Source organism: Ranitomeya variabilis, chromosome 4, assembly GCF_051348905.1.
Source record: "Ranitomeya variabilis isolate aRanVar5 chromosome 4, aRanVar5.hap1, whole genome shotgun sequence".
NCBI lineage: Eukaryota > Metazoa > Chordata > Amphibia > Anura > Dendrobatidae > Ranitomeya > Ranitomeya variabilis.
The window spans coordinates 448,663,459-448,778,998 of record NC_135235.1 but is presented as its reverse complement, the minus strand read 5'-3'; the positions used below and the strand labels follow the sequence as shown (position 1 = coordinate 448,778,998).

The window sequence follows — 115,540 nt, the reverse complement described above, 5'->3', positions numbered from 1 at the left end:
CCTAATCTCAGCCCGATCCATAATCCTAATCACAACCCTAACGATAATCACAACCCTAACCCCAAAAAAGCCCTAATCTCAATCCAACCATAACCCTAATCAAAACCCTAAATCCAACACACCCCTAACCCTAATCCAAACCCTAATCCCAAACGTAACCCTAATCCCAACCCTAATCCCAAACGTAACCCTAATCCCAACCCTAATCCAAACCCTAACCCTAATCCCAACTCTAACCCTAACTTTAGCCCTAACCCTAACTTTAGCCCCAACCCTAACCATAACTTTAGCCCCCGTCGTCACAAAAAAAGTTCAATGTAACCTTTTTTTGTACGTCGCGTCCGCCATTTCCGCGCATGCGTGGCCGTAACTCTGCCCCCTCCTCCCCAGGACATAGACTGGGCAGCGGATGCGTTGAAAAACTGCATCCGCTGCCCACGTTGTGCACAATTTTCACAACGTGCATCGGGCCGACGCATTGTGACCGCCCCGTACCGACGCAAGTGTGAAAGAAGCCTAAGGCTACTTTCACACTAGCGTCGTACTCGGCCCATCGCAGTGTCGGGCCGACGTACCGATGCTAGCGTTGTAAGCGCCGCACAACGGGTGCAGCGGATGCTGTTTTTTCAACGCATCCGCTGCCCCATTGTGAGGTGCGGGGAGGCGGGGGCGGAGTTCCGGCAGCGCATGCGCGGTCGGAAATGGCGGACACGTCGCACAAAAAAGTTACATGTAGCTTTTTTTGTGCCGACGGTCCGCCAAAGCACGACGCATCCGTCGCACGACGGATGCGACGTGTGGCAATCCGTCGCAATGCGTCGCTAATGCAAGCCAATGGAGAAAAACGCATCCTGCAAGCACTTTTGCAGGATGCGTTTTTTCTCCGACGCATTGCGACGGAAGCCAAAAAACGCTAGTGTGAAAGTAGCCTAACCCTAGCCCTAACCCTAAATTTAGCCCCAACCCTAACCCTAGCCCTAACCCTAAATTTAGCCCCAACCCTAACCCTAATTTTAGCCCCAACTCGTCTTCTCCTGCCGGCCGGCAGATGGCGGGCGCACTGCGCATGCGCCCGCCATAAGGAAAAAGCCGGCTGGCAGGAGAAGACAGAAGAGGACCCAGGGACACCGGGTGAGTATGTTAGGGTCCCCGAATGCCCCTATTTCTCTGTCCTCTGATGTGCGATCACATCAGAGGACAGAGAATTACAGATCGCTTTTTTTTTTTTTTTGCGGTCGCCGGTAAACTGTTAATTACCGGCGATCGCAAAACAGGGGTCGGTGCAAACCGACCCCGATCATGTTCTTTGGGGTCTCGGCTACCCCCGGCAGCCGAGACCCCAAAGATCTTCCGGGTGCCGGGCGGCGGGCGCACTGCGCGCGCGCCCGCCATTTTTTCCCGGAAAAAAAGATGGCGGCGCCCATCGGGAGCCACGAGGAGCACCGGGGGAGATAGGTGAGTATTGGGAGGCTGTCGGGGGCCATCGGGGACCCTATTTCTCTGTCCTCCGATGTGCGATCACATCGGAGGACAGAGAAATTAAAAGGCAAATCGCGTTTTTTTTTCTGTTGCGACCGCCGGTAAACGGTTAATTACCGGCGATCGCAACTCGGGGGTCGGTAAAAACCCCCCGAATCATGTTCTCTGGGGTCTCGGCTACCCTCGGCAACCGAGACCCCAGAGAAAATCCGACTCTGGGGGGCGCTATTCACTTTTTCCACAGCGCCGTTAATTACCGGCGCTGTGGTTAAAGTACCCTTAGCGGCCGCCGTTAAAAGGCGTATCGGCGGTCGTTAAGGGGTTAAGCAATTCATCAATTGCAACACTGAGAATGTGATTTAGATTATCAAATTCACCATCTTTAATATCATGTATGTTGGATGCACTTCACATAAGTTGAAGATATGTATTTCTGAACATTTAAAGTTAATCTTACCAACCGACAGATTTTCTCTGCAGCTAAACATTTTATTGCTACTCACCAACGAGATCTTTCTTGCTGTTGTTTCGCTTTGAAAGGGTTAACAAAGCATTTCGAGGTGGTGATCTCAGAAAGCGCCTTTTTACCAGAGAAGCCTTCTAGATATTTAATCTCGATGCACGCTTTCCCAGTGGTTTGAATTTGCGCAATGAGATAGCATATCATTACTAATCGCTTTATATGTTTTTTCACTTTTTACATTTTTATTCCTTTTATATTGACTGCTATTGTGAACAGTTAAGCAAGTTGAAGATGAAATGATCTCTAAGGGTATGTTTCCACTTCTAGTAAGCGCTGCGGATTGGACGCTGCGTACAGCCGTAGCTTTCAATTCGCAGCGGCCAGATGTTACAGCATAGTGGAGGGGATTTCATGAGGGGATACGCACATGCGGCGCGTCTTTCTGGACTGCAGCATGTCAATTTATCTTGCGGAGACTAAGCATAAGTATTATAGTCCAATGTATAGGATACGGTGATTCCGCATGGCTCAATGAACACATGCGGAATCACCACACGTACAAAAGCTGGCAGCGCTTTGGATGGAGCGGACATGCGCTGCGTCCAAAGCGCTGCTGATTACTGACCCCAGAAGCATACCCTAAGAGGTCTAAAGTTAAAGAGTAGTGATGAGGGAATATACTCATTACTCGAGATCTCCGGGGGTTCTCCGAGTATTTTATAGTGCTCGGAGATTGCGTTTTCTGCGCCGCAGCTGAATGATTTACATCTGTTAGCCAGCATAAGTACCTGTGGTTGTGGGTAATGTTTTAATTCTCAGTTCTCAGTCCACTGGGGATCATATCTTTGGAGATATATTTCTATAAAGTAGTGAGATCCTACCAAATTTTGGTTTCACTGCTAATAAGTTCTTTAAGATTGAGTGAACAATCCAGTAAGGACTGATTGGACACATTGAAATCAGCAATGTTATCAAACACGTGTCCTAATCGAGTATTTTCTGTGTGCTCGAAAAAATATTTGAGTCCCTGCGCCTGTATGTCTTGCCACTGTTTGACAGCCGCAACACATGCTGGTATTGCCTAACAAACAGGCAATCTCTGCATGTGTTGTGGCTGTCGAACAGCCACGAGATATGCAGGGGAGACGACTTGAACATTTTCTTCAAGTATGCCGAAAATACTCGATTAGGACACGAGCGTGCTTGATTAACACGTTATCCGAGCACGCTCATTCATTACTATTTAGCAAGTATCAGGACTGTCTGCGGAAATGAATTCAGCTACAATATTGGAACAACACCAGTGCAGTACTTGCAGCAGACATTTGTTAGAATTACAATTCCACAAACCAAAGGTGAAGGCTTTCAAAAGCTAGCCCGATGTCAGGAAGGGCAACAAAAAGAACACTTCTACCCAAGAAAAATGTCAAGGACAGCATTATTTTTTTCTGATTAAGCCATTTTCAGACTACTGAAATCTGGAAAAATTGTTGCTCGAAGAGGAAAAGGTGACTGCAATGAGTCCTCAGTTATGCCAACAGAAAAGCATCTTGGGACCATTGATGTGTGAGGATGCTTTTCATAAATGGAGTGGACTCACTTAGAATTTTGCCAAAAAACACTGCCATGAATAATGCTGCTGATCGCAGGGAGACCAGGCGACAATGATGAGAGCTGCATTCAGCACCTGTCGTCTGGGAACAGTGCTAATTGTAGTGCTTTTTCAAAACACCGGTACTGTTAACACATGAATGTCATCCGTGTGTCATCAGTGTGCATGTGTGCAGCACGCACTTCATCCATGGTAAATTTTAAAAAAGGACATCTTTGCGGGTTTTTCACATGGTCCGTGTGAAAAACCTGAACATGTGCGCACCATCATTGGATACAATGGGTGTGCGCATGTTCGTGGTCCTTAAAAACAGACTGCATACGTACATAAAAAACGGACGCGTGAAGAGGGCCTTAGACAGTATTGATAAGTATGTTGCATTGTGATAAGACTAGTGTTTGAGACCCAGAGTGGACCCTTTCTATAAAGAGGATAGCTGGGAATCTATCACCAATAAACAGATGATTTTACTAGAGGAAGCCACAGCAATTTCTAAGGAGCAAGTGAGAACTTCTGCTTGTGAAAGACTCACCTTTCACTCATAGAGTACCGTAAATCCCCTCTATGACATTCTTATGCACAAGTTAGGCATATGTACAGGTATTGGCTACACGAGACCCCTGTAAGACCAGGTTGAGACCGATCACAATGTCCGAACTGGCTGCGCACTTCACGACCCAAACCTACAGCCTCAACAATTCCTACGATGCTATAATTTGGGGTCAGGAGACCTGCGGTCAATTCGTGCAACGTGGTACATATATAGACTGAAATCAGAAGGCAACATTCACATGTTCACTATTTGGTCAGTGTTTTAGAGCAGTATTTGTAAGCCAATACCAGGAATGGAACAGTCAGAGGAATAATTTAATAGAAACTTGTGCATATTTTCACCCACTCCTAGTTTTAGCTTACAAACAGTGTCGGACTGGGGTGTCTGGGACCCACAGGGGGAATTGACTCTAGGGGCCCACCCTACAGCTATGTACAAATACCTGTTAGCCATTATCCCTGTTATAGCAGAGCATTGACTGTAAAACACAGGCGGCTCCTGCGCATCTTCTGTGCGCACACCATAACTGGGGTGTACAATTACAGTAGTTTGCGTTAAAGGGCTTCTTTTGTACATTTTAAGCTTGATTTCTCAGCACTGACACATCAGATTACTACAGAACAGATACAATTTTTATTATTTTACTAGGACCTATACAGCCATATTACTAGTATTAGTAGTAAAACCATCCTGCCAGGCTCCCTTTCATCATGTACAGGGGCCTGAGATACTATTCAATGGCATATGTAAAAGAGTTAATTATTGATATGATTGTAATACGGCTGCTTCATGGGGTCTGTAACACATGATTTCTAGTGTTATCTACGTTTAGTGCAGTTGAACCATGGATAGGTATGGGGCACTCCATGTGTTGTAGACTTTGTGAAAAATCAACTTTAAGGTACCTTCACATTAAGCGACGCTGCAGCGATAGCGACAACGATGCCGATCGCTGCAGCGTCGCTGTTTGATCGCTGGAGAGCTGTCACACAGACCGCTCTCCAGCGACCAACGATGCCGAGGTCCCCGGGTAAACATCGGGTTGCTAAGCGCAGGGCCGCGCTTAGTAACCCGATGTTTACCCTGGTTACCAGCGTAAAATGTAAAAAAAACAAACAGTACATACTCACATTCACGTCCCTCGCCGTCCGCTTCCTGCAATGACTGAGCGCCGGCCCTAACAGCAGAGCGGTGACGTCACCGCTGTGCTGTACTTTCACTTTAACTTTACGGCGCTCAGTCAGTGCAGGAAGGGGACGCCGGGGGATGCGAAGGTGAGTATGTACTGTTTGTTTTTTTTACATTTTACACTGGTAACCAGGGTAAACATCGGGTTACTAAGCGCGGCCCTGCGCTTAGTAACCCGATGTTTACCCTGGTTACCAGTGTAAAACATCGCTGGTATCGTTGCTTTTGGTGTCAACCCTGACGATAAACGCCGGTCTGACGACCAAATAAAGTTCTGAACTTTCTTCAACGACCAGCGATATCACAGCAGGATCCTGATCGCTGCTGCGTGTCAAACTAAACGATATCGCTAGCCAGGACGCTGCAACGTCACGGATCGCTAGCGATATCGTTTAGTGTGAAGGTACCTTTAGGCCAAGATCACAAGACCTTATAAAAAACTGTCAGCGTTTCATCCAGAAAACTTGCAAGATTTTTTTTCTCACTTGTCACCTATATACAGTGGGGTTTTCTTTACAGCAGCAGCTATTAATCATTTACAAGACTATTTATAGTTTCCTATGTCAAAGAATTGCAATGTATCCATAAAAAATTGGATGTTATACTGTGGCTTGGATTTTTTTTGCGCACCCATAGACTTGAATAGGTGAGTCGGAAGAAACTACTGCATGCTGCTAGTTTTTTTACACCCAGATTTGGTCAGTAAAAAAAACTGCTCACCTGCACTCCCCCATTGAATAAGATTGGTCCTAGTGCTGTCCGAATATATGATTCTGTGAATGATACCTTAACCTAATCCAACACAAATATATGTAAATTCCTTGGCTTGGTGCATAACTTATATTTTAGTCATTTTGCTGCCATCACTTGTTTTAGATTCTGATATAATCTTGAGTTATTCTATATAGGAAGCCTACAGGCGCATGAATAAGTCACTGACCACAGTCATCTCCTAAGTATGTAATACAAGCTATCTATGTGGGTGTAAAATCAACTGCAGCTGACATTTTTGGGGACATCACCTTGCACAATCTGGCAACTCTGCAATCACGTCTATGTTCTTATCTTCAAACAGGAGAAGCTGTTTAATATGTAATTGATCTTGACGTTCTGATGTCTCGATGACAAGTCTTATCTTGTTGGCCATTGTTACTGAAGAAGTCTATAAAAATATGTATTTTCATCTTATTCCTTACTCCTGGTCTCTAATTCTCTTCATCTAAATAATATAAATAAATATAAAGACAAATTCCTTGTTTATTTTCAAAAATATGATCACTTCCGACCTTGTACTGTGATTAAATTACAACACAGCCCAATTTTATGCACATCTCATGTAATGTTCAGAACCAGATGACACCTATTTAATTCCTTAGTGATCGAGCTAATTTTGACCTTAATGACCAGGCCAAATTTTTTAAATCTTACCACTGTCACTTTATGTGGTAATAACTCTGGAACGCTTCAACGGATCCCACTGATTCTGAGAATGTTTTTTCATGACATATTGTACTTCGTGATAGTGGTAATTTTGCAATTTTCAACTTCTAATTTTTATGCTCTTAAATCAGAGAAATATGTCACATTAACATTTCCCACTTATCTACTTTACATATGCATCATTTTGGAAACATAATTTTTTTTGGGGGGGAAGTTATAAGGGTTAAAAGTTGACCAGAAATTTCTTATTTTTCCAACAAAATTTACAAAACCATTTTTTAGGGACCACCTCACATTTGAAGTGACTTTCGGGGGCCTAAAGGACAGAAAATACCCCAAATTGACACCAATCTAAAAACCACCAGTAAAGTGGGAACCCAATATAATTCTAGTGACAGATGATGGAACTGAGTGGGGCTGGTTTTGTGTGGGATAAATTGGGGTTTTTATCATTAACATTTTGGGGTACATACTGTAACATTTTTTGTTTTCTGTATAAGGCTGGGATCACGAATTCTTGTGTTCTACGCTGAGGACTTACGTCTCGGTTTCCGTGTAAATCCCACAAAAATACGATTCAGACGAAACCCTCAATGGAAACACTCACCATGAGGCAGATAGAGACACTTCATACTCAAAACTGATGGGATACCACCGGAACAAAGACCAGTCTAAAGTAGCTCCACCTACCTCAAAAGTGAGTGGTTCCATCTGGGGTTTTGTATGAATCGCGGTTTTGGGAGTTTACAAGAAAACCCCGAAGTAAGCAATCAGCGAAGAGCGCAGGATAAATGTGACCCCAGTATTTAAGGGATTATTCGGCCCTGAACGGTAGCAAAATTGTCCGGGTCCGATACTGCAGGGTGTCTGCTGTCCTGTACTGTTTTAAAACAGCGAAGAGGGAAATAAGTACCCTTAACGACCGCCGTTTAAATGTGTATCGGCGGTAGTTATCTTAATAAAGTGCCACATTCTGGGATTATACAAGGCTGAAGGCTTTTGAAGCCTCCAGTAGACACATGAAACAGCTGATAGGCCATGACTGTGTTACGCACCAGTCTTGTCTTCCGGGCTGCACTCTGCTCGCTTGTCCTACGGCCGCCGCTTTATGTTGTGCTCCACATTGGGACTTACAATTGGCCCAGCATTCCTCAGTGACATCACCTCCCAAGGCCTTTTAAGGTCAATTTGGAAACACCCTTGTGTCTGAGTGTTGACTGTGTAATGTGTTCTGTTGCTTTTTGGAGTTTGCCACCATTCAGGGTTTCCTGTTGCCATTATCCCCTCAGATCCCTGTGATTTCTTCCCATTGCACCCAATGCACCTCAACACCTGCTGACTAACCCATCATTTGCTATAAACTTCTCAAACTGCTTCTTAAAGTCTGTTAACATTACGTACTATCTAATGTGCATGCTACCTACTGCTGGTTAACTGTTTGCTGTAAGCATTATGACTGTTATTCGAGAATGCGAGCCCCTGAAAATATATCAGTAAAAGGGATGCTCGAGATCATGTTGAGCCTCTGTCTCTTTCATTCGGTAATCAGCATATTATGGTTTATTTGAAATGGTATGTTCCCTCCTTCCCCTCTTTTTGTTCAGGTAAATGGTACTGACCTTCTAGAAGAATCTGTTGTCAGGTCACATGTGCAGGCAGTTTTAAGGAACAAGTCTCTGATTGGAAGATATCAGTTTTGGCGGGAAGGTTTTTCTATATAAACTGTGAATCACTAGTTCCAGTCCTGTCAGACTGAAGAGATCGACACTGAAGAATCTTCCTGCCCACCCGCCTTTGATGTTAAGATTATATTCATTGCAGCGTTAGTTTGAGGGAGTCGCCCAGCTAACGCTGGGTGGACAGGATTTTTAATGGATTGATATAATATTAGATTGATGATTTATTAAAATTTTGAATAAAAAAATATTAATATGTGGTTTAATTATTATTTGTAATGTTTTGGTAACCCCAAATAAACACCACGGCCTTTTATTCCAAGCTCTGGTTGTTTTGTCTTTTATTATAACTGTAAAGTTATAACATGTTATCAGTGGGCAAATGTGATCCGATGTTCGTTACTAAATGCTGAGGATTCTATCTTCATCTGAGTGCTACTTCAGACATGACATGTTCCATTTATCTGGCCTTACTGTTCCATGTGCCTTCCTGCCAGCTGTGCCAACGCCCTGTGTACCTGTGCCCACTCTGACATGGGGCTTCGTGAATCCACCTCACTGTGTGAGGATAACAGATCAAACAGATCCCAAACTTTTTACCTTCTTAGTAGTCATTGTCAATAGGAACTGCAATATCTAAGTGGTTGATAGAAGGAGGGAGTTACGCTGTCATCCTATCAATCCCACCCTTCCTGCAATGCAACTGCAGAAGCACACAATGGGGCACCATTCATGAGATGTTTTCTTGGTATTGCTAAGGCTACGTTCACATTTGCGTTGTGCGCTGCAGCGTCGGCGACGCAACGCACAACGCAAATGTGAACGCATGCACAACGCTACGTTTTGCGCTGCATGCGTCCTTTTTTTCATTGATTTTGGACGCAGCAAAAATGCAACTTGCTGCGTCCTCTGCGCCCGGACGCGTGCGCCGCAGTGACGCATGCGGCGCAAAACGCAAGTGCGACGCATGTCCATGCGCCCCCATGTTAAATATAGGGGCGCATGATGCATGCGGCGACGCTGCGGCGCTGACCGCAAATGTGAACTTAGACTAAGTCCATTACAAAGTATCATGTTATTCCACCTGCACGGCGATTTCTGTATAAATAAAAAAAACATTCACATGGCTCCTCAACGTAACATAAAAAGGTTAAGGCTATGTTCACACGATCCTTTTTTTGCTGCTGTTCCGCAGCGCTTTTCAGGCTGCGGATTCGCATCCTTTTTCCATGCAGGGTACAGTACAATGTTACCCTATGGAAAACAAAAACCGCTGTGCCCACTATCCTTTTTTTCTCAGGCAAATCCGCGCTGATTTGCCTGCAGAAAAAAAGAAGTACCATGTCACTTCTTTCTGCGGATTCAGCTCCTGTTTTCAACAGGCACCAATAGGAAAGTGCTGTTGAAAACCCGCAGAGGAATCTGCAGAAGAAACTGCAGGAAAATCAGCAGTGCAGTTTTGCACTGCGGGTTTTCCAAATCAGGACCTGAAAAAAAAAGGATCAAAAAAAGGATCGTGTGAACATGGCCTTAGGCTCACAGGATATGGTGACACAAAAATATAATTTTCTTTATCCTTTTAATGGCTGCCATTACATCGTCTAACTTACCTGAGAAATAAGGCCACATGCACACGTTAAGTATTTGGTGAGCTTTTTTTTTACCTCAGCAGGTTGATAGCTAGTTTACAGTTGGCACCAGCTGCATTTTCACCTGGGATGCTATTCTCTTAGGCCATGTTCACACATTCAGTATTGGCTGAGTTTTTTTACCTCATAAAACCAGTAGTGGAACAATCGGAGGAAAAGTGTAATAGAAACACTTCTGTATTTATCACCCACTCCTGGTTTTAGCTTACAAATACTGAGGTAAAAAACTCACTAAATACACGTGTGAATGTGGCCTAAATATATATACACAGTATATATAAATATATATATGTATATAAATATCGCATTGTGTTTCTCTATTATACCTGCTTTGTTACAGAAAGAAGATGCAATAAAAATGAATATCTGCCAATAAAATATTTATTGCAGGAAATCCCAACTTCTGCATCATAAAACCCTGAGTATGAAATTATTCCAATCCCTACTGCACAAAGTTGTATATTCCCTGTATTGGGTACTCCGCGCTCCCTACTCTCGGCCAAGTCTCAATCACAGGGCTTGCTTACACAAGCGTATAACTCGGACAAGTGCTATCCGATATTTTATGGGACAGCACTCGGACCAATCGGATCCCATGCACCCATTTAAGTCTGTGGGTATGTGTAAAACATCACACTGCTCTTAACTATTATCCGAGTGCAGTCAGATTTACGTGGAAGAAGACAATGGAGAAATTAAGTTCTCCGTACCTGTGATCTTATTCTCAGAATCGCAGCACGGTAAACTAACACTCGGTTCAAACGCTGATCAGAGTGCCATTACCATCAGTGACATGATTGTCTCGGAGGAGAGAATCATCACTCGTGTGAGCGAGCCCATAGTGTCACGATCCTATACAGAGAATTACCTGATCACAAATCTACCTCGGTGCTTGCAGTACAGTGTATTATACTTTTGTTAGGATCCCTGCATGCACATCATTCACGCTCAATACACAGCGCCCTCAAGAGTATTCATAAAGAATTACATTGGAAACCTGACATATCTTCCTACTGCAGTAAACTTCTGTTTACAGCACACAGAGAGTATAGACAGCATTTGCGGACAGCTACAAAACCGTGGGTTAAATACAAGAGACTTCCCTATAGTTACATCCCGTAGGTTTTTTCTTACAGAAGCAGTTTCATTAGCCCTGTTAGAATGCAGGTCCAAGGCCGTGTTCCTGGCCAGCAGCTAATTTAGCTGGTGAACCCAATGATGGCCAGTCTGCCAGTAGGGGGGATGTATGTGAAAAACGTCTCTTCGGTTTTGCTTATAGATTGGGGTTGTCAGCAGAGGTCCATTGCTTTATAACGGCCATATGCTGTAATAGGGAAAATGGAAAGGGCCTCTCTTTGTGACACAACCTCTTAAATGGGACTCTGTCAGCACAGAATCACCCTTCAATCAAGTACAGGTCAATCAAAGAAGACAGGGAGGAGGAATGGGGTTGGAGATAGAGGGAAAACAAGTAAGTGGGAAATAGCCTGTCACGCTGCCAATCTGTAGATATGGGGTTAATCTGCAGTTCTGAATCTGCCGGGCTCCTGCACTTAGACCCTCACTGCTGGGAGGAAATTAACGTTATTCCCCCCAGTTTCAGTCACAGGGATGGCATGGGTGTGGGTTCAGTCACGGCTCTGAGCATAGAGAGCCGCGGAGGCTCCCCTGGCACTGACTGACAGCCAGATCTAATGCTGAGCTGCTATCAGTCAGGGCTGGAGGCATGGTGACAGCCAGCGTAGCGCACAATACACAGAGGGGTGACTAAACCTGCGCCGCCCCTGTGACTGAAATCTGAACGCTACTGGGTAGAATAATGCATTTCTTTCCAGCAGGAAGACTCTAAGTGCAGATTCAGAGCACTATAGTCTGCATGTTAACCCCATATGTGCAGGTTAATAGTTTTTTTCACGTGACAGGCTCTCTTTAACTACTTCGCCCGCCATGATGCACCGAGCCCCTGCACTTGGTTTGAACAATCATTCTGCAGCGACAGATTTCCGTTACCAAAATGCAGTTGAAATGCTTAATATTAGGGTATGGAGCCCTACTGTAACAATCAAGTCTATTAGAAGTCACACTAGAGCTTAGACATAGAAGAATGATCTCTCTGCCGTTCTATGGCCACTGAGCTTATAGCTGTAATACTCTTAGCACTTACAGTGTAGCGGCACCATTATTCTACACACTGACTATGCCGGGTACGTATGTGGCTGGCACAACGACTATACCGGGTATGTATGCGGCTGGCACACTGACTATACCGAGTACATACAGTATGTGGCTGGCACACTGACTATACCGGGTACATATGTGGCTGGCACACTGACTATACCGGGTATGTATGTGGCTGGCACACTGACGGTACTGGGTACATATGTGTCTGGCACACTGATTATACCGGGTACATATGTGGCTGGCACACTGATTATACCAGGTATGTATGTGGCTGGCACACTGATTATACCGGGTACGTATGTGGCTGGCACACTGACTATACCGGGTACGTATGTGGCTGGCACACTGACTATATTGGGTATGTATGCAGCTGGCACACTGACTATACTGGGTACGTATGTGGCTGGCACATTGACTATACCGGGTATGTATATGGCTGGCACACTGACTATACCGGGTACGTATGTGGCCGGCATACTGACTATACCGGGTACGTATTTGGCCGCCACACTGACTATACCAGGTACGTATGTGGCCCGCACACTGACTATACCGGGTATATATGTGGCCGGCACACTGACTATACCGGGTACATATGTGGCTGGCACACTGACTATACCGGGTATGAATATAGCTGGCACACTGACTATACCGGGTACGTATGTGGCCGGCACACTGACTATACCGGGTACGTATATGGCTGGCACACTGACTATACCGGGTGCGTATGTGGCTGGCATACTGACTATACCGGGTACGTATGTGGCCGCCACACTGACTATACCAGGTACGTATGTGGTCGGCACACTGACTATACCGGGTACGTATGTGGCCGGCACACTGACTATACCGGGTACGTATGTGGCTGGCACACTGACTATACCGGGTATGTATATGGCTGGCACACTGACTATACCGGGTACGTATGTGGCCGGCATACTGACTATACCGGGTACGTATGTGGCTGGCACACTGACTATACCGGGTATGAATATGGCTGGCACACTGACTATACCGGGTACATATGTGGCCGGCACACTGACTATACCGGGTACGTATGTGGCCGGCACACTGACTATACCGGGTACGTATGTGGCTGGCACACTGACTATACCGGGTATGTATATGGCTGGCACACTGACTATACCGGGTACGTATGTGGCCGGCATACTGACTATACCGGGTACGTATGTGGCCCGCACACTGACTATACCGGGTATGAATATGGCTGGCACACTGACTATACCGGGTACATATGTGGCCGGCACACTGACTATACCGGGTACGTATGTGGCCGGCACACTGACTATACCGGGTACGTATGTGGCTGGCATGGCACACTGACTATACCGGGTATGTATATGGCTGGCACACTGACTATACCGGGTACGTATGTGGCGGGCACACTGACTATACCGGGTACGTATGTGGCTGGCACACTGACTATACCGGGTATGAATATGGCTGGCACACTGACTATACCGGGTACGTATGTGGCTGGCACACTGACTATACCGGGTATGAATATGGCTGGCACACTGACTATACCGGGTACGTATATGGCTGGCACACTGACTATACCGGGTACGTATGTGGCGGGCACACTGACTATACCGGGTACGTATGTGGCTGGCACACTGACTATACCGGGTACGTATGTGGCTGGCACACTGACTATACCGGGTATGTATATGGCTTGCACACTGACTATACCGGGTACGTATGTGGCGGGCACACTGACTATACCGGGTACGTATGTGGCTGGCACACTGACTATACCGGGTATGAATATGGCTGGCACACTGACTATACCGGGTACGTATGTGGCTGGCACACTGACTATACCGGGTATGAATATGGCTGGCACACTGACTATACCGGGTACGTATATGGCTGGCACACTGACTATACCGGGTACGTATGTGGCGGGCACACTGACTATACCGGGTACGTATGTGGCTGGCACACTGACTATACCGGGTACGTATGTGGCTGGCACACTGACTATACCGGGTATGAATATGGCTGGCACACTGACTATACCGGGTACGTATGTGGCGGGCACACTGACTATACCGGGTACGTATGTGGCTGGCACACTGACTATACCGGGTATGAATATGGCTGGCACACTGACTATACCGGGTACGTATGTGGCTGGCACACTGACTATACCGGGTATGAATATGGCTGGCACACTGACTATACCGGGTACGTATATGGCTGGCACACTGACTATACCGGGTACGTATGTGGCGGGCACACTGACTATACCGGGTACGTATGTGGCTGGCACACTGACTATACCGGGTACGTATGTGGCTGGCACACTGACTATACCGGGTATGAATATGGCTGGCACACTGACTATACCGGGTACGTATGTGGCGGGCACACTGACTATACCGGGTACGTATGTGGCTGGCACACTGACTATACCGGGTATGAATATGGCTGGCACACTGACTATACCGGGTACGTATGTGGCCGGCATACTGACTACACCAGGTACGTATGTGGCTGGCACACTGTTACAGGGCATCTGTATTCTGCAGTTATGGGGCACCTATGTCTGGCACCACTGGGAGCTGGTGCTTCCCAGGTGATATGTAACTGTTACATGCCATGGGCATTTGTGGACGCCGGGCTCCTGCACTTAGACCCTCACTGCTGGGAGGAAATTAACGTTATTCCCCCCAGTTTCAGTCACAGGGATGGCATGGGTGTGGGTTCAGTCACTGCTCTGAGCATAGAGAGCCGCGGAGGCTCCCCTGGCACTGACTGACAGCCAGATCTAATGCTGAGCTGCTATCAGTTAGGGCTGGAGGCATGGTGACAGCCAGCGTAGCGCACAATACACAGAGGGGTGACTAAACCTGCGCCGCCCCTGTGACTGAAATCTGAACGCTACTGGGTAGAATAATGCATTTCTTTCCAGCAGGAAGACTCTAAGTGCAGATTCAGAGCACTATAGTCTGCATGTTAACCCCATATGTGCAGGTTAATAGTTTTTTTCACGTGACAGGCTCTCTTTAACTACTTCGCCCGCCATGATGCACCGAGCCCCTGCACTTGGTTTGAACAATCATTCTGCAGCGACAGATTTCCGTTACCAAAATGCAGTTGAAATGCTTAATATTAGGGTATGTAGCCCTACTGTAACAATCAAGTCTATTAGAAGTCACACTAGAGCTTAGACATAGAAGAATGATCTCTCTGCCGTTCTATGGCCACTGAGCTTATAGCTGTAATACTCTTAGCACTTACAGTGTAGCGGCACCATTATTCTACACACTGACTATGCCGGGTACGTATGTGGCTGGCACAACGACTATACCGGGTATGTATGCGGCTGGCACAATGACTATACCGGGTATGTATGCGGCTGGCACAATGACTATACCGGGTACGTATATGGCCGGCACACTGACTATACCGAGTACATACAGTATGTGGCTGGCACACTGACTATACCGGGTACATATGTGGCTGGCACACTGACGGTACTGGGTACATATGTGGCTGGCACACTGATTATACCAGGTATGTATGTGGCTGGCATACTGATTATACCGGGTACGTATGTGGCTGGCACACTGACTATACCGGGTACGTATGTGGCTGGCACACTGACTATATTGGGTATGTATGCAGCTGGCACACTGACTATACTGGGTACGTATGTGGCTGGCACATTGACTATACCGGGTATGTATATGGCTGGCACACTGACTATACCGGGTACATATGTGGCCGGCACACTGACTATACCGGGTACGTATGTGGCCGGCACACTGACTATACCGGGTACATATGTGGCTGGCACACTGACTATACCGGGTATGAATATGGCTGGCACACTGACTATACCGGGTACGTATATGGCTGGCACACTGACTATACCGGGTACGTATGTGGCCGGCATACTGACTATACCGGGTACGTATGTGGCCGCCACACTGACTATACCAGGTACGTATGTGGCCGGCACACTGACTATACCGGGTACGTATGTGGCCGGCACACTGACTATACCGGGTACATATGTGGCTAGCACACTGACTATACCGGGTATGAATATGGCTGACACACTGACTATACCGGGTACGTATGTGGCTTGCACACTGACTATACCGGGTACATATGTGGCCGGCACACTGACTATACCGGGTACATATGTGGCTAGCACACTGACTATACCGGGTATGAATATGGCTGGCACACTGACTATACCGGGTACATATTTGGCCGGCACACTGACTATACCGGGTACATATGTGGCCGGCACACTGACTATACCGGGTACGTATGTGGCTGGCACACTGACTATACCGGGTATGTATATGGCTGGCACACTGACTATACCGGGTACGTATGTGGCCGGCATACTGACTATATCGGGTACGCATTTGGCCGCCACACTGACTATACCATGTACGTATGTGGCCGGCACACTGACTATACCGGGTACATATGTGGCTGGCACACTGACTATACCGGGTATGAATATGGCTGGCACACTGACTATACCGGGTACGTATGTGGCCGGCACACTGACTATACCGGGTACGTATGTGGCTGGCACACTGAATATACCGGGTACGTATGTGGCTGGCACACTGACTATACCGGGTATGAATATGGCTGGCACACTGACTATACCGGGTACGTATGTGGCCGGCACACTGACTATACCGGGTACGTATGTGGCTGGCACACTGACTATACCGGGTATGTATATGGCCGGCATACTGACTATACCGGGTACGTATTTGGCCGCCACACTGACTATACCAGGTACGTATGTGGCCGGCACACTGACTATACCGGGTACGTATGTGGCCGGCATACTGACTATACCGGGTACGTATGTGGCCGCCACACTGACTATACCAGGTACGTATGTGGCCGGCACACTGACTATACCGGGTACGTATGTGGCCGGCACACTGACTATACCGGGTATGTATGTGGCCGGCATACTGACTATACCGGGTACGTATTTGGCCGCCACACTGACTATACCAGGTACGTATGTGGCCGGCACACTGACTATACCGGGTACGTATGTGGCCGGCACACTGACTATACCGGGTACGTATGTGGCCGGCATACTGACTATACCGGGTACGTATTTGGCCGCCACACTGACTATACCGGGTACGTATGTGGCCGGCACACTGACTATACCGGGTACGTATGTGGCTGGCACACTGACTATACCGGGTATGAATGTGGCTGGCACACTGACTATTCCGGGTACGTATATGGCTGGCACACTGACTATACCGGGTACGTATGTGGCCGGCATACTGACTATACCGGGTACGTATGTGGCCGCCACACTGACTATACCAGGTACGTATGTGGCCGGCACACTGACTATACCGGGTACGTATGTGGCCGGCACACTGACTATACCGGGTACATATGTGGCTGGCACACTGACTATACCGGGTATGAATATGGCTGGCACACTGACTATACCGGGTACGTATGTGGCTGGCACACTGACTATACCGGGTATGAATATGGCTGGCACACTGACTATACCGGGTACATATTTGGCCGGCACACTGACTATACCGGGTACGTATGTGGCCGCCACACTGACTATACCGGGTACGTATTTGGCCGCCACACTGACTATACCAGGTACGTATGTGGCCGGCACACTGACTATACCAGGTACGTATGTGGCCGGCACACTGACTATACCGGGTACGTATGTGGCCGGCACACTGACTATACCAGGTACGTATGTGGCCGGCACACTGACTACACCGGGTACGTATGTGGCTGGCACACTGACTATACCGGGTACGTATTTGGCCGCCACACTGACTATACCGGGTACGTATGTGGCCGGCTCACTGACTATACCGGGTACGTATGTGGCTGGCACACTGACTATACCGGGTATGTATATGGCTGGCACACTGACTATACCGGGTAAGTATGTGGCCGGCAAACTGACTATACCGGGTACGTATGTGGCTGGCACACTGACTATACCGGGTATGAATATGGCTGGCACACTGACTATACCGGGTACGTATGTGGCCGGCACACTGACTATACCGGGTACGTATGTGGCTGGCACACTGACTATACCGGGTATGAATATGGCTGGCACACTGACTATACCGGGTACGTATGTGGCCGGCACACTGACTATACCGGGTACGTATGTGGCTGGCACACTGACTATACCGGGTATGAATATGGCTGGCACACTGACTATACCGGGTACGTATGTGGCCGGCACACTGACTATACCGGGTACGTATGTGGCTGGCACACTGACTATACCGGGTATGAATATGGCTGGCACACTGACTATACCGGGTACGTATGTGGCCGGCAAACTGACTATACCGGGTACGTATGTGGCCGGCAAACTGACTATACCGGGTACGTAGGTGGCTGGCACACTGACTATACCGGGTACGTATGTGGCTGGCACACTGACTATACCGGGTACGTATGTGGCCGGCACACTGACTATACCGGGTACGTATGTGGCTGGCACACTGACTATACCGGGTACGTATGTGGCTGACACACTGACTATACCGGGTACGTATGTGGCCGGCAAACTGACTATACCGGGTACGTATGTGGCCGGCACACTGACTACACCGGGTACGTATGTGGCTGGCACACTGACTATACCGGGTACGTATGTGGCCGGCACACTGACTACACCGGGTACGTATGTGGCCGGCAAACTGACTATACCGGGTACGTATGTGGCCGGCACACTGACTATACCGGGTACGTATGTGGCTGGCACACTGACTATACCGGGTACGTATGTGGCTGGCACACTGACTATACCGGGTACGTATGTGGCCGGCAAACTGACTATACCGGGTACGTATGTGGCCGGCACACTGACTATACCGGGTACGTATGTGGCTGGCACACTGACTATACCGGGTACGTATGTGGCTGGCACACTGACTATACCGGGTACGTATGTGGCCGGCAAACTGACTATACCGGGTACGTATGTGGCCGGCACACTGACTACACCGGGTACGTATGTGGCTGGCACACTGACTATACCGGGTACGTATGTGGCTGGCACACTGTTACAGGGCATCTGTATTCTGCAGTTATGGGCACCTATGTCTGGCACCACTTGGAGCTGGTGCTTCTCAGGTGATCTGTAACTGGCACATGCCATGGGCATTTGTGGACGCCACAGTAGCGGGTGCTATGGCACATACAGTCTGGCACGTTAGGGGCCATCTGTGCGGTGTGCCCTCTTCTTGCCAGCTGTTGAAGGGCACGCTTCACCCCATATCTCAGGTTCTCCAGCCCCGCCAGTATCTCCAGGCTGCACCCCTCCCCCTTACATCAGCTTGTGCTCCCCACCTCCTCCTGTCTCTTCTCTTCCGTCATTCCACCGGTCACTGCCATTTTCCCTCCTACGTCCATTACTCCTCCCACACATCGCTGGCATCCCCAAACACACATACACTCTGGGACCCCCATGTCTCGCACACTGTCTGGCCTGTTACTAGGTTACTGTATTTGCGATCTGTCCAAAAAGCCGGAAGGAAACCATGGCGACCATCAATCAAGCTCGTCTACAGGCTCTGCGCATGCTCACATTCTGAGACGTGCTCTTGGCGAGCCCAAAACAAAAATGGCGGCGCCCGTGGGACCGGTGCGCTTCTGGAAGCCGGGTAAGGGGTGTACGGGAAATAGGGTGATGGCGGGGGCTGCAGTGTTGTGTCTTGGACTTAGAATCAATCGGAGACGTGTTCTCAACGGAACGTAGGTTTTAAAGCTCCGAAGCAAAAAACGGTGGCCCGAGAGGCTCAGCGCGAAATGGGAGCTTAGTGTGTATGGGCCCTGTGTAGCATCGCTGCAGTACAGCTGTTACCTATAGCAACCAATCAGCATCCTGCTTTCTTTTGTCCAGTTTAGTTTACAGTATGAAATAAATGATCTGATTGGTTGCTGTAAACAACAGCTTCTGTGTGGGCTACTCTAGTATTGTAACGTAGGCCCCAAGTATTTTATACAGGCTCCTCAGGAGCATTGAGTTACAGTCTGTATAGCCAGAGCTGCATTCACAATTCTGCCTTCCTCAGAATGAGCCAGGACAGGACACTGTTCCATACAGTCATGGGGCTCAATTCATCCTTTTTTCCCCTATTGCTTGTGTTGTGGTATTTGTTGACATTTTTTGTCCTAAATTCATCAAAATGGTGCATTCAGTTCATGAATTTTGTGCTAAATAAAAAATACTCTTTTTGTGTCTTCAGCACAAAAAGTTGCGTGTTCCTCAAAAATGTCGCAAAAAACGATACATTACAGGCATACATATCACTCCGGGGGGGAACTGGAGAACATTGGGAGAAACACTAACCTCTGCCCTCAATGACCAAGGCAAACACATAAAAAAGTGACTTTAAAAAAGGTGCAAGTGGAAATCTGAATAAGATGCAAAACACTGAAAGTATATAATAAAGTAATAATAAATCCGCCCCATACACTCCAGCATCTGTATTGAAATGTATGGAAAATGTGGCCATAGGAAATCTGTGAACAGGGGTCAGTGTTCCGCCTACATATGAGGGTCCGAGAGGCAGCAAGACCCAATAATGTCAGCCCTTTCTATCATCATTAGTGGGGCTCCAATCTCTGGGGCACCCAGCATAAGGCTTATGCCGCCTCCAGTGAGCTGCGCTTTGACCTTACATGTCCACTGTAGAAGTTTTACTGCTCTGCCCTATTATCACGCTAAGGAAAGGTGAACATTTTCTATTCCCATTGTTATGAGTAGAGATGAGCGAACCCGAACTTAAAAGTTTGGAGTTTGTACCGGACAATTGCTGTCCAGTGCTAAATGCCAAACACGGATTTCTCCCAGAAGTCTGTTGCAATGTCCGGGGTAAGGAGAGAGAAATTTCCAGCTCAAAAGTTCAGGTCACCATTGTTTTCAATGGGGTTCTGCTTCAAGATTGGGAACAGACTTCATACCTGAACTTTGGAATAAAGTTTGGGTCAGGTACCAGAACCTGAACTTCCATACTCCGCGTATTCCTAGTTATGAACACATCAACAGGCCGCGAAGTTGCAGCCATTGTGCTAGCGGTCCTACTCACATCCGGACGTCCCAGGATCATTCTACTTGTATCCTGCTCCGTCCACGGTGCTGACACATCGCTGTCTATATCCCAGCCTGCCCCATTCTGGTCCTTGTTTATGACTGGTGACCTACAATCTTATGAGCACTATAGAATATGCCAAATTTCTTTGTAAGGCCGGGGTCACACTTGCAAGTGCAATGCGGGAAACTCGCACAAGTCTCTCGCATCAATATCCGGCACTCGGGACCGGAGCGTGCGGCTGCATGTATTTCTGTGTAGCTGAACACTCCGGTCCGAGTGCCTGCGGCAGTGCCGGGTATTGATGCGCAAGTTTCTTACATTGCACTCGCAAGTGTGACCCCGGCCTAATAGTCATGGCCAACCATCGTCAGTAACATGCATTGAGGCATGCAGGGGAAGTGTAGTATTACCTGACGGTTCTTGATTGAATGGCTGGCTGTGTAATGGTCTATTCATGCTGCGTTTTCCAGTGTCCATTAGATATGTGACAACATCTACCTCTGACAGATGCCACCAGAATACACTGTCATCTGTCACCCATAGGGTTCATTGTAAACAGAAATTATTGGATGCTTCTTTATGGGCTAGTGCAGTATGCTGCAAAAAGACAGCTTTTGTTTTTCGCTGGGTGAATTGCAGCATAAAGTGCTAAATATGGTGTTAAAGTAACTTGCTAATTGGCTTTATAGCCAGATGCAGAACTCGGCTACCTCCTGCAGTTTCATAGAGCATGAATGGAGCAACAGACATCACACCAGGCCGGCAAACCAAAGACATGGTCATGGATGCCATCAGGCTATTGTCATGGCCAATGGGCCGGGTCATGCAAATCGATTCACACCAACTCTACACAGCATGGTTATTTCGTATTCCCACTTGACTTCTTAGGATCCTGTGGTTTGGCTGTGCACTATCCTTATGGAAGATCGTCACTGGGGTCCAGACTATTTACCTCAATATCCATAATCCTTTTACATTCATTTAAAGGGATTGTACAGTTACAAAGTTCTGCATATTTAACAATATGTTTTAAGTTATGCACTTTACTAGCACAACACTTCACTTCTGAGAGATGCAGCGATCTTTAGCTACAGGTCCAGCTGTTCGCAAGTCTTCCTACCTGTTTTTTGCTATATGACTGTTTCCTGTGTTGCCACCTGACCAGAGCTGTATTTTAAGGCTACTGGCCAGCAAGCCTCCATCTCTGACTATGTAATTAGCTCACTCGCTCCCAGTTTTATTGCACTCCCAATCCTCCTACTAGTAGCCATCTTGAGACACTTAAACAGTCTCAAGATGGATAAATTGCTGCCCAAACCTTTTCTCCAACCTTACATATATTCTCTCACTTCCCCTGGTATGTACTATCCTTACTCTCTATAGCAGTCAATAATGTTACAGCCTCAGTGCACCGTAGGAGAGCTACGAGTCGTATAATAGATTAGTTTATTGTAATATAATCTAGCCCTCTGGAACGCCCAGCACCTCTTTCTCTGGCCACTGGCTGATAAGCTTATTATTCTTCGCTATGGAGCTTGCACTGCTTCTATGGGGTTTCCCTGTCTGTCCTCATCCCCAGTCACTCGTCACTTCCTGAGGATCTCTGGCCAAGTCCCCCTTGGCATCATCATTTACTACTACTGAGATCTGCCTTCTACTTTCAGGGCTGAGATTGACTGACAGGCAACATTCAGTTCAAAGTACAGGCAAGAAATTTCTGTACACCTGACAGCTCAGAAAATGATGAAGTTTATTCAGTTCCAATAGGCTTTTCAATGCTTTAATAATTTGTGAGTCCAGAAAACCCCTTGAATTTTTGGTTATTCTTTGCAAGTTACGAATCTTTTAAATATACTCATATTACCTTATTTGGCTTCTTTCTCTCTCAAACACCTTGCTGAAAGTCCTGTTTTATCTGATCGGTTCATCTTTTAAATCTGCTTTGAATTGCTGTTCTACCATGAATCAGACTGTTTACAAACATTATCCTTGTGTGAGCTCCTCTGCAGTAGTGATGAGCGAGTGTGCTCGTTACTCGAGTTTTACAAGCATGCTTGGGGGTTCTCCGAGTATCTAGGGCGTGCTCATAGATTATGTTTCAGTCCCCGCAGCTGCATGATTTGCTGCTGTTTGACAACCTGAACACATGCAGGGTTTGCCTCTTTGTTAGGGAATCCCCACATGTATTCAGGCTGTCTAGCAGCCGCAAATCATGCTGCTGAGGGGACACAAACATAATCTATGAGCACGCCCAAGATGCTCTGAGATCACCTGAGCACGCTCGGAAATATCGAGTAACGAGCACATTCGCTCATCACTACTCTGCACCCCTCCCCCATGCACAGTGTTTGCAAATAGTATGGGTCTTGCTAGAACAGCAGTGCAAAGCAGCTTCTAAAAGAGCGTGAAATAGGCGGGTAAACAGCACTTTCACAATAGTGATAAGATAATGTCTATTTCAAAGATTCAGAACTTTGCAGCTGATCAAGACTTACTAAAAAGGGTAGTAATTATTTAAGAATAATCTTTTACAAGGCTACCATTAGTCATTTGTTTGATGTGTCTTACAGGAACTGAGGGCCCTGGAGCACACCTTGCGGAAGAGAGGCAGAGCAATGCCGAGGTGTCATCTGTTATTTATAACCCACATGCTTCTCTATCCATTGAGCAGCAGAGGCAGAAACTGCCAGTATTTAAGGTAAATCGGGTTTCTGGGGTGTTCCTTACAGTGCTATAGTTATATGATGTCTTATACATGAATTTATCATTTCCAGCTCAGAAATCACATCCTTTACCTAGTGGAAAATTACCAAACTGTGGTCATTATTGGAGAAACAGGATGTGGGAAAAGCACACAAATACCGCAGGTAAATCAAAAATCAAAACTGTGCTCTCAATGTGGTCGGCATCGTGAAACTAAATGGGATTCCAAAAGCTTGATTTAAAGAACCCATCACTTTAAATGCGTTGTCCCATGAATAAATCTTAATTTTCTCTGTTAGATTATGCAAAATGTATCTATTTTTCAACACACACACACGTGCTCAAAAGTTTACATACCCCAGCAGAATTTTTACTTGGCCTTTTTTCAGAGAATATGAATAACACCAAAACTTTTTCTCCACTCATGGTTAGTGGTTGGGTGAAGCCATTTATTGCCAAACTACTGTGTTTTCTCTTTTTAAATCATAATGACAACTCAAAACATCCAAATGACCCTGATCAAAAGTTCTCATACCCTGGTGATTTTGGCCTGATAACATGTACAGAAGGTGACACAAATGGGTTTGAATGGCTACTAAAGGTAACATCCTCACCTGTGATCTGTTTGCTTGTAATCAGTGTGTGCGCACTGAGTGAGTTTCTGGGATCCAGACAGACTCTTGCATCTTTCATCCAGCCACTGATATTTCTGGATTGTGAGTCATGGGGAAAGCAAAAGAACTGTCAACGGATCTATGGAAAAAGGTAGTTGAACTGTATAAAACAGGAAAGGGATGTAAAAAGATATCCAAGGAATTGATAATGCCAGTCAGCAGCGTTCAAACTGTGACTAACAAATGGAAAATTGGGGCTCTGTAAAAACAAAACTACGATCAGGTAGACCAACAAAAATGTCGTCCACAACTGCCAGGATCGGGATGCAAAGAAAAACCCACAAATAACATAATCTGAAATTCAGGACTCTCTGAAAACTAGCTTTGTGGCTGTTTCAAGAAGCACAATAAGGAGGCACTTGGAAGAAAAATGGGCTGCATGGTCGAGTCGCCAGAAGAAAGCCATTACTGCGCAAATGCCACAAAGTATCTCGCCTACAATACACAAAACAGAGAGACAAGCCTCAAAACTTCTGGAAGAAGGTAATTTGGAGTGATGAGACCAAAATTGAACTTTTTGGCCACAACCATAAATGTTACATTGGGAGAGAAGTCAGCAAGGCCTATGATGAAAGGAACACCATTCCTACTGTAAAGCACGGAGGTGGATCTCTGATGTTTTGGGGAAGCGTGACCTACAAAGGCACATGAAACTTGGTAGAAGTTGAGGGAAAGATGAATGCAGAAAGTTATCAGCAAACACTGGAGGCAAATTTGCACTCATCAGCCCAAAAGGTGCACATGGGACGTACTTGGACGTTCCAACATGACAACAATCCAAAACACAAGGCCAATCAACCTATCATTGGCTACAGCAGAACAAAGTGAAGGTTCTGGAGTGGCCATCTCAGTATCCTGACCTCCATATCATTGAACCACACTGGGGAGATCTCAAGCGCGCAGTTCATGCTAGACAGCCCAGGAATCTATAGGAACTGGAGGCTTTTTGCCAAGAAAAGTTGGCAGCTTTACCATCTGAGAAAATAAAGTGCCTCAGCCGCAACTACCACAAAAGACTTCAAGCTGTCATTGATGTTCGAAGGGGGCAACACATGGTATTAAGAAATGGGATATGTGAACTTTTGATCAGGGTCATTTCGATGTTCTGGATTGTCACTATGATTTAAAAAGAGAAAACACGGTAGTTTGACAATAAATGGCTTCAACCAACCACTAACCATGAGTGGAGAAAGAGTTTTTGGTGTTATCATTCATATTCTCTGAAAAAAGGCCAAAAAAGCAAAAATTCTGCCGGGGTATGTAAACTCTTGACACAAATCATCATGCCAGGAGAATTAGGATTTTTGACAGTTAAAAACCTAAAACTCCTCAATTTTAAATTTTGAAGATCACGATCTTCTGAGGACCAAGCTCAATATCACTATCCACACTACTGTTGATGTCCTCTTGCCCACATAAAATTTTGACATTAAAGTTATTAATGACTTGGATCTTGGATAAAAATATCCTACAAAATATCTTTTATCTGTAATGTATGATTAATGGAGTTTGGGATAGGCCATGACTGTGAGGTCAGGGTATCAGCTGCCAAACCCCCACTGATCTATCTGCTGTTCCTGCAGTTGCCAGCTGTACACAGTTTACAGCTTCATTCACTTGATGGCATCTGTTCTTGGGTATTGCAGCTCAGCTCCTATTGAAGTGAATGTGAGCAGAGGTCCCATATCCAAGATTGGCCAGCTGTGCCATTTTGGCTCTGTACACTGTGTATATCTGGCCTCTGCAGGAATGGATGAATAGTGGTGATGCCAAATGTCTTCTCCCCACCAAACTGATATTGAGGAACTATCCTAAAGGTAGGCCACCAATAAAAGGCCTGAAAACTTTTCGCTTTAGCTAGGAGGAATTTTTCACCCTACAAATCCCCTTTCAATGGTGATGGTGACACTTTGTACTTTATGTTCTTACTCTGTGATGCAGTACCTAACAGAAGCTGGATGGACCGCAGAAGGGAGAGTAGTTGGTGTTACTCAGCCTCGGAGGGTTGCAGCAATCTCGGTGAGCCCCAAGAAATTCTTTTTGCAGATACTCATTTTACTTTGGCTACCATGCTTAGTACGCGAGGCAGTCCTAAAGATTGACCCCTTCAGTGCTGTGACATTTAGGATTGTAGTTCACTACAAATCCAGTGTTGCTTACGTAAAGGGAACCTGTCACCACTTTTCTGTCCTATCCGCTAAAAATATCACTTTATTCAGTGTCAGCTATGCATTCCCCAAATACTTATGTAACCCCCCTTGTATCGCCCATAAAAACCTTTTATATTCCCCCCGTGATGTATGCTAATAGGGGCTGTCCAGTCTGATGGGCGTGGCTTCGGTTCACTCACTCCACCCCTCTCCTCAGCTGCTGCACGCAGTCCTTGACGCCGATTATGCAGATCGCTGTGAGATCCCGCGCAGTCAAATGGTTACTCGCGCGTGCGCACTTCTGCTTTTCGGCTTTGTCCACAGTTGAGAAACCGAAGCCACGCCCATCGGACCGGACGGCCCCTATTAGCATACATCGCAGGAGAAATATAAAAGGTTTTTATGGGTGATACATGGGGAGTCAGGGGGTTACATAAGTATTTAGGGAATGCATATCTGACACTGAATAAAATGATATTTTTAGCAGGTAGGACAGAAAAGTGGTGGCAGGTTCCCTTTAAGCCGACACTGAGAATCTGATGGGCCCATGACTACTGCATAAGCTGTAACGGGTGACTTGTTGGCTAATATATTCGGCTGGACTCTACAGTTCTTCCTCTTATTGGCTCACATACTTCATATATTGAATTCTTTATGCTATTTGGTCTTTGCTAACTTTTTATTGCAGATGTTGTTTGCTTCTTAAAGATAATCTGTCACCAGGTTTCTGTTATCTCATCTGAGAGCAGCATAATGTAGGCAAAGGGACCCTGATTCCAACAATATTTTTTTTTTTAGCTGTAGCAGAGCTCAGAAAGCTAACCCCACCCACACTACAGCTTTCTGTGTACTTTGTCTATTGACAGCGAGCTGTTTGTGAGAGGAGGGGGCATGATCAGACCAGGGCTCATGAAAGCTGTAGTCCAGGCAGTGATAATCTCCTGCTGATAAAACGCTCATTATATTGAAACAACAGCACACACCCTAAAAAGTTGCACATCTCTAAAATCTGTGTCTCAGCCCCTACCTCATGCTGCCCTCAGATTACATAACAAAAATATGCTGATTCCCTTTAACTTTCGTTAATAGGCTCCTGTATTGTATTGAATTATACTGTGTTCCCAACTAAATGCATCCAGCATTATGCTGTCTTTGACAGTACTCAGCGCTATCTCTCCATGTACACTGGGGAAAATAAGTATAAGGATTTGGTTTTCCCACCTACAAAGAATGGAGAGCTCTGTAATTTTTATCGTAGGTACACTTCAACTGTGAGAGACGGAATATAAAACTAAAATCCAGAAAATCACATTGTATGATTGTTACATAATTAATTTGGATTTTATTGCATGAAATAACAATTTGATGCAGTAGAGAATCAGAACTTAATATTTGGTCCAGAAACCTTTGTTTGCAGTTATAGAGGTCAGACGTTTCCTGCAGTTCTTCACCAAGTTTGCACACACTGCAGCAGGGATTTTGGTCCAGTCCTCCATACAGATCTTCTCCAGATGTTTCAGTTTTCGGTACTGTCGCTGGGCAGCATTGAATTTCAGCTCCCTCCAAAGATTTTCTATTGGGTTCAGATCTGGAGACTGGCTAGTCCACTCCAGGACCTTGAAATGCTTCTTACGGAGCCACTCCTTAGTTGCCCTGGCTGTGTGTTTCGGGTCATTGTCATGCTGGAAGACCCAACCACAACCCATTTTTTATGCTCTTACTGAGGGAAGAAGGTTGTTGGCCAAAATCTCGCGATACATGACTCCATCCATTCTCCCTTCAATGCGGTGCAGTCGTCCTGTCCTCTTTGCAGAAAAGCACCTCCAAAATATGATGCTTCGTGGCTGTGATGATGGTCTTGGGGTTGTACTCATCCTTTATCTTCTTAGAAATATGGTGAGTGAAGTTGATGCCATAATGTTCTGTTTTGTTCTCATCTGACCACGTGACCTTCTCCCATGCCTCCTGTGGAACATCCTGATGGTCAATGGCAAACTTCAAATGGGCCTGGGCATGTGCAGGTGGGAGCTGGGGGACCTTGCATGCCCTTCAGGATTTTAATCCATTTTGGCGTAGTGTGTTAGTAATGGTAACATTTGAGACTGTTGTCCCAGCTCTCTTCAGATCATTGATCAGGTTCTCCCTTGTAGTTCTCTGCTGATTCCTGACCTTTCTCAGAATCATCCTTACTAGAGCTGAGCGAACATCGTCGGCTCCCTCCTTATTCGGCAAGCTATAGCGCTTACTGAATAAGCTGCATTGGGAACCCGGATACCTGGTTTGCTCCTGATGATCAGCTGTTTGGCGCCCCAGCTGCATGTGTCACGGCTGTGTGACAGTCACAACAGACTGGCTCTCCATTCATATATTGTGACTGTCACACAGCTGTGACACATGCAGCTGCGGCGCCCGATCAGCTGATCATCGGGAGTGCTCCAGGTATGACAGTCATCTTGTGTTTCTTCCATTTTGTAATAATTGTGCCAACAGTTGTTGCCTTCTCACCAAGCTGCTTACCTATCATCCTGTAGCCCATCCCAACCTTGTTTATGCCTACAATTTTGTTTCTAGTGTCCTTAGACAGCTGTTTGGTCATGGCCATGGTGGAGAGGAAGGCTTGTCATTGATTGTGTGTGGACAGGTGTCTTTTATACAATAACGAGTTCCAACAGGTGATATTAATACAGGTAATGAGTGCAGAGCAGAAGGCCTTCTTAGTTTTTATTTAACAGGTCTGTGAGAGCCAGAATTCTTGCTGGTTAGTAGGGGATCAAATACTTATTTCATGCAATTGAAGTATTTACAAATCATACAATGTGATTTTCTGGTTTTTATTTTTACATTCTGTCTCACAGTTGAAGTGATTAAAAATTACAGACTTCTCCATTCTTTGTAGGTGGGAAAAGTTAGAAAATTGGCAGAGTATCAAATAGTTATTTTCCCCACTGTAGAGGCGATCACAGACTGCTTCTGCCATACAGTGGCTGTCGTACTATATAGGCTCCTACTACATCGGAGTTCACCGCAGGGCGTTATGCACAGTAACCAACAGCATAAATGGTCCTCAATTCCTAGGCTGTCTGGAAGTCTTAGTAGCTCCGAGTGGCTCCAGCTCTCCCACTTTTCTTTTTTACTACCTGGCACTGATTATGCATTTACGATTAACTTGCATTGTATTATGGTGGAGTGGCATTGAAGATCTTCACACAAGTTTCTGATCGCTGTCCAGGTGGCAGGGAGAGTGGCAGAAGAACGTGGGGCCTTGCTGGGACATGAAGTTGGCTACTGTATAAGATTTGATGATTGTACCGACCCACAGACCACACGTATCAAGGTAAGATCAGAAGTAGGAAATACAGGACTGGCGTCCCAAACGATACCCACTAGCTGCTATGGATAATCATGTAATATTTAGCCCCCTCTATTGCTCTACACAAAGACCCGCTCTGGCAAATATAGGGGTTTCTCAATACCAACTCCTCCTTATGACATTTATACTCGTATACTCTCCTAAGGCATATGGATATGGATGTGGATTATTCTCAGTGAACGAGCTCTTTAAATTTTGTTTTAGTGTTCTGTGCACTGATTTCTCAGTCCAGGTTTGCATAAGTCACTTGATCAGCCTTTTCTATACTTGTGCTTGTTGTGTGCTTTCTTCAATAGTTTCTGACAGACGGTATGCTTGTCCGAGAAATGATGTCAGATCCATTGCTCACCAGATACAGGTAGGTTCTGCTGATCCTGTAAAGACATCTCTGTAACATAAAAAGGAACCTGTCGTTAAATGTTTGCAGAAGAAACTAATACTGTAATGTTGTAGTGTTTCCCTGTTAAATGTTCCCATTTCACGGCTGAGTCAAACAAAGCATGTGCAATAATAATTTAGGCTGTGCATGCACTGATTGATGTACAGTTTCGTAAGAAATGTTGTGTAACGTGTAATTTTATTCATTGATATCCATGCACGTTTGGGGCTTGGAAGTCAAGTAGGCGGTCTGTCAGTGTCTGTAGAGCCGCCCACTGGACTCTTAAACCCAGAATAAGCATACATTTCTGTGAATAGCATAAATATAGTTCAATATAATCTTTTCCCATAAATCTCATCTCTATCATCTCAGCTCTCCTTGCTCTATAACGTGCGGTCCAAACATTGCCCAACATTTCCAAGCTGCCGGGTTCCCTTTCAAGCCTATGTTATGGTTGACGTGTCGTGTTTGAACATGTAACAGATGAGGATGGTTTACCTGTGGTCATTCCAGTTATACTTTAGGCTTTCTTGTCTCAGCAGGAGCAGCATAACCCTGTCTTCTCTTGCAGTGTACTGATGTTGGATGAGGCTCATGAACGGACACTGTACACTGACATCGCTATTGGCCTCCTGAAAAAGGTAGGTCCTGAATGACGTGTCCTTATTTTGGAGCTTCAAATTACAGCAAGAAGCATTTATTGTAATGTGCACCTCCATAAGAGCTGTTGTCGGTGACATCCCCACTATATCAGCCACAGCCCATAGTTAGGGATGATGCTTTTTCTGAAAGAAAGACGCCATATTTTCAAATCCTTGATAACCGCTTTAAGCACGAGGATTCTATAGTTTGTTGGATTGTCCCGTCTCATGATGTTGCGGAACTTTGATTTCTGGGAGAACATCACCCCCTCCTGTCCTAATCCTGGGAATAAACAGGATTGTGCTACAGCTCTCCTTGCATCCCATTGCTCAGGGGACTACAACATTACCCCATTAGAGTAAGTGTTGTATAAGGACTTTGCAATGTGGGTGGCTGGCAGAGTACTAGTGCAGGAAAACGGTATCGAGCTGCAGTAACACCTCACCAATCATTTAGTGGGGACTTCTAGCGATGTTGTCACTTATACATCTTGTATGTGACTGAGAAGTAACATTGGTGGAGTTTTTATGTACCAAAACATTCACCCCACAACTCCTCCTCCACTGATTAATGTTCACTTTCAGCCCCCCCAGTGTTGACATAATACAAGACATGTATAGATGACCCATTACTTAAAACTTTTTCTCATACTTTGTTTCTATTTTTTTTTTATTCTTTCCCTTATGCAGATTCAGAAGAAAAGAGGAGACCTCAGATTGATTGTGGCTTCAGCAACCCTGGATGCTGAGGTACATCTTAAGGCCAATAACACTTTCTTGCGCAGTTACATATGGTATTAAACGGGTTTTTAACTTTCAGGAAAGTGGACCCCAAACACTCTAAAATACCTAAAATAACGGTGGAAGTAACCAGGGCGAACAATCGTAGCGGCAGACCATGAAGCCACTATGGTGTCTTGTAATTGGGGGACTGGTGCTGAGCGACATGTGCCCCCCTTCTGCCAGGCATTTTGATTCAATAGTAGCTGTGTCCTTTGTGTGGGGTCTGCGGGGACCATCATATTGTATGGGGTGGGGCTGTGGGGGCCATCGTACCATGTTTGGGACTGTGGGTGGGGGGCTGTGTGAACATTATACTTTGCAAGGTGGTTATCATACTGCGGAGGCTTCATACTGTGCAAATGGGGGATTTCACTGGGGTGTATCATACTGTAAGGTGGCAATGAAATGGGTATGTCAGGTGGCAAGAACACTAAGGGGCTTCATCAGGGGCACGGATTATGTGTACAATACATGTCCCTTTTCCTGCATTTAAGAGCTGCGAGGTATGCCCTTTTGTAAATTCACCTCTGCGTCATGACCCAAACTACTCTGCCAATCTGCTGAATATTTTGTTTTGTGTGGTGACCTGATACAAGCTCTTGCTATGGGGCGCCATGATTTCAATGTACGCCCCTGGCAAGAGCTCACTTACCATGGGTCCAGTGCTGACTCCCACTCTGTGTTTTGGCTGAAGTTGTGACATCACGTTGACCGCATGCTTCACCGGCGGAGAACTTGCTCTGGACCTGGGGAGGTTAAGTATTTGCTGTGTTATTTTAGGCTTTTAAGAGCATTTGTGGTCCACTTTCCTGAAAGTAGAAATACCCTTTAAGTATCATCTTGTTTATTTCCATAATTAACACAGCTGACTTTATTCATTTAGAAATTCAAGGCTTTCTTCAATCAGAATGACACAAGTGACCCTAATAGAGACACGTGCGCCATATTAACAGTGGAGGGGAGGACATTCCCTGTGGATATTTTCTATACGCAGAGGTGAGCATCAATAATTCTGATTTGATGATCTGTGGTTCCCAATTTTAATTCTTATTTCAACCATTTCTTGACTTCTACTCGGTGTTCACTTGTCCTGTTCCAGCCCTGTTCCAGATTACTTGAAGTCCACTGTACAGACGGTCATGAAGATCCACCAGAGTGACATGGAGGGGGACATTCTTGCTTTCCTTACAGGACAGGTACTAATAATCCTAAACATTATTTTATTACATGAAAGATTTAATTTGTTTAGGTTGGTTTAGTTTTCCCCTTCTCTATCTAATGCATTTTCATCTCTCATAATCAGGAAGAGGTGGAAAGTGTGGTGTCCATGTTGGTAGAACAGGCCCGTATTCTTGCTCGCTCAGGCATGAAGAAGCACCTGCGTGTCCTCCCCATGTACGCTGGGCTCCCTGCTTCAGAACAGATGAAAGTGTTTGAGAGAGCCCCCCAAAATGTCAGAAAGGTAGGACTGGCGCTGCAGGACTGAGGGATTCTTGTTTAAAGGGAACCTGTCATGTCAAAAAGCTGCTATTAATCTGATGATATATAGCGTTCTAAAGCTGACCGGCCACTGCACTGAAAGCCCTGCTGCTGGTAGGAAATGAACATTAGTGCACCCGGCAGCCTCCTACTTTCGGTCATAGAGGTGCAGCTGGTGATGCTTCAGTAACCGATCAATACATACTGAGGAGCGGCTGTTACCTTGCCCCGGTACTGATTTACCGTGGACTCGGCTCTGATGCACTGCAGAGCTGGCTTTCAGTCTGTACCCGATTGTAGTTACCGCCGCCCCTCAATGTGTGCTGAGTGGTGACGAAGCTACTGGGAGTAATATAGCTCCTTTGATCCCGGCAGTGGGGCTCTAGGTTTGGCAGTCGCACGGCTTTAGAACGCTATTAACCTGCAGATTAACCCCATATCTGCAGGTTAATATGTTTTTTTTTTTTTTTTACATGACCGGGTCCCTTTAAGAAAGTCAAATGTTTGCTTTGTTACATATTATCATATTTTTTCCTCTCTTTCTTAGGTAGTTGTTGCCACAAACATTGCAGAGACGTCCATCACTATAAATGGGATCTCCTTTGTAATAGACTGCGGGTTTGTTAAGCTGCGAGCATATGACCCCAAGCGTGCTGTGGAATCGCTTGTCTTAGTACCTGTTTCACAAGCATCAGCCAATCAAAGGGCTGGACGCAGCGGGCGGAACCGATCTGGACAATGTTATAGGTTATATACTGGTAATGTATATATTCATGTTCTATTGTGTGTCTATGTATAATATCTATCTATCTCAGATTACTTGGTGCTCTGTTGCCATTACAAGCCTAATAATGTGAGTCAAGGCTGTGTCTATCAAAATGTCTGGTCACTCTTATCTTAATGCAGCTGATACACTACTAAAGAAAAGTGATCATAGGCTAATGGAAGACTGATCTGCAGGTCAAGTTAGTTAGGGCAGAGATGTAAAAAAAGCAAACCATTTAGCGCCTTTTTGCATGACTTAATGTCCTGGGAAGGGGTCCACCAGTGTGGAGGGGCTCAGGAGTTCCGTCTACAAGCGACTGATGTAAACATCTATCTCTTACAGCTGCTGTTAACCATTTATATGCTGCTGTCAATCTTGAACAACGGTATTTAAATGGAACACGCCCTGGCGTACGCATGAGCACATCAGCTCCCATCGGCACCCATGATCCTGTAACCGGTGACTGATGAGTTACCATGCCAGTGGGGGACATGCTGAAGGCTCTCGTCTTCATCATCTTGGTACTTGGTAGAAGCGAGCTGCATAAGGGACCAAAATTAACATTTTAAAATGCAATATTAAGATATTGCAGTATATAGTATAAGCGATTGGACTTGCGCAGGTTCAAGTTTTCTTAAAGAGACTGAAAAATAAAGTAATAAAAGATTTAAAATATTTGAAAGAAAAAAAACTAAATAAAAATATCCCATTAGAAATAAAAGAAGGAAAAAATAAACATATTTGGTATCAGCATGCCCATAAAACTCTGATCTATCAAAATATAGAATTATTATATTACCGTATATAAGTAATGAGTCCAGAATTGTAATTTTTAATTGACATTCACTCACATACTTACAAAAACTCTTCAGCACACATCTGCCAAGTGTCTCTAGCTCTAGTATAGGTATGGGTATATTGTTCAATGGTTCAGTGCAGATGACCTTTTTTTTTTTTTTTTTTTTCTTTTTTGTGGACCGATGCGCAAAAAAAAATCGCAGCATTCACTAGTTTCCGTTTTAATTTTCCGTTTTCCGGATGAAACTTGAATGTTTTCTTTTATGATTGTATGCACCTGGCTTAAAGCGACCGGTGACAGACACTGGAAATAAGTGGCGTCTATGTAGCACCATTCGTCTCTAACAGGGTGGGATCTTTGTATAGAAGTTTTCAGACAATGGGATGTTTCTGGTGCTGTGTGAGATCATTCTCAATACATGAAAACAGACATAAACTGAAATAATTCCAACAGTCACGTAGACATAAAGCATATCTCCTAATACCCACACTTGTTTCCTAATCCTCCTCGGCCCTTCCCATCCAGCCTCAGGCTGCTGAATACAATCGTCTTTGGATTATAGCGTACAGCCGCCCTGCCTATGCATTGCACATGCTGTATCACGTCGCTCGCACCCCTCACACTCACAGGTGTGTCACTGCGGGACTTTTCAAAACTTAATAGAACCAACCGTCTCTCCCGCCATAATAACCAAATGATTCAAGTAATAACATCCTGGCACTCTCGGCTTTTCTCCGCAGCAGGAATAATTGAGGATGCACGTGGTCAGATCTTCATTCTTGTGTAATCATGCATTTATGGATGCTTTATCCTAATATAATTGTAAGGAATTATATGTCTTATCACTCTTTTTATTATGCAAGTCACTAATGGGACTAGACATGTGTCCTAATATACTGTCATATTGGGAAGGATTGATTGTTAGGCAGAGATGTATGTATAGATCCCAGTCATAGATGGGTATATTGAGATTAGTGCAATATGCAGAGACTAGTGATGAGTGAATGTGCCTGGATAAGGTGTTATCTCAGCATGCTCATGTGCTAACTGAGTGACTTTAGCATGCTGGAATTACATGTGTGAGTCCGCGCTTCTGCATGCGTTGTGGTTGTCGAACAGCTGCGAGACATGCCGCCGTGGGGACTCGGAACATGGATCCGCAGCCAAATCTGCAACATGTGCACATACCCTTAGAGATCCGCAATGAACTTCTGGAGTGAGTTTGCTGCACTGAAAGTAAAGGGGCCGAATAATATTGCGCTCTCCACTTTTCAGTTTTTGATTTTCCATAAAAATTTAAAATAACCAATAAATTTCGTTCAACTTCACAATTGTGTTCCACTTGTTGTTGATTCTTCACCAAAAATTTACATTTGGTATCTTTATGTTTGAAGCATGATATGTGGGAAAAGGTTGAAAAGTTCCAAGGGGCCAAATACATTCGCAAGGCACTGTATTTACCATACCTCTACAGGATTAGTAATGGTTAGGTGTCTTATAGACGCCTCTCCATTACTAAGCCGTGAACTTAATGTCAATACATAGGTGACATCAACCCCACAAATATGAACCCCACTCGCCACCACTAAAGGGCAAGTGGGAAGAGCCGGGCAAAACATCAGAATTAGTGCATCTAATAATCTGCTATTTTGAGGCTGGGGGGCCAATATCCATGGCCCCTTAGCAGCCTGAGAATACCAGCCCCCAGCTGTCTGCTTTAGCAAGGCTGGTTGTCAAATATGGGGGGGACCCCGTGCCGTTTTTTAACATTATTTAATCATTTAAAAACGGCATGGGACCCCTTTATTCTTGATAACTAGCCATGCTGACAGCTGAGGGTTGCAGCCCCCAGCTGTGAGTTTTGCCTGTCTGGTTATTAAAAATACAGCGAAACCATACCTTTTTATTATTATTATTATTATTATTATTATTTGTTTACAGCACAGGAGCCGGCTGAGGAAACCTCCCAACATCTGTTCCTGCCTTCACTGTATTAGCAGCCACAGTTGTCGGCTGATGGGAGCAGTAGTCCCATCAGCTGACACCAGTGGCCGGAGGTAAACTTTATACCTCCGATCACAGCTGCACGCTCATGCTGTCCTTTGACAGCGTGGGAACCGCGGCTCTCTGACCAGCAGGGATTATTTCACCGCCAATCAGAAGCTCTGTTTGCCGGTCTGTCATGCACATTACAGCACAGCAAACACTGTGTGCTCGGGCCCGCCATTCAAGTGAATGGGGCCCGGGTACTGTTCTGGTACCCAAACCTGAACTTTTTGTAATGGTTCGGCCGGAACCAAACATCCATGTGTCCACCCATCTCTAGTCACAAGGCGTCGTCCTGCTGGACCCTCCAGTGAGTAAGCAAAAATTTATGAATAAATACAAATGTTGTGTATCCACTGAAATTAAAAACCTATAAATATAAGACACAACCAAATTATATAAGGCATAAGTGATTACTGGAATTAACAGCAAATGTAATTTACAATTGTAATAACATTAAAAAAAAACACCAGGTGGCAACAAGAAATGCGGGACAATAGACAGGGTGTATGTATATAAAAATTATAGATATTACTGAATTTTATAGCGCACAACAGTATATAAGTAAAGGAGAACAAATTGTGCTACAAAGAAACACTGTAACAGCAATAATAATTTGTGATATATATATATATATATATATATATATATAATCTATCTATATCTCTATCCAAAGGTGTTGTGTCCTGATAGAAATAAATATATCACAAATGAGATGTACTATACTAATATCATGTATCCGTTAATAATGGTAATGATGACATGGTCAGCTGCTGGATTCCTACAGATTGATAATCCACCGTTCCAAAAATCAGTAGTAATAATATAAAGGAAAATCCTATTGTCAGAACCAAGTAAGGACTGCGGATATGGAGCACGGGATTAGCATAAATAATAATATATCCAAACCCCATGCGGTAAGGATAGTCAGCATACTAAAGTACTATTGCATACAAGGTGCTAGTGCAGAGTGCTGACCAGTCAATACAATCCCCTGAGCGGACCTGCACCTGCCCAACGCGCGTTTCGCCTTGGCTTTGACGAGGGTGATGAGGAGGTGTAGTGTCAGGTTTTTAAAGAAAAGGGAGCCAATCATGAAGTTTGTTTAAAGATTTTCATTCCACACAGGTAGCGCCAGCAGACTAGAACAGCATGCATGGTATTGCCGACGTCGCGTCCGGCTCGCGGGACGTGTCTCCAGTGAGTTGGTGTAATCTGCAGAATTGCTGCTAATGTGTCATTCTGCCTGTAACGCTACTACAGGTGAAGTGAGGTGTTCAGCTATGTACACACTTTGCGTTTTTGCTGCATTTTTTTTTTATGCAAATTTTAAGCTGCGTTTTACAGTACCAGCAAAAGCTATGGGATTTCAGAAATCTCACGCACACACACTGGTTTTTTTTTTTTCCTGACTGAATTGGAAAACTGTGTTTTTGCAAACTGCAGCATGTCACTTCTGTCTGCATTTTAGCAGTGTTTTTTTCACCCATAGAAAACAAGGAAGTGCAAAAAGGCAGCAAAAAACGCAGGTAATCCTGCTTTTTGTAAGCTGCTTCCTTACTGCCAAGAGAGCGGGTTTTACCTGCTGAAAAAAACGGCAACGTGTGAACATAGCCTTATACATCACCCATTGGAATAATTGCTGTGTAAGGGTATGTGCACACGTTGCAGATTAGCCTGAGGGTACGTGTCCACGTTCAGGAAACGCTGCGTGTTTGACGCAGCGTCCAGATGTTCCAGCATAGTGGAGGGGATTTTATGAAATCTAAATCCCGTCTCCACTATGCGTGGTAACACGCATCCGTCGGCCCTGCGACTCCGGACATGCTGCGCGTCTTTTAAGATCGCAGCATGTCCGTGTTCCTTGCGGCGACGCTGCGCCGCCGCAAGGAATAACACAGGGCCCTATGCGAGGGGTGCGATGATGCCGGATGTGTGCAATGAACACATCCGGCATCATTGCGTCCCAGAAGGAGGCGGGGCTTAGCGCCGAGCGGGTTTGCCGCTCCGACGATACCGCCGGCCATCCTGATCGTGGACACATACCCTAAGGGTATGTTTCCACATTCAGGAAACGCTGCGTGTTTGACGCTGCATAGAGACGCAGCGTCAAACACGCAGCGTCCAGATGTTACAGCATAGTGGTGGGGATTTTATGAAATCCCATCTCCACTATGCGTGGTAACACGCATCCGGCGGCCCTGCGATTCCGGACATGCGGCGCTTCTTTTTAGACCGCAGCATGTCCGTTTACCTTGCGGCGCCACTGCGCCGCCGCAAGGTAAAACATAGGGACCTATGTATGGGGTGCGATGATTCCGGATGTGTGCAATGAACACATCCGGCATCATCGCGTCTCCAGACGGGGGCGGAGCGAGTTTGCTGCTCCGTCCAAACCACCGGCCATCCTGAACGTGGACACGTACCCTTAGGAATTTCTGCTGCAGATTATTCCCTCTCTTGCCAGAAAACGCAGGTGCGTTTTTGATGCGTTTTTTCCATGCGGATTTGTATGCGTTTTTGAAAGCTAAATAAAGATCTATTATTGACAAAAAAAAAAGATTTGTGATGTAATTTCTTGTCCAACCTCCTTTTACATTTGTCTAACCCACACTCCATTACACACAGACAGACAGACAGACAGCAGGATGAGATAGATAGATAGATAGATAGATAGATAGATAGAAGGAATGAGGCCGGCGTCGCACTAGAGAGTTTTACGGACGTATGAGAGGCGCAAAAACAATGCATTGCACATGGACCAATGATTCTCTATGACCCAGCTCCTATCTGCCGTATATTTTGCAGCCGCATTTTACGGGCGTAGAAAATTGCAGCATGCTGCGTTTGTCAGCGTATTGCGCAAAAATCCCATGAAAGTCTTGCCAACGGATTACATACTGTTTTGGGAACATTTCTGCATATTGCGCCAGTAAAAAACAAACCGTATTTTCCTACGCTAAGTGTGACGCCGGCCTGAGATAGATAGATAGAAGGAATGAGATGGATAGATGTAGATGGATATATGGATAGTTAGGCTACTTTCACACATCAGTTTGTTTCCGTCAGGCAGGATCCGGCGAAGTTTTGAAAAAACGGATCCGTTGCAAATGGTGAAAAACTGATGCAACTGATCCTTTTTTTTTTTTAAAAAAAAAGAGAGAGCGAACAGAAAATGTGCATGATTTTAATGGAAACATGCATGAAAAAATGGATTCGGAGGCCGGATTCATCATTTAACATCTCAGTTTCATACGTTTGTCGCGGGATCCGTCGCTGTGCGTTTTTTCGCCGGACAGAAAAACTGTTCCTCTGTATGTGTTTTCCGTCCGGCGTAAACAGCTTTTTTTGACGGATCCGGCAAAGAACGGATGAAACGTGTGGCCATCAGGCGCAATGCGGCGCTAATACAACTCTATGAGAAAAAATGGATCCAGCAGAAAAAAAAGCGGATCGTTTTTTTTCAAAACTTGCCGGATTGTGCCTGACAGCAAAAACCTGATGTGTGAAATTAGCCAGATAGATATATGGATAGAAACATCTATGTATCTACTATATAATTGTCTAACTGTCACTTCCGTCTTTCTGTCTGTCACGGAAATCCCAAGTTGCTGATTGGTGAAATGGCCGCTCCCTACTCCCCTGCCGTCAGTGCCCGCTCCATACTCCAATAGTAAAAAGATCTAATGTTAAAAATAATTTAAAAAATAAAAAATCGTGATATACTCACCTTCCGGGGCCTTTCCCGCTCCTCGCGACGCTCCGGGCCATGCATTGCAGGGTCGCGAGATGATGACGTAGCGCTCTCGCGAGACCGCTACGCATCATCTCGCGAGACCGCAATGCATTCTTGGGACCAGAACGTCGTGAGGAGCATCGCTAAACGCCTCGCCTGGATCCAGCCCGCCGACGGAAGGTGAGTATATAACTTTTTTATTTTAATTTTTTTTTATTTTTAACAGGGATATCGTAACCACATTGCTATATACTACGTGGGCTGTGTTATATACTGCGAGGGCTGTGTTATGTACTGCGTGGGCTGTGCTACATACTGCATGGGCAGTGTTATATACTACGTGCCTGTGTTATATACTACGTGGGCTGTGTTATATACTGCTTGGGCAGTGTTATATAATACGTGAGCAGTGTTATATACTGCGTGGGCTGTGTTATATACTGCGTGGGCTGTGTTATATACTGCGTGGGCTGTGTTATATACTGCGTGGGCTGTGTTATATACTGCGTGGGCTGTGTTATATACTGCGTGGGCTGTGTTATATACTGCGTGGGCTGTGTTATACTACGTGGGCTGTTATATACTACGTTGGCTGTGCTATATATTACATGGGCTGTGTTATATACTACGTTGGCTGGGCTATATATTACGTGGGCTGTGTTATATACTACGTGGCTGTTATATACTACGTGATGCTATATACTACATGACTGTGTTATATACTACGTGGCTTCTATATACTACGTGGCTGTGCTATATACTACGTGGCTGTGCTATATACTATGTGGCTGCTATATACTATGTGGCTGTGCTATATACTACGTGGCTGTGCTATATACTACGTGGCTGTGCTATATACTACGTGGCTGTGCTATATACTACATGGCTGTGCTATACTACGTGGGCTGTGCTATATACTGTGTGTAGTGTGGCTGCTACATACATACATACATACATACATACATACATACATACATACATACATACATACATACATACATACATACATACATACATACATATTCTAGAATACCCGATGCGTTAGAATCGGGCCACCATCTAGTCTATAGATATATCCGTAGATAGGCCGATGTTGATTAATGAACATAAAGAAAAAAACGGGACAAATAACGGCGTGGGCTCCCGCCCAATTATCTGCACCAGAGGGGGAGAGCCGACGGCCCGGGGCCAATATTTGTAGCCTGTGAAGGGGTTAATACACATGGCCCCTTTCCAGGCTATGAATATCAGCCCGCAGCTGTCTGCGTAGCCTTTACTGGCTGTTAAAATAGGGGGACCAAAAAAAATGACGTGGGGTCCCCCTATATTTTACAGCCAGAAATTCTACGCAGACAGCTGCGGGCTGATATTCATAGCCTAGAGAGGGGCCATGGATATTGCCCCTCCCCCGGCTACAAATACCAGTCCGCAGCCGCCCCAGAAATGGCGCATCTGAGATGCGCCAATTCCAGCACTTAGCCCCTCTCTTCCCACTCCCGAGTAGCGGTGGGATATGGGGTAATAAGGGGTTAATGTCACCTTGCTATTGTTAGGTGATATTAAGCCGGGTTAATAATGGAGAGGCGTCAATAAGACGCCTATCCATTATTAATCCTAGAGTAGTGAAAGGGTTAAAAAAATAAATAAATAAAGACACAGCCAGAAAAAAGTATTTTATTATTCTTAATTTAACCATATTTACCATACTTCAGCGCCTGAAAAAAACGTACAATAATAAACCGTATACTCCCTGTCCGACGCAGTCCAATTAATAACGAGTGTCCCACGACGATCTCCCCTATAGAACAGTGACATTGGGTGATGTCACTGCTCTATAGGACCTCCAGTGACACACTGACAGGAGACAATGGCTCCTGCAGTGCATCACTGAGAGGTTACTGTAGTTCACTGGTCTCACTTTATGGCATTTGCTGCGTGCGAACTTTCTCACACAGCAGTGCCAAAAGTGAGACTAGGGATTATTTTTTACAGTGGCGGAGGAATACACTGCGGAAGGATACCTTCCTCCCGTCATTGTATTCCTGGAGCCCCTAGAGAGCGGTCGCATCAGCTGATGCTGCTGCTCTCCACGGGAGATCGTTGTGGGACACTCGTGGATTTCTGCAGATCAGGGAGTATATTGTTTGTTATTTTAATATTTTTTACAGGTGACACTAGCTTCGGGGAACAAAGTGACAAGTGATGGTGAGTATGTACTCTGTCATATGTACTGTATGTCTATATGTATGTAATGTATGAATGTATTGTATGTATGTATTGTATGTAGTATGTATGTCATATGTTGTATGTTCTGTCATATGTTGTATGTATGTATGTATGTATGTATGTAGTATGTATATTGTATGTAATATGTATGTTTGTGGTTTTTGTTTTTTTTTACATTCAACACATTAGCCGGATGATGGGACTACTACTGTCCCATCATTGGCTAATGTGTCAATCACTGTCACTGTAGCAGGCATAGCCCGATGGAACTTGTAGTCCCATCGGACGATGCCTGCACGCGCACACACCCCCAAGGACCCCCCTTAGCCCGCTGCAGACCCCCCACAGCCCGCTGCAGACCCCCGACAGCCCGCCGCAGACCCCCGACAGCCCGGTGCAGGCCCCCGACAGCCCGGCGCAGAACCCCGACAGCCCGGCGCAGACCCCCAGCAGCCCCGCGATCCCCGCAGACCCTCGCGATTGCCGCACACAGACACACACATCTTCCCCGCACACACAGTCTCCGCCCACGCACTCTTTCCCCCTCCCAATCTACAGCGTTTCTCACAGCAAAACCGCAGATCTTTTTTAGATCTGCGGTTTTGCTGCGGATGTACCCGACTCAATGAAAGTCAATGGGTGCAGAAACGCTGCAGATCCGCACACAAAAATGACATGCTCCTTTTTTTAACCTGCAGCGTTTTCAGTGCGGAGTTTTCCGCACCATTAGCACAGCATTTTTTTTTTCCATTGATTTACATTGTACTGTAAATCCGCAACGTGTGCACATAGCCTAAAGCACAGCATGAGGAACCCTTAGCTGCGCTAAGCAGGCTATTTAAATTGGTAATGGGGTGCCTGAATATGGGTGTAATTTTGGATTTTTTTTTTACATATTTTTCTGTGTCCATAGTCCTGCTTATTTCTTCCCTTGGCTCTGGGAATTACCGTACCTAGCATTTGTAAACCACCAGTACTCCGTTCCATACAGCGTGGTGTATGATATGATAGACCCTCAGCATCTTGTCCTTCCAGCAAAGTGGAGGGATTTATAGAAATGTCATGCCCCTTCATGAACGGAACTGCAACTTGTCAATTTCTTTTGCTGGTACGCCGAGTTTTGTGTGGATTTTCTCTGAAGAATTGCATTGAATGCGTAAAATATGCATTCTCTGTACATTTAGCGCGTTTCCGCAGCGGAAAAGCAAATCTAGTCCACACATGACTATGTTAATAAAGTTTTGTCAAAGCCAAATACCAGGAAGTATCAAAAACAAAGCAACTTTATTTAAAACATTATACACCAAAATATGACAAAAAAACTCAACTTCCAAAATGCCATAAAAACATGAGTAAAAAAAAACCAAACAATAAAAATCATAATGAAAGAAGTGCTAGTAACCTAATTTCCATAACAGGTGAAGATTCTTCCAGTTATACCTCCAATAGCATCCGGAGATTGTAAATGATATACTAATTACTGTCCCCTCCTTATGACAGGTGGATTTTAACCCATTATGGCCCAGTCTGCCTATCGTTTCCTTGATGATGGCCCAGTTTTCCTTATGAGTAAATTTCAAGGGTGTATCCATTGTGATTCAGCTTCTCACTCAGGAAGTTATTATACCAATACATCAAAGAATACGCTGAAAAAGGGAAACTCGCTGCAATGATGCACCCTAATACATTAGTAATGTGTAAATGGGCAAGTGACTATTTCAGTACTGCTCCATGGTTGACTGGATTTAAGGAGCTATGTTATGGACTATCTAAAAAAGGAAAAAAAAGTTAAGACAGAAATCCAGAGGAATGATATTCTGGTTAGTGATAAGTGAACGTTCTCGGATAACGTCTTACCCGAGCATGCTCGGATGTTTTGCGAGCATCTGGCAGTGCTCATATATTATGTTCGAGTCCCCGCAGCTGCATTATTTGCGGCTGTTAGACACAACATGTGGGGACTGCCTGTTTGTTAGGATATCCCCACATGTGTTGTGTCTATAACAGCCGCCAATCATGCAGCTGCGGGGACTCGAACATAATATACCCAAGATACTTGGATACCACAGAAGTTACCCGAGCACGTTCGCTCATCACTAATTCTGATATATTCAGAGATCACAGTAGGAACGTCAGTCTCGCTTTAGTGAGCTTGAACCCCTTGAGTACTGTTTAGAGATCTCTGTTTCTCATCATCTTCGCCCACTTCCTATTGATTTTCTTAGAACGCTGTGTCAGAATTTTTACTTGAAGAATCCCATAATGGCACCAAAAGAGGTGTTAAACCATTTTCAGGTTAGAAATCTGTAGTGTTCTGAGCTTCGGAGTCAGCGATGTCCTCCACTGATAGGTCACATTACAGGCGAGAAGGTCATTATGATGAGATTTACCCTTTATATCATAGGACATGAGATAAATTGGGGACTACTGCCAACTACATGAGTCAGGAGTGAACACCTCATAAATTTACACTTCTGATGTCTTTTTGTCGCTCCTAGAGGAGGATTTCCAGAAGCTGCCCCCTTCTACTGTCCCTGAGATGCAAAGGAGTAACCTGTCGCCTGTGATCCTACAACTAAAAGCCCTGGGTATTGACAATGTCCTGCGCTTCCACTTCTTGTCAGTGAGTGAAGAGACTATGGAACAATATGATCAGTATTAAAGGGAACCTGTCACTTAATTTTTAGCAATTTTTATGCCAAGGGGGTAAAATGACCACCCTGTTAATATGGGAGCTGCCGTGTTAGCAGCTGATCAGGCCATTCTGATATAGATCGTTTTGGATGACTATCCCCTTTACCTAAATTCTGTGTTGGGCTGTATCTCACATTTCTATATAATGACGTTTACTATGATCATGTAGATAATGTGTTCAGTACCTTCTGTTTCCCTTCCCAGCCACCGCCAGCCCAGTCTATGGTCCAGGCCCTGGAGCTGCTTTATGCATTAGGAGGTGAGGCTTATATTCGTTGTGATGCACGATTAAGGGTACCTCCACACCACGGATTAGATGCCGCAAAGTCTGCATGTTTTAGGATTTGTTGCATAGGGTGAAATGTATGTGCTGCTGATTTCAAATCTGCACTTACTGTCAGTGTCTGCAGATTTATTTTCTCGTTATGTTCTTATGATTTCTTAAAGGGGTTCTCCACGTTTTGGGACAAACAACTGCCATTACTGTTTGTAAGTCAGCATTCATGTGACCACTAGTGATGAGTGACCATGCTCACATAAGGTGTTATCTGAGCATGCTCATGTGCTAAGTGTCTTCAGCGTGCTCGAAAAATATGTTTGAGTCCCCACGGCTGCATGTCTCGAGGCTGTTCTAAAACCGCAATACATGCAGGCGAAGGAACTTAAACATATTTTTCGAGCACGCCGAAGGCACTCATGTAGCACCCGAGTATTAGGTGTTATACTAGCACGTTCGCTCATCACTAGTGACCACATGTATACAATTGCATACATCCTGTTATATGACCACACACTCTCACTGTGGAATGTGGGCAGCATGTGAACCACACACTATCACCATTCAGCAGTCTGCTGTACCCTAGAGTAACTTCAGATTTTTGACCAAAGCCTGGAAAATCCCTTTAAGATCTCATCTGCTATTGTAATATGTTGCAAACCGGGTGAAAAGGTGCAAAGCACAAACTTTTTACATTCGTCTACACTTGTGTATGGTTGATTATCGGCAATTAATAACATACTAATTTGCTATGTAGCTGTTTCTGATAAATGGTTAGGATTTGTTTTCTATACTCTTATATCCGTCAGTGCTGTGCAGGTGGAATAAATGTTAATAATACAGAGATTAGTCAGGATAAAGCAAGAAAAATGAAACAAATTAGCCAAGCTGCATTATAATGTATGAGCCGGTAGTGCAGTCCAACAGATGAAGCACTTTCCGGCAGTGCTGCAAATGTATCCTGGAAGCATGGCAAAGAAGTTCAAGTGTAATTACAGAAAGTAACTCAACTTCATTTTTGATCAGCCTTTGTAAGGTTCTGAATCTTTCTACTGTACTTCATTCTAAATTAAAAGGAACTTGTCACTTGAGTCATGCTGCCCAAACCATAGGCAGCATTAATTGCAGCCTGGACTCCATCATTGCTGCCAGGTATATTTTTCTTACATTTCAGAGAGCATATACTGTAAAGATCTGGCCGGGGACTATATCTGGAGGCAAAACTAGTCGATTTCTTCCGTCCCCGGTTGGCTTGTCCCAGCACTGCTCGAGTTAATTGACAAGTCTCCCTATGGGAGTGATCTGTCAGTCTTCTGGAGTGGTGCTGGGAGAGGATGATTAAAGCATGTTTTCTTTTAAGACGCTGTCATGCAGCCAGATTCTGACTCGTGTTGCCGTTGGTCTGTCAGGTGTCGGGTTCCCTTTAACACCATGCTGTAAGTGCTGGCTTGTCTATCTAGTTCATTCTGTCTTACTAGCTAATTTGAACTGCAAGTCTCTGTAAGGTCTGTACTCTGTGTTTCTCAAGTTTAGGTCATGTTCACACGTTCAGTATTTAGTCACAAATACTGATGTAAAATACTGACCAAATACTGAATGTGTGAATGTGGCCTTACACAGGGAATAGTGTTTGAAGAGGGAAACGGAGAAACTCGGGAGATTTGGTCTTTCAAGGCTTTTCTGCTTCTCCATGATGGGATTTTGTTCCCGTTAGTTGCTAATTTATAGCATTGTAACATAGTGTGTGGAGTGTGTGTGTGTGTGTGTCTGTATAAACCTAGATACAATATATTTTACATATATGTATAAACTGTACAAATGTGTGTGTACATACACTGCTATAAAACTAAAGGGAACACTAAAATACCACATCCTAGATATAACTGAATAAAATATTCTAGTTGCAAATCTTTATTCATTACATAGTGGAATGTTTTGAGAACAATAAAACATAATTTATTACATTGATCAATTTTAATGTCCTATGGAGGTCAGGATTTGGAATGATACTCAAAATCAAAGTGGAAAATCAAATTTCAGGCTAATCCAACTTCAGTGGAAATGCCTCAAGACAAGGAAATGATGCTCAGTAGTGTGTGTGGCATCCACGTGCCTGTATGACCTCCCTACAACTCCTGGGCATGCTCCTGATGAGGCGACGGATGGTCTCCTGAGGGATCTCCTCCCAGACCTGGACTAAAGCATCCGCCAACTCCTGGACAGTCTGTGGTGCAACGTGACATTGGTGGATGGTGTGAGACATCATGTCCCAGATGTGTTCAATCAGATTCAGGTCTGGGGAACGGGCGGGCCAGTCCATAGCTTCAATGTCTTCATCTTGCAGGAACTGCTGACACACTCCAGCCACATGAGGTCTGGCATTGTCCTGCATTAGGAGGAACCCAAGGCCAACCGCACCAGCATATGGCCTCACAAGGGGTCTGAGGATCTCATCTCGGTATCTAATGGCAGTCAGGCTACCTATGGCGAGCACATGGAGGGCTGTGTGACCCTCTTAAGAAATGCCACCCAACACCATTACTGACCCACTGCCAAACCGGTCATGCTGAAGGATGTTTCAGGCAGCAGAATATTCTCCATTGCATTTCCAGACTCTGTCACATGTGCACAGTGTGAACATGCTCTCATCCGTGAAGAGCCCGGGGTGCCAATGTCGAATATGCCATTCTTGGTGTTCTCTGGCAAATGCCAATTGCTCTGCACGGTGTTGGGCTGTAAGCACAACACCCACTTGTGGATGTCGGGCCCTCATACCACCCTCATGGAGTCTGTTTCTGACAGATTGAGCAGACACATGGATGTTTGTGTCCTGCTGGAGGTCATTTTGCAGGGCTCTGGCACTTCTGATGTTCCTCCTTGCACAAAGGAGGAGGCAATGGTCTTGATTCTGGGTTGTTGCCCTCCTATGGCCCACTCTACGTCTCTTGGTGTACTGGCCTGTCTCCTGGTATTTGCTTAATGCTCTGGACACTACGCTGACAGACACAGCTACCTTTCTTGCCACAGCTCGCATTGATGTACCATCCTGGATGAGCTGCACTACCTGAGCAACTTCTGTGAGTACCTCTAGGGGTGAGACTAGTGACAAAATGCAAACAGGCAAAAGATAAGAACAGAGAAATGTGGTCACCCCCTGCAGAACCCCCTCCTTTTATAGGGGTTGTCTTGCTAATTGCCTATAATTTCTACCTGTTGTCTGTTCCATTTGCACAACAGCAGGAGAAATTGATTCACAGTCGGTTTTGCTTCCTAACTGGACAGGTTGATTTCACAGAAGTGTGATTGACTTGGAGTAGCATTGTGTTGTTTGTGTTCCCTTAATTTTTTTGATCTGTGTGTGTGTGTATGTATGTATGTATGCATCTGTGTGTACATATATATTTGTACAGTGCATATTTATGTATTATTTTATTTTATCTTATATTATATTCATTTATTCATTCCTTTAAAATCTTCAATATTTCCATTTTTGCTGAACGTTAAGTATTTCCTCCCCTCTTGTAGGTTTGGACAAGCACTGTCGTTTGACTGAGCCCCTTGGTGTGAGAATGGCAGAGTTCCCACTGAACCCAATGTTTGCCAAGATGCTGCTGGAGTCTGGTAAGTTTTAAGAGAGCATTTATAACTATATGAAAATATTTCTAACAGAATATGAAATGTCTCGATGGATGAAACAAAATGGCAATGGACCCGATCAGCTGTGGTTAACCATTGCACATCCAACATGCAGATAATTATTTTCTGTGTTTTGCTTACATATGTGACCTCTGTGGGCAGATTGCTTTCGTTATCAGTCTCAAGGTGAATGTACTGTTTTCCAATCACAGGTAATTTTGGATGTTCTGCTGAAATTTTAAGCATTGCGGCAATGATGCAAATTCAGAATGTGTTTGTGGTTCCTTCAAACCAGAAAGCTGTAGCGGTAAGTGCCGAGAAAGACACTATAATGAAACGGAAGATGTCTGTCATTTCTTTATCACTTCGTTGGGGGGGACACGGGTAACCATGGGTGTATGCTGTTGTCTCTAGGAGGCTGACACTAGGCAAAAAAAAGAGCTCCTCCACAGCAGGATACACCCACCAACTGGCACAAAGCTCATCAGCTATATCAATGAGGATATTGTCCTTCCTTCTGCCCGTCTCCTGTCCATCCCCTGGAATGGTCTCTCCACAAGCTGGACCTAGTCAGAGCCTTCCGTCTCTACCTCTCAAGGAAGGCATCCTTCAGACGTTTGAATGCCTTGTTTGTCATTCCTGAGGGTTGTCGTAAGGGTCTCCCTGCCTCCAAGTCTACTATCGCCCACTGTATCCAGTCAGCTATATCGAGTTAAGAATAGACCACCACATTTGGGAGTGAGAGCTCGTTCCACCGGTCCGGTGGGGACATCCTGGGCTGTTCACCACCAGGCCTCTGCAACCCAGATTTGCTAGGCCTTGGCTGATGCTGGCCTATGTAGAAAGGTGCTTCAAGCGGCAGGTGCCAGTCACCCAACCTGATTTGAGCATGTTTATTCTGTTCCCTCCCTTGGGACTGCTGTATGATGTCCCATGGTTACCTGTGGACCCCGGTGAAGTGATAAAATATTTTTGATACTCACTGTAAAATATCTTCCTTGGAGCCTTCAATGGGGGACACAGCACCCTCCCTGGATTGTGCCTATGTTGGGCCTGAATGCCTCTGTTAGGCCTGTGTACAGTTCTTTTTGTTGCTTCTCCTGTTTTTTCACTAACTGAATAGCTTTGTGCCATTCGGTGGGTGTACCCTGCTGAGGAAGAGCTAACTATTTTTTGCCTAGTGTCAGCCTCCTAGTGGCAGCAGCGTAAACCCATGGCTACCTGCATCCCCCCCCAATGAACGCTTCAAGAAAAAGATTTAATGATGAGTACCAAAAATCCTCCTGTGCCCTTACATAGAGCCACTATATGGCCCAAAGTGGTGGCAGATTTAGTGTACGGTATGTTAGTTTGAGCCCCGTTTACCGATTACATATGAAAAAGGAACTGATGAGTGGTTCCTTTATAAAGTCTGTTTGGGTGTGAAAAGCTGACTACAAACAGCAAAGGTCTGAATTTTGTTACGTTTTTTTTATTTTTTATTACTGATACTTTTCATAACTTCTGCTCACAGACAAGAGAACATCGAAAGTTTGCAGTGGAAGAGGGCGACCACCTGACCATGTTAAATGTGTTTGAGGCTTTTATTAAGGTAAGGGATAATGTATCCCTTTTATTTCTGTATTGACAAGGTACATTATATGTAGTTTTTCAGTGCAGCTATATGTGCATCAGGTGAGCAGGTCAATTTCAAGTCTATAATGGTGCTTCTCCAACCATGATTGGGTCAGTACCTATGGCTGTCGGTATTGGACAGCTTATTTACATCCTGCAATTTTGCTTGTTGATTGGGAAGTAATATTTAAAGAGGTTGGCCACAACATTCTATAATGCCCCCACTGATTTAAACCATGTAAGCCTGTTGCGCAAACCCCTCACTTGGCATCATATGACCCCGGTTGCAGCCGGCATTGAAGTCACGTCAAGTTCTTGAATCCCTTGCCTCACCCGGGCATGACACAGTCGCGTGCACCCCCCGTCCCGATTGACTGTACTGTGGGTGGAGATTCACTACACCTCACAGCCCGGTTTCCAGCACCACTTCTAGCTAATGAAAGCAGAGGAGAGTGGGAAAGTGTGCTCCGGTTACTAGACTGTGACGTGCAGTGAAACTTAGCCCACAGCCCAGTCAGTCAAAAGGGGTGCACGCGACTGGGTCACACCTGAGTGATACAAGGGATTTTGGAACTTGACGTGACCTCAACGGTGTCAGCGGCGGCTGTAGCTTGGGTCACGTGATGCTGAGTGAGTGTTCAGCGATGGCACCACTCACATGCCTAGATGACACCAAGAGGTATTTACAAAAATACTTCTCTAAAGGTATAAATTAGTGGGGGCGTTATAGAATGTAGTGGCCAACTTCTTTAATCTCTTAAAAGCAAAAACTGCTCTCTCACCGGGTGTAGCTAGGCTTAGTCCAAGGCACGGACTAAGCTCATATGTAGCATTCCAATGAAAATCCAAAAAATGCATCTTTAGTCCAGCCACATGGATGAAGCATAAAATCATCTTCATTTTATGGTGTCAAAACAGTTTTTTACTCAAAATTCAATAAAGTACAGATCCTACACATTTCTAGCGGTTAACACTCTGCTAATCATGGCATACAGTGTGCACTTCAAAAACGCTCCAATCTCTTACCACAAATGGAATTGTAAAATCCTGTTTGCAGGGGGTTTGTATGAAGTGGGCTCAGGAGTTGAGCTCATATATAGTAGGTTCTGGCTGTGTAATAAGCCTGAGATAACTGCAGCCATCAGAGCGAACACTCATGGCTTCAGGTTTACCACTTAGATCCATTAATAAGTGATGACCACAGTATCTACAGTACAGACCAAAAGTTTGGACACACCTTCTCATTTTAAAGATTTTTCTTCAAAGTAGCCACCTTTTGCTTTGATGACTGCTTTGCACACTCTTGGCATTCTCTTGATGAGCTTCAAGAGGTAGTCACCGGGAATGGTTTTCACTTCACAGGTGTGCCCTGTCAGGTTTAATAAGTGGGATTTCTTGCCTTATAAATGGGGTTGGGACCATCAGTTGTGTTGTGCAGAAGTCTGGTGGATACATAGCTGATAGTCCTACTGAATAGACTGTTAGCTGCTTTTTTTCTTGCCATAATACAAATTCTAAGTAAAGAAAAACGAGTGGCCATGATTACTTTAAGAAATGAAGGTCAGTCAGTCCGAAAAATTGGGCAAACTTTGAAAGTGTCCCCAAGTGCAGTGGCAAAAATCATCAAGCGCTACAAAGAAACTGGCTCACATGAGGACCGCCCCAGGAAAGGAAGACCAAGAGTCACCCCTGCTTCTGAGGATAAGTTTATCCGAGTCACCAGCCTCAGAAATCTCAGGTTAACAGCAGCTCAGATTAGAGACCAGGTTAATGCCTGTGAATGTACAATTTTCATAGTCATGAAAATACAGAAAAATCTTTAAATGAGAAGGTGTGTCCAAACTTTTGGTCTGTACTGTACATGGTTAAACAGATGGGATTAGCCTTCTGTAATCCCATTGCACCTCCAAAACATTAGCACTGAGTGCTGATGGGTTGTCTTAGCATGGACAAATAAAAAAATTATGGTTCTTGAAAGGCAGGGATGAAAAATGAAGAAAAAAAAACAGGAAAATCCCCTAATCCTTAAAGAAGTTAACTGCTTTATCATTGATGACCTATCCTTAGGATAGGTAATCAATGATCGGTTGATGTTTGAATAGGAGGCGGATGTGCAGTATTCAGCCACGGCTGCTATTACAAGACGGAGCACCTCTGCAATTGAGCATTTCCATCATGTGGCCACCTATACTGGGGGAAGCTGAATGGCGGGGGTGCCGGGTGTCGGACCCCAACCGATCAGACATTGAAGACCTATCCTAAGAATAGGTCATCAGTGATAAACTAGTGGACAACCTCTTTTTAAGTCCTCAAGGAGTTGTCTCATGACTACCATGAAGACATCCATTTTTTTTTTTTTAGATAAAAGACAATTGCTGATCACCATGGGTCCTACTTTACAAACCTTGAGGAATTAGCTACTGCTCTTGGAGAAAGCTTCTGACTGCCATATTTTAGTACATGCCGGCCATCTAATGTGATTGTGTTGTTTTTTGCTGCTAACAGTAAATTTAAAATTCCAAAACTCCTATCCACATCTCCTCATGGGGACTATAAACTCTGGAGTTCATCTCCTATTTCATCTGATATTGTATATTTAGTAAAATATCTACTTCTTGCAGTTTAACAAGAGCTCACAGTGGTGTCAGCAGCACTTTCTCAACTACAAGGGGCTTATCAGAGCGGTCACAGTGCGGGAACAACTGAAAAAGCTGCTTAGCAAGTTTAAAGTCCCCAAGATCTCTAGTGAAGGTGAGCAGAGCATGGGAGATGTGCAAAGTGTGTGCCAGGGCTGGCATCGGGGGTGATCACAGAATCACTGTTTATGCTTTTACTGTAGAATACCAGAGATCAGTGTCATGTAGTATGTGTAGGACACTCCTTTCTGTTGGGGTTGTATTGGGATTGGCTCAGTGTAGTTAATGAATATCGATGTCTATAATTTACATGTACTTTATAACAACATATTATTTTCTGCTGTGTCTAGGTGATCCAGACCCTATTTTACGTTGTATAGTGGCTGGATTTTTTGCCAATGCTGCCAAGCTTCATTCTACAGGTGTCTACAGGTAATTACAGAGTGAAAATGACCAAGATGAGCTGCTTCAATATTTATAATCAATCCAATGCAGCAGAGCCCCCCCCCAACTTGTGTTTGCCCTTAAAAATGTACCTTGCTCCCTCCCACCACACTGACTGCCATGAAATGAGAGCAGCAAGAAGTATTTGTAATGACCCACGAATCTGCTTGACTCCCCTCACATGTAATTACAGTAGTTTCTGGCAGTGAGATCAGTGAGGAGAACAGGGCTGTGTGTCATCACGTTTCATGGGAGAAAGCCGGGTCTGACCATCTATGGGGAAGTGTTTTTTTTTTTTGTTTGTTTGTTTGTTTTTTCCTCTGCATGACACATGACACCTTATGATTGGTCAATATCATGCAAGGGAAAAGGTGTCCACCCTGAGAGAAGAATCCCTGCTAGCACCCCGTTTGCTAAATTTAAATTCTAATTTAAGCTAAATACCTCCGCAACAGAGATATTCGCATAAAGATAACATCTATGTTTTTGTCAACCTTGCAGTCATTATTCCATGGTGTGGCCAGTGTAATATGCTAAACCTTATGAAAGGTCCTCTTTAAATAAAAATTGTTTCCAATTGTTGACAACCCCTTTAGAGAGATGCTCCATTTTGAGTATTTTAGGTACTATATATATAAACAATATGCCATACTATAAATGCCACGTTGGTGTGTGTCCTGTCAGGATTCACGAGGATGCCTTTAAAAATTATAAATGAATGCAATGGCACTCATATAATTACCATTATGCAGCGTTCACACGTTGAGCATTTGGCTAGTTTTTATATCAGTATTTATAAGCCAAAACCAGGAGTGGGACAATCAGAGGAAAAGTATAATAGAAACATATGCACCACTTCTGTATTTATCACCTACTCCTGGTTTTAGCTTACAGATACTGAGGTAAAAAACTGACCAAATACTGAATGTGTGAACATGGCCTATTAGGCTGTGTGCACACGTTGCTGATTTTTCATGTTTTTTTCGCTATAAAAACGCTATAAAACGCAAGAAACAGCATACATTAAGCAACCCATCATTTAGAATGAATTCCGCAATTTTTGTGCAAATGATGCGTTTTTTTCCGCGAAAAAAACGCATCGCGGTAAAAAAACGCAGCATGTTCATTAATTTTGCGGTTTTTTGGCGGATTTCCCACTATAAAATGCATTGGGAAATGTCCAGAAAAAAACGCACCAAAAACGCGCAAAAACTACGCATGCAGACTTTTTTGCAGATTTCTTGCAGAAAATTTCAGGTTTTTCTCAGGAATTTTCTGCAATAAATCCTGAACGTGTGCACATAGCCTAAGAAACACGTCACCACTTCTGTATTTATCACCCACTCCTGGTTTTGGCTTACACATACTGAGGTAAAATACTGACCAAATACTGAATGTGTGAACATGGCCTATTAGAAACACGTCCCACTTATGTAGTTATCACCCACTCCTGGTTTTGGCTTACACATACTGAGGTAAAATACTGACCAAATACTGAATGTGTGAACATGGCCTATTAGAAACACGTCCCACTTATGTAGTTATCACCCACTCCTGGTTTTGGCTTACAGATACTGAGGTAAAATACTGACCAAATACTGAATGTGTGAACATGGCCTATTAGAAACACGTCCCACTTATGTAGTTATCACCCACTCCTGGTTTTGGCTTACACATACTGAGGTAAAATACTGACCAAATACTGAATGTGTGAACATGGCCTATTAGAAACACGTCCCACTTATGTAGTTATCACCCACTCCTGGTTTTGGCTTACAGATACTGAGGTAAAAAACTGACCAAATACTGAATGTGGCCTCAGGATCATATATCAGCTTGATCATGTTTTCATGTAAGGAAAATAACGAATTTCCTTGTTTTTATATGTGCTGCCTTGTTATCCTTGGAATATCTAATTTCTCATTAGTCGACGATTATTCCTCAGTGTTTCGGCATTGTGAATGTTGTTGCCTTGTATAATTACATTCTATGTTCAATTTTTCTTTGTTTCTTCTAAGGACGGTAAGAGACGGCCATGAGTTACATATACACCCAACATCAGTTCTATACGCAGAGAAGCCCCCCAACTGGTGAGTTTGTCTGGGTGAATAAAGCCTAAGAGATGGATAGGTCAATCATTTCCCCACAGCTCTGAGGAAGTCCGTATAAGTCGTCTGGGTCCTGGCATTACAAGTGACCATTGAGGTAGTCTCCTGCTGTGATAATGTGCTGTCCATGTGGACATGACAACTCCAGCCAGTTATTGACCTCAGCTTTGACTGCAGCATGTGTGGCCCATGACCACTGAGAACAGTGATTGTCTGCAGTGGTCACGTGCATGAATGGCAAGTTATCACTGCAGAACGGGTAAATAGAGTGGCACCAATCACTGCAATGAGTGGGATGAAAAAAGGTGAATTGTGGACCATTTGCACATTCTGATATTAAGGCTGCATGTCCTGTTTTTACCCTGCAGGGTGCTGTTTAGTGAGGTGATCCAGACCAACAAATATTACATGCGGGATGTGACTGCTGTAGAGTCGGCATGGCTGCTGGAACTGGCCCCACACTTTTATCAACAGGGAACGGTATGGCATTGGCACTTTCAAGGCATTACTATTTTTTATCCATATTAAGCACTGTTGTTTAATTAACCCCTTAATCCCGTATGACGTACTATCCCGTCAAGGTGACCTGGGACTTAATTCCCTATCGCAGCTGACATCCGGCACTATGTGCCAGGAGCGGTCACGGACCGCCCCCGGCACATTAACCCCCGGCACACCGCGATCAAACATGATCGCAGTGTACCGGCGGTATAAGGAAGCATCGCGCAGGGAGGGGGCTCCCTGCGGGCTTCCCTGAGACCCCCGGAGCAACGCGATGTGATCACGTTTCTCTGAGGGTCTCCTACCTTCTTCCTCCCTGCAGGTCCCGGATCCAAGATGGCCGCGGCATCCGGGTCCTGCAGGGAGAAAGGTGGCTTACCGAGCGCCTGCTCAGAGCAGACGCTGGTAAGCCTGCACCGATGTAAGTGAGATCGGTGATCTGATAAAGTGCAGTGCACACTATCAAATCATCGATCTGTGATGTCCCCCCCTGGGACAAAGTAAAAAAGTAAAAAAAAAAAATTTCCACATGTGTAAAAAAAAAAAAAAAAAAAAAATCCTAAATAAATAATAAAAAAAAATATATATATTATTCCCATAAATACATTTCTTTATCTAAATAAAAAAAACAAAACAATAAAAGTACACATATTTAGTATCGCCGCGTCCGTAACGACCCAACCTATAAAACTGCCCCACTAGTTAACCCCTTCAGTAAACACCGTAAGAGAAAAAAAAAAAAAAAACGAGGCAAAAAACAACGCTTTATTACCATACCGCCGAACAAAAAGAGGAATAACACGCGATCAAAAAGACTGATATAAATAATCATGGTACCGCTGAAAACGTCATCTTGTCCCGCAAAAAACGAGCCGCCATATAGCATCATCAGCAAACAAATAAAAAAGTTATAGTCCTGAGAATAAAGCGATACCAAAATAATTATTTTTTCTATAAAATAGTTTTTATCGTATAAAAGCGCCAAAACATAAAAAAATGATATAAATGAGGTATCGCTGTAATCGTACTGACCCGTCGAATAAAACTGCTTTATCAATTTTACCAAACGCGGAACGGTATAAACGCCTCTCCCAAAAGAAATTCATGAATGGCAGGTTTTTGGTCATTCTGCCTCACAAAAATCGGAATAAAAAGTGATCAAAAACGGTCACGTGTCCGAAAATGTTACCAATAAAAACGTCAACTCGTCCCGCAAAAAACAAGACCTCACATGACTCTGTGGAGCAAAATGTGGAAAAATTATAGGTCTCAAAATGTGGAGACGCAAAAACTTTTTTGCTATAAAAAGCGTCGCTGGTTTCACACTTGCGTTTTTGTCTGCAGCGTTTTTTGCACAAAAAAACACATGCGTTTTTTCCCTATATTTAACATTGAAAACGCATGCGTTTTTTTGTACGCGTTTGGTCGCGTTTTCAAACGCATGCGTTTTTTTTCTGCATGTGTTCATTTTCAGAAATACAGCCTGCAGTATTTTCTTGCATTTTTAAGCACATGCGTTTGCGTTAAAAACGCATGCGTTTTTATCGAAAAAAAACAGAAAACACACTGAAAAGCCACCCACCACCATCAAGGTGATAAAGGGATCCAAACCCTAACCCTAACTCTACCCCTAACCTCACCCCTAACCGTTTAATGAACATTTTCTGACAGTCATAGTGCCACGTATTTCAGTGCCACGTATTTCAGTGCCACGTATTTCAGTGCCACGTATTTCAGTGCCACGTATCACGTATTTCAGTGCCACGTGTTTCAGTGCCACGTGTTTCAGTGCCACGTGTTTCAGTGCCACGTATTTAAGTGTCACGTATTTCAGTGCCACGTATCACATATTTCAGTGCCACATATTTTAGTGCCACGTATTTCAGTGCCACGTATTTCAGTGCCACGTATTTCAGTGCCACGTATTTCAGTGCCACGTATCACGTATTTCAGTGCCACGTGTTTCAGTGCCACGTATTTCAGTGCCACGTATTTCAGTGCCACGTATTTCAGTGCCACGTATTTCAGTGCCACGTATTTCAGTGCCATGTATTTCAGTGCCACGTATTTCAGTGCCACGTATTTCAGTGCCACGTATTTCAGTGCCACGTATTTCAGTGCCACGTATCACGTATTTCAGTGCCACGTGTTTCAGTGCCACGTGTTTCAGTGCCACGTGTTTCAGTGCCACGTATTTAAGTGTCACGTATTTCAGTGCCACGTATCACATATTTCAGTGCCACATATTTTAGTGCCACGTATTTCAGTGCCACGTATTTCAGTGCCACGTATTTCAGTGCCACGTATTTCAGTGCCACGTATCACGTATTTCAGTGCCACGTGTTTCAGTGCCACGTATTTCAGTGCCACGTATTTCAGTGCCACGTATTTCAGTGCCACGTATTTCAGTGCCACGTATTTCAGTGCCACGTATTTCAGTGCCACGTATTTCAGTGCCACGTATTTCAGTGCCACGTATTTCAGTGCCACGTATTTCAGTGCCACGTATTTCAGTGCCACGTATCACGTATTTCAGTGCCACGTATCACGTATTTCAGTGCCACGTATTTCAGTGCCACGTATTTCAGTGCCACGTATTTCAGTGCCACGTATTTCAGTGCCACGTATTTCAGTCACGTTTAGGGTTAGGGGTAGGGTTAGGGCTAGGGTTGGAGGTAAAGTTAGGGTTAGGGTTGGGGCTAAAGTTAGGGTTGGGGCTAAAGTTAGGGTTAGGGTTTGGATTACATTTACGGTTTGGATTAGGGTTGGGATTAGAATTATGGGTGTGTCAGGGCTAGGGGTGTGGTTAGGGTTACCGTTGGGATTAGGGCTAGGGGTCTGTTTGGATTAGGGTTTCAGGTAGAATTGGGAAGTTTCCACTGTCCAGGCACATCAGGGGCTCTCCAAACGGGACATGGCGTCCAATCTCAATTCCAGCCAATTCTGCGTTGAAAAAGTAAAACAGTGCTCCTTCCCTTCCGAGCTCTCCCGTGCGCCCAAAAAGGGGTTTACCCCAACATATGGGTTATCAGCGTACTCGGGACAAATTGAACAACAACTTCTGGGGTCCAAGTTCTCTTGTTATCCTTGGGAAAATAAAAATTTGGGGGGCTAAAAATCATTTTTGTGGGAAAAAAAAGATGTTTTATTTTCACGGCTCTGCGTTATAAACTGTAGTGAAACACTTGGGGGTTCAAAGTTCTCACAACACATCTAGATAAGTTCCTTGGGAGGTCTAGTTTCCAATATGGGGTCACTTGTGGTGGGTTTGTACTGTTTGGGTACATCAGGGGCTCTGCAAATGCAACGTGACGCCTGCAGACCAATCCATTTAAGTCTGCATTCCAAATGGCGCTCCTTCCCTTCCGAGCTCTGTCATGCGCCCAAACAGTGGTTCCCCCCCACATATGGGGTATCAGCGTACTCAGGACAAATTGGACAACAACTTTTGGGGTCTAATTTATCCTGATACCCTTGTGAAAATACAAAACTGGGGGCTAAAAAATCATTTTTGTGAAAAAAAAAAAAGAATTTTTATTTTCACGGCTTTGCGCTATACACTTTAGTGAAACACTTAGGGGTTCAAAGTTCTCAAAACACATCTAGATAAGTTCCTTGGGAAGTCTAGTTTCCAATATGGGGTCACTTGTGGGGGGTTTGTACTGTTTGGGTACATCAGGGGCTCTGTAAATGCAACGTGACGGCTGCTGACCAATCCATTTAAGTCTGCATTCCAAATGGCGCTCCTTCCCTTTCGAGCTCTGTCATGCGCCCAAACAGTGGTTCCCCCCCACATATGGGGTATCAGCGTACTCCGGACAAATTGGAAAACAAATTTTGGGGTCCAATTTATTCTGTTACCCTTGTAAAAATACAAAGCTGGGGGCTAAAAAATCATTTTTGAGAAAAAAAAAAAAAATTATTTTCACGGCTCTGCGTTATAATCTGTAGTGAAACACTTGGGGGTTCAAAGCTCTCAAAACACATCTAGATAAGTTCCTTAGGGGGTCTACTTTCCAAAATGGTGTCACTTGTGGGGGGTTTCAATGTTTAGGCACATCAGGGGCTCTCCAAACACAACATGGCGTCCCATCTCAATTCCAGTCAATTTTGCATTGAAAAGTCAAATGGCGCTCCTTCCCTTCCAAGCTCTGCCATGCGCCCAAACAATGGTTTACACCCACATATGGGGTATCAGCGTACTCAGGACAAATTGCACAACATTTTTTGGGGTCCAATTTCTTCTCTTACCCTTGGGAAAATAAAAAATTGGGGGCGAAAAGATCATTTTTGTGAAAAAATATGATTTTTTATTTTTACGGCTCTGCATTATAAACTTCTGTGAAGCACTTGGTGGGTCAAAGTGCTCACCACACATCTAGATAAGTTCCTTAGGGGGTCTACTTTCCAAAATGGTGTCAATTGTAGGGGGTTTCAGTGTTTAGGCACATCAGGGGCTCTCCAAACGCAACATCGCGTCTCATCTCAATTCCAGTCAATTTTGCATTGAAAAGTCAAATGGCGCTCCTTCCCTTCCAAGCTCTGCTATGTGCCCAAACAATGGTTTACACCCACATATGGGGTATCAGCGTACTCAGGACAAATTGCACAACATTTTTTGGGGTCCAATTTCTTCTCTTACCCTTGGGAAAATAAAAAATTGGGGGCGAAAAGATAATTTTTGTGAAAAAATATGATTTTTTATTTTTACGACTCTGCATTATAAACTTCTGTGAAGCACTTGGTGGGTCAAAGTGCTCACCACACATCTAGATAAGTTCCTTAGGGGGTCTCCTGTTACCCTTGGTAAAATAAAACAAATTGGAGCTGAAATAAATTTTGTGTGAAAAAAAGTTAAATGTTCATTTTTATTTAAACATTCCAAAAATTCCTGTGAAACACCTGAAGGGTTAATAAACTTCTTGAATGTGGTTTTGAGCACCTTGAGGGGTGCAGTTTTTAGAATGGTGTCACACTTGGGTATTTTCTATCATATAGACCCCTCAAAATGACTTCAAATGAGATGTGGTCCCTAAAAAAATGGTGTTGTAAAAATGAGAAATTGCTGGTCAACTTTTAACCCTTATAACTCCGTCACAAAAAAAATTTTTGGTTCCAAAATTGTACTGATGTAAAGTAGACATGTGGGAAATGTTACTTATTAAGTATTTTGTGTGACATATGTCTGTGATTTAAGGGCATAAAAATTCAAAGTTGGAAAATTTTACCACTAACATGAAGTACAATATGTCATGAGAAAACAATGTCAGAATCGCCAAGATCCGTCAAAGCGTTCCAGAGTTATAGCCTCATAAAGGGACAGTGGTCAGAATTGTAAAAATTGGCCCGGTCATTAACGTGCAAACCACCCTCGGGGCTTAAGGGGTTAAGGGAAAATGACTACAGGTCCCAGCAAGGCTGTGCTGTGCAGGATAGTGAATGTGGACAGAGCACAGAGAGGAGTGAACCAGTCAAGGCAAATCATTGTCCTAGTTGCCTTGCCTTGTCTAGGAAGGGGAGGATCTGTGAGCAGACATTAGCAGATCCTCCCTGATTCTCCTTCTGGAAATCCAGAGAAGTGAGGATCCGTATTTTCCATATGGTGTATTACACATCTGATCACACCCCGCCTCCATACTGTACTGATGGGGAACCCCAGCAATGTCTAAAGATGGCTGTCTCTTCTTGGGCTGATAGCCCGATTCAGGATTCAAGGCTGTCTAAAATGCCAGACATGGAATTTAAGACTAAATGTCTATAGGTGGCTCTGGAGAGACTGTTTCTTCCTTCTATTGTGAATCCATGAAAACTATACAGTGAAGATAATCGTGCACTAAAGGTTGCCATGCGCTTTTCGCAAAGGTGAGCCTCCAGCTATCCCTTCCAGTCCCCCATACACATGCACTCTCAAATTTGCTAAGGGTGCATGTGTTTTTAATGGGGATCAGGGAAGGAACTGCTGCAGAAGACTTCTGATATCAGGTTATCTTTTATGAACACAGGATTAGGCATACTGAGATACAGCATGCCTGATCATTTCACTCCCTGACAGCTGCCTAAGTGGCCGCCATCAAAGTAACTATAGCAGACTAACTGGGCATGAAGTCTTGTTAATGTTAATATTACCATGGCAGCTGCCAGAGCAAGCACAATATTCACACCGATGCAGCAATAAAGGTTTGTGCACACAATAAATATAAACTGCAGACATTTATGCACCAAAACTTGATTCTTAGCAGGAAAAACAGAGTGTAAAGTACACTGTGTGTCTGCAGACTTCTGAATCCCCCCCACACTCTGCACTGTTGGGAATTCGCTGGTTTCTGAGCCGGGAGCAGAAGGTGCATAAGCATGTTCGCAGTCATAGCCTGTCCAGTGGGCGAGGCCTCGCTCCATACACTTGTATGGAGCCACGCCCACTGGCCGAATGCGTCACTAGTTGGGACGGGCTCTGGTTGGAAGTATGTACAACACATGCATTACATACCCTCCGGTCCCAGCTCAGAGACTGGCGACCCCCCGCAGCGCACATCGCAGAGTGACTGCAGGCTTATCGATTTGGACCAGACAACCCCTTTAATCTGTGCACGTACCCTAAGGAAGTCAGGAGGAAAGAGTAAAAGAAGCAAGATGATAAATGTGTATGACATTTTCTTTTTACAGTCTATTGAGCTCCAATCTTCCAAAAAAATTGAGTTAAATACCATGTAAACATCTCTTAGCCTCTGATTCTGCTGCTTTTTTCAGTTTTGTGCTGCAACACTCCTTTGGTTATTTTGGAGCGCAGTACTGAAATTATCTCTGCTTGTTGTGCAACTAGGCGTTTCTTCAGGGTCTTCTCTGATGACATGCACATTCATCCCTCCTTCCAAGACGCTGCCAATCACAACTCAGCAGCTGATCCAGCAGTCTAGCAATCGCGGACGCGGCCGAACTGTGATTAGCAGGATCTGGGAGGGAGGAGTGAAAGCGCACTTCCCCAGAGAAGACACTGAAGAAACGCCCAGGTGCACTACAAGCAGAGATTTCTCATGTTGCGCTCCCAAAATTAACAAATGTGAATATCTCTGCAATGGAGTTACGCAGCGCGAAACGGAAATAAGCAGCAGAATTGTGGGAGCTCAGGGATTTTTACAGGATCTTTAGCTCAATTTTTCGAGCAAGTGTCAGGTTCTCTTTAAAGGTACAGAGCACAGCTCTAGTATTCTGCAAACAATAAGTTTGTTTCTGTTTCTTTTATTCACACAGCATCTATCTCGAACCAATAAAAGGGCCAAGCTGGACAATTTGTAGGCCCACTGCATCTCTATGTAACCACAAGAGAGCAAATTCGCTCCACTCTCGCCAACATTTCTATGTCTGACCTCAACTCCCATGGAGATCTGCCTGCCTGCCTTCCGCTGAGGATGGAGTTCAGAACCTCTCGGCATTAAGGGGACGGCTTCTTAGCACCGAGCATATCCATGTCCACGTCTTCTGAGCTCCGGATTGTGTCTGGCTGTGCCATTTCACACGTCGTCTTCCTTTGGGCACATGGTATATATATATATTTCTAGGTATATATATGTATGTAAATCAGAAAGCAGTTTTATTTTTTTAAGTTGTAAATGATGAAAAGGAGATGAACAGGTTCAGAATGCAGGATAGCGGCTCTTCACAGATTGAGAGTATCCCTGGTGCCGGTTTTGCAGTTGCCACCATCTTTGTTATATATGCCTTATTTTATCAAGCACATCCACTTATCAGAGGGTTTGTGAAGCTGCTGATGTAAAGTCTCGGGTAGCAGATTTCCAGGTGTCTTAACTTCCTTAATGACCAAATTACTGTGCTCGGTCTTGGAAAAATAAGCCAAAATGGGGATGAAATGGCTGCAGGTCTGGATTCTTTATTCCTGGCACTCCGTTGATCTTGGAGAAGCGTTTAGTCTACGTTCACATTTGCGGTCGGCACCGCAGCGTCGGGCGCCGCAGCATCGCCGCATGCGTCATGCGCCCCTATATTTAACATGGGGGCGCATGGACATGCGCCGCACTTGCGTTTTGCGCCGCATGCGTCCCTGCGGCGCCCGCGTCCGGGCGCAGAGGGCGCAGCAAGTTGCATTTTTGCTGCGTCCAAAATCAATGAAAAAAAGGACGCATGCGGCGCAAAACGCAGCGTTGTGCATGCGTTTTGCTGCGTTTTTGTTTGCGTTGTGCGTTGCGGCGCCGACGCTGCGGCGCACAACGCAAATGTGAACGTAGCCTTAAGGATACCTTTTTTCCGTAACCTTGCCTTCCATTTACATAAATGGCCCTGAGTGTAGTGCAAGGATATGCCACAGCTGGTGCCTACCATACTAAGGTATGGCATTTTGGCAGCAGGGTGTGTCTAGCTAGTCCATATCTTTCAGCATGTGGATCATCTTTTTTTGTATTGAGGTGTCTTGTTTAGGAAAAAAACAGCTCTAGAGTAGGAAAATAGCAAACAAAAAGACAAGTGGGGAAAAAAATATCAAAAATAGGATTTCTGTCCAAAATATACAGAAGTTGAGTCCTTCATCTGGACTAGGTGTATAAAGGGCCCCGTATGTATCACCACCATCATAACGTCCTTTGGGGTTGAAATTTTAAAGAATTGTTAGCAGTCCTGATATGTCATACAGGAATTTCCGCATCATTTGATGCCCACCCAACTATTTATATGCACATGTAGCTCTTTCAGAGACAATTTCAGCAATACTTTTACATGGCCAGTCCGTTCTACCGTTGCTGAAAAATTGGCAAAATAGGCTGTAGATCTAAAGCCTTTGGCACTCCATCTCTATTTACCGCCCAGCTTTGCCTCCAACTGCTTGACTGACCTCTTCTGTTCTGTGTAACTTAAAGGGAACCTATCACCCCGTTTTTTTCGGTATGAGATAAAAATACTGTTAAATAGGGCCTGAGCTGTGCATTACAATAGTGTAGTTTGTGGACCCCGATTCCCCACCTATGCTGCCGAAATACGTTACCAAAGTAGTCATTTTCGCCTGTCAATCAGGCTGGTCAGGTCGGATGGGCGTGGCTTCTTCCCCCAGATATTGCGTAGTTTTCCGTTGGTGGCGTAGTGGTGTGCGCATGTCCAACGTCCCCAATCCTGCACGGGGGGGTGAAAATAGCAGCGATGTCCGTTATTCCATTGGTGGTCGGTGGGCGCGGCCATCTTCCTTTGGCCGCGCGTGCGCAGAAGCGGCGCTCTGCTGGCCGCGGCTTCAGGAAAATGGCCGCCGCGATCTCCATCTGCGCACGCGCGGCATCCCGCGGCCATTTTCCTGAAGCCGCGGCCAGCAGAGCGCCGCTTCTGCGCACGCGCGGCCAAAGGAAGATGGCCGCGCCCACCGACCACCAATGGAATAACGGACATCGCTGCTATTTTCACCCCCCCGTGCAGGATTGGGGACCTTGGACATGCGCACACCACTACGCCACCAACGGAAAACTACGCAATATCTGGGGGAAGAAGCCACGCCCATCCGACCTGACCAGCCTGATTGACAGGCGAAAATGACTACTTTGGTAACGTATTTCGGCAGCATAGGTGGGGAATCGGGGTCCACAAACTACACTGTTGTAATGCACAGCTCAGGCCCTATTTAACAGTATTTTTATCTCATACCGAAAAAAACGGGGTGATAGGTTCCCTTTAAGGCAGTCAAGCAGGAGGAGGAGTCAGCGCTGTGTGGCAGATAGAGCTGGAGTGACAGAGGCAGCAGATAGAGCTGGAGTGACAGGCTTCAGATCTACAGCCTCATTTGCAGACTGATAAAAACACTGATTTCTCAGTAAGTGAGGAATGGACTGGCCATGTGATGGAATTGCTGGACTTGTCTTTGAAAAAGCTACATGCGCCTATGAATAGTTTGGGTGTGAAATCCTGCTGACCGCGATTCCCTTTAATAAGGAGTATGTATATTTATTAATACAGCAAAGATGGCAGATCCTTTTTAAATATGTCTGTGTTTTTCTACATAGAAATGTATGAATATATTGACAATGGGGCGTTACCACTCTCATTGTCAATAATAAGGATGCTACAGAATTGTTCTGTAAACGATGGGCCAGCGTTACACAGTCATGCCCGACCTTAAAATTGCAAATTATGAGCTGTTGGTCGCATCTATTGATTGTGAATGTGATCACGCACTGTTGGGTCGCACTTGCACCAACTTTTGGGGCGTAATGCAGCCAAGTAATATATTGCGGTTTTATATTTTAGCTGTTTTATTTTTACTTGTTATGAGCATCACAAACAGCTTTTCTTGTTTTGCAGTTTTACTAAATGAAGCGTAATTTGTAAAATTCTAAATTAAAAAATGGAAATAAGTAGAACATAAAAAAATGAGATGCCTGATATTAAAAATAATGATTTCTGTGGCCCGGCTGCTATCTTTACACCACTGGACCTTTATCACAGGTGCTATGCCATAACGTTACAAAATAGTTTGCATTTGGCTAGGTTCTGGTCCTTAAGGGGTTAATGGTCACTTAATACGTAACCGTGCACATTAGTACAATATGGTCACCAACCTCTTCCACCCATAGGTCACATTGATGTGTACAACATATAGAATACAAGAAATGTACAATGTCTTTGTATGTGTCCTTGATCCGCCACAGCCTTTTTCCTGTAAATATCTGTACATCGTCACAATAAACCAGAAGGAACCTCACCGTGTGATGTGATTACTGGCACTCCTGGCAGCAGGTACTCGGCTCCGCTTTACGTCTGTGACGCTGACCTCCGCACCGCGGTGCATACTGCTGTATTGTACATCTATGGTGTCTGGATATGCAATAGGGATTGCTGCACACCCCAGATGTCACGCTGAATTAGTTTGCTAATATTAAACCTGACACTAGGTTATTGCTACCCCATCTGAGAGCAGCATTACACAGAGACCCTGATTCCAGTGATATATCACTTATTGGCTCCTTGCTGCCGTTTTGAGAAAAGTTTTATTTGCTGCAGGTCTCAGATCTCTGAATTCTGAGCACTGTATAACCCCGTCCCTATCACTGATTGGCTGTTTTCCACTTATGTACAGTGTACACAGCTGCCAATCAGTGGTGGGGACGCGGTCATACAGAGCTCATGAATATGGTTGACTACCTGGAAGCAGATTTACTAGTCCTCTAGTGATAATCTGCTGATTAAACAGGAATTTTATCAAAGCTACAGCAAGCAGCCCAATAAGTGACACATGGGATCAGGATCTCTGTCCCTACATCATTCTGCTTTCAGATTATTTTGCTGCAGCAAAATGGCGGCGGCGCTTTCGCAGTAGCCTCTATCGGTAAGAGTTAGATGCTACTGTGCAGGTGCCCGCGCCATTTTGATGGATGTAAATTATTTTTTTCTAAGCCAATATTATTATATTCAGTATGTAAAATATGGCACAGGTCACTGAGGGATCTGTGACCTGTTATAAGCCCATGCAGATAAATATGTAAGCAGAGCACCACATGAAGTCCCTTCCACAGGCCAGACCTGAATCACGAGAATCTTATTAATTAAAAACTGAAAATAAAGATTAAACAGCAACCACAAGATGTATTTCATCACCCAAGGTGTCATTGTAATCAGTATAACTGTACCGACCTGACACTGTCTGTAGGTTACTGTGCACAATCCTGCTGACAGGTTCCCTTTAAAGCAACCCACAGGAAAATATTTAGAGAAATTACATCTTTCAACCACAAGGTGGCAGAATAATACCACGTCATGTCAAACTTTTACACTCAGCCATAATTTTCCTGGCGTTTCAAATCCTCTGTATTTTCTCAATCCTTCTTGAAAGTAAATTTATTTTCAAATAATTATCAGTGTTACAAAAATTATAGTTATTGTAAATTTAAATGGCTTGTCCTACTGTGAAAAAAAATATCTTTTACGTGTGTTTGAACCCGAAGACAATTTTCCGTTTTGAGATTTTTTTTTTCTTCCCTTGTTTCGGGGGATACAATCATTTTATTTTTCCGTTGCCTTATGTTTTTTGCAGAGCCATTTGTATTTTTGAATTACACCATTATAGTTAACCATATAATGTACTGAAAAATGGGGTGAAAAAATCCAAGTGAGGTGAAACATTAAAAAAAACAAAAAACAAAAAAAAACACAATTCTGCCATTGTTTTAATGTTTCATTTTCTCATTATTTGGTAAAATTGTCTGGCAGCATTATTCTCAAGGGCAGAAGATTATGGTGAGGCAAATCTAGTGCATGGTTTTTTTAGTAGCTTTAAAAGTTCGAAAAAATTTTTGTAACGCAAAAAAAAACAAGTATTGTCATTTTTAGAGGTTCGGAACTTATGTTTATTCTTGTTTATTAGGTTCCATGTTTTAACGGATATCTAAATGTGCAATTCTGGCATTTTGATGACTTTTTGATCACCTTATGAGCTAAGGGTCTCTGCAATACCAAGTACAATGCTAAATATGAACACAGATATCTACATGTTTGCCATTTTTATATTTATTAAAAAACGTATTTTTTTTTCTCACCTTTGAACTCCAATAGAGCAATATACTAAAAATCATGGTTTCCCATGACCGCATCACAAGAGCACAAAGATAGGGATGAAAATGGCCTTTAGCTGGCTGGCATGGCAATCTTTCGGCACTCTGCAGTGGCACAATGAGGGGCAAGTGGTAGCCAAATAGATGCCCAAGCAGGATAGCTCCACTTAAATGCCGCTGTCAGAAATTGACGGGCGTTTAAGTAAAGGGTAGCAATGAGAGTTTGCTACTGTTGGAGGCACCTGCTACCTGTGTGGATGGCTTCTGCCTCTGAGCTTGCTCTATGCACTTTCTCTTGCTTCATACAGTTAGGTCTAGAAATATTTGGACAGTGACACATGCTTTAACATTTTACCTCTTCGCCAAAACATATTCAAGATACATTTGTATAATCAACATGGGCTTAAAGTGCAAACTCTCAAGTTTAACTTGAGGATATTCACATCCTAATTGGAGTAAGGGTTTAGAATTTACAGCTCTTTAATATGCAGCTACCTCTCTTTAAAGGGACCAAAAGTAATTGGACAGTTATCTCAAAAGCTCTAATGGGCTATTCCCTCTTTAACTCACCATCAGTTAAACACTTAAGGCCCCGTCTCACTAAGAGATTTACCAACGATCACGACCAGCGATACGACCTGGCCGTGATCGTTGGTAAGTCGCTGTGTGGTCGCTGGGGAGCTGTCACACAGACCGCTCTCTCCAGCGACCAACGATCAGGGGAACGACTTCGGCATCGTTGAAACTGTCTTCAACGATGCCGAAGTCCCCCTGCAGCACCCGGGTAACCAGGGTAAACATCGGGTTACTAAGCGCAGGGCCGCGCTTAGTAACCCGATGTTTACCCTGGTTACCAAAAAAACCAAACACTACATACTCGCCTTTCGGTGTCCAGGTCCCTTGCCGTCTGCTTCCTGCTCTGACTGAGATCCGGCCGTACAGTGAGAGCAGAGCGCAGCGGTGACGTCACTGCTGTGCTCTCACTTCTCACTGTACGGCCGGCAGTCAGTGAGAGCAGGAAGCAGACGGCAAGGGACCTGACGGACATCAGAAGGCGAGTATGTATTGTTTTTTTTTTTTTTACATTTACGCTGGTAACCAGGGTAAACATCGGGTTACTAAGCGCGGCCCTGCGCTTAGTAACCCGATGTTTACCCTGGTTACCAGTGAAGACATCGCTGGATCGGTGTCACACACACCGATTCAGCGATGTCAGCGGGACCTCAACGACCAAAAAAAGGTCCAGGCCATTCCGACACGACCAGCGATCTCGCAGCAGGGGCCTGATCGCTGGTACGTGTCACACATAGCGAGATCGCTACTGAGGTCGCTGTTGCGTCACAAAACTTGTGACTCAGCAGCGATCTCGCTAGCGATCTCGCTATGTGAGACGGGGCCTTTAAAGGGAATCGGTCACCTACTTTTTCGTGTATAAGCTTCGGCCACCGCCATCAGGGGCTTATCTACAGCATTCTGTAATGCCCCTGATGTAACCTGAAAGATAAGAAAAACAAGCTATATTATACTTACCTGGGGGGGCGGTCCGGTGCGGTCCTGTCAGAAGGGCATCGCGGTCCAGGTCCAGCACCTCCCATCTTCATGCGATGACGTCCTCTTCCTTGCTTCTGTCACGGCTCATGCGCAGGTGTACTTTATCTTCCCTGTTGAGGGCAGAGCAAAGTACTGCAGTGCGTAGGTGCCGGGACAGGTCCGAAAAGCCCAGCACCTGCGCAGGCATACTTTATCTTCCCTGTTGAGGGCAGAGTAAAGTACTGCAGTGCGCAGGTGCTGGGCTTTTCGGACCTGTCCCGGCACCTACGCACTGCAGTACTTTGCTCTGCCCTCAACAGGGAAGATAAAGTACGCCTGCGCATGAGCCGCGACAGAAGCAAGGAAGAGGATGTCATCGCATGAAGATGGGAGGCGCTGGACCAGGACGCCCATCGGAGCGGACCGCCCCCCGGGTGAGTATAATATAACTTGCTTTTCTTATCTTTCAGGTTACATCGGGGGCTTAACTGCAGCATTACAGAATGCTGTAGATAAGCCCCTGATGACGGTGGCCAAAGCTTATATATGAAAAAGTAGGTGACCGATTCCCTTTAAAAGAGTCTGTAGCTGATTCCAGATGTGGCATTTGCATTTGGAAGCTATTGCTGTGAACCCACAACATGCAGTCAAAGGAGCTCTCAATTGAAGAGAAACAGACCATCATTAGCCTGAAAAAAAGAAATTCATCAGAGCGAGAGAGCAGAAATTTTAGAAATGCCCACATCGCCTGCACAGTAGCAGCTATAAGTGTATATAGATGTGATCCCAGAGCTGCTATTGTGCCGGCGGCGCCATCTTGCTAGAGAATAATAAAAAAAAAAATCCTCCTCCAAGATGGCTCCTGCGCAGTAGCAGCTATCGGCAATCTTATATACACTATTGTTCAAAAATTTAGGGTCACCCAGACAATTTTGTGTTTTCCTTGAAAACCCATACTTTTATTAATTAAATGAGTTGCCAAATGAATTGAAAATCTAGTCCAGACATTGACAAGGTTCAAAAAAGATTATTTGAAATAATAATTTTCTCCTTCAAACTTTGCTTTTGTCAAAGAATGCTCCATTTGCAGAAATTACAGCATTGCAAACCTTTGGCATTCTAGCAGTTAATTTGCTGAGGTAATCTGGAGAAATTTCACCCCATGCTTCCAGAAGCCCCTCCCACAAGTTGGCTTGGCTTGATGGGCACTTTTTGCGTACCATACGGTCAAGCTGCACCCACAACAGCTCAGTGGGGTTGAGATCTGGTGACGGCACTGGCCACTCCATTACAGATAGAATACCAGCTGCCTGCTTCTTCCCTAAATAGTTCTTGCATAATTTGGAGGTGTGCTTTGGGCCATTGTCCTGTTGTAGGATGAAATTGGCTTCAATCAAGCGCTGTCCACAGGGTATAGCATGGCGCTGCAAAATGGAGGGATAGTCTTCCTTATTCAAAATCCCTTTTACCTTGTACAAATCTCCCACTTTCCCAGCACCAAAGTAACCCCAGACCATCACATTACCTCCACCATGCTTGACAGATGGCGTCAGGCACTCTTCCAGCATCTTTTCAGTTGTTTTCTGCGTCTCACAAAGGTTCTTCTGTGTGATCCAAACACCTCAAACTTGGATTTGTCTGTCCATAACACTTTTTTCCAATTTTCCTCTGTGTTCTTTTGCCCATATTAATCTTTTCCTTTTATTAGCCAGTCTCAGATATGGCTTTTTCTTTGCCACTCTGCCCTGAAGTCCAGCATCCCGGAGTCACTTCTTCACTGTAGACGTTGACACTGGCGTTTTGCGCGTACTATTTAATGAAGCTGCCAGTTGAGGACCTGTGAGGCATCGATTTCTTAAACTACAGACTCTAATGTACTTGTCTTGTTGCTCAGTTGTGCAGCGGGGCCTCCCACCTCTCTTTTTACTCTGGTTAGAGCCTGTTTGTGCTATCCTCTGAAGGGAGTAGTACACACTGTTGTAGGAAATCCTCAGTTTCTTGGCAATTTCTCGCATGGAATAGCCTTCATTTCTAAGAACAAGAATAGACTGTTGAGCTTCACATGAAAGTTCTTTTTTTTCTGCCCATTTTGAGAGTTTAAAGGAACCAACAAATGTAATGCTCCAGATTCTCAACTAGCTCAAAGGAAGGTCAGGTTTATAGCTTCTCTACTCAGCCAAACTGTTTTCAGCTGTGCTAACGTACTTGCACATGGGTTTTCAAGGGTATTCTAACCATCCTTTAGCATTCTTACACAGCAAACACAAAGTACCATAAGAACACTGGAGTGATGGTTGTTGGAAATGGCCCTCTATCTATACACCTATGAAGATATTGCATTACAAACCAAACGTTTGCAGCTAGAATAGTCATTTACCACATTAACAATGTATAGAGTGTATTTCTGAATCATTTAATGTTAGCTTCATTGGAAAAATCTGTGCTTTTCTTTAAAATATAAGGACATTTCTAAGTGACCCTAAACTTTTGAACAGTGGTGTATATTTTGAATGGTTCAAAAGGGGTGTGATTTAAACGATTGTTTTCTTTTTATATTTATTTAAAAAAAACTTTTTTTTTTACTTCAATACTCTCCATGGAAGACTAAAAGTTGCAATCTTTTGAGCTATGCGTAACAAAAATGCTCAATTCGGCAAACAAATTTTGAGGGGGCACCATAGAAAAATCTTTTAAGGGATCCAACCTCAGCCTAAATAGCACAAAGACCCATTAATCCAAGAGAAAGAAGTAGGCCATTAAGAGGACATCACCATGAGACATGAACGTAGTATATGAATTTTGAGTACAAAAAAAACAAAACATTAAAACAGTCACACATGTGACATTACAAAGTATAGCACAAGCTCATAATAAAGCTTTAAACCTACCAACAGCTTTATGACGAGTTCATGATGTTTTCCATGGATACTTTGTAGGTAAACTTCCTTCATGGGCATCCCCCTCATCACCTCCTGGACTTTACCATCCATGATCATGCATGATTATTATTTTTTTCTCTTATTTTGTTTTTCCCATATGGTGTTTTTTGGTATTGGGGCTTCCTAATAACTCTATTTTGGGGCTGGTATATATTTTTTTCAGCCACATACGGTTCTGTATTGAGGAAGGGGGGTTAAGTTCATTGAGAGTTAAGATTTAGGTGTCCATTATGCACATGCACTTTCATCTTGTTAGGGACTTTGCCGTACATCTGTGATGGTATGCTGTTTATGCCTTTATATCTTTGCTAGCACACATTGGTAATCTGTTGGTAGGTTTAAAGCTTTATTATGAGCTTGTGCTATACTTTGTAATGTCACATGTGTGACTGTTTTTTAATGTTTGTGTGTTTTTTTTGTACTCCAATAAAATTCATATACTACGTTCATGTCTCATGGTGATCCTCTCTTTATGGCCTACTTCTTTCTCTTGGATTAATGGAAAAATGCTCAATTCGGCAATGGCAATCACAGGAATCTCCTGCAGATCCCGGGTTGTCATGTCAACCCATCGGTACACCGTGATCATGTGACAGGGACACTGATGGGAGAAGCTAAGTTTAATGTGCGAATTAAATGCTGTTGTCAGAGATTGACAGCAGCACTTAACTAGTTATCAGCTGCGGGTGTATCATGATTCCTCCTGTGGTTGTTAGATCAGATCAGCTGTCAGTTGCTAGGAAAGGTGCAGGCTCAGCATCAGAGCCCGCATCAAAGAGGGGGAGGCGGCCTATGACTAATATACACATAGGTCATTAAGGAGTTAATATTAAAGATGGGTAGACCCCTGGATGTTCGGGTCTGGCAGGTTCGGGCGAACAGTTTATAAAAAAAAAAAAAAAAGTTTGGGTACCAGAACAGTATCCGGACCCGAATCCAAACCCCACTCACTTGAATGGGGCGCTCAAACATCCAGTGTTTGCCACACTGTCAAGTGCATGGCAGTGCGACAAACACTGCTTCTGATCGGCAGAAAAATCATCATCGCCGGTCAGACAGCTGTGGTTTTCACCCTGTCAAGAGACAGCGTGAGCTTGCAGCTGTGATCAGACGTATAAAGTTTACCTCTGCTCACCGGTGTTGGCTGATGGAACTACTGCTTCCATCAGCAGATGCCTGATGTTGCTAGTAACAGCAAGAGCAGGAGTGGGTGATGGGAGTATTTATCGGCCTGCGCTGTAAATAAATAGAGAAATCATATCAAAGAAAGAGGTAATTATTTCAGTCACATTACGTTAGCAGGAGTTTTTTTTTCATTTCATTTCCCTCTACAAATACCTTGTAACATTGCTGTTGGAGCCATCTTGTGGCTAACTCTGGTATATACATATATTTTTACCTTTTGTTTTTGGTATTTATTTTAATTACCTCAATAACAATATTCTTTTAATACATTCCATTTGTAATTTGGTTTATTTATATCTCTTTCTTTGATATGATTTCTATATTTTTGGTGTATAACCAGCAAGCAAAACTCACAGCTGGGGGCTGCAACCCTCAGCTGTCTGCTTCAGCAAGGTTGGTTATGAAGAATAAAGGGGTCCCCACTCCGATTTAAAAAAAAATAAATAAAATAAAAAAAAAATATATATATATATATTGGGGTCCCACTCATTTTTTACAACCAGCCTTGCTAAAGCTGACAGCTGGGAGAATTTCACTGCAGTGAATTTGAACTGCGGTGAACTCGCCTCTGCACCGTGAGACTTTTTCTCACAGTGCTAGCAGTGATCTCACTGGAGGGAGGTCACCACAATTCATTGGCCCGGCTGGAAACGCAGCCCTAGTGACCTGCGATAACCTCACCGCTAGTCACTGACTCTAGTCGCTAGTCATTCCCCCAGTGTTTCTCAGCCTGGACGGTCACATTTTGGCACCTTCCAGGTTGAAAACTGTTTATCCCCCAGACATGGATTACGGCATGGAACAGAATAACGGGCAGGTGAGAGATATTGTTGTTTTTGTTTTATTACAGGAGACAAGGTATTCAGTGGAATTAGATGTTAGGTGAGTATAACTGTTATTTTTAAATAAAAAAAAAAAAGTAAAAGTGTGTTTTGTTTTATTTCAAATAAACTTTTATTCTGGCTGTAATAATAGAACAACACGGCACTCGTAGTAGTGTATAGAGTAGGTGCTCAAGTAGGGTATCCAGCGCCATTTACCCAGCGACTCTGGTCGCATTACACGTGCGCCTACGTGGACAGGACTTCTTGCTGCATCCAGGCTACCCTACCAATATTGGAATTTATAGAGACAGGATTAACGTTTCCCTGCACCATATCTCTTATATTCTGATGAAGGTCCGGATGTGGACCGAAAACGTTCGACTTGCCTTTATGGATGTACATCAATAAACCTTTTGCATATGATAATTATTCATCTAGAGTGCCAAGTTTTTTTGGAATTGGATTTTTATTCTGGCTGTGTCTTTATTTGCCATACAACTATAGGATTAGTAATGGATAGGTGTCTTATAGATGCTTCTCCATTACTAATCCGTGGGCTTGATGTCACCGGACAATACAAAGGTGACATAAACCCCACAAATATTACCCCACTTGACATTGCTTCAGGGCAAGTGGGAAGAGCCAGGCAAACTTCCAGAATTGGCTCATCTAATAGATTCGCCTTTTTGAGCCAGCTGCTTGCTGCTATTTTTAGGTTGTGTTTGGGGGGGATGCAATATCCTTAGGCCCCTTAACAGCCTGATAATACCAGCCCCCAGCTGGTGTTCGGGGGGGTCTGAATACAAACAGTATTACAGGCTTCCTGCTGTGCATGCTCGAACAGTAGGTGTTCGGTATGGATGCCAAACTTTACTGTTCAGGTTCACCCATCTCTAGTTAATATACAAATAGGAGTGCGTAACAGGGCATCAAAGCATTTGCATATTAATTAAAAATAGATATATTAATTTAATGTAATTTAATGCAAATATTAACCCTTTTCTGCCATCGGACGGAATAGTACATCCGATGGCAGAACCCCCGCTCCAGCGGTTAGCCCACATCAAAGCCGGGACATGTCAGCTGTTTTGAACAGCTGGCATGTGCCCGCAATAGGCTCTGGTGGAATTGCGATCTGCCCGCACCTATTAACTAGTTAAATGCCTGACATCAAACTCTTGACTGCGGCATTTAACAAGCGCTTCCGGCCATCGGCCCGGAAATGCGCGCATCGCTAACCCTCATCACGTGATCGGGGGTCAACGATGCATCTTCATGACAACCAGAGGTCTCCTGAAGACCTCTATGGTTGTTAATGCTGAATTGCTGTAGCAATGCTGTAATTCAGCTACATAGGAGCGATCTGAGCATCGCTCCTATGTAGCAAAGCCGATCCGGCTATGCCAGCTTCTAGCCTCCCATGGAGGCTATTAAATCATGGCAAAAGTAAAAAATAAATGTTTTAAAAAATGTGAAAAAAAAATGTATAAAAGTTCAAATCATATCCCTTTCGCCCCATTCAAAATAAAACAATAGAAAAAAAATCAAACATACACATATTTGGTATCGCCGGGTTCAGAATTGCCTGATGTATCAATTAAAAAAAGGAATAACCTGATCGCTAAACGGTGTAGCGAGAAAAAAAAATTAAACTCCTGAATTAATTTTTTTTGGCCTTGGGTTTTGCAGTGTAAGCTTATGAAACGTCAGAACGAGGCTCCATAAGTTTAAATTATAAAAGAGATTCTGGCTCACGCACCGAGCATACAGTAATCCAGAGTCTCAAGATTGGTGATGTCACTTAAAGGAGCAGCAGAGCAGCGCTGGTTACTGGAGTAGATGGCCATCAGTGAGTGTATTAACACACTGACATACTAAATTACATTTACACAGGTTTAGGGGAAAAAATTACCGGGAGAGCTTCTTTAACGCTATACGAAATATCACGTATACAGTTGTGCTCAAAAGTTTACATACCACGGCAGAATTTTTGCTTTCTTGGCCTTTTTTCAGAGAATATGAATGATAACACCAAAAACTCTTTGTCCACTCGTGGTTAGTGGTTGGGTGAATAATAGATCTCAAGCGCGCAGTTCATGCTAGACAGCCCAGGGATCTATTGGAACTGGAGGCTTTTTGCCAAGAAGAGTGGGCAACTTTACCATCTGAGAAAATAAAGAACCTCATCCACAAATTCCACAAAAGACTTCAAGCTGTTATTGATGTTAGAGGGGGCAACACATGGTATTAAGAAATGGGGTATGTGAACTTTTGATCAGGGACATTTGGATGTTTTGGGTTGTCATTATGATTTAAAAAGAGAAAACACAGTTGTTTTACAATAAATGGATTCACCCAACCACTAACCATGAGTGGAGAAAAAGTTTTGGTGTTATCATTCATATTCTCTGAAAAAAGGCCAAGAAAGCAAATATTCTGCCGGGGTATGTAAACTTTTGAGCACAACTGTATGTGCATCATATGTCATTCCTGCCTTTGATGTGGCCTTGCACACCCACATCTTTCCTGGCAGATGATGGTTGATTTAATCAGCCATCATGTGCCTTGAACAGCCACCGGTGGAGAGGAGTTAACCTTTTAAATCCCGTTGTCAATCTGACAGTATCACAACATGTTCTGGCAGTGGGGCCCGTCATTCCACATGCCCATGACATGATTATAATGGGCCAATGGGTTGTCATGACAGCCGAGGGTCTGCTGATGACCCTTTTGTCATTACAATCCTCCAATGAAGTCATCCTGTTGTTCCGTTCATAGGAGATTCTGATTTTCACTATACATTGCACTGCTGATGCACTGCGATGTATAGCAAAAGCGATCAGGCTATCGCAGAGTCAAGTTCCCTAAAGGGACTATTCAATACAGTAAAAAGTTTTAAAGCAAAGTTTTTAAAAATGACCTCCCTGCTAAAGTTCAAATCGCCCTCTTTTTGCCATATTAAAAATAAAACAAACATATTTGATATCGCTACACTCCTAAAAGTCAAATGTATCAAAATATAAAGTAATTTAATCCTATCAGTAAACAGCGTAATGAGAAAAAAAATCAAAACGCCAATTGTACAGGTTTTTTGGCCTCCGCAACATTCCAATAGAACGCAATAAGAGGCAATCAATAATCGTATCTACTCCAAAATGGTATCAGTAAAACCGTCAGCTTAGGGCACAAAAAATAAGCCCTTACCCAGCCCCTGATCCAGAAATATGAAAATGTTACGGATCTTGTAAATTCGCGACACAAGCAATTTTTTTATTTATTTTTTATATAAAGTTCCTAATTTCTTTTTCAAAGCTTAAAAATAAAACTATATATGTTTGGTATCTGCATACTTATAGTGACCTGGAGAATCATATTCCTCTATGTAAATGTGTATGCAGCTTAATTGGCATTTTGGAGGTCAAAGACACCCTTTAAATATAGTTCTTCGCAAAATATTGTCTTGTGTAAACGTGCTGCTTAGAACAATGGTATCCTATGTGCACAGGGCAATCATATTAATGATTGTTCTGTGCGCATGAAAGTTAAGTCGCATCCTGTCTAAACAGGCTATGAAACAACTGCCATCAGCTTCATATAGCAGATCGGCTATTGTGTAAAGACATTTGGACAATGTAAATAAACCCTTAACCTTAAAAATAAGTGTTGTTATATTGACACCTGAATTATAACTAAATAAGCCTTATGCTGAATAAATATTTGCTCTTCACTGGTCCCTGAGTAAAAGAAAGTTACGCCATACTGTCCCTCTAACGGTACATGGCCTCAAAACTATGCTCTCCTATAAAATATTCCCACCTAACTGTCCCCCCACCTTATACACTATGACCATCACACTGTCTGCTCTTTTGTACTGTGACCGTCACACTGCCCCCTTATAAATAGAGGTGAGCAAACTTGTTTGGAAAACGTTTGCCAATCTGAAATTCGGTACGAATGTTGCACATTCGAAATTCATGCTGATTCCCTAGCATTTTTCCTAAAAATCGGCCAAAGTTTGGTAAATAGTAGAGTTTCCACTAAGGGTATGTGCAGATGTTGCGGATTCTCTGCAGATCCGCAGCATTTTTTGCAGTGCAGAAACGCTGCAGATCTGCAATTGATTTACAGTACAATGTAAATCAATGAGAAAAAAAAAAATGCTGTGCACACTTTGCGGAAAATCCGCTGCGGAAACGCTGCGGTTTAAAAGAAGTAGCATGTCACTTATTTTTTGTGAATCTGCAGCGTTTTTGTACCCATTCCATTATAAAAAACCGCAGGGGTAAAAAACGCAGCAAATCCGCAGCAAAAACGCACAAAAAACCGCTGCGGAACCGCACAAAAAACAGCAGGTGCGTTTTCTGCCAGGAGAGACAGAATGCGCACCAGAAATTCCTAAGCCTAATCGGCAACGTGTGCACATAGCCTAATGCTTTTGTTAGGATTTTGGCTAGGATAGTGGTGCTGTATAATGAGCTGGGGGGACGTGTTTGATTAGGGGAGGGGGTGGGGAGAGGTCAGAGTAGCGGCGGACTGTATTTATTTTTTATTTTTTTTAACTTAATGTGTTTAGATTCTGTCACCCAATGAGGGCATAGAAACCATCCACAATGTCCAGATACATGGGGTTCTGTCATTAGCTGCCGAAATCATGTCCTTCTCCATATAAAAAGCGGACATGTTTTTGCTCCGTTTTGTCAGTGTAACAGCACAGAGAGGCTGCTCCTGCTGTAAGTAGTCAGATAGTTTGGCGGTTTATTGTCAGCTAGTTCAGCTAGATAGGATACTGTGTCAAATCGACCTTCCAGCATCTAAATCATTTGTGCTAAGTGCGGTGCAGGTAGCAAACCACATTTCAGAATCTAAATCGTTTATTCTAATAGTGTAGTGCAGGCAGGAGTCCACATTTCAGAATCTAAATAGTTCGTGCTAATAATGTGGTGCATGCAGAAGTCCACATTTCAGAATCTAAATCCTTTCTGCTAATAGTGTGGGCCAGAGACCAGACCACATTTCAGAATCCAAATAGTTTGTACTAATAGGGTGGTGCAGCCAGGAGTCCACATTTCAGAATCTAAAACCTTTTTGCTAATAGTGTGGTCCAGACACCAGGCCACATTTCTGAATCTAAATCCTTTCTGCTAATAGTGTGGACCAGAGACCAGGCCATGTTTCAGAATCTGAATCCTTTCTGTTAAATAGTGTGGTCCAAAATCACTAACTCTGTAAATAAATACTGATTGTTAATTTAGTGAAAGGTGACTGACAAGTCTGAGCCTAGGGTTGTGAAACAGCTGGTTAAAAGAGGGGAAGGGTACATCCAACATGCATGGGGAAAAAAACAGGTTGTGGTGGAAGGGTGAATAGGCTTGGTGTACATGGGTCACGTGGTAATGTTACTGAAAACTCTACTGAACAAACACCGTCTTGTTCTATCCAAAGACAACTGACAACATCGGTTACTGGAAGGGCTACTTGACTCCCTTTCTTTGGCAGACAGAGGTATTCCTTGTAGATGAGTGTCAGAAAGAGCATGTGCTTCAGTAGATGACATGCACTGAATCAAGTGGCCTCTTCCTCCCCCTTAACATCACACACTGTATAATCCTCAGAGGTGGCACCCCAGTTACCCTTGTTTACCCCCCTGTCACAACTCTCCAACTGCCCAACTGAAAGTGAGGAACCACAGATGGGCGAGGCTACAGAGCTGTTCACACATTCTAATCCATTGGCATCAGAGCTCTGCTCCAAAGATTCACAGAACCAAGAAGAGGAAAGCATCTGCACCACTGCCCAAATCTTTTTTTTCCATTGGATACTGTGAAGATCTGAGGTTGTAGGTTATAAAAAATCACCTAGGCAGGTTAACGATGCAACTATTTTTTATTCCATACATCCATGGTTGTACAACAAATCCAGATCGATGGCCAGCAAACAATGTCCTCAGTCCACAAGTTCCCAATCTGAGATCGGTAGTTCCACTGGCTTCATAACAGGCGGTAACAACTGTCTCCCAAGTTTTGGTTGACCCACAGCTTTTGGTATATCCAGCCGGAAAGTGTGCAGTCACAGCCTATGTTCCTCCGGATGGATATCATGACTGTAGCTCATGGATACCCCTCCAGCCAACAACCGATCTCCAAACTCCATAGACCATCCATCCCAGCTTGGACCCTCTCTCATCGAAGTCCCTCCAACAACTGCCTGATTCATTCCATGTGGCTTTTTCTCCCTCCCCCTTAAAACAATTTTCTTTAGCTCACAGAACAAAGCATATTCCATCACTTGGGGCTGATGTGAGACCCCCTGTGGCGACGGCTCCCCTGGGTCTACTATCTCCATCCACACAATGGGCCTAGGCTAGTAGAACAATGGATTGATAGGATGATTGCTTTACATTTACCCTTAGCAGTCTCCTGCCTGGCCTTAGCTATACATAATATCTAGCCTGCTCCTCTTCCTCTGCTTACTATTACTAAATGTAAACATTGATTCCTGAGGATGAACTGACAAGCAAGCAAATCACTAATAAAACACAGCAAGAAAATATCTAATAAAACACAACAAAACTGGTGCTACGTGCTGGAAAAAGTCTCTGCACTACGTCCATTTTGTCCTATAATCTTTAGTAAGCAGCCATATCCTCACAAATACAAAGTAAGGTCCGAGCAAAATTCAGACCTTCGTTACCAGACGTTAACCCCTGGGGATGGAGATGATCTTGATGAGACTCAGATACCTCCGGTGCATGTAGACTTTAGTGTGCTGTCAGGGCAGATAGGGGAGGAAGGTGACTCTCAGCGAGAAGTGAGAGAACAGGATGACGATGAGGTTGTAAATCCCACTTGGTGTTTCAACAAAAGGAACGCAGCTGAGTAGCTCAGCAGAGGAGATGGGATAGGAGGAAGACGAGGAGGTTACATTGCAGCTTGCCGCACAGACTTGGAGTGATGCAACTATGACAAGCACCGCACCTCAGCCACAACTCTGGCTGTGGCCAGCAGCGGTTGCGGGCCTGCAGTTCACAAGGGCGACAAGGGTTGTCTAACCTGGGCATTTTTTTGAGACCGCAAAGTATGACCCAACTCACGTTATCTGCCAACTTTGAAAAAAATTACTCAGTAGAGGCAAAAATTGCTATTATTACTACTACATGCATGAACTGGCACATACATGATCAGCATGCATTAGTCTGGGAATCTCACTGCGCTAAAATGTGGACTAGCAGGCTTTGCCAAACACTGGCCATCTCTTCAATCGCATCTGCTTCTTCTTCCTCATCCTTCACCGTGGCAAGTTTTCTCACACAGGTCTCCGGTCGCAGAAGCTCCACTTGTTTAGCCCCTACAGTGGGGGTGAGTGAAAGCCCATCAGCTGTTACGGAAGTGGAGGTGAGTGCTGTTTATGTTTCACCGAGCACACCACATCTTTCTCAATCCACCATAACATCTCCGCCTGCACCTCACTCATAGTCCAGCAGTTTGTTGTATTCACCCAACTCCATCCTCTCTCAGCACAGCAGCCAGCCCTCGGTCCTGAAGTTGTGATCACGTAAAAGAATGTTTCCTACTCATGTCAAAGCTAAGAGCTTGAACTCCACCATCTCCAATCTGTTGGCCAAGGAAATGATGCCTTGTTTCCAATAGCTGATAGCTGTCGCAGTCCCCCAGTACCAGTTACCCAGTCACCATTACTCCACTAAGAAAGCTGTGCCTGCGCTACACCAGCATGTCGCAGACAGCATCACCCATTCTTGAAAAAAATCTATGTCTGTCAGGGTACATTTCACCACTGACACCTGGATGAGTAAACATGGCCAGGACCTTTACATCTCGCTTACTTGACATTGGATGACTCTGATGGTGGTGGGGGCAGGTGGGCAAGGGGCTGCTCCATAAGTCTTGGAATTCTCAAGGCTTGCGGTATAAACCTGGGTATCTAACACTTGCTCCACTGCTTTTGCCTCCTCCACCTCCTTTAGGGCCTCCACCTGTGCCCTCAACCTCATTCTTAATGAGAAACGCGTTCGAACTGTGCAGAGAGAACCCCCACCACCCCGGTACTGCGCAGCCAGGGCTCACCACAATCAGGCAGTGTTTAAATTAATATGCCTTGCAGATCGCAGTCACACATTTCAAGAGTTGTGGACAGTTATCCAGGCCAAGTTTGAGCAATGGATGATTAATCAATCCGCTGAAGCTGGTGGAGGTACTCCACAGGGGCAACCTCATACACGTGCCTTGCATGACTCATGTCCTCAACCTCGTGGTACAGCAATTTGTCCACCACTATCCCAGCCTGGATGCGCTGCTGCAGAAAGCATGGTTGCTGTGTGCTCACTTCCGCCATTAGCAGCAGCAGTGTAAGTGGCAGAAGCAATTTCTGTGACTCGTTTCACACATTTTTTTAGACCAGCCAGTGCACCAGCAGAACAGAGTACAAGTCTGTGAACGACTGGAAAGGGTGGGGTAGGAGTATCTCGAGCTTAATATCAATACCATCGGGGGTTAGACCTTTTGGCATTTTGGGCTTCAAAAACTGAAAAGTGGCCTGAGCTCATCTGTAACGCCTTGGAGATTTTGTTATGCTCGGCAGCCAGCGTTCTCTCAGAAAGTGTTTTGCATTGCTTGTGGTGTCCTGATAGAAAAGGGGAACCAGCTTCCAGCTATTGTGGCTTCTGTGCTTGCTGTTGCTACTGCTGCTGATGTTACAAACAATTTTTTTTAAATGTATAGACTCCAAGTTGGGTCTCCAACTGTTGGGTTGCCTGTAGTGGATGAGGTGTCAGAGGCCTATTATATTGTTTCTACTCTGTGGAAATTGATGACACTTTAGTGGTGTGTGGCAGTAATTTTTTTTAAATGTTGAGCTTCCAAGTTGGGTCTTCATCTGGTCGTTTCCTTGTAGTGGACAAGGTGTCAGAGCCCCATTATACTCAGGGCTGCCACTAGAAATTTCGGGGCCCCATACTGGCAAATTTTTCGGGGCCCCCTTGAGACTCCGCCCAGGCTCCACCCCAGCCCTGCCTCCACGCTCCACCCCTCGAACTGTCCACAGTCCCACCGCTCTCAGAAAAAGTCCACTTCTCACCTATCGCACATTAACAGTTCCCATCACCAGATCACACATATAGCCAGCAGCTTTTGATTTGGCCAAAAGATTTTTTAAGCCGCCACCATAACACGGTAGACACTTTTGGCCGGGCCCTACTCTGCTGTAACCTATTAAGTATTTGTTAAAATATGCAATACAATTTAGGTATATTTTTATTTATTTTTCAATTTTTAAAATGACCAATAATATCACATACAAGGAACAAATACCATTGCACCATGACCAGATCACATATTACCACCACAGTGATTGAATAATATCACATACAAGGAACAAATACCACAACACCATGACCAGACACCATTTTATTACCACATAGTGACCCAATAGCACATACAAGGGACAAATACCACCGCACCATGACCAAACCACATATTACCACCACAAAGTGACTGAATACTACAATACTGATCAGTAATAAAAAAAACAATACCATCACCATAAGTGCCATTATACACAGGAGATCTGTACTTGCAGTGTCTGTGTACAGGTGATACAGTGATCACCAGTGACATTATACACAGGAGCTCTGTATATAATGTATAGATAATACAGTGATCACTGGTGACATTATACTCAGGACCTCTGTATATAGTATACAGTGGATAGTGTCAGTGTATAGGTAACACTGACTCACCAGTGAGGTCTCTAGGTGAAGTCCTTCATCTTTCAACTTTCATCCAGCACAGACCGTCGTCACTTCTTCCAGCCAGGACTTGTCTCTGCAGGAAATAACACAGTTATCTTGAGCTCCGCTTGCTGAACACATTACTTAATTTTTCCCAACTTCTACATTACACCACATGAAGAAAAAAAGGCGACATAGTGTCACTCTACACAGTAACAGGACCGCCCCCCCCCCATTTAAAACAGTATACTCAAAAAATAAAATAAGTCACTGCAGTAATAATATCCCTTAATTAGCCCCTATGGTGATAATAATATCCCCCATCCTGGCCCCGTGTATCTCATTCCTGGCTCCAGCCATATGTTCTCCTATCCTGCCGTCATGAGTATCCAGCCTGCCCCATATCATCTCCCCATCTGTCTCCATCGTATCCATCCTGCCCCATGATCCTGCACGATCTGTCTCCAATCCTGCCCTCAGTGTCTCCAATCATGCCATGCCCGTATCTCCATTTTGCCCTCAGTGTCTCCATCATCTCTGCCCCCGTGTCTCCAGCATCTCTGCCCCCGTGTCTCCAGCATCTCTGCCCCGTGTGTCCAGCATCTCTGCCCCCATGTGTCCAGCATCTCTGCCCCGTGTGTCCAGCATCTCTGCCCCCCCGTGTGTCCAGCATCTCTGCCCCCCCGTGTGTCCAGCATCTCTGCCCTCGTGTGTCCAGCATCTCTGCCCCCAGCGTGTCCAGCATCTCTGCCCCAGTGTGTCCAGCATCTCTGCCCCAGTGTGTCCAGCATCTCTGCCCCCAATGTCCAGCATCTCTGCCCCCAATGTCCAGCGTCTCTGCCCCAGTGTCTCCAGCATTCTGCCCCCAATGTCCAGCATCTCTGCCCCAGTGTGTCCAGCATCTCTGCCCCCCGTGTGTCCAGCATCTCTGCCCCAGTGTGTCTAGCATCTTTGCCCCAGTGTGTCCAGCATCTCTGCCCCCAATATCCAGCATCTCTGCCCCAGTGTGTCCAGCATCTCTCCCCAGTGTGTCCAGCATTCTGTCAATAGCGTGCCTGGCTAAGCCTAGAGTCAGCTCACGTGGCACGCCTCACGGTACTCACCCTGCTCGCCCGTCGCTTCCACCTGCTAGTCTGGTCTGCAGAGCAGCTGCAGCAGCCTGCACGTCGACCTTGGCCTATCCTGCCAGTGTCCCCCATCGCCTTGTCCGGTCCCTCGTCGTCCGGTGGTCCCCCGCTGCCGCCTGCCTCTTCTGCTCCGCCGTCTGCTCCGCTCTGCCATCCGCAGCCACGTGGCACACACACCGCACGCTGCTCTGCTCCGGAATGAGGAAGTGGAGTAGGGCAGCGTGTGACGTCACGAACTGGCCCATGATGCACCGGGCCGCGGGCGGCTGCTTAAAGCAACAGCGCTCGTTTAGGCTGCATTACACGCCACAGTGTTGTTGGCGTAATCGGCACTGGCAGCCTGAATAAAATGTCAGGGGGGCCCGAGCGGAGCGCGGACCGGGCTGCCAGCGTGCTCGGGCCCCCCTTTTTGCTCCTCATCACCGGGCCCCATACTGCAGTAATGCCTGTAATGCCCTGATGGCGGCCCTGATTATACTATTTCTACTCTGGGGAAAATGATGCCACTTTAGTGGTGTGTGGCAATAATTTTTTGTAATGTTTGGACTCCAAGTTTGGTCTTCATATGTGTTGCCTGTAGCACTAGGGCTCACAGACTGGCAAGCATGCACTTACTTCAGTCCACTACCTGTGTTACTATCCTTAAAGAGAATCTGTCACCCCAAGATTGGCCTATAAACTAAGGCCACGGCATCAGGGGCTTATTTACAGCATTCTGTAATGCTGTAGATAAGCCTCCGATGTATCCTGAAAGATAAGAAAAACAGGTTATACAGTATTATACTCACCCAGTAGCGGTCCCGGTGCGGTTCGGTCCGATATGCGTCACGGTCTGGGTCCAGCGCCTCCCATCTTTATATGATGACGTCTTCTTCTTGTCTTCCTGCCGTGGCTCCTGAACATGTGTACTTTGTCTGCCCTGTTGAGGCCAGAGCAAAGTACTGCAGTGCGTGGGTGCCGGGCCTCTCTGACCTTTCCCGACGCCTGCGCACTGCAGTACTTTGCTCTGCCCTCAAGAGGGCAGACAAAGTACACCTGTGCAGGAGCCGCGGCAGGAAGAAAAGAAGAGGACAACATCGTATGAAGATGGGAGGTGCCGGACCCGGACCACGACACCCATTGGACCGGACCTCCCCTTGGTGAGTATAATATAACCTGTTTTTCCTATCTTTCAGGATACATCGGGGGCTTATCTACAGCATTACAGAATGCTGTAGATAAGCTCATGATGCCGGTGGCCTTAGTTTATAGGCCAATTTTGGGGTGACAGATTCCCTTTAAAGGTTTCTAGCAATAGTAGAAGCTGATATTTGTACCACCTGAGTGTGGCTGAGCAGAAAAGCAGTTTGAGCCAGTACATGAGGTATCAGGACTCCCAGCACAGCAAGCTTTCACCGGTCTCTCACCCACCTTGTCTTAATTTAAACTTAAATTCATACTCTAAATGCTGGCCCAGACCCTGATGCCTCATGCATGGGCCATGGCTGACTCCTGCTGTGCCATTCTAACATTTCTATTGTAGGTTAATTGATTGGTCAAGTACCTCTGTTACTATCCTTACATTTTTCTAACATTACTGGGCTACCAAGCTGATATTTGTGCCACCACAGTGTGGCTGAGCAGAAAATCAGTTTGAGCTGGTACATGAAGTATCAGGGCACCCAGCACAGCAGGCTTACATCCGTCCATCACCCACCTCATCTTAATTTAAACTTAAATTCAATGCTATAAATGCTGGCCCAGACCCTGATACCTCATGCATGGCCCATGGCTGACTGCTGCTGTGCCAGTATCATATTTCTACTATGGGTCAATTGATACAACTTTTCCTGATGTTTGCCCCTAATTTTTGGAAATGTTTGGACTCCAATTTGGGTCTCCTTCATGTGTATTGCCTGAATTTGGCAGGGCTCTCAAAGCACTAGGCCTACACCTGTCCCCTCATCCACCTGTTACTGATCAATATTTAACCCCTTCCCAACCTGTGATGCCACGTAGGCATCATGAAAGTCGGTGCCAATCTGACCTGTGATGCCTATGTGGTGTCATGGCAGGATTGCTTCATGCAGATCGAGTGAAAGAGTTAACTGAAATTTCACCAGACCTGCAGGTACAAGAGGAGTTGTGCTTGAGCCCAGTGGCTACGACCACGGACAGTGAAACAGCCAATCAGAGCAATCGTAATATTTCACCAATGAAAATTGGTGAAATATTACAATCCAGTCATGGCCGATGCTGCAATATCATCGGCCACGAATGGAGGCCCCGATCTGCCCCCACCACCGACTGACAGCGGCTGCCGCTATCAGTCTTTCCTCCCCTCCGTCTTGTCCTCCGCTGCCCTCCTCTCCCTTCTGTCCTCCCCTCTGCTCCCCCCATGCTCCGATTTCACCCCCCATACCTACCGAGTCCCGGTGTCCCTCTCGGTGTCCGTCTTTCTTCTCCATGGGCGCCGCCATCTTCCGGCCGGCAGATTCATTCCAGGTACATTTTGATCACTGTTGTAAGGTTAGAATTAGGGTTAGGGTTGCAATTAGGGTTAGGGTTGCAATTACAGTTAGAATTAGGGTTAGAATTAGGGTTAGGGTTGCAATTAGGGTTAGAATTAGGGTTAAGGTTGCAATTAGGGTTAGAATTAGGGTTAGAATAAGGATTAGGGATAGAATTAGGCTATGTGCACATGGTGCGGATTGGCTGCTGCGGATTCGTGGCAGTTTTTCATCACGTTCACAGTACCATGTAAACCTATGGAAAAACAAATTCGCTGTGCCCATGGTGCGGAAAATACTGCGCGGAAACGCTGCGCTGTATATTCCGCAGCATGTCAATTCTTTGTGTGGATTCTGCAGCGTTTTACACCTGTTCCTCAATAGGAATCCACAGGTGAAATCCGCACAAAAAACACTGGAAATCCATGGTAAATCCGCAAGTAAAAGGCAGTGCGTTTTACCTGCGGATTTTTTAAAAACGGTGCAGAAAAATCCGCACACGAATCGCAACGTGGGCACATAGCCTTAGGGTTAGGGTTGAAACTAGAGTTAGGGTTGGAATTAGGGTTAGGGTTGGAATTAGGGTTAGGGGTGTGTTGGGGATAGGTTTAGGCTTGTGGTTAGGTTTATGGTTAGGGTTGGGATTAGGGTTAGGGGTGTGTTGGGGTTAGTGTTTGAGTTAGAATTGAGGGGTTTCTACTGTTTAGGCACATCAGGGGGTCTCCAAGCGCGACATGGCGCCACCATTGATTCCAGCCAATCTTGCATTCAAAAAGTCAAATGGTGCTCCCTCCCTTCCAAGCCCCGATGTGCGCCCAATCAGTGGTTTACCCAAACATATGAGGCATAAGCGTACTCAGAAAAAATTGCACAACAACTTTGGGGGTCTAATTTCTCCTGTTACCCTTGGAAAAATAAAAAATGGGGCTAAAAAATTATTTTTGTGGAAGGAAAAAAGATTTTTTATTTTCACGGCTCTTCGTTATAAAATTCTGTGAAGCACTTGGGGGTTCGAAGTGCTCACCACACATCTACATAAGGTCCCTGGGGGGTCTAGTTTCCAAAATGGGGTCACTTGTGGGTTTCTACTGTTTAGGCACATCAAGGGCTCTGCAAACGCAATGTGAAGCCCGCAGACCATTCCATCAAAGTCTGCATTCCAAAACATCACTACTTCCCTTCCTAGCCCCGAGGTGTGCCCAAACAGTGGTTCCCCCCACATATGGGGTATCAGCGTACTCAGGACAAACTGGAAAACCACTTTTGGGGTTCAATTTCTCCTGTTATTCTTGTGAAAATAAAAAATTGTGGGCTAAAATATAATTTTTGAGGTAAGAAAAATGATTTTTTATTTTCACGGCTCTGTATTAAAAAACTTCTCTGAAGCACTTGGGGGTTCAAAGTGCTCACCGCACATCTAGATTAGTTCCTTGGGAGGTCTAGTATCCAAAATGGGGTCACTTGTGGGGGAGCTCCAATGTTTAGGCACACGGGTTCTCCAAACGCGACATGGTGTCTGCTAACGATTGGAGCTATTTCATTCAAAAAGTCAAATGGCGCTCCTTCCCTTCCGAGCCTTGCCGTGTGCCCAAATAGTGGTTTATCCTCACATGTGAGGTATCGGTGTACTCAGGAGAAATTGCCCAACAAATTTTAGTATCCATTTTATCCTGTAGCCCATGTGAAAATGAAAAAATTGAGACTAAAGAAATTTTTTGTGAAAAAAAGTACTTTTAAATATTACCACTAACATGAAGCCCAATATGTCACAAAAAAAAAATCTCAGAATCGCTAGGATCCAATGAAGCGTTCTTGAGTTATTACCTCATAAAGTGACACTGGTCAGAATTGCAAAAAATGGCCAGGTCATTAAGGTCAAAATAGGCTGGGTCATGAAGGGGTTAAGCTAGAAATGCTCGTTCAAGTCCTGTCCCATGCATCCATGTTGCGCAATTATACTATTTGTACTCTGGGTCAATTGATGCCACTTTTCCTGGTGTATGTCCATATTTTGAGCTGCTTTGCAGCTTTTTGGCGCCTCTGAAGGTGTTGTCTATGCATTTGATTTTGCCTCCTATTGAATTCAGTGAGGTATGGATATGTTAAGGTTCACTTATCTCTACCTATAAACTAAATTGCCACTCTGTCCTTCCTTATGAATTGTACCCCACCACACCTTCCTCAATTGTGACCTAAGAACTCCACATTAAACCTACGCCTTGTTGTAATCCCATGCTGCTCCACTCTGCATACTGAGATCCCCACGCTGCTCTACTCTTCATACTGAGGTGCCTACACTACCCCACTTTCCATGCTGAGCCTCCCACACTGCCCCTCTCCATACTGAGCCCCCCACACTGCCTCTTCTGTATTCTGAGCCCCCCATGCTGCCCTTCCTCCATATTGCGTCTTCCACACTATCGCCCTCTAGTTTGTCCCCCAGTCTACTCTTTTATCCCCCTAACCTCCAGTCTATACTAATAGTCCTCCTAAACTGTAGTCTATAGTAATAGGCCCCCCTAACGCCCAGTCTACAGTAAGAGCTCACCTGAACCCCCAGTCTATAATAATAATAATAATTTTATTTATATAGCGCCAACATATTCCGCAGCGCTTTACAAATTATAGAGGGGATTTGTACAGACAATAGACATTACAGCATAACAGAAATCACAGTTCAAAACAGATACCAATAAGAGTGAGGGCCCTGCTCACAAGCTTACAATCTATAGGATTGCAAGCTTTAAATAAATATATATATATATATATATATATATATATATATATATATACACTCACCGGCCACTTTATTAGGTACACCTGTCCAACTTCTTGTTAACACTTAATTTCTAATCAGCCAATCACATGGCGGCAACTCAGTGCATTTAGGCATGTAGACATGGTCAAGACAATCTCCTGCAGTTCAAACCGAGCATCAGTATGGGGAAGAAAGGTGATTTGAGTGCCTTTGAACGTGGCATGGTTGTTGGTGCCAGAAGGGCTGGTCTGAGTATTTCAGAAACTGCTGATCTACTGGGATTTTCACGCACAACCATCTCTAGGGTTTACAGAGAATGGTCCGAAAAAGAAAAAAAATCCAGTGAGCGGCAGTTCTGTGGGCGGAAATGCCTTGTTGATGCCAGAGGTCAGAGGAGAATGGGCAGACTGGTTCGAGCTGATAGAAAGGCAACAGTGACTCAAATCGCCACCCGTTACAACCAAGGTAGGCCTAAGAGCATCTCTGAACGCACAGTGCGTCGAACTTTGAGGCAGATGGGCTACAGCAGCAGAAGACCACACCGGGTACCACTCCTTTCAGCTAAGAACAGGAAACTGAGGCTACAATTTGTACAAGCTCATCGAAATTGCACAGTAGAAGATTGGAAAAACGTTGCTTGGTCTGATGAGTCTCGATTTCTGCTGCGACATTCGGATGGTAGGGTCAGAATTTGGCGTAAACAACATGAAAGCATGGATCCATCCTGCCTTGTATGGAGCATCTTTGGGATGTGCAGCCGACAAATCTGCGGCAACTGTGTGATGCCATCATGTCAATATGGACCAAAATCTCTGAGGAATGCTTCCAGCACCTTGTTGAATCTATGCCACGAAGAATTGAGGCAGTTCTGAAGGCAAAAGGGGGTCCAACCCGTTACTAGCATGGTGTACCTAATAAAGTGGCCGGTGAGTGTATATATATATATATTGTCTATAGTAATAGTCCCCCTGAATCTTCGGCTTTATGAGCGCTTACCTGCTTCCGGTGCTGGTGTCTGTACCCTGTGGCACTCTGCTATGATGTCTGCAGTGTGGAGAGGTCAGCTCATTGCACTGCAGCTATGTCAGAAGCATTAGTACGCTTCTGTCTGTCGGAGCAGGAAGTTGCCTGGAAGTGCCGTCACTTCCGGGTGAATCAGCTCCCTGTCTCGATGGTTCATTGTGTCTTTTAGGTGCAAATTCAAATGATTGGAAGAGCGCATTTCCCCCTCGTCCACAAAGAGAATTGTTTTACTACATAATCTAATAGAGGAGAGGTTTAAAAAAAGTTTTTTCCCCTCCATCTTGGCGCCTCCTCGGCACCTCCACGCCTTAGGCAGCGGGCTTCTGGCACCTAGATGCAAATATGGATCTTGAATCATGCTTTCAGTGGCCCCCTAACTCAAGTCTCCCCTTTATTAGCCAAATAATAGAACATGAAGGCAATCTAATATATATATATTCAGGGGCTGGCTGGCAAGTTTTGGCCTGGGGGGCAAGTACACAGCAGTGGCCCATTAGCAGCGGCACATCCTTAGGGTACGTGTCCACGGTCAGGAAACGCTGCGTGGTTGACGCTGCGTGGGGCCGCAGCGTCATACACGCAGCGTACAGATGTTCCAGCATAGTGGAGGGGATTTTTTGAAATCCCGTGTCCACTATGCGTGGAAACACGCACGCGGCGGCCCTGCGACTCCGGACATGCTGCACGTCTTTTCAGATCGCAGCATGTCCGTGTTCCTTGTGGCGACGCTGCATCGCCGCAAGGAATAACACAGGGCCCTATGCGAGGGGTGCGATGATCCCGGATGTGTACAATGAACACATCCGGCATCATCGCGTCCCAGAAGGGTGCGGGGCTTAGCGCCGAGCGGGTTTGCCGCTCCGACGATACCGCCGGCCATCCTGATCGTGGACACATACCCTCATTGTGTTTACCTATGGCTGATTTTAATAGGGAGTAGAGGTTACAAGAGTTTGAAAAGATAAAGTCGGAGTAATGATGGGATAGTTGTGGTCAAATGCTGACTAGATTCTCATCCACTTCTCTCAGTGAGCTACTCAGAGAGTTGTCTCAGACTCTAGTCTGCTCGTGAGCATCGCAAGTATGCAAACTCATACTTGCAATCACTACGCTGGCAATTCCAGGGAATCGTGACCATGTGTACAGTGCTCTATCATGATTCAGTAACGTGCCATCACACAGAATCACTGCAGAAAATCATCTAGAGCCCAGGAAACAGTGTTGGAAAAAAGAAGTGTGTGGCTTGGAAATTGCATTTTGTCCTCATAGAATTGATTCATATATACTCACCTCCATTGTAAAACAAACAAAACAGTCCACCTTAAGAAACAGTCATTAACTTTTTTCTTTAAATCTGTGTAAGGCTATGTGCACAAGTTCAGGATTTTTCACTTTTTTCCCCTATAAAAACACGATAAAGACTCTTAAAAAACGCATACATATGCATCCCATCATTTATAATGCATTCCACAATTTGTGCATACGTTGCGTTTTTTTCCACGAAAAAAGCACATCGCAGTAAAAAACGCAGCATGTTCATGAATTTTCCGCTATATAATGCATTGGGAAAGCTCCGGAATAAAAAACGCAAAAAAAAACGCAAGCGGATTTCCTGCAGAAAAAGTCCAGTTTTGTTTAGGAAAATTCTGCAGAAAATCCTGACGTGTGCACATAGCCTAAATGTTAATTTAGTGCAGTGTCAGTGTGTTAATGGACTCACAGATCGCAGTCTTCTCCAGTATACAGCGCCGCTCCTCTTCTAAGTCACCTGACGGCTATTCAGACTCTACAGGTCACACTGTGCTCAGTGACCCATAAGTGGCTTTTACAATATAAGTCTATGGAGCATGAGAACCAGGCTCAAAATGAGGATCCATAGACTTACATTGTAAAGAGACTGACAGGTCATATACAGGAGCTTCTCACAAAATTACAATATCATCAAAAAGTGAATTTATTTAATTTCTTCGATACAAAAAGTGAAACTCCTATATTATATAGAGTCATTACACACAGGAGGATTCTTTTAGGGTGCGTGTCCACGGTCCGGATTGAGCGGAAAACCCGCTCCACCCAAAGCCCCGCCCCCTTCTGTACGAGCGGTGATTCCGGATGTGTTCATTGCACACATCCGGAATCACCGCACCTCACACATAGGGCCCTGTGTTTTACCTTGCGGAGACGGATCATCATCGCAAGGTGAACAGACATGCTGTGTTCTAAAAAGACGCGTCGCGTGTCCATAATCGCAGGGCCGCCGGATGCATGTTCGCATGCATAGTGGAGACGGGATTTCATAACATCCCCTCCACTATGCTGTAACATCTGGACGCTGCGGGTTGAACACTGCGGTTGTACGCAGCTTTCAATCTGCAGCTAATCCGGATGTAATCCAGCCCGTGGTATGTGATATATCAGTGACATATCATCTGTATACACATCAAATATAATTTCTCAGAGGGGCCACGTGACAGACCATGACTGTCGTGGAGGCCAAACCAATAAGCTGAAATTAATTCTGCTCAGGGCAGAGCAAAGTTCTGCGCATGTGCGGGCAAAGGCCAAAGAGCGCTGACGCATGAGCATTATACAGTAGTACTGTGCTGTGCCCTCAGCAGGGCAGACAGAAGAGCGCCTGCACAGCAGGAGCACAATGGGGAACACTGTGTGGATGACATAGGATGCATCACCCAAACGAAGGAGGGAAGGAGAACACCATCGCAAGATGAGAGGAGGTACAAGACCAGCGGCGTCCATCGGACCGGACTGCCCAGTAGGTGAGTATAATAAAACCTATTTTTTTACGTCACAGGGCGTCATATACACAGCATTAGAACACTGTCACATGGGGCTGAAAGGTGGTGGTCATAGGTTATATGGTAATAACCTGGTGACAGGTTCCCTTTAAGTATACTGACATCTCCCGTATATACAGTATGAGTCCACACACAGCCCGCCATATGAGGTATGAGCCTCCACATAACTTCTTTATCTGCAGCATGAGCTGTCACATAACCCCTTATATGGAGTGTGAGCTCAACAGGTTCCCCCTATATACAGTATGAGCCCTCACATAGATCCTTATATTTAGTGTGAGTCCTCATATAGCCCACTAGGTACAATATGAGCCACCTCATAGACACTTAAAAAAAATGTGAGCCGCCACATGTCCCTCTATGTTTCGTATGAGCCCTCACATGGCCTCTCTATATACAGTATGAGCCCCAAATAGCCCCCTATATTCAGTATGAGCCCCTATATAGTATGAGCCCTCACATATCCCCTATATATAGGCACACGTCCTACATATTAATGTATTTTAGCCAAGGTTTTGGGCAATAGATACTATTTAGACTCATGCTGCTATATCGTATATCTATGCTGCTAAAATTCTAAATTATATGAGTTAATTTGCCTCAGTTTTCTTTCAGTACCATTTCCTGTTTTAAATCATTTTAATATTGAAATAATAATTTATATTTTTAATACAAGTTTTTGTCACTTCTATTTTATACCAGCAACCAATTGGTGCTTTAGGTATAAAGGTTGTATAGACATGAGATGATGTCTGGATGTCTGTAACACAGTATATTACAGTGATGGCGAAGCTTTTAGAGACCGAGTGCCCAAACTGCAATCTAAAACCCACTTATTTATCACAAAGTGCCAACACGGCAATTTAACCGCAATACTGAGGTTTTATATTAGAAAGACAACTCCTACATTAGCGCCCTATAGTGTCTATACTATAGAATAACAAAGAATGATGACCCCATCACAGTGTGATTTTCCAAAGGTAAACCCAACACAGCTCTCCATACAGTATAATCTGCACAAAATGTCCTCCATACAGTGTAATGGTTCCACATAGTCCTCCATACAGTGTAATGGGCCTCACATAGTGCTCTATACAGCATAACGGGGCTCTGCATTGCCTTCCATACAGAATTATGGTCCCACATAGTGCTTGATACAGTATTGTGGTCCCAAATGATGCTCCATTCTGTATAATGGCCCCACATAGTGCTCCATACTGTATAATGGCCACACATGATGCTCCATACTGTATTCCGTACTGTATAATGGCCACACATAGTGCTCCATACTGTATAATTGTCCCACATAATGCTCCATACTGTATAATGGCCCCACATGAAGCTCCATACTGTATAATGGCCACACATTGTGCTCCATACAGTATAATAGCCCCACATGATGCTCCATACTGTAAAATGGAACCAGATGATGCTCCATACTGAATAATGGCCCCACGTGATGCTCCATACTGTATAAAGGCCACACAGTGCTACATACTGTATAATGGAACCAGATGATGATCCATACTGTATAATGGCCCCACTTGATGCTTCATACTGTATAACGGACACACATAGTGCTCCATACTGTATAATGGCCACATATGATGCTGCATACAGTATAATGGCCACACATGATGCTGCATACAGTATAATGGCCACACATGATGCTGCATACAGTATAATGGCCACACATCATGCTGCATACAGTATAATGGTCCCATGTGACGCTGCATATAGTATAATGGCCTCACATTAGAAAAAAAAATCCACTTACCTCTGCCCGTTCCAACGCTGATCTGGTCTCTTCATCTATCAGTCCTACCTGTGGGCACGAGCGCCATCTTGGCAATAGTGCCGCAACCACTCTTCTCAGCCCGCACGCCATCCTCGTCCTCAGCCCGTGCGCAGACTGATGGAACGGCGCGTGGCCTGATGGGGGAGTTAGGAGCAGAGGAGAGTGGCTGCAGCACCGACGCTAGGGAAGAGAGTGGTGGCAGCGATAGTGCTGAGATGGCGCACGTGCCCATCTGGAGGGCTCTGTGTGCCCCCTCTGGCATGCGTGCCATAGGTTCACCACCACTGGTATATTACACACCAGTCATACACTAATCTGTGTAGTAATGTCCTATACTATGAGCACATGCCTGCAGTGTTATATGCACTGATCACACCAGAAACTGGCTGCAGACCTCACATTATAATGTATGGAATTATATGTGACATATAATGTTCTGGAGCCAGGCTCAGGAGCAGTCAGTGCAGGATGACTCTGTATACTGGGGTCTGACCCTGACTGGGAGTTATTGCTGCAGTTTGAACTTTCCTGCAGATCGGGTGACGCTGGAGCCTATGACTCCCACTGACAGATCGACCTGAGCTGCATGAAAGTTCACACTGGTGCAATAAATCCTCACACCGTGCTTCAGAGCCTCCGACGCAGGATCCGGCCCTGTCCCTGACCTCTTGCCCCGGCCCCCCTGCTGACCTCTTCTCTGAAGCTGCTCTGTCTCATACCGGAGGATGGCAGGTCACAGGAAGCATCCTGGCCAGCGCGCTGCTGAGGTGAGATCAGAAGACACGCCCACACAGTGTGCAGAAGAGTGGGCGTGTCTACAACACAGGGATGGCCGCCCGGCATTTGTACACGTTAGTACAGTGCCACTAGCCTTCCTCTAGGCAGCAAAGGGCCGGGCGTCCCACAACTGCTGCCGGGGGACCGGCCCGCAACTGCTGCTGGGGGGACCAGCCTGGGGGGCACTTGCCCCTTTGCCACCTGGCCCAGTCTGCCCCTGTATATATTATAGGAGCTCCTTTACCCCATCAATCAGATAATATCAAAGGAAAGAAGGATTAGGCTTGTTGACATTTAAAGGAAATCTGTCAGCAAGTTTTGCTACTTCATCAGAGAACATTTTAATTTAGGCAAAGAGCCCTGAATCCAATTATTATTATTATTATTATTTATTTATATAGCACCATTAATTCCATGGTGCTGTACATGAGAAGGGGTTACATCAAAATACAAATATCACTTACAGTAAACAAAACTAACAATGACAGACTGGTACAGAGGGAAGAGGACCCTGCCCTTGCGGGCTTACATTCTACAGGATTATGGGGAAGGAGACAATAGGCTGAGGGTTGCAGTAGCTCCAATGGTGTTGAGGTGGCCGTGTGGTCTTTACAGGCTGTAAGCTTCTTTGAAGAGATGGGTTTTCAGGTTTCTTTTGAAGGATCCAAAAGTAGTGGATAACCGGATGTGTTGGGGCACTGAATTCCAGAGGATGGGTGATATTCGGGGGAAGTCTTGGATGCGATTGGGTGAGGAGCGAATAAGCGTGGAGGAGAGGAGGAGGTCTTGGGAGGACCGGAGATTACGTGAGGGAAGATATTGAGAGATTAGTGTGGAAATATATGGAGGAGAAAGATTATGGATGGCTTTGTAGGTCAGTGTTAGTAATTTAAACTGGATATGCTGAGAAATTGGGAGCCAGTGAAGGGATTTGCAAAGAGGGGAAGCAGGAGTGTAGCGAGGAGAGAGATTAATTAGTCGGGCAGCAGAGTTAAGGATGGACTGGAGGGGTGCGAGAGTGTTAGAAGGTAGGCCACAGAGGAGTATGTTGCAGTAGTCGAGGCGGGAGATGATTAGGGCATGCACGAGCATTTTGGTAGAGTGTGGGTTGAGGAAAGGACGGATTCTGGAAATATTTTTGAGCTGGAGGCGACAGGAGGTGGCGAGAGCTTGGATGTGCGGTTTGAAGGACAGGGCAGAGTCAAGGGTTTCTCCGAGGCAGCGGATTTTGGGGACAGGGGAAAGTGTGATTTCATTTATTTTGATAGATAGATCAGGTAGGGAAGATATGCGAGATGGAGGAAAGATAATTAGTTCAGATTTGTCCACACTGAGCTTGAGGAAGCGAGAGGAGAAGAAGGAGGATATGGCCGATAGACAGATGTCAGAGAGGTGACATCTGGGCCAGAGAGGTAGATCTGAGTGTCATCGGCATATAGATGGTACCGGAAGCCATAGGACCTTATGAGTTGTCCCAGGCCGAGTGTATATATTGAGAAGAGTAAGGGTCCTAGGACAGAGCCTTGAGGGACACCAACAGAGAGGGGGTGAGATGAAGAGGTAGTATGGGAGAAGGAAACGCTAAATGTGCGGTTGGCAAGGTATGAGGAGATCCAAGATAGGGCAATGTCTTTGACCCCAAAGGAAGAGAGGATCTGTAGTAGGAGGCAGTGGTCAACTCTGTCGAAGGCAGAGGACAGGTCTAGGAGGAGGAGTATAGAGAATTGTCTGTTAGCTTTGGCTGTAAGTAAGTCATTAGTAATTTTGGTCAGGGCAGTCTCAGTGGAATGGTGGGGACGGAAGCCCGATTGTAGGTTGTCGAAGAGAGAGTTAGATGCAAAGTGAGAGGACAGTTCAGCATGGACGTGCTGCTCAAGGAGTTTGGATGCAAATGGGAGCAAAGATATGGGGCGATAGCTGGACATAGCGCTCGGGTCAAGGGATGGCTTTTTGAGGATAGGTGTGATTGTGGCATGTTTGAAGGCAGAGGGGAAGGTACCAGAAGTTAGTGAAAGGTTGAAGAGATGGGTTAGGGATGGGATTAGTGTGGTGGTGAGGTTGGGGAGGGGGTGGGATGGGGTCAAGTGCACAAGTGGTGAGGTGTGATTTGGAGAGAAGATGAGCAAGCTCCCCTTCAGAGATTTTGGAGAGTGGAGTTATGGGGTTTGGGCATTGGTGTCTCATACAAAGGGGTTGTGGTGGTTGGACAACAAAGACTTGCCATGTTCCAATCCAATCCAATGATGTATCACTTAATTTACTGGGTGCAGGAGTTCCGGCACAATCAGAGAATTTAGATTTGGCAATGCAGCAGAGCTGAGAAAGATAACCCCGCCCACACCAGGCACTGTATATACAATGGCTGTAGACAGTGAGCTGCTTATCACAGTATTGGGCATGACGGACCAAGAGGCATGTGCTGCTGTGTCCCAGCAATAATAAACTCCTGGTGCTAAAACAATCAGTGCAAGAAAACAAAACCTCAGAGCTTGTTAAAAAAGGCATAGCTGAAATCTGTGTTTTAACACTTACAGCATGCTGTCAGGTTACATAGCAAAAACCTCCCTTTAACTTCCAATCCATATGTTTCCTTGGGAGATATCTAGCTGCGGCATACATCTCTTTGAGCCTAACATGTGTACGGGAAAGTTGACAGAGGTAGCTGGCAGTCACATTTGGTTAATGAATGCTGATTTGGCACCTTAATGGGGTTATCTTATCTTTTAAAATAGTTTCAATTGCCAAGTGCTTGTAAAAACAAGAACAGAGAAGATTTTTAATTCCATCATTTACTGCTCATAGCCTAGGTTATTGATCACCTTTGCAGTCTATAATAGGTGACCAGTTTCCTAGGCAAGAAGTGGCAGTATTTACAAGCGCTTAACTTTGTAAGTTCATCATTTGGCATCTCAGTGGTTAGCACTGTTGCTTTGCAGAGCTGGGATCCTGGGTTCATATCACACCAAGGACAACATCTGCAAGGAGTTTGTATGTTCTCCCCGTCGTTTGTACAGGTTTCCTCCCCTCCCACACTCCAAAGACATACTTAATGGAATTTAGGTTGTCAGTCCCAATGGGGACAGAGGACAATACCTGTAAAGTGCTGTGGAATATGATGGTGCTATATAAGTGAGCATAGTCATATCTCTGGATCTGGTGCTGCAGAGGCAAAATATTGCAGCAATGGAAAGAGCATAGTTCCCAAGACCAGCCCAACCATGCTGCTAGTCCAAACTGGCAATCATCAGGAGTAAATTGCCCCCAGCAGGGCAATGGAAGGGTGGCAGCAGAGCGCTGTGCTTCTGAAGATAGAAGACCCTTTCACAAAGAGCAGCTTTTGTAGACCTGATTGATTATAATGACCTGCTTGTAATACTACATTTACTACAAATTATGGATGACTACTGTTCACACTGGTTGTATTTGCTAATCACTAGCAATTTCTGAAGCAATTCCCACAACATTCAGCTGATTGATCCTAATTTCAAACATAACGAAGATGAAAGCTGGATCCCAGATAATTTACCACCTCCTGAAGTCATAGATAAGCACCACCTAAACCAGGAACCACAACTTGGTTGGTGTCCTCCTGATCACTGTATTCATTTTTGGTCAGGGCCGTAAGTATTGAAAATGTAAGAAGGCACATGGTGGCCTCAGCAACATGCTACATGATTTTTACAGTTTTTGCAAATACTGTATGAACGAGACAATTCTGTTTAATTTCCTTTCTTGAAATTTGCAACAAGTCTTTTTTGGACAAAGTTTTTTCTTCAGATGACCCTAATATTGAGATTATTTTCAACCTTTGTTCTTGAATGAATTTAAGGATATGGTTTAATGATTAGTCTACAATTTAGACCTTCCGATTGTATCTGGCTTTGATGTCCATTTCTTTCCCTACAGATCTTGAGATTTACTGTCAGAGCTCACAATAAAACACTACATTATCAGGGGACAATAAGTAGCAGTTAAAAGACTGTTTTGGAACAGGAGATAAACGCTGATCCATGTGGCCGTTTATCAGAAAGAACAGAGAGGCACTTAAAGCAAGAGATATAGGGGACCCCAGCGCTGTATCGATCTTACACATAGCTGTTCAAGGCCAAAACTACTTATAAAGAAAGAGAGAGAGGGGCGATGTGCTGAATTATCACTACAGTTAAGAGGAGCGAGCGGGAGGGGAAGATTAGCTGCACAGGCATGATTGGTGTAAAGCGGCATTTCAGTCTTTATGTGAGTAACTTTTTTTCTGTGCATTCATAATTTAACACCTTCATTGAAGCTGACTATGTTTGACATGGTAATCTCAGCATTAGTTAGCAGGGAATTGAGCATTATTACAGTTTTGGTGTATCTTAGGAGAATACTCACCAAATGTTCCAGAGGTTGAAGTTAAACTGGTTGCCATGAGCACAATTTTTGCTGTGTCTAATAAGAAACAAATTGCTACCGCAAAAGTATGAAAGATCATCATGAATACTCTACAATTATGTAGTTTTGCTTCACAAAGCTGTTAAAATATTTTTGTGCTGTCTTGCATGTAGCATTTTGGGACCTTTGTACACATTCAGTAGCCTTTTCAGTAAGATCTCCCAATGATATACAGCAGGTGAAATAAGTATTGAACACATCACTAGTGATGGGCAAACCTATGGATGTTCAAGTCCAGTGGGTACAGCTAAATGTTAAAAAAAAAAAAAAACTTTGGTTTGAGTACCAGAACAGTACCCGAACCCAGACCCCATTCAGATGGGGGGCCCAAACATCCATTGTTTGCTACACTGTCATCTGCATGATAGCTCAGCAAACACTGGCTCTGATTGGCAGTAAGATTATTACTGCCGGTCAGAGAGCTGCGGTTTCCAAGCTGTCACATGACAGCGTGAGCCAGCAGCTGTGACTGGAGGTAAAAAGTTTACCTCTGTTCACATGCTTGAAAAAGACCAACACATGGTCGAAACGTTGCTGCTTTTCTATGGCTGAATAAAGGTTCTTCATTGGATCATTACACCCGTTTGGAGCGCTGTTCTTTGGAGTTGAAGTTTGATGTGTTACCCAGGAGGGTTCCCTGGATATGGAACGAGCGCCCCGATAAGTGAGTGCTGTCAGCTACCTATATACTTTATACCTCTGTTCACAGTCGTCAGCTGATGGGAGTACTACTCCCATCAGCCTACACCTGTTATCCCTGCTAGAGCTAGAGCAGGCGGTGGCTAATGGCAGTATTCATCAGCCGGCGCTTGCGCTATAACTAAATAATAAAAAAGGCTCTATTTTTTATAACCAGCATGACAAAACTGCAGCTGTGGGCTGCAACCCTCAGTTCTCAACTTTGTCATGATTGGTTATCAAGAATAGAGGGGTTCCCACATCATTTTTTAAAATTATTTAAATAGTTTTAAAAAATGCTGCGGGTCCCTCCCTTTTTGATGACCAGCTAAGCTAAAACAGACAGCTGGGGCTGTATTCTCAGGCTGGTAAGGGGCCATGGATATTGGTCCACCCAGCCTAAAAATAGCCCACAGACTCCCAAAAAAGGCACATCTATTAGATGCGCCAATTCTGATACTTTGCCTGGCTCTTCCCACTTTCCTTGTGGCAGTGGCAAGGGGGTTAATATTTGTGGAGGTGATGTCACCGTTGTATTGTCAGGTGACATCAAGTCCATGGATTAGTAATGGAGAGGTGTCTATAAGACACCTCTCCATTGCTAACTCCATACTCATATTGTAAATAAACACAAAGCCAGAATAAAGTATAAAAAACAAAGTATACTCACCTTATGCTCATTCCATTGAAGCCCTGTAAAAAACTGGAAACACTGATGTTTGGGGTGCTGAACCTCAACAATAACACTGACTTCCTGGAGAACAGTAGGTGTTCGGTCTAGACCACAAACTTTACTGTTCGGAGAGCTCTACACGTCACCAATTTTCTAAGTACATATATTTCTAAAGGTGTTATTGCCATGAAATTCTCACCAGATGTCTGTAACAACCCATCCAAATCCACAAAGGCAAACAAATCAACCATAGTATATGGATTAAATTTGTACATTGCTGGTTTTTCCTATATTTTAAATCAACCATAGATGTCCAGAAATTAAGTTATGTGTAATAATGAGAAATGACCCAGGGAAACAGTGTTGAACACGCCTACTGAAATTTATTTAATACTTCGTACAAAAGCCTTTGTTGATGATCACAGGTACAAGATGCCTCCTGTATGGAGAAACTAGTCGCATGCATTGCTCAGGTGTGATTTTGGCATATTCTTCCACACAAACACTCTTCAAATTCTGAAGGTTCCATGAGCTCCTTCTATACGCTCTGAGCTTTAGTTCCTTCTTTAAATGTTCTATTTGATTTAGGTCAGGTGATTGGCTTGACCATTCTAGAAGCTCTATTTTCTTTTCTGAAACCAATTGACAGTTTCCTTGCTTATGTGTTTGGGATCATTATCTTTCTGAAATATCCATCCTTGTTTCATCTTCATCATCCTGGTGGATGGTAGCAGATTTTTATCAAGAATGTCTCTGTATATTTGTCCATTAATCCTTCAATTATATGAAGTTTGTCAGTGCCATATGCTGAAAAACAGCACCAAACCATTATGTTCCCTCCTCCAAACTTCACTGTTGGTATGGTGTCTTCGGGGTGCCTTTTAGCCTGCAAACATCTTGTGTATTATTACATCCAAAGAGTTCAATTTTGGTCTCATCTGACAAGACTATATTCTCCCAATATTTCACAGACTTGTCTAAACCTTGTTGAGCAAACCTTAAACGCGCTTGAACATGTTTTTTGTTCAGAAATGGATTCTTGCATTGTGAGGATGCATTCCAGCCATTGAGATTGAGTGCATTACATTATAGTTTTCTTTTAGACAATTGTACCTGCTGATTCCAGGTCTTTCTGAAGCTCTCCACAGGTGGTCCTTAGGTCTTGGATAACTCTTCTAAAAATTATTTTCACTCCTCTGTCAGAAATCTGCAGGGAGCACCTGGTCATGGCTGGTTTATGGTGAAATTATGTTCTTTACACTTTCAGATTCTGGCCTCAACAGTGCTTACTGGCATATTCAGTAGTTTAGAAATTCTTCTGTAACCAATGCCATTAGGACGTTTTGCAACAATAAGGTTGCAAAGGTCTTGAGACAGCTCAGTGGTTTTGCTCTTCATGAGATATTTCTTATGTGGCACCTTGGTAATGAGACACCTTTTTATAGGCCATCAGCTGAAACAGCTGACATTTTTCATTAAGTGGCAGGGTTGCTTTCTAATTACTGATAGATTTCAGCTGGTGTCATGACTTGCCATGGCTTTTTGCACCTTCTTTCTTCAAGTGTTTAATACTTTTTCCCTGTTTGATTTCTTATTATTACACATCACTTAATTTATGAACATCTTTAGTTTGATTGCTTTGCCTGTGTGGATTGGATGAATTGTTATCGACATCTGGTGAAAATTTCATGTCAATTGCACCTTCAGAAAATATATTTACTTAGAAAATTGGTGACATATTCAATACTTATTTCATCCACTATATAAGGGTTTGGCAAACACTTTGACAACAAAACATAGGTTTGATATATTGAATCTTCTCATTGCAAAGCGTGCAAGCTGTGATGTCAGCACTAATCCCAACGTTGCATGTCCGAGTGGTTTACAGAGCAACGATGAACTGGAGTGATGGCATAGTGATCCATTCTGTACTGCAGGGCCGGACTGGCCATAGGGCACTTCTGGCAAATGCCAGAAGGGCCGGTGCCAGTGGTGGGCCGCTCAATCCGCCGCCCCCGCCGTCGCATTCAACTATACCGGCGTATAGACGCCGGTACAGTTGAATGCAATGATGGAGGAGAGAGCGTCTACAGACGCTCCTCTCCCATCATTCCCCGCTCTGCCTCTGACACTGCGGGTGCGCGATGATGTCATATCATCGCGCACCTGCTGTGTCCCGGGCAGACTGCAGCTGCTGAGACAGGAGCAGGAACCAGGAAGCAACGCTGGGCACGAGGAGAGGTGAGGAGAGTTTTTTTTTTTTTCTGGACTGTGGGGCCATTCTCGGAGGAGGGGAGGGGAGGAAGAGAAGAGATGTGGGCTGTATATAGTTCTCTGTGGGCTGTGCTCTGTGCTGTATACTGCTGTGGGCTGTATATAGTTCTCTGTGGGCTGTGCTCTGTGCTGTATACTGCTGTGGGCTGTATATAGTTCTCTGTGGGCTGTGCTCTGTGCTGTATACTGCTGTGGGCTGTATATAGCTCTCTGTGGGCTGTGCTCTGTGCTGTATACTGTGGGCTGTATATAGCTCTCTGTGGGCTGTGCTCTGTGCTGTATACTACTGTGGGCTGTATATAGCTCTCTCTGGGCTGTGCTCTGTGCTGTATACTACTGTGGGCTGTATATAGCTCTCTGGGCTGTGCTCTGTGCTGTATACTGTGGGCTGTATATAGCTCTCTGTGGGCTGTGCTCTGTGCTGTATACTACTGTGGGCTGTATATAGCTCTCTGTGGGCTGTGCTCTGTGCTGTATACTACTGTGTGCTCTGTGCTATATATAGTACTCTGTGGGCTGTGCTCTGTGCTGTATACTACTGTGTGCTCTGTGCTATATATAGTACTCTGTGGGCTGTGCTCTGTGCTGTATACTACTGTGTGCTATATATAGTTCTCTGGGCTGTGCTCTGTGCTGTATACTACTGTGGGCTGTATATAGTACTCTGTGGGCTGTGCTGTATACTACTGTGGGCTGTATATAGTACTCTGTGGGCTGTGCTCTGTGCTGTATACTACTGTGGGCTGTATATAGTTATCTGTGGGCTGTGCTCTGTGCTGTATGCTACTGTGGGCTGTATATAGTTATCTGTGGGCTGTGCTCTGTGCTGTATGCTACTGTGGGCTGTATATAGTTCTCTGTGGGCTGTGCTCTGTGCTGTATATAGTTCTCTGTGGGCTGTGCTCTGTGCTGTATACTACTGTGGGCTGTATATAGTTCTCTGTGGGCTGTGCTCTGTGCTGTATACTACTGTGGGCTGTATATAGTTCTCTGTGGGCTGTGCTCTGTGCTGTATACTACTGTGTGCTGTATATAGTTCTCTGTGGGCTGTGCTGTATATAGTACTCTGTGGGCTGTGCTGTATATAGTACTCTGTGGGCTGTGCTGTATATAGTACTCTCTGGGCTGTGCTGTATATAGTACTCTCTGGGCTGTGCTGTATATAGTACTCTCTGGGCTGTGCTGTATATAGTACTCTGGGCTGTGCTTTATATAGTTCTCTGTGGGCTGTGCTTTATATAGTTCTCTGTGGGCTGTGCTGTATATAGTTCTCTGTGGGCTGTGCTGTATATAGTTCTCTGTGGGCTGTGCTGTATATATTACTTTGTGGGCTGTGCTGTATATATTACTTTGTGGGCTGTGCTGTATATATTACTCTGTGGGCTGTGCTGTATACTACTGTGTGGACTGTGCTGTATACTTCTACGTGGGCTGTGCTGTATACTACTGTGTGGTCTGTGCTGTATACTACTGTGTGGTCTGTGCTGAATACTGCTGTGTGGGCTGTGTTATCTACTACGTGAGCTGTGCTATAGTATGCAGGCTGTGCTGTATACTATGCGGTTTGTGCTATATAATATGCGGGCTTTGCTATATACTATGGGGAGTATATTATATTCTATGGGGGAGGCCATGTTATGTACTATGTGGCTGTGTTATATACTATTGTGGGGGTATATTATATTCTATGGGGGAGGCTGCGTTATATACTATGGGGGGCTGCATTATATTCTATGGGGGGCTACATTATATATTATGGGGAGGTGGGCTGTATTATATTCTATGGGGGTTACATACTCTGGGGTGGCTGCATTATACTCTGTGGAGTGGCTGCATTATACTCTGGGGTGGCTGCATTATACTCTGGGGTGGCTGCATTATACTCTGGGGTGGCTGCATTATACTATATGTGGGCTGCATTATACTGTATCGAGGACTATGGGGAATACGTTATACTATATGAAGAACTATGGGGTGCATTATACTATGGGAAGTGAATTGTACTACATGGATGACTGTGGCGGTGCATTATACTATATGGAGCACTATGAGGATTGTATTATGCTATATGGAGGACTATGAGGATTGTATTATGCTATATGGAGGACTATGAGGAGTGTATTATACTATGTGGAGGACTGAGCAGTGTATTTTAATATATGGAGGACTATAGGGAGTGTATTATACTATATGGAGGACTATGGAGCACATTATAATATATGGAGGACTATGGGGTGTATTTTACTAAACAAGTAAAATGCTGCATATTCGGATTGTTTTTGCTGGAACAAAAAGCCTTGTTGTCAGCAGCACATTGCCAGTGTAAACTGTAGATGTGCTGCTGAAAACATGATACTGTATGGTGATCTGTTAGTGATCTATTAGTGATCGTTCTGTCTCATCATTATTCCTCAGCTGGTGGAAAGAGGCCGGGAAACAAGCGTTGAACAACTTCAGTATTGTCGATCAAACTCGTTTAGCGGCCTGAACTCAGCGCACGTAAATACAACAGAAAGGCTTCTGTGTGATGTGCAATATGTTAGCATTTGGGGACCCATTTTAAACTTTGCCTAGGGCCCCACTTTGCCTAAAGCCGGCCCTGCCTACAAGTGTACAAAGATATTATACAGTCACCATGTGACAAGTGGGCCTGTGTAACTTCAAATGCCAGGGCTGAATTTTAGTCCCAGTCCGGCCCTGCTGTACTGCATGTGAAATTGGACTTTACATGCCAAGCCTAAGGCATCAAACTGTCTACACAAACCATTTGAAGGCATTGCACTATATTGGACTACGAGCCAGACGTCTAGCTACAAGTATTCAGTTGACTTCACTCCACTACTTTCAAAATCTATCATGGTGCAGATGAAGAAGGTAATGGAGGTCTATTCTCTTCAGCCACGAGTCCTGCTTTTGTCTTGGACACAATGATAGATGGCGATTTGTCTGAAGACCACATGGGCATTCCATGAAGAGGCTTTCATGAGGAAACATCATACCATTCCTATTCCTATGTTTATGGTGTGGGGTGGCATAATGTATGGTAGCTGGAACCATCTTGTCGTCATCCCAGGTACACTGACAGCTCGGCATTACATTGATTTAGTCATGGAACCAGTTATACAGCCATTTTTGCATAGTGTGTGAGGAATAATTTTTCAACATGACAGCACCAACATATGTTTCTCGTGCTACTGTGAGCAGCATGTGTGGCCTTAATATGCTACTGTGGCCTACAGCATCTCTGGACTTGTCTCCCATCTAACACTTTTGGGACGTCATTGGGCAGCAATTGCAAGCAGAGCTCCCACCAGCGGATCTTGATGGTTTGCATGAAAAATTGCCTTTTTGTGGCAGAACATTCCTCAGACATCCATTAATATCTTCATTAATAGCATCCAAGGCATCTAAGTGAGTGGATTTCTGCACATGGCTGAATAAATCAAGATGTTTTGAAAATGCAGTTTCCATATTTTCATCATTTACCTATCATTAACATGTCTATTCTATGATCTTCATAATTCCATGCGTTTTCCTTCTTGATGTTGCAATTTCAATGTTGAAGCGTGTATGTCTAGTCTTATTGAGATGGCTAGAATGTAGTTGCATCTGTTTACTTGAATCAGACTCCTATGACCCAAACTAACATGATCCATATATATAGTATGATACATTCAGCTGTAGCTTTCCACAGTGGGATTGCAAAAAGTCCAAAAGAAAAATCCTTCCTACGTGAAGGATTTAGGTACCATATTAATTATAAGAATGCTGTCTAACTCCAGATTGGTCATTACTCCGACTGAACACTGACCCATTAAAGTCAATTGGCCACTTCACATGTGCAATTTTCCACATGGACTGTCGGTCTCTGCAGAGAAAATGTGGTACACTACTGTGGTCCAATCTCAAACACATCTTCCCATAAGCCAATAGGCTAATCAAGAATGGAGTGAAATGGGACACAAAACTGATTAAAGTCATAAAAAAAAGTTCACTGGTGAAATAGATGTGTTTTACATTGTTACATCTGAATACAGCCTTAGTTCCTCTTGTAATCTGTAAGGGTTTATTAAGTAATAGCAAAGAGTTTTGGGCTTGACTATATTCTTATCATGATTACATGATAATCCAGTCTTCTTTGTAAATAAAGATCCCCCTAATGGTACCGTCACACATTGAAATTTTCATCGCTGCGACGGCACGATCCGTGACGTCGCAGCGATCGTATGAATATCGCTCCAGCGTCGTAGACTGCGGTCACACGTTGCAATCACGGCGCTGGAGCGATGCCGAAGTCCCCGGGTAACCAGGGTAAACATCGGGTAACTAAGCGCAGGGCCGCGCTTAGTAACCCGATGTTTACCCTGGTTACCAGCGTAAACGTAAAAAAACAAACAGTACATACTCACCCGTCGGTGTCCTTCAGGTTCCTTGCAGTCTGCTTCCTGCTCTGAGTGCAGCCGTACAGTGAGAGCAGATCGCAGCACCGCTGTGATCTGCTCTCACTTTCCGGCCGGCACTCAGAGCAGGAAGCAGACGGCAAGGGACCTGAAGGACACCGACGGGTGAGTATGTACGGTTTGTTTTTTTACGTTTACGCTGGTAACCAGGGTAAACATCGGGTTACTAAGCGCGGCCCTGCGCTTAGTTACCCGATGTTTACCCTGGTTACAAGCGAAGACATCGCTGGATCGCTGTCACACACAACGATCCAGCGATGTCAGCGGGTGATCAAGCGACGAAAGAAAGTTCCATACGATCTGCTACGACGTACGATTCTCAGCAGGATCCCTGATCGCTGCTGCGTGTCAGACACTGCGATATCGAAACGATATCGCTAGAACGTCACGAATCGTACCGTCGTAGCGATCAAAATTGCACTGTGTGACAGTACCCTAACTGGTGTATTTAAATGTGGAGGCAGCTGAAAGATCTCTACAAGGACCTGGGTTACTTTAAGCAATTTGTTTACAGTTGTAAATAATTAAAATTATATGATACCCATGCTAAACCCAATTGAACATCTCTGGAGGAGAAACCTGAAAATGGCTGTCCACCAATATTCACCATCCAACCTGATGAAACTGGAGAGGATCTGCAAGGAAGAATGGCAGAGGATTCCCAAATCCAGGTGTGAAAAACTTGTTGCATCATTCCCAAGAAGACTCATGGCTGTACTAGCTCAAAAGGTGCTTCTCCTCAATACTGAGCAAAGGGTCTGAATACTTATGACCATGTGATATTTCAGTTTTTCTTTTTTAATAAATTTGCAAAAATTACTATATTTCATTTTTTTTTTCCAGTCAAGATGGGGTGCAGAGTGTACATTAATGAGAAATAAAATGAACTTTTTTGAATTTACCAAATGGCTGCAATGAAACAAAGAGTGAAACATGTAAAGGGGTCTGAATACTTTCCATACCCACTGTATATGATATTCCATGAATGCCTCATAGGTGCAGGTTTAATCTTGGGACCCAAACCTATGGCATAGTGCCAAATTCTGCAGGTCTATGAGACCTTATGTTAGGGATGGAAAACATATTTAGCCAACAAAGTAAACCAGACAGAGCTCAAGGTTTCATATACATCAATGGAAACCAGGTTAGAAACTTCACCGCAACCCATCTCCTGGAATGGCCCAGCCTTGTCATAGATACATGCGAGAATATAACAATAGTGAGATCTATGAGGTTGGGCCATTTCCCATTTCCAGTTCTATATTTTCTTGAAAGCTTTTTGGCATCTTTTAGGAAGTTAGATTCCAATAAATATTTAAGACATGACTTAAATGGCCTTTTGGGTAGAAGATTCATTCAACTTATTGTGGGAGACTGGTGATCACTATATTATATCATATTATACAGGAAACGTAATTGCAAACAAAGGTTTTTCTAACAAATATTAAGTTCTGTTTTTCTTTTGTATGAAATACTTATTTCATGTAATAAAATGCAATTTAATTATTTAAAAATCATACAATGTGATTATCTGGGTTCTTATTTTTAGATTCTGTCTCTCACAGTCGAAGTGTTCCTACGATGAAAATTACAGACCTCTCCATTCTTTGTAGGTGGAAAAAGTTGCAAAATCGTCAATGTATCAAATACTGATTTTCCCCACTGTACATGTGTTTTGGTAATTTTTGTAACGACTTGACAAATGTCAAATGTAACAACCAGAAAATTAAAGGCAACTTAGTTTTATTACTGGACACCCATTCTTGTTGTGGGTGAAGTTTGGAGGCTATGACAAGGCAGGGGTTAACTGTGCACTTTCTTTGTTAGCTGGGTGTCAGTTTAATATTGCTGTGAATCACTTGCACCATTTTCCCAGTAACTCTCACAGCCTGATGGTTCCAGCCATTCATCATAGGCCGCTAATCTTTTGCTCTTCCCCAACGCTTGAGGAAGTTCTAGGGTTTTATAGCTGGTAAGAGAAATCTGACCCAAGAGCATCTTTTCTTGAGTAAATCAATCAGCTATGACTTTTCAAGGATCCTGGGAGCCCAATGTGTGAGTGTCGCTTGTAAACTGGCAAGCGTGTGACACAGAGAAGTTTGTAAAAAGGAAAATAGATCAAGGCTTGCAGCCCAGCACGAGTGATCATCTCCACGGGGAATAAAAATGGATTTTTACTTAGGAAGAATACAGCTACTTGTGAGAGGTTTTCCGGCTGGTTAAACAGAAACAGAACAGATTTTTTTTATAGTATAGCTATGGATCAATTGTTGACAGATACAAAATGGAGTTATGGGGCATGAAGTGGCCCACACCTACGTACAGGGTGACAGGCAGAGGAACTGCAGCACATTCCCACTAATGCTCACTGACAGAAACAGCTGTTGAATATGCCTTATACTACTCTATGTGTAAGGCCAGAGTAATGTCATCCATTTTATTATTCTAGGATGGTAAAAAAATCAATGTTTCTTTTGGATGGTAAGGCCATGTTCACACGTACTGTTTTTTCTGCAGTTTTTTTTTTTGCTCCGAAAATCTGTTGTTTTACAATTCAAATAAAGTGGATGTGATTTCATGAAAACTCATTTCCACTGTGTATTTAAAAATACATTTGATCTGTGTTTTTTTTAATGTTTTTTTTGCATAGGCTTCTATGGAGGGTCTGAAAAAACACACATATAAATTGCGTTTTTAAGTGAAGAATCAGAGCCAGGGGTGTAACTACAACAGGTGCAGGGGTTGCAATCGCACCTGGGCCCTGGAGCCTAGGGGCCCTAAAAGTCCCTTTGACCTATAGAAAAAGACTATTGCTATTAAAGATTTCAAATATTTGGGGGCCCCGTTGGAGCTTTCGCATCGGGGCCCATGAGTTTCAAGTTACGCCACTGATAAGAGCTACTCTGTACTAAAAAAAAATCTCACAATAGAAAAGTTGCTTCAAATCTGCACCAAAAAGGCAGCAATACAGCAAAAAAATAATTACCAGAGAAGATTGTTATAGCACGTCATCTGGTACAGTCACGTGCAAAAAACATGTGGATAAAAAGCAGCAGAAAAAAAGCACCTGACGCTATACTAATAAAACACATTCATGTTATAATGAAAAGGACACAAGGATGTGTGAATGTAGACTAATCATGAGGGATGAGAGAAGCCTGACCAGCAGTGATAAATTATTGGATTATGATCGTGAGAGATTTTATATTGTAACATTTATCAGATTGCAGCCATACACGGCGCACTGTCAATATCTCTGTGTGTCAAATACCATGACAATATATAATCGGAATCTTGGGACCAACCACGTCTACCGTAATTCTTTAGGCTATCAAACACATTTGACTTAAAAAGGTTGTCCACTTTTAGGACAGTTGGCCTCAAACTGTGTACAATACCTAAAATACCAAACTCATGGGTGCAGCGCCGACACCTACCGCTGCTCTGTTCTTTATGTTTTTGCTCCATGTACTGTGCTCATCGGCTGTGCCGAGGTTGATGCCAACCGATGCTGAACTCAGTGATTGGCTCGATCAGTGACACTCGCTTATGACATGATGTCACTGCTGGAGCCAAAACATCAGCCTGGAGTCTGTGCTGGATCGAGGGAGGGTGAGATTATTTTCATTTTTTCACACAGCTTGGGGCTTGTAGACAACCACTTTAAGTCTGCTGAACAAACCAATATCGTCCGGATTGAGCAACAGTAAGGTGTATGGGGGGCTACCAAGTCTCCCCAGCCAAATAATATAGGGGAGAGTAGATTCCAGCTTGTTGGATTTCCAACGGCTTGTCCTTTTGTTCTCCTTATTGAAAAAAACACCTACAGAAGAATCTGTCCATGTCTCTCTCATAGAGAACGCAGGAGCACCGAGCCGAGTGTTGTTCAGCCGGCAGCAATTCGATGTGAGGAGTCCTTTTTATTTCTTCTCTCAGCTCTTTTTCTTATATGTTCTTTTTCGTGTGAATTTAGCGTGATTAGTCTATTTGAAGTGAGTGTCCGCCATCAATGCATAAAATGATTATGATGTAGTAAATGTATACACCGTATACAGTGAGGTCCATTAGCTCCCTTTAGGGGTGTCTGCAGGAAGCCAAAAATGTATCATTTAACACAAGAGGTGCTATTGGGATTTGGAGTGCTATATAAAAAAGATCTGACTGCTATAAAGATACAGCAGGAACTTAGCGAGCATCAATTGTTGGGCCTAAAAGTGTTAAAAAGTTTGAAATTTACTTTAAAGTCACAGTACCCCGGAGAACGGTGTAAACCCAATTCTTCCATGAGGTTTGCTGACTTGGTAGTTTGTCGGTAGGTTACCATATGGAGGAATTCAGCAAGCAGCGCTTGTATTGGATGAGTGCATAGACTTGTTTGTTTTCTTAGGCAGAAGTTGAATTACATTTTTGATGTTTTTGCCAAGGGGTCCAAGCCCCTACCTATGT

At 44.4% G+C, this 115,540-nt stretch overlaps 1 protein-coding gene across 1 annotated transcript; it reads left to right on the top strand.

Moving 5' to 3' along the window:
• The first annotated feature begins 19,625 nt into the window (after positions 1-19,625).
• On the top strand, positions 19,626-67,720 carry DHX35 (DEAH-box helicase 35). Its single transcript, XM_077251524.1, has 24 exons — positions 19,626-19,938; positions 23,943-24,070; positions 24,147-24,239; positions 26,691-26,768; positions 30,129-30,233; positions 30,566-30,627; positions 31,220-31,289; positions 31,980-32,039; positions 32,956-33,068; positions 33,172-33,268; positions 33,376-33,534; positions 34,099-34,309; positions 45,623-45,747; positions 46,023-46,077; positions 49,621-49,716; positions 49,944-50,038; positions 51,245-51,322; positions 53,967-54,096; positions 54,332-54,413; positions 56,444-56,515; positions 56,902-57,013; positions 64,283-64,952; positions 65,275-65,887; positions 66,688-67,720. The coding sequence occupies exons 1-22, from the start codon at positions 19,743-19,745 to the stop codon at positions 64,325-64,327; spliced, it is 2,262 nt and encodes a 753-aa protein (XP_077107639.1). The 5' UTR covers positions 19,626-19,742; the 3' UTR covers positions 64,328-64,952; positions 65,275-65,887; positions 66,688-67,720.
• The last annotated feature ends 47,820 nt before the right edge of the window (positions 67,721-115,540 follow it).

What these genes read in the sequence shown, in the direction of transcription:
- DHX35 (XM_077251524.1), top strand. Translation starts at nt 19,743, where the DNA reads ATGTCTCGCACACTGTCTGGCCTGTTACTAGGTTACTGTATTTGCGAT. An exon ending in AAAGCACACAAATACCGCAG is followed by an intron (nt 24,240 to 26,690) that starts GTAAATCAAAAA and finishes TCTGTGATGCAG; the next exon opens with TACCTAACAGAAGCTGGATG. An exon ending in CCCCAAGATCTCTAGTGAAG is followed by an intron (nt 54,097 to 54,331) that starts GTGAGCAGAGCA and finishes TGCTGTGTCTAG; the next exon opens with GTGATCCAGACCCTATTTTA.